We start from the raw sequence: 144,179 nt of genomic DNA, 5'->3' as shown, positions 1-144,179 counted from the left end.
CAGATAGAAAATAGGCCTCAAAGTCCCACGTTGAGCTACTCTGAAAGTGCCAACAGATAGGGGATATTCAATGTACTGAATCTTAGAAATCAATACAGGTTCAGCCTATGGAAAAGCGATCTTTGGTCCCGTGCCACTAGCTAACTAGGTCTTGGAAACAAGCCTGTGACCTACAACTGTCACCCTGCAAAATGGAAATGTTCAGCCAGCTAAGAATACTTTGGGGTTTTCATTGGCTAAAATGAAGAAAGCACACAAAATATTTTCAGTTAGCACTGGAACAAATTCTGCATTGCACAGCTGTGGTGAAAGTGCCTTCCCTCGGAGACCATCTAGAATATGGTGGAGACATAAAGGCATTTGCCTCCTCCATTAGGACTGTTATTCTGTTGAGATTCACTTTTCCAGGAAAAGCAGATTTTTTTAAAAAAAATGAGATGGGAATGAAATCAAGGCATTCTTTACATTATCTCAGTGTATATGAATCATTCTACCAGATCACTTGTGTTCTTTTAAATCAACCAATCAATCATTGTTCTGAAAGAATATCCTAGAAGTCCAGTTCATACAATTAATTGTAGAAATAGCTTTGTAAGAGTTTATGAAAACAGGCCAGGAGTACAGACCCTCATTCCTGTAAGCAATTGTGCTGAAGCATTCTGGAAGGACAGATCGTGAAGCTGAGGTTCCAACACTTTGGCCCCCTCATGAGAAGAGAAGACTCCCTGGAAAAGACCTTGATGTTGGGAAAGAGGGAGGGCACAAAGAGAAGGGGATGACAGAAGATGAGATGGTTGGACAGTGTTCTCGAAGCTACCAGCATGAGTTTGACCAAACTGCGGGAGGCAGTGGAAGACAGAAGTGCCTGGCATGCTTTGGTCCATGGGGTCACGAAGAATCGGACACGACTAAACAACAACAACATTCTGCACTAACTGCACTCTCCAAACCAAGCCCCATTGCAGTAGTCCAGTCAAGAGTAAACAGAGTATATGGCCACACATCTTATGCAGAGTATATGGTCACAAACCAATGTAAGCTGAGGATATGGCCACATATCATCATCAAATTTGGCATTCCAAAAGTTAATGAATATTGACCATTTCTCACACAGAATTTTCACGTGCCTGGATGTAGTATGTCAATTTATGCATTACAGCTGTGCTCCAGATCCTCTAAAGCAACACACATGACAGTGAGACTATGACATTTCTGCTGCCGCCAATAAATTTACAACCATTTCAACACCAGTTTTAACAACACATCCTGCCATATAATAGTATTATAATTGTCTTGTCTGAGATATTGTACCCAGTTACATTTGTACCTATTGTCACATTTTCTAAAATATCATCAGCTGCTTCCTTGAATTAAGGGAGTAAAAGCTTAAAGGTCATAGACTTCCACTGGCACCTAGAATTTGGGACTAAGGGGGCAGCTTTGAATGTGGTATAGCTTTGTGAGTCCCCCCTACCCCGTATCATCAAACTCAATGCTTCTTGTTGACTTGAATAAATACTGTTGTACTCATGTTATTTATCACGGTATGTGGGGCTTGGGTGAGGCAAATATTGCTATCCAGACATCCAAATTGGGGCTCCCAGTTTTTCTTGAATAGAGACTTGAGCCAGAAAAAACAACCACAACCACCCAGGTGCTGAACCCAATCCCAGTGTAAATCACTCTGTATGGAGGTGAGGAAATTGATAATGTGATGTTAGCAGGCACATTTGCAAACAGAATTGTAGATGAATATTTCTTCTAAGACACTGCACACACCATTATCTATATATTTTAAGTCAGATGCTGCTAGCAACTGCATAGAAAGAACAATGGCTATTAGGTTGATTTCGGAAGAATAACTTAAGTGTTTTTGCCACCTAGAGGACATTGCATCCGAAACAGGTTTGGAATCTTAACTTCTAGAAGTTGGAGACGAAGCTATGCATTTGCAGTGTTTAACTGGAAGAATTGAAAGTCTCATTGTTCACTGTGTAACTTGAAGAGCAGAGAGAATCCCTCCCTACCATTCTTATTACATAGTGCAACCATAGTTGGATTGTTTGGTTTAAAGCTATTTATAAATTTTATCCTAACTCTAAGTGAGTCTGCTCTTTAGCAGCAGAAAAGACTATGGTGGGCAGGGGAAGGGGAACTAACCCTCATTCAGAATCCAGTATATGTGGTGCCATCCATTAGTTTTCATAGGCGTTGTGTAGCAGTTAACAACCCAAGGATACGTAATGTTTATTGCCCAAATGCTGGGGCTGTTGGGAGATGTAGTCCAACAACATTGGGAGAGTCAATGGGAAGATAGCATATGCACACATCCCCCTAATGCACCTCAAAAATACAGAATATTGAGAATTTTGAAGGATAACTGCTTTTTCACTTGACATATTGTTTTGGGAGCTGTGAACTGCATTTCTTCCCCATCTCTACTTTTGACTTTAAAAAAATGTAAACAAACCTACACTTGGCAGTATTAAAAAAACACCAGACTTTTCTTACTTAGAGCACAATCGTACACACTTGAGCTTTTATTTGGGATACTGTTGTCACAACATATATCTGTTTGCATTATTTACAGACTGCTGAGGCAGCAGAAGCAAACCAAAATCTGCTGACTCCACTTAATCAGGAGTCTGATACAACAAAAGATTGACTCTTGATGAAAAACCTATTCCTTCCGTGTTAAGATGGCAATAACCAGTAGAAAGCCAGGGCATCCGCTTTCATGTAAAATATTAAAATGCACAATTTAAATAATGGATTTTGTTTGAATTAATCTTCACCCAGACAACAAGGGGTTTTTAAAAGATTACACAGCTGGTTTTACTTCTTGTTATCACCTGATATTTTTTTATAAAAAATCTGCACAAATTCCTTAGCTACAATAGATTTATTACCTACAGCAGAGTTCCATGGTGTGACTATCTTCTCTCTCATTCATTTTGTCAGCCTGGCACTCATTCTGCATGCCAAAATCTCAAAAGGTTAACATTTAAAAAAATAATAATGTCTAACCCACAGGAAGAAGCCATTTACTCAGCAATCCTGCAGAAAGTGGCATGGAAGGAAGTCCATGGACCTCAACTGGGCAGAGGAATGCAGCTGGGGGGGGAGGCAGAGGGGAGGAATGAGAAGAAAGTACAGACAATTGGCTTCCATAAAGGCGAAGGAGAACAGTCATTTGCCAGGACCACCCCAGAGGCAGTCAATAAGCAAGTGGATGAAGCATATTTTAGGCACCGTAACACAAAAATCCCCCTAGCAATAAAAATGGTGGGGCAGTGGTCAGATTCCGAAAGGGTAGCCATGTCAGTCTCCTGTAGCAAAAATGGCCAAGAGCCCTCTGGCATCTTGAAAACTAGGAAAGTTTGGCTGCTGAGATAGCACTCTCCTCTGTATCTAGGTTCACTAGCCAATTGAGATGTGAATTCAGTGGATGAAATAAAAATCAGTCACACAACTTAATTTCTTCCATCGGTAAAAGGAAAGTGATAGTCACTGTGGGTCACTGTGAAAATGAAGGGTGCAAAACTACAGTGTCTGTTCAAAACAATCCCAATATTAAAGATCATGCTCACTACCAATACAAGGTACCAATGAAATAACTCCATGCCAGCTTTCTAATGCCATGTATGGACCATCATCCGTCATGTCTCACCACTCTGTTTATGGGCTATCTTGGGCAGCGATGTCTGTCATGTTGTTATGCTGATTAAGTAGTCAGTGCACCCAGTTTTAAGCAATAATATCTGTGAAATGGGGACATGGGTGGCGCTGTGGTGTAAACCACTGAGCCTTGGGCTTGCCGATCAGAAGGTCAGTAGTTCGAATCCCCGCGATGGGGTGAGCTCCCGTTGCTCAGTCCCAGATCCTGCCAACCTAGCAGTTCAAAAGCATGTCAAAGTGCAAGTAGATAAATAGGTATCACTCCGGCGGGAAGGTAAATGGTGTTTCTGTGTGCTGCTCTGGTTTCGCCAGAAGCGGTCTAGTCATGCTGGTCACATGACCCGGAAAACCTGTCTGCGGACAAACGTCGGCTCCCTCGGCCAGTAAAATGAGATGAGCGCCGCAACCCCAGAGTCGTTCATGACTGGACTTAACTGTCAGGGGTCCTTTACCTTTTTTAATGTGAAACAGTGAAGTCTAGATAGTAATATACAACTATAGTGGCAAGACATGGTCTGAGATCACATTTTGCAGTTGCCTTGCTCAAGCAAAGAGACCACCTCATCCCACTATATAAATCAGTAGGCTACTGTGTTCTTCAGGAGTGTCACCAAAACACCTAGTGATGAAGAACTTTCTGTATTGCTCTCCCTGTTCTATGGAGTAGCATTCCAGTTGAGTGGGCACTCAATAGGTGCCCACTATTTGTACTTTCCAATAACCGTTGAAGAGAACTGAATGCATTTTTGTTTCTGCAAGTTTTCCCAGCTGGGTGTAAAATGGTCTCTGCATTAGGTGCATACTTTGCATTGTTTATAAACTTATCTTTCGTTGGAGGTTTCGTACTGTTTAATTTTGTTTTGTTTCCCTGGTGTGTTTGTAAATCGCCTTGAGACATATGTGGAAGGCAATTCATTAACCTAATAAAATACTGTAACAACAAATTTTAATAGCAAAGCACATCTAGGCCTAGTCAGGGCTTGGATAGGAGACACTGCCTTGAGTACCACAAAGGAATAAAGGTGGGATAATATATATATATATATATATATATGCAGGTTTTGGTGTCCTCGGGTGTCTTCCCGTGTAAAAGTTGGGGTGTCTAGGCGACGTTTCGACGAAGTCTCACTCGTCATCTTCAGGCTGGTGCTTTCGGCTTCTTGTTACTGGAACAGAGCGGGATCTCAATGTTTGAGTTCCTATAAATACTGTAGAGGGGGTGTGGTGTCTAGCCTCCAATGTTCTGGGCAGAGAGGAAGTTCCCAGGCTAGTGTGCCTTTTCTTCTTTTGTTCCTTAATTACTTGAGAGATACCTTGAGTGATTTCTTGAGTGATATCCTTTTGCACCAACCAAAAAATAGCCAATATCCTCAGAAACCCCAAGGATAAAATCCAGTTGGAAAACCAAGGGATCTATGAAATACCCTGCAAAGTCTGCCCAGCCACGTACATTGGACAAACAAACAGACGAATAAATGCACGTATCGCAGAACACAAGAATGCCGTCAAAAAAGAAGAAAAAACTTCCTCTCTTTTCCAACACATGAAAGAAACAGGACACGAAATTAATTTTGCAGATTCCAAATTGCTCTTTAACACGGAACATCACCACAAGAGAATAATCATGGAAGCCATCGAGATAGAGAAACACCCTCACAACATGAACAAGCGTGACGACACATCCCGCTTGCCAGACATCTGGAAATTAGCCCTCCCCACAAAAACTGACACCAGATCCAGAGGCACACAGAACGCCAACACCAATCAACCACACCAGACCCAAACCCAGACCCTCTCCACAGATGAATTACTGACACCATCCAGTAGCCAATCCATGGTGGCACCTCCGGATGCTGCACCCCCCTGCAATCCCTACACAGATCTGGCTGACACAAGCCACAAAACCACAGCTCGCCCCTATACACGAAGCCAAGCCAAAGCACAACTAAGTGCAATACAGCCATCTTCTCAGGAAAACTCTTCACAAAGTTCAAGAGGTCAAGACACAAAGACTTTAGCAACTAATCCACACCTAATGACCCACCTAAGTGGTACTCAGGATATCACTCAAGAAATCACTCAAGGTATCTCTCAAGTAATTAAGGAACAAAAGAAGAAAAGGCACACTAGCCTGGGAACTTCCTCTCTGCCCAGAACATTGGAGGCTAGACACCACACCCCCTCTACAGTATTTATAGGAACTCAAACATTGAGATCCCGCTCTGTTCCAGTAACAAGAAGCCGAAAGCACCAGCCTGAAGATGACGAGTGAGACCTCGTCGAAACGTCGCCTAGACACCCCAACTTTTACACGGGAAGACACCCGAGGACACCAAAACCTGCATTCCTGTACCCGTGAAAATCTACGAAAGCATATATATATATATATATATATATATATACACACACACACACACACACACACACACACACATCATACAATACATTCTTTCATTAAGGGGTGCATTTGTGCTTCTAGGTATGCACACATTGAATGGACCAATGGAGCAAAAGAGCCTTCACTAAGGGCTTCCTGGACCATTTCTCCTCTGGAAGACACACAACACCAATTCCTGTTGCCATGGACTTTCAAGAGCTTGAGACCTTTATGCATCTTTCAATCTCAATGACTCAGGGGGAAAATACCCCAAAATTTGTGCTTGTGATGTGTTCCGCCCCCACCATCAGTACTTTTATGCATACCAACTCCATATCTTAATGTCTAGCTATGTAATGTGCATCCAACGATCTGATTTTGTTGTAAATGGAAATAGACATAATTTTCCATGTTCACCCTTCCAAGTAAGTGCTTGAGAATGTAAAAAACATGAGCTCTGGGCAACTATTGCCTTTTTCATGCTAATTAGTGCAGAGCTTAGCAAAACGGATCATTGTTGATCGTTGGCATGGTGGTCTCCAGCATTCAGTCCAATTTAGAAAAAAACCTGATTGATGTGATGCTGAGAAGTTGGATGCGTAGGTTGAAAATTCCTCTGATGAAAAACTACTGCAGGTTCATGTTGCAAGTCTTCATGATTATAGTCTTACACGTCTATAAAAAAACCTGAAGAATCCTTACAAACCCATTATCCTTTTCCATCTGTTTTATAAAACTCATCTTAAATCTGAAAAGCCATTTTGCAAGATAAAACAGATGAAGAAGAAATAGTTTGTGAGTTTAACTGCCTAAGCTAGCTAGCCAGCCTGCTTATTTATTTATTTAAACCTCATACCAACTTTCAGCAGTAACAAGGAGCCTCTAAGTGATTTACAACAAAATCAAATAACAAAGATGAATGAAAAATAAAACAGGTCATTAAAACATTTAATTAATACAGAGCATTAAAAACTAAGGAAGGCAGAGTTAGGCTGGATCTACACACGTCAAAGAAGTGATTCAGTTAAACGTGTTGTAAACTCATACAGCGAAATAGGGCAGGGAAAGACGAGACTCCACAGCGCCATCTGGTGTCGCAGTGTTATATTGCATATACAACGCATATAAAACACATTTTCTCTACAAATCTAGCTGAGTCCTTAATTAGGACGGAAAACAATTAAAAGCCAAGTGGAGTACAAATGTTTACCACCATCTGCCTAAAAGTTAGAAAGGCTGGGGCCAGACTAACTTTGTAGGAAAGGAATTCTGTAAGCGGGTGCTGTCACAGAGTAGACACTCTTCTGTCTTTTCACCTATTTTGGTGAACCCCCTAAACATAGAACTCCTTGTCTAGGGATGGCTAGGGCAGCTTAAAAGGGGATTAAAATAATCGTTTCACCCATCAAAATGGTGGGTTTTGTGGGGTGGCCAACTATCTGATCCCAGGTTGTTTTGATAGGTGATGGCTCCTAGCTTCCTTGTGTAGCCACAAATATTTGGTAGAAAGAAAGAAAGAAAGAAAGAAAGAAAGAAAGAAAGAAAGAAAGAAAGAAAGAAAGAAACTGTTTAGAAGTCACTCGCATGTGTCCCCATAGCAGGGTCCTAACCAGTGCCAAATCCGAATAACAAACATGGTTCAGAGGCAAGTAAACCAAGGCTGGAGAGGCAAGCCATCAGGTGACTGAAAAAGGAGTGGCATGGAGCATCTTTCTGGCGGCATCCCCAAAAGTTGGACACCATGGGCATGCAATGCGCATCCAGTTATATGAAAAAGGTCAATATACAACTTCGCCCTGAATTTGACAGGCCTCTTTTGCAAAGGGTCTGGGCTTGGACTTGAACATAGGCGCCGACTCCATGGGGCCTGAGGGGGCCCGAGCCCCCTCAAAAATTCGTAATTTAAGAAAATTATTAGTTATATTATGCTTTGTAAAATCACAAACTTATGTTGGTATTTTTTATTTTCCTTGTTTGACGATAGTTACCTTTTAAAATACATTCAGTAATTGAGTTAAAACAAAGCCACTCCCGATCTAGAGAGGGGGTGGGGTTGCGGGCTCTCGACCCATCAACAATCTCGCGGGGCTGGTGTCAGCCCCGCGGGAAGCGGGGATTCCCCCTAGCTCATTAATATTCACCGCCCACGGCGGCAGCCAATCGGCTGCCGCAAAGTGCGGGCCCTCACAGGTTCACTTAAGGTCGGGGCAGCCCGGGGCTTGCCCCTTTCGTTCCCCCAGCAGCAGCGGTTTGGAGGTCTTGGGCCCCCCCCCAATATTTTTTATAAGTCGGTATGGGCCCCCGCACCCCCCCCAATATTTTTTATAAGTCGGCGCCCCTGGACTTGAGTATCATTACATGGCTTGCATTAGCTACAGTATTGGATATGGGAGTCAGGTGCGATAGAGTGCTACCTCCTGGTATGCCAGGAGTACCCGGTACTAACATCACGAAGAGTCAGACACAACTAAACAAAAACAACAACAACAACAACTAACATCACAGGAGCTTTCCTTAGCACAGTGACTCACTCATTGTGACTTGTAAACTCTGCACAACACTAATGGATAAAGTTATAGACCACTGATATATGATGTCCCATAAATTATCACCAGCTAACAGCAGCATCACTTAGGAGAGGCGCACCTGGCTCCTGCCTAGAATGACATTCAGGTGCATTGCAATTTAGCCCTTTCCTCGAAGCCACTCTGAGCAACCACAACTTATTCAAGCAAAATGCATAAAATCTGAAGTGTATACAGTGGTACCTCGGGTTACATACGCTTCAGGTTACATACGCTTCAGGTTACAGACTCCGCTAACCCAGAAATAGTGCTTCAGGTTAAGAATTTTGCCTTCAGGATGAGAACAGAAATCATGCTCTGGCGGCGCAGCAGCAGGAGGAGGCCCCATTAGCTAAAGTGGTGCTTCAGGTTGAGAACAGTTTCAGGTTAAGTATGGACCACCGGAACGAATTAAGTACTTAACCCGAGGTACCACTTTACAGCTGACTCTCCAACTTGCTTCCTGCCGAATTTCTACAGCCTTCAATGGGAAGGAAGGGGTTTTTGTTTCCAAACAGAAACAGAAGCAATGAAAACGCAAAGGCCAGCAGGGTATGTTACTAAACGGTCCTGGAGATATGTGGCAGAAACGCCTTGTGCTTTTGAAATAAATTGTGGCTTCCTTGCCAACAAATTGTAATCCATTTACTTTAGAACTTTGAAATGGCAGAACCAGAACACTTGGTAACAAAACATGTTAGGTCATTTAGTGCTTTTAAATGGCAGTGGTTTAATGACCTTTTAAATGTTTAAAATGAAAGGAAGTGTGTTTATATATTCGCTAGACCTGCTTTCCACAATACATTACATACGCCCTCCTCACTTTTACTGGACAAACATGTTTTTAACTTGACTTCAAGCATTTTAATTCTCTTAAGTTTACTCCCCTTGATATCATCCACGATCGGTCATTCTGCTCCATTATTATTATTTTTCCCAGAACTAGTAACAATGTTACTGTCCATAAAATATGAAAACAGCCCCCATGTTCTTAGCTGGGCGTATTTATTTATCCTTGGCCAGCCTTCAAGAGGGTTTAATCTAAGAGTCTCTTTCCAATGTTAAGTCTTAGACATGGCTGATGTACAGAAGAAAGGCTAACCATAACCAGCTAAGGCTAGGGAAATCACTTCTAGGGCTAGAGGTATGATTTCTAGGTTTGGCCTATCATCTATATTTTTAAATTCAGACCTCTGCTACACATGTAGTGTAGGAGTTCTGGTAAAATCAATGGGGGCTTCGCAGCAGATGCAAATGTGAGGTAAATATAAAACTAGAAAATACGTTTTATATTTAACCCCTCCTCCGCATTTGCATCTATGAAGTCCTCAGAGTGGTTTATAATACAGAATCTCATAAAATACAAACACCCCTATAAATGTAACAATAACATTTGCAACTATCCTTAAAATAACATCCTTAAAATAACATAACAACAGCAGAAAATGGCCATGACTCTACAGTACTCTGAAATACATATATGGGACACACACTGAATTATCCCCCAGAAGCCTGAATGGATAAAAGTGCATTCAACTGGCAATGGAAGGTCACCAATGAGGGGGGCATTCTAACTTCCAGAGGGAGGGAATTCTGTAGTTGGGATGCCATTCCAAAGGCGGCCTAGACTACACTGCTCCTCACTCACTGGTGGTGCTGAATAAGTGCCACAGGGTGCCTCCCCCTGCTGAAATTAGGCTTGAAAGAAGCATTCTGTTGCAGCCAATAGAAGATCTTATGACGGGTGTGTGGTGCTCAGCATACACAGTTTCTCTGATTGGCAAATGTGCCTGTGAGCCCAAAAAAGTTGTTGAACAGTATCAGACTGTTGACACAGGAGCACTTTCTTACTTAGTATTTGACCACATGCTGGGACTACATTACTGAGGTTTTGTATGGGATGGTTTTGTTAGAAAGTGGTTCCACATCAACAGGTTAAGTCTGAGCCATAAAACATGCAATATCATCCCTGCATGAGAACAGAACCATTTCCTTCTGCACATCTGAATCACCCCTTAGAATACATTCGAAAACAGCAAGGTCAGGAATCTGGCATGGACTCAATATTGTATGTGTACCCTGATCCTAATCCTGTTCTTAGGAGATTCCAGTGAACGTTCAGGGACTTCCTTTCAAACAATACTTTTTATATTTTTATATAATCCACTATTTCATGCATCTTCATAGCCTACCTCTCTCCCAAAGGTGATGTGACCCGAAGCTGAAATTAAAATAATTGCAGGGAACAAAGTTGACTGACCTCTATTAAATTTCTAGAGGTTAAGTTCAGTTCAATTCAGATTCTGGGTGAAACTTTAACATGGTGCCAGATTGTTATCTGCAGTTTGCCTGTTCTTCCCCAGTGTGGATCATATGGACAGAGAATGTGATATGCTGTTGCCACCATGCAGGAACCTCAGACATAAAAAGCAGAATTCACATCATATTTCATTGCACATTTTTATGTGAAACTGAATCAGGAAACAGGTATTAGAACTGATGGAATAACATTAACCCTGTCTAGACACAATAAAAGGTACACTATATAACAGTATACATTTGATGACAGGGAGAAACAATAGATGTAAATACTATCTGGCTAACGTCTCCAATACATCTGTAGCAGACTTTTGTGGACGACGTTGATTTACAGCTTGTGTACCACTGTTGAGGATGTTCTTGCCATTTTTGTTGACACATTTGAAAATAAGAACAAGATTACCTGCTAATGATCCTGGCTGGACCAGTTTTGCAGCGATGAGTAGGGTTAAGCATGCAGTTTCCAGGACTGAACAACTTCGCATTCGAGCTCCTTGACCTTTTGATCAGTTACCTGGGGCTGGGGATTGCACTACAGATGGATTTGGCTAAGAAAATCACAAAAACAAGCCTGCATTTTGCAACAGGGATAGCATGAAATTTTTTGGACACTGAGCAATGGAACAAGTGTGACTAGGCTAACTGTAAACTGTTTTGTGCTATGTGGCAGCAAGCAGTTATGACCAGAATTCATCTGGCGAGGACATGTGGTTAATTCGAAAAAGAAAAAAAGAGGTTCTTGCATAGCCATCCTGCTCTAACCAGGAAACCCCAGGAAGCTCTAGGTTCACATGTGCTAATGTCTAGACACCAGGGCCGGCCCAGGACATTTTGCTGCCTGAGGCAAAGCAGAAAGTGCTGGTGTTCCTCCACCTCTGTGGACCCCCATCACCACCTCCTCCTCTTCTGCAGTCCCTGCACTTTGTAGGTGATGGGGAGTAAAAGGAGACCAGAGAGAAGCAGGCAGTGGTTGGAAGCAGGCAATGGCCAACAAGCACAGGAGGCAGCATGTGGTGTGCTCCTCAGAGGCTGGATCTGCTGCCTGAGGCGACTGCCTCACCACGCCTCATGCGTGGGGCAGCCCTGCTAGACATTTTGCAATCCAGTGTTGAGAAAATCCAGAACATCTAATTCACTGTGTAGTTTCTTGAGAATGTACTTTGTTTTATGAGGTAATGGCTATGAAGCCTGTTTGTTTGTTTTTTTCATTTTGTACTTTCCCCCTCTTTATTTTACATTTCTTCCTGGATTGTTATTTTAACTTCATAATGAAGTTCTCAAAAATTAATTCTTTAAAAAGAAAAGCTAGAACATCTTTTTGTTGGGCCCTGGCTGGGTTTTTTTTTTTTTTTAAAAGGTTTCAAAGCTGTTGGAAAAGGTTCAGAAAAGGACAACCAAAATTATGAAGGAGGTGGAGCAACTTTCCTATGAGGAAAGGTTGCAGCATCTGGGAATGTCTAGTTTAGAGAAAAGGCAGGAGTGCTTAAAATCACCCTTCAGACTTTTATAAATGTGGAAAGATTGGGGTGAAGTAGACACAGTGAGAAGGGCCAATGCGCAAGGCCCCATGCTCCATACAGACTTGACCCTCACAGATTCTTTTGAACATCTGATTAGGACTTATTTAATGCAATAATTTAACACTGTAAGTCATTACATTCTGTTGCATGTTATCTATGGAGTAGTGTCTAATAGCAGAATACATTACAAATAAATTAAAAATGTCATCAAATATTAAGCAGTGTAATCCAATGTAATACCCAGAGGTTTAATGCTGAACATGAAGCATGAATTTGAACATCAATAAAATATATAGTGCATGTTAAACAACAACATTCACTAAGGAGATTTGTGAGGAGAACTTTGGGGAGTAAGTTCGTTTCAATCCTAATTTAAAGAATGTTGTACTTTTGTGCACTAGGTAACTTTGTCCAAGAAGATGGCAGTAATTTCCTTTATTAACTTGTGTGATTGATTTTTAACAAATAGATCAAAAACATTCAGATCTGTTTAATTCCAAAAAAGTAGTTCACAAAGCAGCCATACATCTTCTCAAAGGTAGCCGTGCTGCTGTTGCTGTTAAAATGTGGGTTAGAAATTATGGCTAAGGTCCAATGAGCCTTTCAAGGCAAAATAATGAAAGACAGATTGGGAGGCAAAGAAAAACTATCTTTTCTGGCAGTCAAAACCCTCGCCTGTGTAACTTTAGTTCACTAATTTTCTTCCTTTAAAGGTTTTTAGGCAAACTGTTGTCCAGAAATGGGGTGAATGCAGACAACTCTTTACCAAATGCTGGGTAAGTAGCAAATTATACACTTTACATTTTGTGTACTTTTTGTTTCCTTTGTTCTTCTCCCCCCTACCCCCACTCCAATAGTAGTAGAAGTATTACTGCAAATTCTTGTCAGCACAGCTTTTCTGTATAATGGTGACCTACAAATTCAGTTAATGAAACACATGATATTCCTTCACTGAGATAATCTGCAGAGGCTCGCTTAACTTTTTTGACAGGGCCTTCTCAGTGCTTACACTTTAGTACTTCTTCCTAGATAGGCTGGCTTCACCCACTCCCCATTTGATAGCTTTTAGCAGCTGTACAAAGACTTTTCTTTTTTTGATAGGCATTTAACATGCTCATTTTTAAAACATCCCTGGTATATTATTCTCAGCTGTGTTCTTCTCCTGCTTTTGTATTGGTTAGAAATGTTATATTCTGACTATATTTATTAGCTTATTTTTATGCTGAGCCTTTTTAGTGGCTAGGCGGACTATTTATATATATGTCGGGCATGGCAACCTGGTTGTTGGGGTCCTTTGACAATTTTCCTTTGAAGAAAAGTTTGCCACACAGAAATCTGGGGTAAAATTCTCCTCAGTAAATAGCAGGATAAGCCATGTGTTTGCTTACTATATTTTTAGAATGCCTGTTATTTCAGAAGAATTTCAAGGTTGTGTCCAACCGATAAAACCTGTAATAAAGTTAAAATGAAATTAAAACTAGATGCATAAACACAAAAAATAATCAGAATAGCATTCTCCTACTCTCCTCAAATGTTTGTATGAAAAGGTGAGCCTTAAGATGATGCTGGAAAGCCACCATCATGGGAGAAAGAAACACCTCCAAGACAAGGGAATTCCACAAATGGGGGACCATTACAGAGGCGGCCTTATATACCTGTTGGTGGGACCCTGCGATGGATCTCAGCTGCAGAATGCAAGGCCCAGGTCAGCGTTCCTTTATTGCCCTCCGCCCATTAGATCTAATAGTAGCTTCCGAGGATTGATTGAATGAGGCAGAGATAAGGTACCACCTCCCCTCAGCATCACTGCTCTAATCAGATTCTGAGCCTCCAGCACCTTGTACTGAAGTTTTGAGAAATGCTGGGAGATGCAATCCCGTATTTTTCACATAATGAGTAGTTGGGTCTTTCAGCTGCCTCCCACACTGACACCAGCTTCAGCAGTTGACGTCAAGATGAAAAACACATAGTCCACATGATGTACTGGCACATAGGGGAGGGACCCACCTTTCCAAGGCCAATGGCATTACTGCTTACCTGTGTGGGGCTGTGTGGGTGCATAGGCAGTATTGCCCTAGGATCCGCTGGTGAAGGGTGGGTAATAAATTTCTTATCAACAGCAGCAGCTGCAATGATAATAATAATGCCCAAACACGATCCTAACTTTTTCTGTATCAAAGGTCTTGTCACAAAAGAAGCCAATTGAATTTTGTAGATATGCACATGAAGAGTACCGGATTTGCCATATTAACTGATGATGTGTTATTCTGTTAGCTCATCTTTATGCTCAAAGCCAGTGAGGTGTCTGGTTTTTATCATACTCTTAACGGACTGAAAGAACAATAGGCAGTGCATGTACTACATGTATTATTTTCATTTTAGAGTGATCAAAAAGAACTTTTATGAGGCCAAACAAAACTGTCAACATGTCCGTTGCTCTACAAGCATTCCATATACCGATGAGCTAAATTCTTCCTTGAGTAATGCAGGTAAAATGCCATTTTATTGCAGCAACTTGTACTAGTAAATGATTGACCCAGGATGTTGTTTCTGCTACCATGCCATGTAATCTCTGTTACGTTGCATAATTGGACTGCTTAAAATATGCCATAAATGTAAGTTACAGCACCATAATTTATGAAAAAATGTGTGTCCATGGAATAAGTAAGGTGAATTATAACTATCCTTCCTGTAAGAGCTTTAAATCAGTGGAGTTATGTGAACCATGAATATGCCCAATTATACTTGCATTTTGAATTAATAGGCACTAGGTGCTAAATAAACTAACTCAATAAAAACAGATTGTATAGCAAATGAACTTTCACTGGAATGCCCACTTAACTACATTAAATTGCACAATTAAAGAATAAGAAATAGCAACCAGTGTGTCATGCCTGGGGAACATGCATTCACGTTCACACACACGCACATCCTTAGTCCATTTTAAGTAGAAAAAAATATTTACAAACTGAAGTTTACTTCCCCACTTGCTTTGGGAATGTTATTCAATATTATTATTGGCCTTTTTAAATTGAGATTATCAAAATCCTAAATACAGAAGAAGTTAGGCTTTGTGATCAGAATTGTTAACTGTGCTGACTGTAAGTGACTACTGTTGTGTTAAATTCACTAGGAAGAGATGGAAGACATTCTTTTGTGAATTTCCAGTGGTCCCAGTATTCTTGAATCACTGGTCAAAAGTGTAAACTACAATGCCGTACTTCTGTGACAGCACCAAGAGTGTGTGTTTTGATATGAAATACCGGTAATGCAAGGGCAGCATGTGTATCAATCAATCTGTTCTTCGTAGTTCTGACAAACATTCGAATAGGAGTCTTTACTTTTCCGTCTTACACACATTTTTTCACCTCTGCAGCAAGAAAGGAGATGCTCAAGCTGTCGTTATACTTGGGGAGTTTATTTCTCCAAGATGGAAGTTCCACTTGGATTGTTCCAGTGAAGTGCAAAGAACTGAAAGCATAAGTGACTCACATTTCTTGTTCATTTTATATGATGAAGCTGTTAAAGAATTCTGAGCTCTTGTTCAAAACAATGCATTTCAGGTTCTAAGGTATAAAACTTTAAAACTTGTCTATATTTAAGACCATAAGAGTAGCCCTACTGGGTCATACCAAACACCTATCTCATCTCGTATTGTCTTCTTACATTGGCCAACCAAATGCCCATGAGAAACAACAAGAAGGACATGAACACCATACCAACATCCATTTGTGGTTCCCAGCAACTGGAATTCAGGGCCATATTGCCACTAATACTGAGGGAAATGTAAAGCTGCCGTAGCCATTGATTGCCTTATCATCCATGAATTTATATAATTCCCATTTTAATTGTCCAAGTTGGTGGTCATCACTGTATCCCATGGTAACAAATTACCGCAGTTGAACTATGTGCTGTGTGAAGAACTTCCTTTCAGCTCTCCTGAATCTCCTAACATTGTTTCATTGAATAACTTCAAGTTTCTTGAAGGGCAAGGGTTTGTAATATGGCTGTTCCCAAAAATAATCATTTACCTTGCTCAGACTTTGTCCAGAAGTCACAGTGGATATAAAGTCTGATCTGTGTTAGCTTCTGTAGCACATCAGGTGCAATTTGTTTACCAAGACTGTATTTCACATACTCTCTTATATGCAAACATTGAATGGGACAGCAAACCTGAACACCATTTCCCACACATTGAGAGATTATCATAAAATCTCACAAAGACTAGTCAAATTTTGAAATTACATATATTTCTGCCAAAATATTTGGGATGTCAAAATACTCTTGCATCAGAAAATAAACAGTTGGACTATAAAAGAAAAATCTTATCTACTCATTAGTAAGTCTATAAAGCTAAGATGAAACCAACCTTATGCTTTAGCTTCATCTACATTAGCAGGCTGAGCAACTTTGCTCCCTTTGAAACTGGTTTCAAATTACTTGCAGATGGCTGGAGATAGATTAAAGACTCTATAAAGGTGTTCCTTATTCTATTCTTTGGTCCCCAGACTATTGGACTATGTGCTGACACTTGGATGCTTGTTTTACAATATCATTTGACATGTGGGATTTATGTGTCAAAATTTCAGTTAAAGCCAAGAAAATGTCAACTGGTAAGTATAGTGAAACAGCAAAAGGGCTGTGTGTGTTGTTGTTTTTTCAAACAAGGGAAAAAGGCAGAAGACAGAAGTTGGCAAGTGCCAAGTCTCCTTAACCCAGTACCAAACGCACGCAAATTTGAGTTGACTGCCAGCAAACTTGGATTCCTTTGGTGTGCTCTGCTGAGATTCCATTACTGCCTTTATCATTAAGAAAATATTGTAATAAAAATGGTACCTTTTCTCTTGAATCCATTAATAAGATAAACTTGTTGGTCCAACTCCAAAACCACTGGAGCCACATTTAATTTGCTGCTTTTTATGGATCAAGGTTTTGGCATGCTGAGATGTTCACTAACATAATGGGAAATTGCAGCAGCTTATTTGAAGAGGTTTTGGGATCTGTAAGCCAGCCTTTACAGCCCCACTGTTTTTCATATATTCACAATTAAATGTGATCAAATTATTCTGTAATGGTACACATGGTGGTAGACCATCCTCAGATGAAAATAATGAAAAGAGAAATCAGCTTACCTTTCAGCTTCTTGTATGGGGGGAAGGGGCAGAGCTCAGTTCTGCATTAAGCCCAGGGCACACACCCCTCCCCCAGCCAATGCTGATGGGCTAAGGAACGAGCCCCTGTCAGCTTTCGTGTTTGTTTTTGTTGGGGTTGCGGCACGGCTCCCACCTGAGTGAGAGAAGGCGGAGTTCTGCCAGAGTCTATGTGTGCATTGCTTCCTAAAATATTAAGTGACATATTTCTTTATTCAGAGACAAAGAAATGCAGGGAGCTAAGCAAACATGTGTCTTGCATACTGCAACCCTCACATAGTTGTTCAGAAAGACAGTTCATTTGTCAGAGTTGTCCTCTGGCTTTTCAGGATCTTCTCACCAAGAAAAAGAACCTTCAAGGAAGCTCTGCAGTTGTGGGATTTACCTGCCAAATAAGATGGAGCTGAGAGGCTATGAGGACCACCCTTATGGATCTGGCTCCCTATAGTTCAAGATCCACTTTTCAAGAGTGGTCAGAGAGATGTTCTAGGAAGACCACAGCCCCTTCCCTACTGTTTGCACCCCAGCAACTGTTGCTCAGAGGTTCATTGCCTTTGAAACTGGAAGTTCTGTACAGCCATCACAGCTAATGGACACGATCTATCTTCTCATGAATTTGTCTCATCTCCTCTTAAAGCCATTTATAAGCTGGTAGCCATCACCATATCTTATGGCAGTGAATTCCATAAGTAGACTATGCATCACACGAAGAAACATTTTCTTTTGTTTTTCCTGAATGTGCTTGCAAGGGTTTGAGTGGGATAGTGGCACTGCTGTTCTTGGTCTCAGTGTTGTTCCACCAGTATGTGATCCCAGCAGCTTAAAAACGGGTGGGGTCAAAACACCAGGGATGAGCTGCATGTCCAAGCTACAGTGGCTGCCCTATAAATGGCATGGAAGAGACAAGCAGGGGTGCTAAAGAGAGAAAACTGTGGCTCCATCCACCTGTTAACGTTGGCCCATGGGGGTGAGGGTGGGGATCTGCACTGTATTTCTCTTTAAATAATAGCAATGATTCCTAAATTTTCTCTTATATAAATTAGCATATGCAAACATTATGCATATTTATGACCTTTTGCAACATAGTATTTTTTCTTTTCTGGCAATGCCAGTTTAACCTATCAAAGATTGTTGATGCTGCACAGAAATGTTCCTTGCCAACTTTAAGATACTCATGTCTCAGGTATTTCATAACATAACTCTGCTTTATTTCTATGGATTTAGTACAGCAACCTCTGAGATCTCAGATGGAACAAGTGAGAGTCATATTTCTGGGTCTTTTAAGGCCAATAGGGAAAATAGGGACATTAAATTTAGATGCTGTGTCTAGTTCAAACTAAACTTTTGTCCAAAATGTTCTTCCTATATCTATGTCATAAATCGAGGATCCATTCTGGATCTTATATGCCAGAATTTGGTTAAATCATGCAATTTGGCTGCCATTTCTAGTTCTTCTACAATTACTTGATGAATGCCATCTTCTTCTGTTTTAGGAGCTGTTTATAACTACAACAGGCCAACATGAGCTCCTTCTCTTTACCAGAGGACTCTTCTCTTCACGAGTCCATGCCAGCTTATGTAAATATTTTTGTGCCTTTCCATGCTCCAAATGAAACCCACTCAGGGGTTATTCTGGTTTTGTCTGTTAGTTTTGTTGCAGCAAAGAAGTCACTTCAGCTTTTGGACTATACCTCAGAGGTTAGTAAATCTGTCACTGAACAGAGCCTCTTAAATAAGATACTACTTGAAGATACTATACAAGAGAACTGCTGTCAGTCTTCTCTGCACTTGATTTAAGTCACTCTGGCTGCAAGTCAAATCCTGTCTACTCAGAATTCAATTGGGCTTTAGGAGGAGTTAGGATTGCAGCCTCAATACTCCTGAAAGATACTCCTTTTTGGTTGCATGTTTGACTTTGAGATTGAATATGAATGGTTCCATAATTCAGTTCCTCCACAGTAATTTTGAATATCCCTACCACCTATGGAAGTATTTTTAATTTGTTTTGTATCTTTAGATATATGTGGAGGAGTTTCTTCTGCCTGTGGTCAACCCTTGAGGGAAGTGGAAGTGAATCAGGACTGATTCCAGGTCAAAGCTACAAGAGATGTCAACTACCCTGGCACTGTAACCTATGTTGATGTTGGTTGCTCGGATCTGGTCTTTAGAACAGGGCATTATGAAGTGAATACTTTCTTATCAGCTGCTGAGCATTTCATATAAAAGTCATTAGAATACATGGTTAGGCTTCTTCCAAGTGAGAAAGCTATCATTACAAAGAAGGATGGAGAGAAAAAGAGAAAATGTTTGAAGATTTTTCGCTGAGCACAACTTTATGCCAAAACTACTTTTTTAGGGGAGGTTGAAGTATGCATAGCATTTGATGCAACAACAAGAGAAATACTGGCGTCTGTATGTCAGTGTTTGCTGCAAACAAGAAGCCTTTGCCAGAAAGGAAGATCTGACTATGTGTTTCTTGACAAAGATTCAATGGGCCTGCTAAATGTGAAATCATATAAACAATGTGAGCAAATAAAGTGCTATTGATGCCGACTATTTTGCAAAGGGGACAATAAGCATGAAAATCAAGATAATACAATGTATCAGTTTCACAGACACCATATATTAGAAACAGAGAATTGACATGGTGTTTTAATTTGGTGGATAAAATACTTTTGCTTGCCTCAAAGAAACCCAAGTTTATTTTCAATAACACTCAGAACCTATTCATGTTCGCCATCTGAGACGAGTTCCCAAGAAAAAGTAGCAGACCATCTTGCTGCTAAATGGGCTTCCTATGGCATAAGAAGCAATTTTGTTAATATTGGAGATGGTTACAGAAGGTATGCAAAACGCTTTTCTGCACCAAGATCAAATTCACATTTTTCTATCAATTGCTTGCCCTTGGCAAGTAGTCTTGGGAAGCTGCTGATGAAAGAGAAACAGGATACAGAGTCTCCTCTTACTGTCCTTGCCTCTTAGTTCTATTCGTCAAATTTACTGCAAAGAGCCTATCAGCATAGCTTGGAAAAGAAAATGCCTCTGTGGCTACCCTCATCTCTTTACATAGGCCCCAGCCTTGAAGATATCAGTAGGATTTGAACTAAACTGAAGCCTGTCATCAAACTCCATGTAGTTACAGATTCTTGGCAGTTTATTTTCTTCAGGATGTTTTAACCATCTGTACAAACAACCCAAAACCTGACTTTAAAAGGTCTTGGGGTATTGTTAAAGTAGAAAAGAAAGACAAGAACTCATGGTGTGAATGTCTGAAAACATGAATTTTATATTAGCCCAATATTTAGAGCCACACAGATCCCTAAGTAATAATAGCTTCTCCATTCCTGTCTAATAGAAAGGGCCTCCCAATATGGTTATTTCCTAGAAGTTGTGGAACTTTGCTGTGTACACACAGCTTCCTGTGGCAACAAATGTCCCAATGGCATGCATATTTCTATGGTGCTACCAAATATTTATAGGGCATGTATGCAAATGCTCCATGGAGACATGGCTTGGCAGCAGTAAATGTGAAAATGGAAGCCAGCATTGCAATGCAGCTGCTGGAAAGGCTAATGCAATATTTGGCTGCATGAGCAAAAGCATAGTGTCCAGACCATGAAAAATATTACTTCCACTCTATTCTTCACTGGACAGGTCACATATGGAGTACTGTGTCCAGTTCCAGGCACGTTGTTTTAAGGAGGACACTGACAAACCAGAACATCCAAAGGAGAAGAACCAGGGTTGAGCAGTTTGACAGAAGATGATAAAGGGCAGATACGATAGCTCATCAGATATTGTAAGGGCTACCATGGCAAGCATTACGCTCTCCCTTGCTGGAGCTGTTTTAAGCAAATGCTGAGCAGCAGTATGTGTTTTTGTGCATTGTTTAAAGACTAATTAAGTAGTATAAAAACTGTAAAACTACATCCTCTATTGCAGATCCTGTCCAAGGTTGGACTACATGACTGCCTAGGTCCTTTCCAAATTCCAAGTATCTTCCATGTCCATTTCCAGACACCATCTTAAGCAGAGATCATTGGCCTTTGTCAGCTCAGTGAAACAGAGATGAGTAAATTACACTTTTCCCAGTTATAGCAAATAGATGAGGAACTTGCTTCTGTGGAACCTCTCTCTTTCGTTTGTGTAGCCCTTTGGAACATCTGACCACCTTAGCAAAGTTTTGGAGCTGAATTATTTCTGGGCACTGGCAACTGGTTTTGCTATGCCAAACCAGCCTTTCTCAAACTTGGGTCTCCGGATGTTCTTGAGCTACAGCTCCCATAATCCCCGACCACTAGCCATGCTGACAACTCCTTCTTTGTAGCCTGCATAATTCAACACTTGGCTTTGGCAGTCATTAAACCCTATGCTTAAGGTCTGTGCTTAACACTTATTTCCAGCTATCTCTAATTTACAGAATAGTCTTCCTGAATTTTCTGGCAGTTGACACTACTACCATTTTTTTAACCATTCGGAAGAAGTGTCCCAGAGGTTGATTACTCCAGTATGGGCACATATGGAAATCTGTTTTGCAAAATGAATTATCCCTGGGAGTATATTTCTCAAAATGAAAGTTTTGGAATAAAACAAGCACCATACTTACATGTCCTGAAGCTGCGCTGATGGACCTAGACAGTTTTGTGGACATAGCCCAGAATTGGCAAGCCATGAATCCCAGGAGTATAGTTTGCCTGTCCATCATGGGTTTTCCCTACCAGAAACCACCAGGTCAACACATTGACTATTTTCCATTGAAGCTATTTTAGCTATCATTCCCCATCTAAGTCAGTTTGAATTACATTTTTAAATAAAAATATTATTTTCTTAAACAATTTAATAATCTTTACTTCCACCAGGAAAACATTTGCTGCCATATCATCATAGAACAGTTTTGTAGTTTTATGGACAGTGACATTTTTCTGAACTCTTTATAAACTTCTACTGCTCAGCAGTACTGCTCCTGCATCCCAGGCTCAACAAATGTATGCCTGTATAACCTGAGCAGTACTTCTCTCTTCTGCCTATCTCTCCCCTCTCAAATGCTTGCTGGCCAAGATCCAGCAGACTATCCTGCCATCCTATGAGGAAGAGACAGATCCCAGTAAGTTTTTTAGGAGATAGAAAGATTATTGGTCTCATATCACAGTCTCATCTTGGGAAATGATGCTAACATATTTTAGCATTCTCCACTTAGCGAAGTCTTTCTAATAACTTGGGTGTTTGTGAACATATTCAGATCTCTAGATCCAACTGAATTACAGTTTAAATTTGGTTGGGTAAAGAGGAGTTGCAAAGCGGGGGAGGATGACCTCCCCCCAAAGTCGCAAGGTTTTCAATTCGAGTAATTCCAGTGTCACTGTGGGTGTCCTCTATGACCAATCAAAGCATGCCTGACCCAAATTTTGGCATTTGTATATGCCAAGAAATCAAACTTAAATGATATTTAATCATCATATATGATGATGATGATGAAATTCCTGATGTAATGAGGAAGCCAATAACAAAAACTAATTTCTACAGTATGGGATGGACTCTTCAGACTCACATTGAATATGAACTTAATAAACAATGAATGTAATCTTTGTAAATTGTTTGAACTTTGTAAATAGTTATTTGAGTATGTACTTTTGCTTGATTTACTGCTTATCAATAGTATAATAGGTAGTATAATTTTATTGAGCTTTACTACCATTGTGTCCCAGTTTGTGATCAGTGAAAGGTGAGTAACATATTTATTTATGAAGTAAAAGAAATATACTATTCCCAAAACAATGCTCAATGGGGGGTACTCCTTGTGAGTGCATTTAGGACTGCAGCTTTAAATACTAGCACAGAACTTTCAGACTCTTATATTCAGAGTCTTAAGATTTTTCAAAGCATGCAATGCAAATGTTAGAAATGGCAAAGCAGGCAATTTATGTTATTTATTTACTTTATCATATATCTCCCATGTGTGACCACACTCCAGCAATCAGTTATTAACTCAAGTCAAGAAGATGCTGAACACTGGAATTCAAGCAAGAAATATATACCTGATTCAGGACTGGTGGGCCTTTCAGAAAAGAATAGCAATCATAGTTCAGCTTTGAATGTATGGGACTCATTTAAAGACTATAATAAGAAGCAAATTACCTCTGTGGCATCAGCTAAAAAGGACAGCTGAATGACAGATTAGAAGAGACAGAAAAGGAAATGAAGGAGTTGGAAGCTAAATAAGCAAGGTCTGAAGACCAAAAAGAAGAGGATCAAGTTACTGGAATTAAGAAAAGAATGCAATTTTCCAATTATATATGAAGCAAGACTTTTCTGCATAGTCATAGGGGGATAACAAATCGAGCAAAATAAAAGCCCACTCCAAACTGAATTACAATGAAGTTGTCTCTATGGCACTTATTCTGATTCCTATAGAATATGCTTTATTGTTAGAAGTCTCATCCAAAGGCCAATAAATCTATGGAAAGACCCCTGCACCAACTGCATTTCTGTTCTCACTGCACTGAGGAAAAACCTTTTAATGTTGTGTTTGAAACCTATTTTGAAGCAAGGTGGCATGATAAAAGTGCACATGGCTACCATATGCAATTTTATTTGGGGGGCAAAGGTGGGTTGTTATTATTAGTGGAGACCCTATTCTAGATGACTCCCAGTCGGGCACTTTCTGTATCTGTATACATACAGAGGTCACATCCATGCTATAACTTCAAAGGACTCTTATACCACTTTAACAATCGTGGCTTCCTCCAAAGAATCTTGGAGGGACCTGCAGTTTTGTCAAAGGTGCTTGGAATACAGTGGTACCTCTGGTTACATACACTTCAGGTTACATACGCTTCAGGTTACAGACTCCTCTAACCCAGAAATAGTACCTCAGGTTAAGAACTTTGCTTCAGGATGAGAACAGATATCATGCAGTGGCGGTGCAGCGGCGGCAGGAGGCTCCATTAGTTAAAGTGGTGCTTCAGGTTAAGAACAATTTCAGGTTAAGAACGGACCTCCAGAACGACTAAGAAACCAGAGGCCTTCCTTCTGGGTATTGTCGGCCAGAAGGTGTTAAAGAAGGACCGAACATTTTTTCTGTATGCAACAACGGCAGCAAGGATACTCATCGCTAAGAACTGGAAAACGCAAGATCTACCCACACTGGAAGAGTGGCAGATGCAGCTGATGGACTATATGCAACTGGCCGAGATGACTGGCAGAATCCGAGACCTGGGAGAAGAGAGGATCGAGGAAGACTGGAAGAAATTTAAGACGTATTTACAAAAACATTGTAATTTGGTTGAATGTTAAGAAGGATGCTAGATTATAAATAACCGGCCACCAGTAAATTAGATTTGAATTTGATGATAAGTGAGATTAAAGAAAACACAAACCTTTTGGAGAATTGCTAGATTGTATTTAAATGAGTGGATATAAGATTGTAAACAAGTTGATAATTTGCTTGGAAAAACTTTTTAACGATGTAAGTGGGAGCGGGAGACGTGAGGGAGTCCAAAGAAGTGATGAAATCACGTTTTGATATAAGTAATGGTGTTTATTATTTGTGCATTTGTATCAAAAAATTTTAATAATAAAAAAAAGAACGGACCTCCAGAACGAATTAAGTACTTAACCCGATGTACCACTATAGTAGCTCTGTAAGGAGTCTTCTAACAACTCTCAACACTTTTAACCACCTTTCCCATTATTCTTTGGGGGAGCCATGACTGTTAACAGGGGTGTTCAAAATATATGGCACTGATGCGACCTGGAGAGTGTAGCGATGTGGAACCTGCAGCCTTCCCAATGTTGCTGGATTCCCATCAGCCCCAGCCAGCCTGGCCAATAGTCAAGGATGATGGGAGCTGTAGTTCAACATCTGGAGGGTCAGGGGTTCCCCATCACTACAATAGTAAACAGGGACATAAATATTAAAGGACTCTGGTGTATTAAAAATTAGATCGAAACTACAGTTCTTTCCCTCTGAATGTCTGCTTGCAATTGAAAAATGAACCAAGTCTGCTCACCTCTCTTGGTGCTGCAACGTTGCTGGATGGAAGAGGCTTCACTGGGCAGTGCCCTTCCTGATAGGTGGAGGGGGCATATGCCCCCACCGCCTATCAGGAGCTGGATCTTAGCTTGCACCCTGCATTGGTGAATGGGGATGCAGGCTGGGACGTGGGCGGAGCCAGGGCGGAGCCAATGGAGCAGATGGTGGGCTTCCCTCAGATCCACCCCCTGCTCATTTAAGCAGCCCACACCTGGGGCATGGCCTGTGTGTTCCTGCGCTGGGTCCTCCCACCATCCCACCCACCCACAGTTTACACCGATAGGCAATGACTTTGCTGTGGCCACGGTGGTCATCGTTCTTACGGGCCCAGGTAAGAATTTCCCCACCAGGCTAATTGGCACTGGCCCGGTGGCTCTGCCTACCTAATAGCAATTTGTCACAACTGGTTGAGCATTGGAGCAATCCCTTGTTTCTGATGGAAGGAAGGTTGTAGCCCCCCGCCTGCCCCTCCAAACACTGGGGTATCCTATTAAAGGGATCCTGGGGGAGTGGCCATGTCTGCATGCCTAGGGGGCCCAGGGCCAAAGGCACTCCCCCAGACAACTGCCCCTGCGGGGGTCACCCTATTTTGTTTAAGTTTTAGGAACCCCTGCGTCACTTCTGGCAGGTGGGCCGGAAGTATTTAGATTGCCCCATGCCCTTTTTCATCTGTATTCAATAAAGCTGTGGCCTGTTTTTACCCAAAACCCAGTCTGATTGGTCTCTTATTTATATGGGTTAGGGTATGGGAAGTCTGATGCCTTGTCCTGCAAGAGATTCTTGCTAAATCATAGGGAAATCCACTCCAATCTTGGCATACAAATGTGCACACACACTCACATTTTTCTGTGTTAGATTCCAGGTTCTTGATGTCTCTTCTTCTGAAACACATTCCCTGCTGTTTTATATCCACTACACTGAAGGAAATCATTTCAGTGTTGCCAATTACATCACTGGTACTCTGTTTCTTCCAGGTGCTGCGTATGGGCTGAATCCAAGTCCTCCTGCAGCCTGTTTGTCCTGGCAGGGTTGGTTCAAGCCACAACACTGTTCTGTTCTTTGATTTGAATCAATCTTCAAGTTTCTTTGAGAGAAGATTCTGGAGAAATGTGGCCATTTAGCCTTTAAAGATGCAGCAAGGTTAGGTTTAAGAAAGTTTATGTAAAACGTATTTTTCTATATTACTTAAAAAAAATAAATCAGTGAAGACATTTCCTCAAAACAAAAGACAGATTCTTTACTCTGAACAGGCAGAACCCCCTAAACCTAGAGTAAGGAAGCCCAGCCTGGTTCAGAGCATTCTGACAAGGGAAGAGATAATTACTATGAACATTCTGTTACTCAAACTTTTGAAAGGGGAGAAGAAGGATGCAATGCACTCATGTTTCGCAGCACATGAACTTACTAAACAAACCCTTACCAAACAAAACGTAAATGTTTATGGTCAATAAAATATGCACAGGAATAAGTAATCAGTGAGTGGCTATTGCACTAGCAGTTGATTCTACAGCCATCACTTAGAGGGTTGGCACTTGGTGTAAAACCAGCACAAAATGCTGCTAACAATTCATGTGTCAAGAATGGGTCTGAAGCCTTCTTGTTTTCCTATCGTATACTTAACAGGTGAAATTCAACTAAGTTTTGCTCACAGTAGATGCATTAAAATTAATGACTAAGTCAGGTCCATTAATTTCAATGGCCCCACTCTGAGTAAAATTTAGTTGAAACACCACCCAACAGATTTATTTTTATGGTGTATATTTTTGTGAGGCAGAGCTCATGTACTGTATTAGATGCATAAAATATCACTTGAAATAGGTTAATATATTAGAAAGAAGAAAATGAAAAATGTGTATTTTTAATTGAGGCCAAAAGGATAAGCAATGTAAAATAAATAAAAGAAAAGCTGTATGTATGCCACTGTACTAAGCAGAGCACTGTGAAATACTCATTCAGTTTGGAAACCAATTTGCACATCGGATGAAGTGGGTTCTGGCCCACAAAAGCCTTTGCTGCAATAAATTACTGAATCTCTAAGTGCCACATGTACATTATGCTGCAAGCAACTCTTTGGAAATGACAGTGCATTTAAATCTGAAATGCAATAAATGCAGCTAAGTTCTTTATTTGAAGCAGAACACAACTTATTTAGGATTATAATTTATCCTATATAGGCTATATATAGGGAAATCCCTGTGGTTATTGGCAGTGCTCTAGAAAAGGTTTACCCTACCTATGTCCTTTAGGAATTAACGAAATGTGCAGCACAAGCCTACATAGGCTAACTATGAATTAAAGTTTGGCATATCACAGGCTCACTTCACGGCCTTAGACATAACCAACTTTCTCTAGATCAGCGATGTTTTTCTTTGTGCAAAAAAAATATTATGACCAATAGATCACATTTTCTATTCATTTGGCCCTGAATTACACAACTGTAATTCACTGGCTGTTAAGCAAGTCAATTCAGAGTGGCAACCCGCCAAACCCCCAGCAAACCATCTTATTTTATAGTTTTTGCACTTTGGGCTTAATATATTTTTCCACTAACAAATCCTGCTCCTCCATCACTAGTATATACTGATCTTTTCTCTCTCCCTCCACTGATCAGACAATAGACTTTTTCAGGCAAGTGAAAACTAAACTCACAATAACTTAAACAAATTACATTGTTTACACAGAGAATAAAAAAGTGAGGTGAAAAGAGCTGACATATGATTTACTGCAGACTCTTTCCTTGTATATTCACATTTTTCAGTCCAGCCACACATGAGACAGAAATACATCTGCTTAATGTAGTTCACAGTTTTGGACACAGAATTAGTAAATATATATATTAAAAAGAAAAATGAAATAAAAAAAAACCTTGACGGAACAAAGTTTCTTAAGTCTGATTATCCCATGCAGAGTGTGGCATATATTTGCTAAAAAGGGGGGGGGGGGAATCGGCTTACAGCTAATTTTTTCAAAAAGGAATGCAATAATGACAACTAGATTCAAAGTCAGGAGGCAGACTGCAAGGGGCACCAATGGCCTTGTTGGCCGATACAGAAAATGGCCATTTTGTGATGAAGATGACTGGATAAGTCCATTGTTTAGTGTACTATCACCTGCAAATACTAATCTAGAACATCTACCTGAAAGGGAGAACAACGAACCTTTAGCCTTGTCATATCAGTTTTCCACCCTATTCTATAAATCAGATTTTTGATGATCACAGCATGGTAATTCTGGGAAACAAAAAGAGCATGGGTGAAATCACTCACTGATTCCTGACAAACGTGCCTGGATATGACAATGGCATACGATGTTCTACTGACATCTTCTGTATACAAGAACTGGTTTGTTTCTGGTTTCATCCTCATGTGTTCACACGATAGAGAAGATCTCGGGGACAGATCGCTGTGCATCCACAATGGTATTCAGAATGCAGAAAGGGAGATGATGATAGTGGAAAAGAGAGGTGCAAAACCCAAGGTGCCGGGATAAGATTTGTTCATTTAAAAGTTCCAACAACATCTTAGGTGTCTAGTGAGTTTCTAGCACTTGTCACCACTGACTGTTTGCAGATGCAAGGTTTATTTTATTTTATTATTTATTTCAACAATGTACGTACAGCTGAACAGCTGTGCAGTCTCTAAGCAGTGTACTATCAAGTAACAAAAGATTTTTAAAAAATAAATATATATATGCTGAAAATAACCATAAAAATCAGAGGACCTTACTGAAAATGACTGCTAAAATGAAAAGGTCTTAGGACACCCGGCACTGCCACCATGGCAAACTGCAGATCCCATGATAGCAGATGCCAGCCGTGCAGTTAATTAAGGATAATCTGGGAGTAATTATCCTTGCAAGCCCCCCCCCCCCCGGGTTGGGGGGTGGAGAGAGAGCTTTCACTAGCAGATCGTCCGATGGAATGCAGGGGCAGGGATGCAGAGGGCACAGCACTGCATGTATTGGAAACCCCCAACTTCTGTTTCTTTTAAGATGGATCTGAATTTGGACTTAAGAAGCAGGCATGCTCTGAAAGAGAAAGATAACCTGCTAAATGAATTGGACACTTAGTGCCAAGGTTTTGATCTGGAGTGGACTCTTGTAGTAATTGGATTGCTATGTAAGTGAAGGGGAAGCCTTTGTTCTCTGTTTACATTATATTTGCTTTGCTATGATTTGGCAAACCTTCACTGAAGAATTAATTAATTAATTAATTACTAATGGAATAAAATTACTAATGAATTACAACTATATATAGAATGCAAGAGGGATTCAACAAGAACTATAATTTTCTTTACGGAGTACTGGAAAGAATAGAATGTGTGAAATACTGTGATGATTTGTGACATTGCCTACTAAAGAGGGCTCTGATTTATTTACGATTTTGGCGAGACACCAGCTTGTTAATAGATTGGAAAGGACTAAAGGAGATAAATGCTGGAAGTAAGCCAGGAGCCACGGCCGGATGCTGGAAAACTTTTGGTATAGGAAAGGCAAAATGGAAGCTGTGGCGTAATGAGAATTAAGTCCTCAAGAGAGGGGCGATGTTGAAGAGGATTGATCGATTTCAACATGAAGGAAAAGAAGAATGTAAACAAATATTTCACACAGAAAACTACAAGAAATAAATTCCCTTTGCAAGTTAATGGATATGGATTTGCTAAATACAAACGAAAGTCATCACACCAGGGGCTGTTAAAATAAAGGATCAAGAGAGGAATTGTTGTATTTGGACTACATAATTAAGGACCAAGGAATAACATCAACTCCTGATACGGGAAGTCATCCAAAAATGTTGAATTTGGAACCGATTAATTGGCTCTTTTGATTGTATTATGATTTGGTTTGATTTGGTGTTGTATTAATGTGACCTCCATTGGATTGTTATTAATGAAAAATTAATTAAAAATATTAAAAAATAAAAAATAAAATGAAAAGGTCTTCAGCAAGCCTTTGAAGTAATGAGGACTAGAAGAAATGATCAAAATGCATCAGGCATCTATAAAATGGTTGCATTTTAAAAAATAAATAAATCCATGTAGGTTTCCTTCCCCTTCTCTTTTTTGGGGGTGGTGGTGGTGGTTAGAACATGTCTCTAGAAATCAAATCGCTAAATAATAAAGCTGCGACTGGAACCAGGCCCTGCTTAGAAATGCAAAATGTGTCAATTCTCTAAAATCAGTTTCCAATCAGGAGAATTCAGGACCATCTTCCTTTCTTACCACAGTCTTCTTCCTCAACTGCTTCCTTTAGTAGGGCTGGGTCAGGAAATGCCCAGAAATCCAAAGCCCTGGACATCCTTACAGTTTAGTATCTTTTGTACATTAAAACCAAGAAAAATAAAAACTAAGTTTTCACAGTAGAAAAAATATAAAAATTATATTTAAAATACTGTTACATTATTTAGTTATGCAATTATACAAGTCACTGCCGTGACTTTACATTTTTGGTTATACTTTGTTATATACATGTATGTATTTTGCAAATACAGAATTCATAAATTAACATCGCCCATTTCCTTTCTTTTGTTTGGTATGCTTTCATATCATGGGAAAACAACTCTGCTATGTGAGGGAACTAGTGTGGCAGATCTTGATAAGCTTTCAGGCTTCCTATAGAAAGTCAGAAGTTAGAGCAAAAGGTCCTGGCTATAATCCAATAAACCACACAAGTAGATGGATCCCACTGTGGGTATGGAAAGCAAAGAACCATGAGTACAAGGCAGTGTATCCCTAAAAGCCAGAAAGTCCTGGCTGCACTCAGATATCAGATAAATGTCACTCTGTCACTTTTCAAAGAGGTCCAAGGGAATGTAGAATTGCACAGGTCAGGGGCCTGAAAGAAGGCACTCCAGCGACACCGAATACTTCTTTCAGACAATCTCAGTGTAAACTGCATTGGAGATTCACTGAAATCAAAGGCAAAAATACCAGATGCAGTAGTCATTCTACATCCACTAGGAATGTATCTTTGATTTGTTTTGCCATTCTGAATCTCTGTGATTCTACCCTTTACTTCCAGTGTTATCTGGAAACAATGTTAATTCCGCTTTTTTATTCCTCCAGCTTTTAGTGGTGTCACTTCTACACAGAAGTAAAGAGGATCAAGATATTTTGAACCTTGAGCACATTCATTCAGAATAAGCAATCATTAAATGTGAGCCCAGAGGGTCAGTCTAGCAAGCATTTTATCCATTGCTTGTTCTAGATGAGACTGGGGGCGGGGAACCAAACCTTTGTAGGGCCTTTTCGTATTCACAAAAGGCCAATTCTAACTGATCCTGGTTTCATTCGAGGTAATGTAAATGAAGGTGCAAAAACATTTACTTATATACTGAAGCAAAAGAAAGCTGTAAAAATATTGGTAACTATATGCTGATTTGATACAACAAATATGCACACTCCGAAATGTGTGCGTGTCTGTAAATATACTTCTACATGCACTGAATATTATGTAGCACCAACTTTTTTCTTTTCTTTACTGCAGCTGAAGTGTGCTTGGCTCAGGTATCAAGAGTAGTTTGGGGGAAGGGACAAAAATGGCAATGCCTGTTGTGCCTTACTAGCAGCACCAGAGCACATGTTAGACCAGCTAAAATAGCAACTCTGTATGCTGCATGGACATCCAGCAAGTTCTACACATCCTCAACTATTCACCTGAGTTTAAGAGTAAGCATTGCGTGAAAGTTCTGTTCCACCAGTGATTTCCCCCTAGATGTCTAGAACATACAGAACACAAACAGCTAACGTAGGTAAGTTCATAATGAATTATCAAGGAAGTCCCTAACAGATCTGGAGTACATCCTGCAGTGAATTAATTAGGCAGGTAAAATGTTTAACGTGTAAAAAATATTTTTTCTCCCTCTTACAGATATAGACATGACATGCAATGCTCGTTAAGGAATATGGCAAAAACATTTAGCCAAACGTTTATGTAACACTTTAAGTCAATGATAAATAATCTATACTTGAACTTCTTCATCTGCTGAAAGTTCACACTTTGCCCCACCAGGGCATATCCCCTTCAGGTTAGGATGGGAGGCCACTGGAGATGCTGTAGGGGTCTGCGTGGTAAGCAGAGACAGAGAAGGTGAAAAACTGGGAGTCATAGCAGATGGAGGATACCTCAGATGATGGATGAGGGGTGAGCGGGGGTATTTCTTAAATGCCTGACCAGGCAACAGATTTGGAATTCGCGGGGGGACTGTCTTTAAACCAGGCTGAGCTACAGAAGTAATTAGAGGAGGAGGAAAGATGAAAGATTTCTTCTCCTTAGGAAAGCTATGCATTTTTAAGCTTTCATCCTCCAGTTCTGCAATATCACTGAACACGGATGCGAGAGGCTTAAATCTGGGTTCCCAATTAAGAAAGTAATCCCAGTTATAGCTGCCTCTGAGATCCTCATCAGAGTCAACTAGGGTAGCAAGAGATCCATAATGGGAGTTCTGATCATCAGGTATGAAGATATATTCTCTTGTGATGTCTGTCATGATGTCTTTTTCCTTCATCCCCAGGTTGTGAAGTGTTTCGGACAGCGTTTTATTGCAAGCATACTTTGCATCACATTCTCTTCCCTCTCCTCCACTTCCATCTTGGAAAGGGTGGGCAGCCTCTATGCTTTGAGAAATGGCCACGACATCAGTCTCCTCAGACTGACACGAAAGCTGGTCAGAGTCTCTAGGAATTCCTGAGTCGGGTATACGTGAGCCTCGGTCACTTAAAGCTGATCCGGAACCCTTCCTGCAGGGATGCTCATTGATCCTCTTTATTTCCTCATCTTCTGCAGTTTCTCCTTCTGCAGAGCCATGTCCGCTGGAGTCTGAATGCCTACAATGGTTGCCCATGTCCCTTCTCTCTCTGATGCCTACCAAACTTAGCCACTCCGCTATGGTGCCTACTGGAAGGTTACCGGTTGCATGGATTTGGGATTTCCGGACGTCTTTAGGAGCACTATTCTCATGGTCTAATTTCAAATCAGCAGATGAGGGACATGGCATCTCTTTCTTCATGCTGGAGTTTGCAGTGTCTTTTCGCCTGAATCTAACAATAAGCACAGCAAGACTGATGGCCAGAAACAGGAATGCTACAGTAGAAGCGGCGATGCTAATGGACACTGTTTCCACCGGCAACATGGAATAAGTCTCTGGAGCTTTAGAGACGTTCACCAGAATTGTGCACGTGCTAGACTTCGAGTCCAGCTTTGGGCTATGAGCTTTTATAAGCAGTTCAAGAGTATCGCCTGCTCTCTTCATGCCAATTCTCTTCCTGTGGAAAGGTCTGGTCAAGTAGAGGGCCCCACTGCTGTGGTTCACAGAAAAGAAGGGCGACTGTTTTAGCAAAGTGTAGTGAACAACACCATCCAAGCCTCCATCATAATCTGATGCTGTGACTTTGCCAATCAACTGCCCTGCTTCATTCCTTTCAGGGAAATCAAAAAAATATTGGTCTTGGTTAAAGACAGGGTCAAATTCATCTGCCCCCTCGACCTCCACTTGAACAGTGATAGTGGCTGTTGAGTCGCTTCTGTCTTTGGCCTGAGCTATGAAGCAATACTTGTCCTGGTCTTCAAAATCAAGCACCTGCTTGGTGCGGATCTCTCCTGTCAGAGGATCTATGAAAAACATGTCATGATCTCCAGGAGTTCCATGACCAGACAAACATGATGACAGGATGGAATACGAAAGGTGACCGTAGGGGCCGGTATCAAAATCCAGTGCAGAAATTCTGCAGACAAAAGAAAAAGCAGGCAGATTTTCATGGATTCTGCAGTCCTGGGTGGGAAATACAAATATTGGGACGTAATCGTTAGCATCAAGGATGCTGATAAAAACTACAGCAAAGGCCACATTTTTTATGCCAACTCCTCCATCAGAAGCTTGAATGGTCAGACTGAAATTCATTGTTTCTTCATAATCCAAAGCTCTGACGAGGTCAAGGGAGCCGGTTTTCCCATCTAAACGGAAGTGCCCCTTGTCGTTTCCAGAGGTGATACTGTACGTGATGTCTCCATTAGGTCCAGCATCGCAATCACTAGCTGAGACAGCAGTAACATGACTGCCTACAGGGAAATTTTCCCTGACATGAACTTTATACTCCAAACTGGTAAATATAGGTGGGTTATCATTAATATCCAAAACAGTGATTGACACTGTAGCTGTGGCGTTTAAAGGAGGAGTCCCACGGTCAGATACAAGAATTAACAACTGGTAAGATGAACTGCTCTCGCGATCTAGAATGCTCCTCAACACAAGATTTCCAGTCAGTTTACTTGGAGATTCTGGCCCAACGATGCATTTTTCCACCTGGAACTTATTACCACCATTACCACCAATAATGGAATATTCAACATAGGTGCTGTCATGTGTCCTGTCATTGTCAATAGCTGAGAATGTTAGCAGCATCTCTCCAACAGAGACATTTTCACTGATACTGAGATTATACGATGGCACAGTAAATTGAGGGATGTAATTATTCACATCCTGGATCTGTATGAGCACTGAAGCAACAGCAGTCAAAGCAGGATTCCCACTGTCACTGGCTTCTACATGGAGTCGAATAACTGGATTCTTTTCCTGGTATGTCACTGTCTTAACCAGATATAGTGAGCCTAAAATAAAGTTTTAGAAAAACACATTTCAAAACAAACTTTCAGTAATAGAAGCATAATGGTTCAGTTAAAATCCCCCCTCCAGCATTTCCTAAAAGAAACAGTCATCATTTGAAATGATTTTAAGGCAACAATCCTATACCCAACTGGGAGTAAACCACAAGAGTTTAAAACAATAGCAACATGTCACCTAATTCTGCAAGGCTGAACATTTTCTTTTCCAGTTGGAGCATACCTAGGCTATAGCGTAGTTGTTCCCAAACTTTCTTCCCCGTGGATCTCTTCAAAATTACTGAGGGTCTTGGCAGGCCATTTAATATTTTTCCTGCTCACTGTAAGCAATTGTAATCCACTGTGCTAAGTACTGTATGAATCTGAACTGTACTTTTATTGTTTCTTTTATTTCTTATACTTTTTTATTGTATTACAATTTTTCATAGAAATTCAAGTTGTAATACAATAAAATACAATATAAGAAATAAGAGAAACAATAAAACTAGATTTCTAAATCAATATGAACATTTAACACGTTGGATGTGCTGTCTGCCATCTTTAATTACAAATCCACAGACGTGCCAGGGACCAGAGTTTGGGAAACCCTGCTCTAGTGGGCTTCCCAAAAAGTGTCTGTAAATTCTTTTGCAAAATTATTAAATGTGGCAGATCTCTTTATTCTTTATATTTCTGGAAAATCCTGTTTCTACTTGAATGCCTAAAGGTATGCTGTAAATTAATGTTTTTCTCGTTTGAACTCTTGAAGTAAGTAATAGCATGGCATGTTCAATAAACAGGTAAATAAACAGACTGCTAGATGCTCATTACATGCCCTCTGTTCATCACTTAAATCTTCCCATTACCCGCTCTCTCAGTGCTGTCAATGCAATTGTATTGCAGATATGAATCACAATTTTGGCTGTGTTTGATGTGTGGATAACAAGAAGCTTCAACAGGCATTCCAGACAAAGCACATCATATTGTATGTTCCACACTGCAAATTATTAAACATACAACGAACTCACCATTTTGTGGATCAACAGAAAATTCATCAGAGGGGGGAAGAATTCTGTAGGTTAGCTTTCCATTGTACTCTGAATCTCTGTCTGTGGCATAGACAGTCAAAAGAGCAGTAGCTACAGGCCTACGTTCGGGTATCATCACCTGAAAGGGGGTGGGGAAAGTCCACAGCATCTCAAGGTCACATGAAGAGATGTCTTCACAACAAAAGCTTTAAATTACTTAAAGTTTCTTTTCTTACCTGATATGCATCCTGAGTAAATACTGGTGGGTTGTCATTAATATCAGATATAAATATCAGAAGTTGTTCTGTAGTTGCGTGCACAGAATCGGAAACTCTGACCAACAGTTCAAGCTGAGTGATTTCTTCAAAATCTAATGCTTTCACCAATGTGATTGTTCCATGGCATTGGTCAATTGCAAATTTCATTCCAGGATTTCCATTCTCAGCAAAACTGTAGTGAAGGGGTGGTCCTAGGTCCGCATCATCTGCCAATACTTGCATCACCAGGGAGCCAAGTGGAGCATCTACAACCATCATATTTAAGAGTAAGACTTATTTATCACTGTTGTTCTTGGAAGCCCTCCAGAAATTTTCATCAATAAACTATATGTATACCCCCAAAAAAACCATAGTTGCCAGAAATCTGAGGAATATTTTAAGGGTAAGGTTAGAGATAATGTGGATGACAGTACTAAACTGTGTACATGCTGTTAAATCCTCTAGAAAAGTTTTGCAAGAATCCCATCCCCACACTGCAAATAAGAAAACAGATTTGCTCAAGAAAAATATTGGGATAATCTTCCTTGACTTCATAAAATAACAGTTAAAAAGGTGGCTTATTACCTAAATGTTTAGGTTGTGAACTGCCCTGAGATCTACGGATATACAGTGATATACAAATAATAATAATAATAATAATAATAATAATAATAATAATAATAATACATGCTAGCTCTTCCCAGCCTTTTTGTATTTAGACTACTCAAAGCTATTCCAGGGCAGGGCACACATCTCTTCCCTTTGCAATCTTGGTCACAGGAAATGAAAAGCCAGACCTTTAACAATATACTGACAACACAAATACTCCCATGTATGTTTGGTGTTCATATGAGACCACTATTAAAAGGAAGAAAGGGGAACTAGTAGGAATGAAAAGCCAAAAACAAGAAGAAGAGGAAGTTAATAGCTTACTGGATGGAACTACTCTCTTCTTATGTCAGGAGTTATTTTGGAAGAATATAATTTTGTCCAGATGTTTCAAAACTGGTCCTTGTTTGACGCCTGAGTACAGTAATGAATATCTGGCATGCAAATTGCAGATTTTAAGGTCTAAAGTTCATCTCCCAGTCGATTGACAATTTTCATCCAGGTGTGTTCTTCAAGGTCAATTTGCCTAAGTGAAACTATAATTCTGGAGGAATAGCTACATAAACCAGATATGGATAAGCCAAGCTATTTCTGGATTATTGGCAACCCCATGTCTGGCTGGTGGGTGGCAAATGCATAAATGTTTTCCACTTCTGGGAGTGACATGCATCACTGCTGTGAGTGAAAAATCAAAACATAGGAAGAAATCTCAAAATGGACTTTATTTTTTATGGCTGATGTGTCATAACTCCTTCTTGTGCTGCTCTTTAATGGCAGCAGTTCCAAGTCACATGGAAACTGTCCTTCTCTCAGTTCCCCAAAGTGGAGATGGTGGCATGGGGAGCCATAAGAAAGAGCCATTCCATGTGACCTCAAACATGTGGTAGAAAAAGAGGCCCTTGGAATAGCTACTGTGCCACAAAATGTAACATCAGAAGAAGGACGAAGCACTGGAACAAAATTGCTGAACATTCCAACACAAGCCAACAACTTCAGTTGATTCACTGTGAAGTTACTTAACTTTCATAACACAAGTGCTACTTTAGTCAATAACAATAGAATTGAAAAGTTAACTGTTGGGAACTCTGGCTTAAGAACTGTGTTTCTTTCTCCAAAAGGGAAATAGAAATTGAAAATAAATCTTAGGAATTTGACATCTGAACCTCGCAGCAGGGTCTTTTACCAATGTTTTGAGATTTAATGCACCAGACGGCATTCTTTTATATGCTGTTTCTAAGTTGCTCACAAATATAAGCTTCCCAGCCAGCAGAAATATGCCACAGAATATGTGCTACTCATAAAAAAAAAATTCCATCTGAGAAATTTTCCCCTATTTATTACAAAGGCATAAAAAGACAGTGGCCCCATTTGCACAGAATTCTAAACCATGGCTTAACATGACAAACTGCAGTGTACACCAGGATCAAATGCTCCTCCCTCCCGTCTCATTCTATGGCATGGCCGCAAGTTCAAATTCTGATTCTAATTTTGGTTGACCACATCTTGTGATACTTCTGAGCCTTACCATGTGGTTAATTGTAACTATGGTTTGTTAAAACTATGGCATGAAGTTGACTTTCAATAAACCATAGCTACGTGACATGCTGTGGTTAGTTTAAAACATAAGAGAAAGCCCTTGTATGAGAGGGAGGGGAGGGGAAAACGTGTGAGCACAAAGCTCCCTGTGGTTTATTCATGTAAGCATGAGCTAGCATTTGCTAACTAGGTGCCCTACAGATGTTTTGGAGTATGACTCCAATTATTCCTGACCATCCCAGCTGCCTGTAGTCCAAACATCTGAAGGGCACTGGGTTGGGGAAAGCTGCAGTAAACTATGGTTTAGCAGGATTAGGTCCAAACCAGCACAATCTCTTTGCTTGGTGTTTGCCATTCTTACTTTCAGGGAGTTCAACGACGCCGAAAGGCTGGAGAGTTGGAGCATTGTCATTGATATCCACAACTTGTATCTCTATTGTGCTTGTAGCAGATAGCCTGGGGGTTCCTCTGTCAACAGCTTGCACAACTAACCTGATAAAAAGAGAGAGTCAAAAACATGTTCCGTATTTGTAAACCATGACTTTATATCTAATTAAAAGTTACACCAAAAATGATAAACTATTTCCAAAATTATCCTTCTGAAAATGTGGTGGGGGAGAAACCTTGTAACTTTAATTTTTATCATTTACATGATACTTCTTTTTTAACATGTGAGGAAGGCATTCAGTTCAAGAACGACAGAGGGTTAAACGGGAACTAGAACAAAAGGAGCAGGACTCAGGGCTGGCATTAACGCTTCACGGATGTCATGTGTTTTACATATTGTAAATAGGTTTAAATTGGTAAGCAGTATTTTTCTCTATCTCCCTTTGGAAGTATGTATTTTGTAGTGAATGTCATTATAATCCACTTCAAAGCTTGGGAAAGGGCGGAATATACATTTGTTAAATAAATATGCAGAATTCATCTTCTCTTTCATCTCTGACACAATAACTTCCTTTCAAACGTGACAAACAGCATTGTTTCCCATTATTCACATGACGGCGCTGAACACAAAAAGCTGCAATTTGATATGTGGAGTCTAATGCCATTCATCCACCATACCAGTTCTGCTCTTGAGTTTTTGTGGCTTCAAAATTGTCAGAACACATTACTTGAATTACAGACTTGCATTCAAAGTTTGTAAACATGCATAATTTCATATTTTGTCTAGAACATATATCAAGAAGGTACACATGGAGATATTTACTAAAATAATTGGTTTCTTAAGTTTCAGTGTGCAAACACACACACACACACACACACACACACACACACACATCCACACACACCAACTTTCATAAAAAAAAACCAACGTTATAGTCAAGGCATTCAAATTTAAGCTTCTGTCAGCAGTTCCCTCTGAAGCTCTTAACATTTAACATTTCCACCCAAGTTTATTGTGTAGGTCAAAGAAGAGATCATTTGAACTTTGAAAAAGCAAAGTTCATAGCCCTATTGAATAATTTCCAAGACAATAACGCACACTCACACTACAAAGAGCTTATAACACCTACTCTCAGCATCTAGGAGCATCATAGCTAGAAACTGGAGGGACTTGTCAGGGGTAAACATGGACCACTGGAACCAAACAGTATAGGACACAGCCTTACTAGAAAAGCTAACCAACAAACTGAAACTAAATTAAAGGAGGACAAATTAAAGGAGGACACCTTCACCCCTGTGTGCTTCCTCTTCATTACATAAACAATCCCAACAGGACAACAACAAGATCCCACTGACAGCATACGAATTGCTATGGCTAACTTGACCAACAACCCCTTCCTCCCCCACCCCACACAAACAAAACTCACACCAGCTATAGATCTTGAATTTGTTAGAAACAAACCTATATGATGGAATGTCTTCACGGTCTAGGATTGCATTCGTTGATATAATTCCTTGTGCTGAATCAATAAGAAATGCTTCATTTGTGTTGCCAGATAAAATTGAATATTCAATTTCTCCGTTAAGTCCAGCGTCATCGTCTGTTGCGTAGATCTGTATGGAGAGAAAAGCCATCCTTATGCTAAGGCACTTAGCTCTACACCCTGCAACAGAAATGGATCTTGGATGCACATGTGGTGCTTGCTGCAGTTTTTTTGTGTTGCAACTTTGCTTCTATTGGCCGAACGTATTATTTTCCCACGTATGTGACAATAGGTGCATGTAGAGTTCAGAAGGTGTTGGATTACAGCCAATGAAACTTATTCTCAGTGTGGGATAATCCATACATGGGTCAATGTCCCCTCATGCTTAAAACTGCAGTAGCTTGCCTTGGATATGGGGAAGGATCTGAATACTTAGAACAGCAGGGCAAATTACAAGTGTTGGTAGTGAGTGTGTGCATGCAGTCCCATGGCTTCCTAAATGCTGGTTCCAGTTTTGAATTCAAGTAAGACCCATGTTCAGCATATGGCTTTCTTAATTTTGTAGCAACCACAGTTCTTTTTATTGCTCCTTGTTGCAGATCAGTGCTGCATACTTCAGAATTGAAATTTACATTCATTTTCTTTACAAGATCTACATTTCCTCTTTTTGTCCCATCAAGACGAGTGCCCTCTCTCTTCTCCTGCCCAAAAAGAGACAGAGTATTCAGCCACCGGGGACCCTTGTGAGAAAGGATGCATTAAAAAATTGAGAGGAGTAATCCAAAATAGGTATTTCAAATGGTCCTGTCAATCTGTAGTTTGATTAGATAAATTAACTGCTTTGTAATGACTGGTTTGTAATGATGATAAAAGTGGACAAAAAAAAATACAGTATTCATTAAGAAGGGACACTTCAGACAAATATAGTTTAAACACAAGTTTGAGGTTACCTGCATGATGTATGTGTTGTAGACTTGACCTTCCCACACTGATGTTTTGAAATAGTTTTGCTCAAATTGAGGTGCATTATCATTCACATCCTGTATAAATACTGTCACCCCACACACCGCTGAAGTTAAGCCATTTCCAGCTAAGACTGCAAAATGTACTTTTTTCCTCACTTCATAGTCAAGAAATTCAGCTCGTTTTACTGTGATGTCACCTGTTTTGTTTGATGAAAACAAACAGATGACTGTTATATATTCAGGAATATATATACATAGTTAAAACGGCAGTGCATTCTACATAAAAAAATAAGTAAACAAGGTAAAGAAATTTGTGAATGAAAGAGAAGACAACTGTATGCCTGATTATCTATTTTAACCACTTTAAATTGTAGATCTAGAATTTCTTCCTTCACTTCAATCACTCTCTAAAAAGTGCAGAAAAAATGAAAACCATAATGGCAATTTGGCAAAAAGCTATTTTTATTTTTTAGAGAATCTTAATAAAAGTAATCTAACCAAGCAATCTACATTAAAGTGGGACTGCATCTGCTTTTTATTAGTCCAATTCAGGATCCACAGCAGCCAAAGAAAGGCTAATGTAAGAGGTCCAGATGAGGGCTGGTGGCACACACTTATCTTGGTGAATTCTTACTACCCCAGAAGCCAACATTTACAAGGCAGGACAATCCTACCCTTCTGCCACAAATATTTGTCTATGCCACTACCAATGCAATGGGTACAGTTTAGAGCTCTCTCTGTGAAGGAGGCTGTGCTTCAAAGACCTAATTAATGACCCACTACCAGTTTTTCTGATGTCTTATTTTATCATTTGCACATTCTTTTCTATATTACCCTTGCATCAAGGTTGCACAATGGGTGTTTGAAGAAAACTCCTTATTTATGTACTGCGTTTATTCCAGCATGATATTCAAGGTGGTATAACAAAGGACTCCCATCTGGGAAATGGACCAAACCCAGTCCTGCTAAGCTTCTGCAAAACCTGTCATGCTTCCAGCAGTTCTCAACCTGTGAGTCCCCAGATGTTGTTGGACTACAACTCCCATCATCCCTGAGCTCTGGCCTTGCTAGCTAGGGGTGATGGGAGTTGTAGTTCAACAACATCTGGGGACCCACAGGTCGAGAAAGGCTGCTTTAGACCATAACCTTGGACCCAGGTATCATATTCTGCAGCTACTGATATGTTTCCACTAGCCAACATCTGCAGCATGCATTTTGTATGTGACCTGGCTTTTAGGCCTACTTCTCACCATGGTAATAAAACTATGGGCTGTGGCACATCAGACTACAGGTGAGAGAAGGAACAGAACTTTTAAATACTGGCCCACTAGGTTTATACATTACAAGAAAAACTTGCTAACAAGTTTACTTCCTGGAGCAATCAAACAGAGAATTGGGGCTGGATAGCTTGATCTTACTCCAATAAGCAGAGGCTTCCTAAAAGAACATCCTAAAAAGGCAGAGTACTTATAAAGAACCCCGATAAACCTTGCCACTAAGTTCTGCCAGCTGAAATGCAAGAATGCACTTAGGATTTCTGTGGCTGTGCCTCTTCTCTCCAACCTGCCCTGAAAAACCACTTGGATGCTGGGGGCTATTAGAAGCGTCCTACTCTCGTGTAGGACCCTGGTAGAGACACATGCCCAACTGGCATGTTCTCTCCCTCCTGAATGGTCATTTGGGAGCTTCAAAAGCTTTCTCCAACCCGAACATCACAGCAACTGATGCACACTTACGGATCTGCAGAGTATTCGCAGTTCACGTAACAGAACCAATAGCACAGCATTTTGGCTAATCTACGTTTATTTACATATAATACACTCGGAGCACTCTGACTTCGCTCCTCCTCATCAGACTTCAGAGAGAGAACAAAGGACAATAGTCCCACCTCATGGAACACAGTAACACAAACATCCTGTCTCTGTCACTTCCCACACTGTGGAATGAAAACATACACTGACATGTGGTAGACAACAATCCTATGACTGCAGACACGGGGAATGAATCTCCAACAGGGGCTTCCCTGTGCTGGAGTGCAGGCACAGCGGAATCAAGGACACTATTTCCTGGTCAAGAGGAATTCAGTTATGTTCCTATAGTACACATGCTGGTATGCTGGTGCCACATGCTAATCAAGGCTTTACTGCCCAGCAAAGTACAGGGTGAGGCTGTATATGCATGTAAATAGTGGAACTGAGCACCTATAAGCTCCCATCTCTCTAATCATGCCTCAGAATCATCCCAATGGAAATGGATCTTGGGTTGGCTATGATTATTCTGCCAGCACAAGTAAACATATGTGTACACACAGAGAGACAGACATATAGCTTGACTCTCCTCTATTAACAATCCAGTTGTTGAAAACATGTTATGTAAACGTTCCCAAATGCGTACTTGATTGAGATTAAATGAGACAGTCATGTTAATAAAATAATTGATTATTAAAAACATACTTGAGGTTTAACTAAGCAGTAGATCTCTTTCCACAGCCAGAAGGAAGTTCTTTTCAGCTATCAGATGGTATTCATTTAGCACACAGCGACTTTACTCATAAAATCTAGCCAATGGGTGGTTTATGTAAAAATCTTTTAAAAATACATACTTTTATGTTTCAATGGATTTTCCACAAATATACAAAAATGTTTACAGCCCTTTTCACATCCACATTTGCAACACTGTTGAAGTTAAATATGAAATATGTCACATTCAAGCTGGCTAATTAAAATTGATGTGAAGTTTGCAATCACTTTGCCTGATCACAATTGATGTTCGATGAATTTTCTTTCTGATTATTTTAATGAGAAACATAGTGAACCTAAACTGCAACCTCCACCCAGGAAAACAGCTGGCAGGACCAGTACGGGATGTAGCTTGAGGAGGGAACATAACCAAGTGAGGATCCTGAGGGTCAGACAGAGGATGCCTGGAGGGCTGCATTTGCCCTGGGCCTGAGGTTTCCTACCCCTTCCCTACGTGATAGAAAGGATGGCACCTGAAGGCTAACAACTGGCTGTTACTCCGTATAGTTAAAGCTATGGTTTTCCCAGTAGTGATGTATGGAAGTGAGAGCTGGACCATAAAGAAGGCTGATCACCAAAGAATTGATGCTTTTGAATTATGGTGCTGGAGGAGACTCGTGAGAGTCCCATGGACTGCAAGAAGATCAAACACATCCATTCTGAAGGAAATCAGCCCTGAGTGCTCACTGGAAGGACAGATCCTGAAGCTGAGGCTCCAATACTTTAGCCACCTTATGAGAAGAGAAGACTCCCTGGAAAAGACCCTGATGTTGGGAAAGATTGAGGGCACAAGGAGAAGGGGACAACAGATGGTTGGAAGGTGTTCTTGAGGCTACTAGCATGAGTTTGACCAAGCTGCAAGAGGCAGTGGAGGACAGGGGTGCCTGGCGTGCTCTGGTCCATGGGGTCACGAAGAGTCAGACACGACTAAACGACTAAACAATGAAGTGTGTTACTATTAGCAAAAATAAACCTTGCTTCAGAGGATAGCTTTGTGAAAATCTATTCTGATCATTTTCTCACCTAGAGCAAGTAAATAATGTTTCAGATCTCAGTTCCGCCGCTAATATTACCATGGAAGAATGAATCAGGCCCTGAATTTGTTTTGTAGAAAAGCAATCCTAAGAAAGTTTGATTTTAGCAAACGCATCTTTGTTAAATTTAAGGGCCAAAAGCCAGCTTCCACTGGCACTTAAATAAACTAACACTAACCACTGAGATAATGTTTATACAAAAGCAATCATAATTCAAGTGTGGAAAATATTTTACAAAAGCCTCAAATGGTTTTAGAACAGATGCAGATAGATAGGCTGATTTACCCATGATGGGATGGATGTAGAAAATATCTCCATGTTCACCGATGATTGTGTGTTTTAAATTTTTTCCCATCAGACTACGGTCATATGCAGCCACAGTGAAAACAGAGGTGCCTAGAAAAACAAGAATATGTTGCAGTGACTAAAACGTGGAAAGATTTTATCTTAACCAGTTATTAATTTATTCCATGTGAGGTAGAACTATGAAAGTTTAGCCATCCGTCTCCTATCTGGAGAATTTTTGCACGTTGTTTATATAGTCATATAATAACAACAGGTATTATTCGGTTCTCTGGAACAACTCTTGTCAGCCTCACCAACCGGTCAAACCTATTCATCACACTAATTCATGAACATTACCAATCCACATTTTGACCGTGTAAGAAAGTGGTCTAAAAACTGCAGAAGACATTGGAGAGCATCAAATGTTGCAAAGGGGTGTGGAACTCATTTATTCTAAGGACACAGTTATGCTTAAGAACTTAATGAGAGCCAGAGGCCTATCTCATTCAGCACTCTCTTCTCACAGTGGTCAGTCCAAGTGGCCACAAGCAGGACATTAGCACAACAGCATGCTCCTACTCATGATCTTCATGAAGTGGTATTCAGAGACATATGGCATCTGATACTGCGTACAATATAGACACCACGACTAGTAGCCATTAAAAGTCATGAATTTGTCTAACCCCTCTTTAAAGACACCCGTGTTGGTGGCTATCCCAACATCCCATAGTTTAACTGTGCGCTGCATGAATCAGGTCTTCACTTTGTCTGTCCTGGGTCTCCCAAGGTTAAGTTTCATTGGAAGACCACTGGTTCTTTTATCATGAGGAAAAAAATGGGGGGGGGTCCTCTTTATCTACTTTCTCCACACCATGCATAATTTTATAAAGCACTATCATGCTCCCCCTTACCTTTTCCATAAACCTCAAACTTTGTAACCTTTTGTCATATACGTGAGACGCTCTAGCCCCCTTTATCATTTTGGCTGCTCATTCCTGAACCTTTCCCAGTTCTACAATATCCTTTTTGAGGTGCAGCAGCCAAAACTTTAGACAGAAATTTGGACAAGGATGTCATAATAGCATTCCTCCCCCCCCCCCAAATTACAGTACATAAGCAGCAGGAATGGGTGTATTTCCCTGGATCTATTCCTCTGTTGATCTGTGAGTTCATCTGGCCCTGTATTCTGCTTAGCTTCCTTCTTTCCAATTTAAAATGGGGAAGTGCTAAAATTAATTCGCATCCCCAGTTTGTTGCAGATTTATTTCCTTTCATTTGTCCTTGCCTCCCTTCTCTTTGTGAGTATGTACAAGCATCCTGTGATGAAAGACAGCATGTTGAAACACATGATTGTAGGGATAGAGGAACACACAAGGGCACAAGGTAATGATCAGACAAAGATTTCCATTTTGTACCATGTTTAATCAATGCATGCGAATGTACCAGTAGAGTAGAGGGAATGTTCCAAAATCAATATGAAAGAATGGTAGTTTCACAATGCACTAGTGATGATCCACAAGCAAGACCAGGTCATTTAGAATAAAAAATATAGAGCAAAATTTGTATGATGTTCTAAACAACCTGATCTTGCTTGTTTTCTGGTGTTTGCTTCAAATCCAGCTTGTTCTTCACTTCAAAAAATTACTGTCACCTAATTTGTGCAACATGTACCTTGCATAGCGTCTGCTACAACGTTAATAAGACTAACTGTTTCATTTGAAGGAAGCCTGCAGCCCCTGATTTCTTAAGCAGCCCTATGCTTTCTTTCTTAAAAGAAAGAAAATGTTTCTCACAGCACTACTGAGGAAAAGAAAGGAAAAACCCAAATAAACAAACAATTAAAAAAACCAAAATATAGTCATATTTCAAAGAAACAAACTAAACACATTTACTTAAGTTTCTCCCAAACAGAAGACCCCCACCACCATATACCACATGGCAAATGCCTTTTGAAAACGAGGTATTTCAAAGTCATTTTGTGATACGTTCTGGGTGAAAGGGGTGTTCAAGCTGGTCAAAGAAAAAAGTCAAACATTTCAGTGGGTTACACGTTTTTTAGTGTTGCAAGAATTAGCCTCAAGATGTTTCACAAAGATTTGCACAGTTTGTTATTAACATCAAAGAGAGTATACCGTTGTTCATTGAGATCCCGAATCCAGAAGAGAACTGATCTATCATAGCAAAAGGCATGAAATAAACAACCATTCTGTTTGTAGCAAAAGTAGGAAGAACAAACAAAACATGAGGCATTATCCTAACCAAACACATCACATCTAACTGTGATTAAGTTTAGAAAACAGTTACCAACATAGGTTTTTGTTGTTAAGGTTTCCTCAAGATCTAACAAGATTAAAGCTATGGGAATTTTAGCCACTTGTGAAACCAATTCTGTAACATGGCAATTGATTTTAATCAGTTGTGATGGATTCAGGTTACTGTATATTGACCTTTACCAAATGAGATTTTATTATATTACAGGAAACATTCTGTAAATACAAACAGACCCAGGGGTCAGGAACATACCATCTCTATAGTTTGGCATGATGCTAGTACAAAATTCTCATGTTTATACTTTACACTGTAATTTCTAAAAACAGGAACAAAGGCAATGTTAACTGCCTTGTTATTTGCTGCCTACCTGGCCACAGAAGCAACAATATCCACATAGAAACTACACATGATGTTATCGCAAGGGCTCAGCTGCTTCTGGGAAGTTCCAAACAAATCAGGAATGATTTGAAATTCTACAGAAGTAAAAAGGTGGAACTGACAGGTATGCAAAAGCCGAAATTACCGTAATCATGGGAACAGGAGTTCTGATTGCTGGTCAGAGTCATCGCAACTACATTCTTAGAGTCTCGCACTATCACATAATAGAAACTTTCAGACAAAAATGAAAAAGGGTACATTCAGATGTGGTGATTAATGCATTTTCCTGATAATACTAGTGCTTTTATCCCAGATTCAAATGTTCCTTTTAAGCTGCATCACCTGTTGTGTTGTAAAACAGTGGCTTTTTGATCAATATATCACCACGTCACACTAAATTTAAATGTCATCACATGAAATTACAATGCATGCAATTTTTCCAGGTTAATGGGGTTGCAATGTTTTTTTTCTGGAAGCAAATAACCTGCTGGATTCTTCTAGTTTTCCAGAATTGACTTTTATGTTGTGTGAAAGATCACATGTTGGCATCTGTCTGTCTTGGGAGACAATGGAGGAGTTGGGAGTGAGGTCCAACTGTTGGAAGGTTGCAGGACCTGCTGTTGCTCTAGACATGTTTTGTTGCAGCTGGGGCAGATGACGGCATCTGGTTGTGCTGCTGCAGATGCACCACAGCGTTTCTTCTCTCTGGACGCCTCCCAGCAGTCATTCCTCCTTTGGTCACTGCTACGGCTACATGGCCTGACTGTCTGTCTGCAGGCACTGCTGTTGTCTGCAAGGGATTCACACATGGCAGGGTAGATGTTGTCACATTTGCAGACATCTTTGTAATACAGTTGGTCTACCAATGGGCCTGGTGCCTGAAGCTGGCTTCCCATAGAGCACATCCTTGGGGATCCTGCCATCTTCTGTAAACATGACCAAGCCTGAATAGACGTTGTTGAGACAGTTGTGTGAACATGCTGGGCGATACGGCCTTGTAAAAGCACATATTTGTTTGAAACTCTGCCCTGCCATGTGATACCCAAAATCCTCCTGCCACAGGGAATTTGGAAGGCATTGAGGTGCCATGCCTGATGGCTGTAAGTTGCCTACGGCTCACTTCCATAAAGCAGTGAGCTCAACACGCAAGCCTGGTAGACCTTCATCTTGGTATTGGACATTAGCATCACATTTTCCCATACCCTTCTGGAGACATGAGCCATTGCCACAGCTGCCTTGCCGATGCGCTTTTCTAGCTCAGCATCAATGGAGATGTCGCAGGTTATGGTGGAGCCCAGGTAAACAAAATCACCTACCGTCTCAAGTGTCTGGCCACTAATGCTGACGCATGGAGTGCTGGCGACACCCTCACCCTGAATGCTGGTCTTTGTCAGGCTGATGGTAAGGCCATTTCCCTAATGTTGCCCTGCCTGATAATTTCCATGCTGGACATCTTTGGGAGAAGAAAAGCCTAAGGAGTAAACCCTACACAAATCCAGAGTGGAGTCTCTGAGGTGGTTGGATGGCACGTTGTACGTCTTCTTCTGGCAATTCCTGCAGCCTAGTTGGTGCCAAACGTATTGCTCTGCTCTCCTTTGGGCCATATCAGTCAGGCTGAGAAGACAGTCCTGCCATCTGCCCAGGACCTCCAAACACACTGCCAAGGCTTGCACCCCAGGGTGGTCACTTTGGTGCTGCTAACATTGAGGGATGCTTGACTTCACCCCCAGAGGCGCATTCCATTGTCTCTCAAGACAGACGAATGCCAACAATATCCCTCAGATTCAAAATGTGGCTATGTAGGACTGGGAGCCATTTAGATATTACAAGTGGGGCCCCACATCCAAATGTGTATCCCTAAGCCTGTGGGTGAGGAAGCTGTTGCCTCCACCCTCTGTGGAGAGGTGGGCTCCTCCCATGGTTAAAGTGTGCCTTTTTGACAAACTAAGGTTCTGGTTTCCTCAGAAAAGCTGTAGTTTCTCTCTCCCCCCCCCCCCATCTCCTCTGCTGCTCATCCAGCCTTTTTCCTCCCCTCAACCTCTGCTCTTGGTTTTTGCTTTTTCTTCCCCTCCTTTTTTATCTTTGTCTTTCCTCTCTCGCTTGAGCTATGCCTCATCCATCGTCTTCCAAAGCTACATTTAAAATCTTGCATTTCTCCACTGATTTCTTATAGGCAGGCCTCACTTCTGTTCCTGGAGAAATTTTAAAATATGTGTACCCAGAAATTACTTCTCTAAATAATGAGATAGTTCTCTTTGCTTTTTTAAAATATCTAATGCATCTCTTTCTCCACCCTCTTTTGCTGTTTCGACTATCTTCTTTGTGCTTCTTGCCCTTTCTTTCAGCTAGGCTGCTGGCATCTTGAAGATTACCAGGAGGCTGCGACTGTGCATCTTGTTCTTCAGCTACTTCCATTCAACTGCCCAATTTCATCTCTCCTTTCTCCTCCAGCAGATGCTCAGTGTTCCATAGCTACTAAGCAGCTCAACCCTTATGAGGCTGTTTGATTGTATGCTTGTTTGTTTGTTTGTTTGTTTGTTTGTTTGTTTGTTTGTTTGTTTGTTTTACCCTCTCAAGTTCAATTTCTGAACCTGTTCTTCTGCAAGTATCTTTGTTTCCCTCAGGCATGCTGGCTACTTCCTTCTTGTTGTTCAGTGGCCCCATTTCGGATCAAGCTCAGCATTAGAAGGAGTGGTGGTAAAAATAAATGAATGCACGTTGGGCTGGGATGATACATGAACACAGTTTGCCATGTGTGGGAAAAGGTATAAAGAATGATTTTCCTAAATGCTGACTTTCTCCCTTTTGGTTGCCCATATTAATGAGGGCAAACCAAGTTCAAAACAGAGCAAATAAAAAGTCTAAATCTCTTCGGAAGAACTTCTAGATCCTATCCTGCAAACTGTTTCTCTCCAAGAGCCAATTCCCAAGTTAAAGCAGGCAGACTCCCACATTTCCACTCTAAATATTCCCTCAGTGTGCTTTAATCAAAATTATCCAAATTTATTCTTATTTATGTTTATTACTATTTAGCAGCAGGCTGTTTCTATTCTCTTACCACAACGCCTTAGGGAATTTCCATAATGTCAAACTACACCCCTTACAAAGCCATATTTGTAACAGACCGTTTCAATAACAGATTATCTCATTGAATTTTAATAATCACATACATATTTACTAAGAGCCTTGTTTAAAAAAAAACATGAAAGATGAAAAAAATAATAATTTGTGAGAGAATGCTGTTAGCATTGAGCTTAGGAAAGCACCATACATTTTCACCACACACATGCACAGAGATTGAAGAACCACAGATCTCTGCAATCAAGAAGTTGGAAATCCCAGTTAACATCACCTTGTTTCAAAATGAACAAACACACAGACAATCTGCTGATTCAGGCAGGTAAGGGCAATATGAAGCAAATGTTGTGCTCAACTGATGTATAGAAATGCAAAACAAAATTACTGCATTTAACAGAGAAAGTGAAATATATTTGCAAACTAGAAATCATAAGAAGGGCCTTCACTGACTACCACTTTTCTAGGTGACCAGCACTACTAGCTCCAATTAAAGCTGCTTAGACAAGCTGTCAATGGAAAGACACTGAGCAAATAATTTTCCCAAGTACTAAAACCTGGGTTTTAGTAAAAGGTACAGCAAAAGGTACGATAAAAATTGTACCTCCTATCAACTAGGTTATTTAAATAATACAATATCTCCCCACTTTCTTTTGTTCATAGGTACACCTGCTGATTACACAGTAACATTAAACCATGATTACATGATCTCAGGCAGTTATGCAGCCTAATTTATTTCTAACCTGGTTTGTGTGAACACAACTCCCACCATGTTCAGTATTTAAAATTGGCGTCTGTGTCTGATGCGACACCTTTCTTCATCTAGAATGCATAGTATACACACACAGAACAGAAAAATAACATAAGATACCCGAGCAACAACTCAGGCATGATTCCATTCAGACTCAGTCCTCAAAAATGTAAAATTCCTATTCAAATACCAACAATTAACTCATGACTGCATTTGCTGTAAGATGTTCTTCATGTCCCTTACACAAACCCCCACAATGACACATTTTTGGCTGTAGAACAGAAACAAAGATCATGACTAGGTACCCACCTATTTCACTATTTTCAGGAACTGCTGCTTCATATTCAGTACGGCTGAACGAAATAATCTCTGCCTGTGCTTCTGAATAGACGGCCAAAAGTGCAGTCGCTGTTCTAGCTGCAACTCCTTGATCAGAAGCCACTATCAGGAGGTGTGAAACGAGGCCTTCATGAGGTACAGGTTCTCGAAGAAAAATTTCTCCCGTGCTTGGGCCCATCTGAAACATGGTTTGTGGTTTCAGGAACCTAAAATTCACAACTCCGTTTAGTCCTAGGTCAACATCGCTGGCTCTCACAGTAGCCAATGTCTGATTTATAGGTGTGTGAGAAGATACATGAACAATGACAGGATTCTGTAGGAAAAAGGGACTATTGTCATTGAGATCCTCAATATGCACAATTACAGTAACACTCGTGCTTCTTGGTCCGAGGATGCCAGAGTCTGTTGCCAAAGCCTTAAATACATACTGAGATTTTAATTCCCGGTCCAGCGGTTTGGTAGTAAATATCACACCAGTAATCCTGTCAATGGTGAAGGCTCCAAGGATGTCCTCTGTGAGAGAGTATGTGACCTCACCATTTGGACCCTCATCTGCATCTGCTGCAAAAAGTTCAAGAACTGCTGACCGTTCTCCAATATCTTCTCTCACTGACACTTGATACTGGTTTCTTGCAAACAAGGGACTGTTGTCATTTTCATCCAGGACTTTGATATGCAATTGGGTCACCGAGCTTTTTGGTGGACTGCCCAAGTCGAAACACTCAATAACCAGGGTAAAGTTGCTGTCAGTTTCTCTGTCTAAGCTGCAAGTGGTGAAGAGGTCTCCTGATGTTTTGTGTAATGCAAAGTATCCTCTAACATTTCCACCTTTAAAATGGAGCAAACATTAAAGAAAAAGAACACATTGGTTGAGCATTCTCTTTAAAGGACCACTTAAAAACAACAACACCAATCCACCTGATAGTAAAATTTTTGCAACTAAGGTATGCTTTCCTGATACCTGCATTTCATCTAAATCAGGTCACGGTAGTAGATCCAAAGCACCACCTGAATTTAAATAGCAACTATTCTGCCAAATAGATTCTCTTCCCCTCTGTCCTCCTCAAATCAAACTTGCAAGATCTATTGCTTCTGAGCAAAGTACTCTTTTGCCAACTTCAGTTACACAATGGAATCTACAAAAATTGTTAACAAAAGAAGTTATTTTGACTTGCTACTCTACCAAAAGTTTACCTATGGGAAGCAAAGATGTTTAGTGTTGTAATATCTATATCTATCGTTTCTTATATTCTGGGTTGTTACTGTTTATGCTTTGGCTACTAGGGACCCTTATAGTTATTTTTCCTTATCCAGACAAGAAGAACACCACCCCTCCTCATTGCAGGCCTATTTCCCATTTTGTTCAACCATGCCACTGCAAGATAAATACCATGTGGGGTGGGGGAATTTAAATAATAAAATAAATTAAAACCTCTAAAGAGATCAGAAAATATTACACTGCGACATTTTTAATATTCAGAGTATAAAGCAATTCAGCCTACCAATGATGTGATATTGCACAGTCCCATTACCACCAGCGTCCTTGTCTACAGCCAACACAGTTGATACTGTTGAAGGCTCTTGGTTCTCCATAATCTGGATCTCAGAAACTGGAAGGATGAACTTGGGAGCGTGGTCATTTTCATCCAGTACTCTGAAGATTACTGTCGCTGTACTGGATAAAATGGGAGTTCCACTGTCTTGAACCAGAACTAAATAGAAAAGCACATTTGAAAGCTAGTCAGGGGTCCCTTTACCTTTACCTTTTATACAAAAGCAAGGTACAGTAGACTGCCTACCAACAACGTGAGAACAACAAACTTTGCATGCTGTTCCTCCTAAGACACAACACAACTTTATGTTTCTGAACACATTGCACTGCTTTTGTTTCATTAAATTTTGTTGCCCTGGCATAGAGACAATAAGTAACAACTTCTATTAAAATCTCAGGGTTTTTTTTAAAAAAACACACTGATTTACTTGCAAATTTTGTGCAACACCCATTAAACTGAAGTAGATTCTTACCTTTAATAGTGAATTTATCTTGCGCCTCCCTGTCAAGCGAGGTGACTGTTGTAATCTCTCCAGTATCTGGGTTTATTTGAAAAGTTTCATATCCAGGACCTGGTAAAATTTCATACTGGAGTAGAGAATTGATTCCTTAAAATACAATGGGAAAACCAATAAATCATCTAAGTGTATCAAACCTCAGTATTAATAGTCCAGGTACTGGCTTACTAGCTATTTTCCTATGGAAATATTTTGGTAACTGAATTCATTATTACTTGTATAGAATCGCTTGTATAAAACCAAAAAGCTCAGCACAGCTTTAGTAATGAACTGAAAGACAAACATAAACCTATTTATAAAAATCTGGAGAACTCTTGCTGGCTCGCACCAAGAACTTGTGTGAGTCTAGTGCGAGTTTTTTCTTGCCAAGTTATACTGCATTAGACATCATTCCTAATTCTCCAAATATTAAAAGGTGCTTGCCATGTAGCTCCTCAGGTGACCATCTAAGAAACCCCTACCTAATCAGGCAGAGCCAGTGTTGTAGTTTTATGCAATACAAACCAGAATACAGTAAACAACACACTGGTGTACTGGTGTACAAGATCTAGTAATCTGGAAATCTCTGTAAGTCAGAAGTACCCAGTAAGGAGAACATTTATGTGTATGCCCTAACCAATTTAAGAGAGTAAGAGGGAATTCATACAAGTCTTGTTTATCTCTTAATGGAGGGAAAATGTAGCTCTGAGATAGAGCACATGTTTTGCATGAATACCCAGGACCTCTATTTAAAAAGCACCAGGTAGATAAGGAGGTGAATGACCCCTGCCTAAATTCAGCTGCAGCCACTCGGAGAAGCCAATATTGGGTAGGCAACCAATATTGGGCTAGGCGACCGACTCTGTATACAACAGCTTTCCAAGTTGTTATGGACATGTAGCCCCTGTATTTCTGCATTGCCCACAAGCAGCAGAAGCAGCCTTAATAAACAACCTCATACTAAAAATAGGGTAGTTTAAATACACTATTCTTAGCACATTATGAGGTGATATTTTAAATGACTTTGTGGTGAAACCAACTGAAAATTGGCTATGGGACACATGGTGTTGGCAACTACAATAAGAATCACAAGCCAAACATACTGTTTTTGTTTGTTTGTTTGTTTGTTTGTTTGTTTGTTTGTTTGCACTTACGTTCCACCTTTTTCTCCAAGGATCTCAAGGTGGTTCTCCCCTCATTTAATCTTGCCCCCCTCAATTCCACTACAGATTCAGTCTTTCACCCTACACATGGACCTCAGCATGAAAAGACTGATAACTCTGATCTAGAATGCACTTGTCATCATCCAGCAAATGCCCAGCCACCTAAAGGAGGTGTGTTTCACTACTTGAGAACCTTGCCTTCTTGATTGTTATTTGAGCACTTTACTTAAGAATGGGGTAGCTGCAACTACAGTTTATATGGCGTTCCGTAATACTTCGTTACCATGCAAAATCAATACCACTCTCCTCAGTGCTGCGGGAGAAAATGTTGTTTATGAACTTTAGCAGCTGTTTGCTTCTTACTATAGCTGTATGCCTTCTGTAGTGGGAACTCTGTTTCCCATTCACATCCTTTATTGCTTCAGAATAAATTGTTCCCATATTTCTTGTGGTTTCAGTGCTCTCCTGAGGAAAGCATGGCACCATTTTCATAACGTGTTATACAGCAAAATAACTGGTGCTATTAAGTATAATGGATTTAATCCTACATTTTGCAGAGAGGATAACAAGTATGCATCTCAGGTTATTGTATATGACTTGCAGCTAGGTAAAAGTTAAATATTTGTCTGTATTACAGATACAGACAGACAGACAGATTCAGTTTGGGGACCAGCTTGCTAAGCGCTACACGGGGTTTGAGGAGGTTTTCCAAGGGAGATACTGAGAAACCCCACCTCTTGCAAAGTACAAAATGGCACAATTAGGCCATTTTATATTCTGGATTCAATGCAGCTTATTGATATGGTAGGGGTTCCTCTTTGGAAGTTAATTTGAATTGCCTCACTCAAAAACAGGTAAGTCAGCAATGCTGTGTCTGGGACCTGCCTATTCTTTTAAGTGAGACCCTGGAGACCTGTCCAAAATGTTGCCCTGATGAAACCACCACCAGTGCATCTCTTTGTACTCAAGCCTCCGTCTTTTAAGTAGCCTTGCTTATACTGCTGTAGTTAACAGCAACATTAAAAACAATGCAATATGATGATCTGGAACCACACAGGTCCACCAGCTAGCTGCTCCACTTTAAGGTTACTTGTACATAACTTGCGATCCAAGTCTATGTATAAATTTGTGGCGATTGTGGTGATTTGCCTCCAGGGGAGTGTTTTTATTCTATTATCTCTGCAAGCATATTTTGGAACTCTGCAAAGCATGACTTTGGAACTCTTCACGGGTAGTGCTATTTCATGGAACCCCAAGAGCAAATTCCTAGGTCCTTCCTGGATTCTTGTAATAGCATCCACCACACAACTTAAACTTAAATCTTTAAACTTAAATCCCACTAAAATTCGTGGGACATTAACAGATGCAACCAATGCTGTAAACTTGAATTTTGGAAGTATTTTTGCTTAGGGAAAATTCCACAGGAGCTGAACCTCTCCTTTTACTTCTAACATTAGTATTTGGGGAACATTAAAATGCAAAGGAAGTGTTTGTGCTGTTACTTTTTATGTTTAGAAAAGGTTCGCTCCTGTAGGTCACAATCTCTTTTTAGCTATAATGGAGAGAAAAAACAGATGCTGGGATTACAGCGCCCCACTCTGGCCAAATAATATTAAGGCATGTTTTCAATTTCTATTAAACGTGTCACTTATTTTAAAAAAAATGCTTTTGAGATAGAAAAAAATAAATGGCCAAGAAGAGTGTTCCTCAAAACACTAAATACTCAGTTATGCTTGGAAATCTATTCAAAGGTTGATGTCAAAATACTGTGAATTTGTCAATTTTTTGTAGAAAGCAAACTACCTGAATCTTTATCTATGGCTTCAACTTTAATGACAACTGCTCCTGGATCTTCATTTTCACAGATGAAAGATTCATATAGAGATCTGGTAAACACTGGAACTTCGTCATTCACATCAACAACAATTATTGTCAGACTCTGAGTTGCAGACAGAGCTGGGGTACCATTATCGAGGGCCACAACGGTCAGGTTGTAATATTCTTGGTGTTCATGATCCAAAGCAAAGGCGGTAGTTAGCAGTCCTGTTGTGAGAGGGAAAATTGTCGTAAGGATATCAAATTTCTTCCAATGCAGTTGGTGTTTCAGTAAAGCTTTTCTATGGCTCAGTTCAGCTCTCATGTCAAATCAATGGTTTGTGCAAACTATAGTTCAGATGCCAAACCAAGGTCTGAATTGCTAAAGTACAGAGAAAACATTACCATAAAGAAGATTTGCCTTTGCCTGCTATATCCACAAGGAAAAAGTCCCCTTTAAGGGATCACTTCCATTTTCATCAAAATGACACCCCCCCTTCCTTGAGCAACTCATTCTCCACTGCAGCAGAAGAGATATTACATAAGACTTTCTGCCTCAACTTCTCCAGGTCAGCTGGAAAAACTGGCCTCAAGGGAACAAACACCTATGCCTTATTTTCACACACCCTGTGTGATACACTAGATAGCTCCCATATCCCTGCTGACCTTCTCCATTTGTAACCTGCTTTTTGTTTGCACAAATCAGAGCTCAAAGCATAGTTTGCAAATGTGCTTCAAACCATTGCTTCCGATTCTGGATTGTGGGCCAAGTGCTGCTAAATAAATTACTAGTATGTGCCTTTTCCCTTACAGAGGTGCTTAACTTGCCTGTTTGCTTCTTTCCTTGACACTTTGTCACTGGGGCTGAGACTGACACTCAATTGGACCATATGTTAAATTCTGTGAGGAAGCTGGTGAATGTTTACAAGTTTCCACAACACTTTTGTTCTATGTTCAATCAAAAAGTTGCTTTCAAGAGTTCAATTTTTTTAAAAAAAAAGGAGATGGAAAGAATTCCCAGTGCGACTTCTATGGGCTAACTTAGCCCTTTTTACCCTTACCTGCAGTTTTATCTATTACAAATGGATGGTCTTCATTATTCGAGAGAAGATGGTATGTGACTTGTCCATTCCTTCCTTGGTCTGGATCCCGTGCAAGTATGTGATGCACTAATGAGCCTACCTCTGCGTCTTCTCTAACGTAGGAAAGAGGAGATGAAACGAAGCTAGGGTTGTTATCGTTGACATCTAAAATCATGACTTTTGCTGTCAATGAACTCTGCCTGCGATCAGTCAAGTTTGCAGCCTGATCTGTTGCTGATACTGTCAGGACAACAAATGGAGTCATCTCTCGGTCAAGGGGAACTGCTGTGATTAAGCTACCGTAAGAGGGGTGAATGAGAAAGGGATTTTCAGCGAAGTCATTCCCGTGTATAGAATACTGAAGGTTGCTGTTTAAAAAACTTCCATCTCCATCTTTTGCATTAAATGTGTACACCAAGGTGCCAACAGGCACATTCTCCTCTATCCCAATTACAACAAAGTCATCCTGGAAAGATGGTGAGTGGTCGTTTTCATCTTTGACATCAATACTGAGGAAAAAAGTATTATTCTGTGGAGAACTATTCAGGTATTCGTTCACAACAACTCTAAGGAAGTAGTGAGATGCTGTTTCATAATCAAGTTCCTTGGAAAGAAACAGATCCCCAGTAGCACTGCTGATTTCAAATGGAGCATCAGAATCTTCTTCAAATATGCTAAAATGCTGTTTTCTGTTGGAATATGAGTGCTGATGAGGTAATTTTAGAGAGCCCAGCATTTGCGCAGGCCTAAAATTTTCTGGTAGGACAAAATGTCTGATGTTTGGGGAGGGAACAGATCTCCCTTGGGGAAGTGGGATTACCTGAAACAAAAGAACAAAGTTTGAAAAGCGAAACAAGCAAATAGCACTAATACTGCTCTTATTTATTGAAAATATACTTTACTTTTTCTAGGACATTCATTGTTCTCAGCCTGAGCACATGTACTTCAGCTAATGCTAATATACCTCAGGAATTCAACAAGCAGCACAAGTGTTTACACTTAGAAGAGGCTTCTTGTCGACGCCCATTCCTCAGCCACAAATTTATCATTCCCTAATAGCCGAAAGAGTTCCTGTGCTTGTAAGAATACAGGCCACACAAAACATGATAAATGGTTTAATCTATCAATTGATTTTTCAGAAAGGTTATCAAATCACAGCAGGAATTGCTTTGGTGCAAATCTTTCTAACCGTCTCAAGCACTTCCAAGAATCATAACCCAACAGTTGCATAATCAGGAAAAACTACTAGAGGATTCTTTAAAACTAACTAAAGTTACCTTCTTTTTGGCAATGTGCTATGAATCTTATATTTATCTGGCAACAGAGGTCTTGATGAAGGCCCATAATTGAGGAAGGAATATTGGAAAAAGGAGGCTGCACCATTTCAAAAACAAATTAAAAGTGGCAAACTACAAAATGTGCAAATCTCCTTAATACTATGCAATCTTGTGCATAACTTGCACAGTACTCACTGTGCAAACCACAAATGTTATCTCAACACAGTGTGTATGTGTGTGTGTGTGTGTATTACAGTGTTCCTACTAAAAAACTTAAATTAAAGGTATTTATTCAAACTTTATAAGGTATGGTCTTTCTACACAGGGGCCAGCAAGTCTCCTTTACTGAAGCTAATCAGTAAGTATATCCCCTGACAGAATAGCAACTGTGGTTTGAAATGCACCAGGTTAAATCATATTCAACACTGCCTGCATTTGCACAATTCCAATTTGCTACTTTTGTCTGGTCATAATGGTACAAACCAACAACAGTGATGATAAGTGAGTGTATTCAGAAAAGCAATCTCAGGAGGTTCCCAAGGTTTGGTTCAGAGGACAGTAAGTTCTCTTTAAAAAGTCTCTGATCAGGCCAACAGTGTCAGGCAAAGGAACAATCTGATAAAGACAGAGAGTTGGATCCCATCTAAATTATTCATAATTAGGTCCCATTGATTGATTACAATGAAATTTATTTCACATTGCTTCCAATGGGACCTAAGTACAACTAACTTAGTTTGCAACCAAGACACACACACGTGTGTGTGTTTCAGAGCGTTTGCAAGTTTCCCACTAATTTCTCTTTTTAAAAAAGGGTATTGCCTTTCTCACTTTCACTGATGGCTTCCGCTTAATGAGGCAGAAATGTCTGGCACGACATTTGCAGTTCCTATATTTAAAATTGAGTAAAACATTTTCCCTTTCCAGTATTGGCTCAGCAGAGAAATATATGGATTGTGGGGGAGAGAGTGCTCCAGGCATGTTCTAACTGGTTTGTGCTCCAGATACTTCAAGAAACCCATGCCTGTTTTAAATCAATACCTCCACAGTGATGGCTACTTGTCCTTGAAGAGGAGGGACTCCCTGATCAGCTGCAGTGATTGCCATTTGGTAGCTTGAACGCCAATTGTACAAAAGAGCTTCAGTGGTCCTTAACTCTCCACTGCTGCTGTCAATCTGAAAATGGCCTAAACTTTCCCCTGAAAAAGATAACAAAACTATTAATATACTTGCACATTAAGAAGTGCTATAGAAACAGTACATCACAGAACAAACCTAAGTCCTGAGGTGGTATCAACAAAGTAGTCCTGTTAGTTCGATTTTTGGCTGCACAGTAGAACTGCCCCTCATATTCCCCTCCATATGCATCCCCTAAATGTGTTATGGGGGCAGATCTGGGGAGGGGGAGAAAAATTGCAGGAGAACTTCTATCACAGAAACGAAAATCCTTGTGCTAACAGAACTACTTTGTCGAATACAATCCTGAGTGGCTGCAACAGATGCCTTGAATAAACACTGGGTGTATACTGAAGATAGAACAGATTGGTTACGCTGCATAACTATCAATATAAATGCCGATGTGTATACTTACGGACCATAAAACAAGACGAGAAACAATTTTGGTGAAAAATTGGCACAAAAACTACATAAAAATAGTTTCTGGTAACCAGAGCAGAACAAAAAACCTGACAACGGGGATAAAATACAATTTAATGCAACCCTTCTGCACTTGACTACATTTTGCAACAATTCCCAAATATTGATTCTGCTCTATTAAATATTTTCATAAATAATCTCCTGCTAAATGCTGAGTTTAGGCTATCGGCATCAACTGACACCTACAACTTTTCTTCAGTCTGCGAGAGAACAATTATTGTCAGAAAACCTCCACTAAACAAGAGATGGGAGCCAGTAAACCAGTGCAGCATGTTTTGAAAGTCCCTGGCTGCAAAAGCTAGAGTGAACTGAACTTCCCCCCAAGCCCCTTATGGATGTACAGTACTTCTGTCTCTTGTCCTAATAGGAAGTACATGCACAGTTCAATGGACAGGATGCAAGGATCACAGCTGTAGAACACAGGAAGAAATGATCCAGAGAAGCTGCAACAAGGTGTGCTTGCATTTGCCCCCGCAAAGGCACTGTAAGAGCTACTTCAAAATCCTTGTGTAGCATTCATATGGATTTTAGGCCCTCTGGAAACACAGAGGATGTGGTAACAGCTTTGTTGGCCTTACCAAATATCAAAGGACACGGCCTGAAGAGCAGATAGGATGCCTGAGGGAGGGAGGCCTTCATTATAAACCTTTAAGTGCCAGGCAAAAACGTTCCTCTTCAGCCAACCTTTTGGCTGATTAACACCTGATACTCTTTTAAATGCGTTGTGAGAGTGGGGAGGTATTTGTTTTTGTTTTTACTATGTATTTTTGTGTTTTTTATCTTGAATTTTTTATGCTGTGAACCACCCTGAGATCTATGGATGAAGGCCAGTATACAAATTTAACAAATAACGATAATAATAACATCCTACTGCCCAAGGACTCTGCAACACATGCCTAAGTCAAAACCATTTTACTCGCCTAACCCAGAGTCCAAATCAGAAGGAAAAGTGAATGGTAATTGTGAGTGAGTTAAGTTTATCATGAAGAACAATGGATATTTCTCCCTTTTTTAACCTAAGGGCCAGAGGGATTTCTTGATGCCTGCACCCAAGAATAAAAACAGGAAGACGCAGCACCAGTATCTGACAGCCCATTCCCTCAGGAGCCAAACAATAATGCGCTGCACCAGCTGTAGTTTCTGAACAGTGGTGCTATTTTATAGCATACCCTAACCCTAGTGGTTCAGGAAGGCAATCTCAAACTTCCATGGTTTACTTCCATGGAGAGGCCCAGAAAACAGGTTTCACGTATCCAGTTTCTCACAATTAGGAATGAATGAGCTAGTCATTGTGGGGTGAGTGAAGTCTGGATTTCTTGCTTTCCCCCAAGATATCACATGCAGTATGTGAAAGTATGTTAGGCTACAAGTCTTCCTGGGAGGACTTTAGGAAGTAGTTACTGTTCTTTCTCTGTTAAGGAAAAGAGGTAATTTGGTTTTCATGGTACTTTAGTTTGAGTTCATTCACCAACAAATAATTATGACAAGTATAAGCTGACTCTGGGATGCAAATTGGAGCTACGTTGAAGCGTAACACTTGAGAAATGTAAAATTCATCTGTATTAAGATTGCATTATTCTCTACCAGTTTTAAATTCAGGGACACAAATTATTCTCGATTCAAACGGGCTAATAATCACAACTTTGCTAAGAAAAGAAAAAGCCAACATTTAAGGATAAATAACAATGATATTTGAATGTGAATAGTGTAAAAAAATGGTTGTTTCAAAAATGAAGTTCGGCCATGTGTTTAATGTTGCAGAAGTGAAGAGTCATGTTTCAAAGACTAATAAATGTATCAAGCAGTGTTAGAAACTGAGATATGAAAGCTAGGAGCTAAATGGCACCTCAAACCTAAGTTATGGGCACAACAACAGAATGTCTAGGCACACTTTTTTATAACAAGAATACAAAGCTGAAAATGAATGAACTGCAGCTAAAATGTTATGTTCATTTTTCACATGGTCTGGTCCTTTCCCTTCCCATCCCCCTAATATTATTCAGAGTGTCTCTTCTCCAGTCTTCAGAGAGTAGCTGGAAGTGGAGAGGCAGAAAAAGCTCCTCCTTTCCTTCCACTCTGCAGTTTTAATCCAAAATCTTAGGCGTACTACTGCACTCAAGAGCTCAGAAACTGCTCGCGCTAATGAAATTCCCTGCTGCAAAATGCACCTAGAACAATGAGAGTTTCGAACACTGGTATCTAGGCATGAATTTTAATTGGCTATAGCCTTGTGGGAATGTTCTGGGGTGCAAGAGAGGATATATTGACTAATTATATCCTTATCCAACTTGTGCTAACAAGTTCCTAAAATATCAGCAGAGTTTATAGACATTCCCCTTTAAGTTCGCAACGGTAACGTGTGCACAGGTTTGCTAGAACCTCTATAATAATTACTCTGGTAATTTCCCCTTTGTTCCCTCTTAAAATACAAGACACGACACAGTCTTTATAAAAGTAAAATACATTTAAAATCTATCTTGTAGCAAGATAGTCCTTATCTCCTCTCTTGGCTGGGAGCCAAGAGAGCATCCTTAGATGTTTCCTCATGGAAGGAAGATGGCAGAGAGAGATGGCAGAGAGAGAGATGGCTGCCTGCCCTGTGCTTTTATCATTTACCTGCACAGGTGAGGCCACACCCACCTCTGGTCACATGCGGAGGAAGTCCGTCCCCAGGAAGTTTACCTGCTTGCTAGACAGACATCCCTCCCCATGTTCTAACATGTACACTCTAGGAATGTTGTCATTGACTGCTCCTGTGTTTACATCCCACAAGCCTAACTCATAAGACAGCAATAAAATATTTTGCTCTTTTTAATAAGGACTGTAAAAAGCTGGAGGCTCTGTCACTATTTTATGTTCAATGACTCCAGAATAAATGTGCAGTGCATGATCACAGATCGTTAGCACTAGAGAGGGTCATTTTAGACCTGCAATTTTTAATTTTTTTTATAAATAAGCCAAAACTAGGACCTAGTAAAAGGAAAAAGGAAAGGAAAGATAAGAACACTTCAGGATTAGACCAGCATACTGCTTCAGAGTCCAGCGTCCTGTTCTCAAAGTGACCAACCAGAAGACTGTGGGAAGCCAATGAGCAGGACATGATTGCAAACACAGTTTTGCTGCAGAATTCTCTCCAGCAAACATTCGACCCAACAAAGGATGAAATAGGATCTACACAAGCCCCCATTGTTTGCTCACATTATCTTTTGATCCCTGTCCCAGACTGTCATGGTCAATTCCTATAGGAAGAAGATTTCCAGTTAGTCATGGGAAAGGAAAGGTCATTTTCCCACTGGGACGGTGAAAGCATCTGCCTATAACAGATGAAATCCTAAACTACACTGAACATGTTTTACTTAGTGTTGCCAACTTAATCCTGGGTGTGCTAAGTGAGTGCTTTCGATTAAGAATTCTAAACGCAACAAAAACAAGCGTGGAAGGATAAAAAGGTAGAGAGAGCTACTCCCGATATTACAAAGATCATGAAAGCATGAAGAGAGAAATGTCAATAATAATAAGTTTGAAAATCGGACATTTTTACAACTCTCACATTTAAAACTGAAAATACCTCATAATAAACAGGCAGCATGCCACATGTGATGGAGAGATGTGGGAATTCCACTTAATAAACTTGAATCAGCATTTGATTCAGAAAAGAGAAGTTTCCAAGAGCAGCCAAGAACAGATCTTTGCCCTCAGTTTATGTTGTACGGTTACAACTTTGCCCAATGTATCTGGATATCGTGCACTTTCTTATCTCTACTTGAGAAGTAAGGACTTTTTTACCTGAGGACAATGAATATAATACGATCCCACTGTTCCCAGAATCAAGGTCCTTGGCAAACATGGTGGCAACCAGGGTTCCTGCTGGTTGCCCTTCCAAAACCTAATAGCAAGCAGATGGATTAAAATTAGACTTTCCACAGAAGAAAGACCAACTAAATTAATATACATTAAAGAAAGGTTCAAAACTAAAGTGCTAAAAGGGACTGGCAGAGTGCAAATGGAAAGGCTTTTTAATGGGCATCCAGACCCATTAAATGGGCTATTAGAGGGTGGGAGAATGGGCAGTTCAAAAAGAACATTTGGGCAGTTCAAAATTCCAAGTCATGCAGAAGTTGCATTACGTTAGGCAATGTGAAGAACTAATTGATAAAAATGTGAAAAGTAAATTAAGTAGTCTGGGTCCCCCAGACCCTGATCAAGCATTCCCATTCTGTGGGATAAGCAGCTGCATAGAACCAACATGTCTATGGGCTAGTAGCATATGCAGCAAATGTAAGCTACAGTAAACTGAAAATTAAGTTTAAACAGATTTTACCTCAATAGTTTGATATATTAGAATCATGCTTGCCTTGATTATGTGCCAACTGTGATTTTCAGCTGTTTCCCCATATTCTAACCACAAGATGGTGCTCAAAACAAATTTTTAAAAAATTATTGTGTGCTGCAGTAAAGACACTATGAGGTTTAAAAGGCCTTTTTTGCTTACATTGGTCTGTAAAACGCAAATTTAATACCTACACTGGTTGGAACATGTGTTTCATTTAAAAACAACTCTTTCACATTCTGTCACACATTAATAGCATTCATACGCGACACAAAGGTGGTTCTTCAAGTTACACATGGATAAGAAAGGGATTTCAATCTGTTCAAACCTTGACATGTAGCTCTGCTCCAGACATAAGCTGCGGGAAGCATGGGTGGTTGTCATTGAGATCGGTAACAGAGATATAGACTGTTATTGTGGCATTATGTTGCGGGACCCCATGGTCAGTCACCAGAGCAATCAGGTAGTGGTGAGCCTGCTGTTCATAGTCTAATGCAACCCAGTTTATAATTTCACCTGGGGGGGGGGGGAACAGTGATTAAAAAAGAGCATTATGGGCTGCATATAACAGGTTTTAAGAAGCTGTGCATGCTTTACAGCACACTCTGCCTTAACCACGTCAGTCACTTGATATGCACACTGCATACTATAGAAAGCCAAGAGAGATCCTGTCACTCAGCATATATTTGTGTACCCTGGGGTCATTATAACTTCGCTGGACTCCAAGTGACTCCACTTCACACAGAAAAAGCTAACTTTAAAGCCAGATGGCTGCTCTAAAGAAGCCAACATATTTCCTTCTTCCAGCCAGCAGAAAAGAGCGAAAATTATTTTAGTTGTTAGCCAGCTGGACGAGACATCATATACCAGGGACTTCTCATCACAGACCCTTTGGGGGGACCAGCAAGCATTTTCTTCACTTTGCTGTAGGGGCTGAGGATATTCTGCAGCCTTGCAGCCCCTTACCATGACCAGCTGGCCTTCTTTATCGCAGGATTTTGGGTGCTTCGTAAGAAATCCATTCCTATGGAACTGTGCTGTATTTCTTTGATCTCACACTATCTCTCTAAACCCAGCTATATTAGCCATTCTGCTTTCCTCGTTTTCCAGACGGCAAGCAGTGGAGAGTAGTCTCAGATTCCACATCTGTGTAGTACAAGGCCTCTCCCGCCAGCTAGCTCTGTCACTCGTGCCCGACTTTTTATTACACAATCCCTTCTGATTGATTTTCAATGTTTTATTTTATCTTGTTAAAATACCTGTCTTTGTTTATCCTGGGTTTTGGCATTCGATTCATCCAGCGACCTTCACCTCCTCAAATGCTAATCCTACATTTCACATAGAGTTGTGATACAAAATTATTAGACATTTTCACACCAATGTCCTTGAATTGTGTCCAAAGCCGCAAGAGTTCCAGCTACAGATATAGTACAGTGGAAGGGAGCAAGCAGTAGGTATAAATTGAGATCAGGGTAGATCCTTCACCAGGAAGAACAATGGAAAGTCAGCTGATAGCAACACAACAAAACAAAGCCAGTAGATCAGTTAAAGGAGAAGAGATGTCAGGTATGGTAAGGATGGTATAGTATTAGGAAGAGAAAGATGTAGGCAGGTCCCAGGGCAGGCCTGGGAAGATACAAATGGAAGATTGCAAACGTTTTAAGAAAATGTTTTAAGATTCAGAGATGGGCATGAAAAAAGTATGGAGGTATCAGACTGGTAAGTCTGACCAGCATCTGTCCTGGAAGTCATCTGCTCAGACCATATGTAATATATGTGTGGAATGGTGGAAGTGCTTGCCATCCAACTTTGCACTTTTGCAGGGGTTTGAGTGTTGTCCCTGACAGTGATCTGTAACCATCTTTGCTAGCAGTTTTCACAGATACTTGTGATGACATCAGCAGTACCATGCTCATTCCTTTGAGCTGCTGATCACTGCTCAATAATAGCTCAAAGGTAAAAGAAAGAAAGAAAGAAAGAAAGAAAGAAAGAAAGAAAGAAAGAAAGAAAGAAAGAAAGAATACTACTAAGTGACCTGCAGGTAATATTATTTACATTTCTGACTTTTTAATATACTGACAATTCACTTTGCAAAGCCTATCATGAGTTTTGAGTGTATGCAGAAGCTAGATCCACCAGTGGAGAGAATTCAGTTGTTCTCTCTTTTGCCTGCCTGTTACGTCCCACTGTTTTCACCCTGAATTTGGACATGCAAATTATATTTGTTCACACACACACAGAGAGAGAGAGAGAGAGAGAGAGAGAGAGAGAGAGAGAGAGAGAGGACAAACACTCTAGTTTAGCAGAAAGCTTAACATCCCGCAAGGAAAACAGGGAAAGATTATTAAAACATATTACCTGTATTGGAATTGATTTTGAAATATTTTCCATCTGATAAGAGGAAATAGGAGAGCTGCGCATTTCTTCCAGAGTCCTTGTCAACTGCGGCTATTGTGCCAACCACACCTTGGGCTAACGAACTCTCCTCCATGTCAAAAAAGTAGGCATCACGCAAAAACACGGGAGAATTGTCATTTTCATCTATTACGTTAATTATCACTGATGTACTTGCATTCTGCCCTGACTTATCTGCTGTGCTAGTAACAAAGGCTCTAAAACTATGCATTTGTGTAAGTTCATAATCTAAAGGATTCCGTAGGTAGATCACACCTGCTTCTGGATCGATTCTAAATGAAGCAGAATCCATGTTATGCTCCAAGGAGTACACAACATTCCCAGGGGTACGCTGGGGATCTAACTCCCGGCCTTGGATTTGCAGAATTCTGACACCTATGGGTGCTGCTTCACTGACTTCCACCTGATACACCAAATTTTCAAAAGTCAATGTAGGGCATCCCTTATGCTCATCGATTACCACTCGTAGGATCAACAGAGAACTCAAGGGAGGACTTCCATGATCTTCTGCTGCAATGTGCACCACCGTGTGTTCATGCTGTTTATCACTATCCAAAGTTCTGGCAAGGTACAGTACCCCGAGAACGGGATCAATGGTAAAAATACTTGATCGATTGCTTACAATGGCATACCGGACTGCACCATTTAGCCCACTGTCTTTGTCCTCCGCATGAGCGATGTAAAGAGCTGCGCCAGGCACCGTGCTTCGTGATATATTAATCTGGTCAGATTCCGACACAAACACTGGAGGGTTGTCATTGACGTCAATCACGGTTATGTTGACCTGGGCGCTGCTGTAGACAGGGGAGCTTCCCAACTGTGACTGGACTGTGAGAAGGGTGTGATAATGGGCTTCATGGTCGAGCTGCTTCTTAGTGCGGATGATTCCATACTGAGGGTCAATGGAAAACCTTCCGTAGGGATCACCGGAGGAAATTCTGTAGGAAACCGTTTCCAATAAATCTGTAAAGAAGATTAAAAACAAAACACACCCCCGTGTCAAAGAAGAGGCATCCAATTTGTTAGAAGATCCACTTAGCTGAATATGCTCTAGAGCATTTGAGAAATGTATGGCACAGCAGTGCTAAGTGAGTTGAACAGTTTAAACGCCTCTCTGGATGTTTGTTTCCTAAGTTTTTGTGTTTTCTTTCCTTCTTTTTTGCTGTAATCTCTAGGGTGTAGTAGAAAAAAATGGATGCTGTGCAGACCAACTTAAAGGCACGCAGTAAGCCCATTTACGAGATCTGTATTTTCACCCCATAGGTGTGATTAAATTTTATGAAGAAATAAATATCATTTCTCACATTTAAAATTATACAGGAACTCTTTCCAACTAGGTCAGGTTGAACAGAGGAATTCCACTCTAAGCAGACATATAAACATTCCAGTATAGCCTAATTTTAAGACTCTAGTATAACTGTTGTGAGAACTAAGGGTCAAAACCTCAACCCACTGCACAAACCAGGAAGCTGTAACATATAGAGAGCACGCACAGAGTGGGGGAAGGAGAGGCTCTCAAAGCCTAGGGAAATTGACTTTTCCCAGGAAACTATGGAGAGTCAGTATCAAACCTTCCTAGGCCACTGCCACGCCACATCCTGTAAGTGTTGCAATGTATTAAGTAATTAAGGCGTTTGCTTATGTAGAGGAGAATGGCAGGATATGTGAAGCCACAGATGCATCTTTAGTCTCTCACTGTGCTTCTCAATATATATAGTGTTCAAGCTGCTTAAAAAAGAACAGGAGTCCCATGGCACCTTAAATACCCAAAAATTTATTGCTAAAAGCTGCTATTTCAGCTCAACTATTCAATTCAGTTTTAACAGGCTTGTTTGAACATAACACTAAGCCGCTGTTTAGCAGCTCAGTCTTTGCCAACCTGGTATTTTAGACTACAACTCCCATCAACCCTGACCACTAGTCATGCTGGCCTGTGATGATAGTAGTTATAGTCCAAAGCATCTGGAAGGTTCCAGATTGGGGAGTCTGATCCAGGTTTGTTTGAAAGTATAAACCCAGCCCAGCAGACTAACCATGGTTTGTTTTCTGGCATTAAACCATAGCACAAACCCACGGTTTGTTTTTTGGCTTATCAACCATGGAATTTTTTAACTATAGTTTCGTGTTTTGTTGGAAAACAGCCTTGCTTCATCATGGTTTGTTTGGACACCCTGGTCCAGTTGATTGCGAAGCCACAAAGACATGAGGCAGAAACTCAAAGAAAACTAACTGAGCTTTGGAAAAGCAAGGCATGGTTTTGTGTGCTCATCTGTGAGGCAACTTATTGTTTACTGAACGAACTGCAGCTTAGTGTTACGTGTGACTGCAGCTGTATTGTGACAGAAATTCCTTTAAACATTCAGACTCATTTCCCCCAATTTTCATATATGCCATAAAAGGTAAAGGGACCCCTGACTGTTAGGTCCAGTTGAGAATGACTCTGGGGTACCAGTGCTCATCTTGCTTTATTGGCCGAGGGAGCCAGCATACAGCTTCCGGGTCACGTGGCTAGCATGACTAAGCCACTTCTGGTGAACCAGAGCAGTGCACGGAAACACCGTTTACCTTCCCGCCGGAGCTGTGCCTATTTATCTACTTGCACTTTGACGTGCTTTCGAACTGCTAGGTTGGCAGGAGCAGGGAGTAAGCAACAGGAGCTCATCCCGTTGCAAGGATTCGAACCGCCGACCTTCTGATTGGCAAGCCCTAGGCTCTGTGGTTTAGACCACAGTGCCAACCGCTAGTATTCGAACACTAATTGTTTCAAGCAACTTTGCCTACATATAAACAGTACTCATTTTTCACTACCACAATTTCTCCTAGTCCATTAGGGAATACACACATAGGGCACATTTTGCATGCTAGTTACAGAGCTCACACATTGAGGATTCCAATAAAGCCTCCTTCCCTCCCCTCCTAAACCATGCACACATACAGCATGACAGCACATTAGGAAGCATGGAGGAAGGGGGCCTGTGAGCCTCCCCATCTCGACCTATCAATATCCTACCTTGATATGGCTGCATGACTCTCCATGCGTGCAGGTGAGGAAACAATCAATGAGCCCAGTGTACCTTGTAAAGTTTAACTCTTATAATGGGAGTACTTATTTTTTAAACATACTGTATGTATGTATGTATGTATGTATGTATACGTGTTTGTTTATATCTCTTTTAATATCGTCTCCCAAGAAACCACAAGGAAACACTCAAATGTGGGAAAATGCACTAGTTTCTTAAAGGTAAAGGGACCCCTGACCATTAGGTCCAGTCATGGCCAACTCTGGGGTTGCAGCGCTCATCTTGCTTTATTGGACGAGGAAGCCGGCGTACAGCTTCCGGGTCATGTGGCCAGCATGACTAAGCCGCTTCTGGTGAACCAGAGCAGCGCATAGAAGCGCTGTTTACCTTCCCGCCAGAGTGGTACCTATTTATCTACTTGCACTTTGATGTGCTTTCAAACTGCTAGGTTGGCAGGAGCAGGGACCAAGCAATGGGAGCTCACCCCACCGCGGGGATTCGAACCGCTGACCTTCTGATCAGCAAGCCCTAGGCTCTGTGGTTTAACCCATTAGTTTCTTACTATTACACTAATTCAAAACCTAGTTTCACATTTAGTTGTGTGCTTTTCTCCACTGAAAGAATAAAAATAACATTTAACACAATATTGGCTGCATATGTCTGTAGCCTGTAACAAATCAGGGGGTGGTGGAATCTGTCTGAATGTCTTCGAAGGCCACTTACTCAAGGGCTCCCTTGCTTTCACCGTTCCCACGGCACTTCCTTCAGGGGCATCTTCGGGGATGGAAAAAGTGTAACGTGATCTCTCAAAAACAGCAGGAGCCACAGCCGTCTGCAGGATCTTCACAGTCACAACTGCATTAACAGTGGAACCAAGGCCGCCTCCATCCCGGGCAGAAACAGCCAACAGCACACTGGTATGTTCCACGTTACTGAGAGATGCTATCAGGTAGACAGTTCCTGTAAAGAAGAAGAAAAGGTGAACAAATGGGACAAGAAAATTATCTCTCCCTGTCATTTCTGAAGTTCAGAAGTGTTAGCCACAGAACTGATGTGTACTTAAAAATAAATGTGTGTCAACAGCACCACTGCAAGAGTAGAAAAATGAATGTTCACCTATATCATTTATATATTTTGGAAGACAGTTTCTGTTTGCTGTGGATTTGGACACCTCTTGGGATAGTATGACCAAATTTCACACAATGGTTCCTGAGTTCAAGCATCAGGATAGAGTGGGGTGTTTGAATGTAGAAACAAGCCTACGGAGTAAATTTTACATTCACTGTTCTGCACACTTTTGCCTCTTGCCCAACCCACTGAAAATGGTTCTCCATCCTGGCCTAGAAGAAGGCAATCAAATCTAGCTCTGCCTACTTGCTCATGTCTTTAACAATTGTCCAGTTTATTCCAAGCCTCCTAACCATAAAAGAATCTGCAATGCAGCCTTCAGCTTCTTTGCCCTTCCAAAGAAGCCTTGCCATTATTTCCATTTTGGATATGTGAGCAGTGATTTAAATCCACTTCCTCCATTTTCCAATACCCTATCCATGGGACAAGGGTGGTGCTGTAGTCTAAACCACTGAGCCTCTTGGGCTTGCCGATCAGAAGGTTGGCGGTTCAAACCCCCGCAACGGGGTGAGCTCCCGTTGCTCTGTCCCAGCTCCTGCCAACCCAGCGGTTGGAAACATGCCAGTAGATATATAGGTACAGCTTTTTATTCCTTTTTTATTCCATCGAGGTGTTCTGTTGCACCAGAAGTGGTTTAGTCATGCTGGCCGCATGGACCCAGAAAGCTGTCTGTGAACAAACACCAGCTTCCTTGACCTGAAAGCAAGATGAGTGCCGCAACCCCATAGTCGCCTTTGACTTAACCGTCCAGGGGTCCTTTTTACCTTTTTCTCTATCCATCCACAGGGTCACATGAATGACCCTCATTCCATGCATTCCCTCAGATGGAAAAAAACACAAAATAATTTTAGAGAATCCATGTTTGTTTGTTTCGTTACAGTCCATTAAGGGATAAAGTTGTTATTAAAAACCTAGATTTCACCCATTTTCATAATCGGGACTATCAACTGCACTTCAGTATCATACCACTCACACAGATACCAAAAGGAATAAACTTCGGGGGGGAGCGGTTAATGCCAAGTTGGTGGAAACCACAGGAAGGCAGAGTGTTCTTGTGCTTGAATCCTGTTTGCGGGTTTCCCACAGGCATCTGATTGGCCACTATAAGAACAGGATGTTGGATTAGATGGGCCATTGGCCCAATCCAGTGGGCTCTTCCTATGTACTTAAGACCACAAGCATATAAAAAGCACTTTACTTTTTCTTCAGGATATCCAATATCTGTCTCATTTTGTTTAAAACATAATCATACACATATGCTTGATTCTAGGTGGTGTGTTTTCTAGCCAAACGCTCTTGCGCGTGTTTTTCACTTAATACGGTTCAAACTAATACGCTATTTCTTCTGTTTTGAGCATTATTGCAGAAGATACCGTGTTAGTGCTGTTCTGCTAACACTTGCCTAAGAGTTCACCCTGTGCTAGAATAGGCAAGTTCTCACACTTTTGTCTGTGCAAGGGAATGTGCAAGTGGAAGAACATATTTCAGCTAGGCTCTACTTGCGCAAGCAGCCCATCCATGAGTGGAGATGCCTTCAACATCTGAAAGGGCACTTCTGGAACCAACCATCTGTTATAGACTGAGGCACAGGACCAATGACTTCATTTATTAAAGTTTAGTGCAACTCAAGAAGGCAAGATGCTCACAAGTGCTTCTCTCCAACAGCAAAGCACAGCTTTTCAACAGAGAATGTAGGGCAGTAGAAGGCATGGAAATTCCATGAAGGATCAGGTGTAATGAAGAAGAAGAGGAGGAGGAGGAGGAAGCCACCCTATATGTACTCGCTGGAGATCAAAACCACTTCATATGCCTCATGCAGTCAGACCATCAGTATTTTCTATACTGACTGACAGCAGTTCCAGCATTTCAGACAGGAGTAGGAAGAATGGTGAATAACAAGATCTGACTTAACAATGTAGAATTGTTTAATCAGCTGAATGACTAATTTGGTATAAAGCGTTAAGGAGGAGAATGGAAAACAGATGAAGCAGATAAATACTTACAGACAACCAAAAGGTGCAGTTCACAAAATTTCCATTTTACACTGCCAGACCACTACAAAAACAAACTGCCTCTTGATCACTTTAAGTGTGTGTGTGTGTGTGTGTGTGTGTGTGTTTTATAGCAAACACAGAAAACAGCAAATATTGTTTACCCAGCGTGAAAAAACACTGCAGTAATTCAGCAGAGATGGAGTAAAAAACACGGCTACCTTTGCTTTTCCATGCCTTGGAGAGTAGCAGAAAAACGCCTGGGCGGCATGTGCAACAAAGGGAAGGTAAGCTGAAGAGGGACTTAGCACGTTGAGGATAACATCCCACCCCCAATATGGTACCCCCAACCAGTAGGTAATACTACCCAGTTTGGCTTCAATTGATTCTTTCACCTAGTGCACCATCCAAAACTGTAGTGGACACTACAGTACACATACTGCTAGTGTATTTGTGTCATTCTGCATCTAGTCTACTAAACCATGGAAGAGGCATGTCAGCTAAGGCACAGGTGTGCCCAATGGCTCTCTTGCTCCTGCCAAGATGTGCCCTCAACACCTACAGCCTTTGCTGCTTCTGCCACTCATTTTATAAGGGAGTCTCAGAGATCTTCTGCTGCCCTGGTTCCTAAGGTTCCCCTCTCCCCACCCCATCGACCCCTTGAAAATTGCTGAGCATCTTGGTGGAGCACTTAACTATTTTTCTGCCTGTTGCAGCAACAATAGTAACACGCTGCGTCAGATGCTGTATGTTTTTTTTATTGTATTTGTATTGCTTCTTTTATTTCTTATATATTGCATTTCATTGTACTCCATGGAATTCAAACAGCAATACAATAAAATAGATAATATGAGCAACTAAAATCAGTCTATTGAATGCAATGAATGTGCTGTCTCCCATCTTCAACTACAAATCCACAGACAGTGAACCACCTCAATGACGCTCACAGACCACTGGTGGCCCATGAACCAAAGCGTGGCACACCCTGCTCTACGGAGACTTCCACATTCACTTCAGTAGCAGAACAACTTCCATTCTGAAGGTAAGGAGAAAGCTGTGGCATATAAATAGCTCCATTTGCACATTGGTGCTAGTGAGCACATCTGTCTTGTTCATGAGGATGTTTGAAGGTGAGGGGTTTTCTTGAGCGTATAATATTGAAGGAATTAGATCTGTTAAAAAAAGATCTACATAGATCTTTCACTCAGAATGGGAAACTTATATTTCATATTCAGCTGCAAGTAATCAGAGAAACCCTATACTAATAATAGGATTACTCTCAGTGCATATATTCTTATTTTTGCAGCACCTGCTACACAGAAAATGAGATTTTACCCTATGGTACATGCACAGCCCCCGGTGTGCTTCTTTCTGGTTCAAACTGTAGGGTGGATTAGAGCGAATCAACGGAATTACCTGTAGCCTTTGTTAGGCATAGGCTTGCATTTACCTGGATACAAATCCGCTTACCTCCAGGTAAGTAACATGCTGATTGCTATACTAAGTTAAGTACTGGTAACCTGACCTTTGAGTAAATGCAGAAACCACAGCCCACATTTCCCAGCATGAGGCAAGCTGACAAATGGCTTCTACTTTGCCACCAACAATTAATACAATGAAGGGCACAGATTACCTTAGTTCTGAGCAGGCAACTCATCAGTTCCTTCCTGGTACAGAAACCAAGAATAAACTATGAGGTACACCCAAGCCATAACTGGGGAAGATTCTTCAGGTGCTTGACTGGTGGGTGAAACTCTCAGCTGGCTCACAGGGAAGGCAGATTAGCGATCCAGCCCACCCACCAGATCCCCACCCCTTGTGTAGAACTTTGATTCATTTTTACCATTCTTGCTGTTCCAGAAGAAACTAATTTACAGCATCCTCTGGCCAGCAGCCCTGTGGCTGGCTGGAAACCAAACTTACTGCAAACCTCAAATTCATCTGTGCCTGCTCTGCCCACCACCCTGCATCATGTAGCATTGCATTCTGGGCATTCAGGATTTGCTTTCAATCAGCTGCATGGTGCAAAACAGTGGCCATCTGCCTGCAGCTTCTAATTGGTTGACTTGCTTGTTCTGGCAATTTATTTAACATTTCTGATACACAGCTCTTTAACTACAGGTAACTAAAGCATGTGTAAAGTATGCATTTGTTAGTAGTCAACAGCAACAGGTAGAATGAAGTAGATCATTCAAATGGACTGGTTTACTTCTAACCATTTAAAGGTATAATTTTCCAGATTTCTAGGCTCTTTCAATTAGTAATCACCTGCAGTAGCACAAACCTGCACTGAGAGTGTTGTTGGGGGGGTTGTGTGTGTGTTTTTGAAAAAATAAGCTATTAAGAGGAAAAATATAGATTAACTATACCCAGATGGCTTCCAACTAATACGATTTGACAGCCAACTCAGACAGCAGGCAGATGGCTAAAAAGGTATGCACAGTTCGTCACCCAAACTCACCTTCAAATCTGGCAGCTGAACCAACTTAACACTCAGGCAGGTCAATGCTCATTTCCAGTGACCTATTCAGAATGAATTTTTCTCCAACCTGCCTATTTATCTGATCTATGAACTAAGAATTAAGTACAAAAACTTCAGTCTCTTGAGAAACATGAGTCAGTGATGCACAAAGCCTTTAATCCAGTTCTGTTATTATGCTGCTTTGCTGTACTGTTTTTTAGCGTTGCAATTTATTAATGCTTTAATTACTGATTGTATATTTTATGTTGTACATCACCGGAAGGGCAGCTTATCTTGGTTTACTGGATTTTTGCTGCCTGTTACCTTTACGACCTTATGCACTGGATTGTCTAAGGCCGCTTTTCCTGATGGTAACCACAGCAACACATAGAAAAAGGCTGGACAAAGAATACAGAACAGAAGCTTTTTGTGTTCTTGAATGTTACGAAAATCCTGCTTTACCTCTCTTTCTTATGGCAGACACAACCCAGTAAGATAGTTCCGTTCAGACAACAAGCCAAACTCATGGTTAAGGAAGCTCATCTACCTATTAGCATATTGGTTTGCACACCATAAATAGGAGTTCTCAGTTGGTAAATTATGGTTTGTGTTAACTATAGTTTGACTGATGTCTGAACTGGCAGACCAAGGGGATCCACAGATTAGCGATCATGTAGATGCTTTGTATAGTGGTACCTTGGGTTAAGAACTTAATTTGTTCTGGAGGTCCGTTCTTAAACTGAAACCGTTCTTAACCTGAGGTACCACTTTAGCTAATGGGGCCTCCCGCTGCTGCCACAGCACCACTGCTGCACGATTTCTGTTCTCATCCTAAAGCAAAGTTTTTAACTCGAGGTACTATTTCTGGGTTAGTGGAATCTGTAACCTGAAGCGTCTGTAACCCAAGGTACCACTGTACACCAAATGTACTGGGTTCAATCCCTGGCATTCCTACTAAAAGGCACAGGTAACAAGTGATGGGAAATGTCTCTGAGACGCTGAGGAGCTGCTGCCTGACTAGACAATACTGGGCTAGATAGATGGACCAATAGCCTGACTCAACAAAAACACTTTTGTTATTCCTATATACAGACAATGTTCCAACTCTGTAGGCTACTGAGTCAAGTGGTTGGAGTGCTGTGTAGACACAAATTTAAAGTTGACAAGTGGTACTAAGCCTCTATAGTTGGAAGCTCATATCATGGTTTGGCATGATGTCCAAATTTAATCATAAAAGAATGGAATATGTACATCAAAATATTAAATCATCTCACGCATTTGTAGTAATTGATATACAGTGGTACCTCTAGTTACAAACTAAATTCGTTCTGGAGGTCCGTTCTTAACCTGAAACTGTTCTTAACTAGAGGCATACTTTCTCATCCTGGGGCCTCTTGCTGCCGATGGGCCGCCGGCACACAATTTCCGTTCTCATCCTGGGGCAAAGTTCTCAACTCAAGATAACTCTTCCAGGTTAGCGGAGTTTGAAACCTGAAGAGTTTGTAACCTGAGGCGTTTGTAACTCAAGGTACCACTTTATGGATCAATCCCAGCAATTTCTATACGAAAGGTCCAATGCTTTTCCTTCCACCTATCTCAGGAGTCATTGGCCTCTATGTGAAACATTCCTTGAACTGGCTACTTTATGTATTCACTTATTTATTTAAAATAATGTATGCTGTCATTCCAGGGCAGATTGCATAACAATTAAACGATAGAAAACAAAATACTGAAAACTTAAACAGCAATTAAAATAATCACATTTTTAAAGGCCGAAAGCATCAAAAAAGTTTTACCTGATGGCAAAAGGAAGAGAGCCTCCCTGGGGAAGGAATTCCACAAACAGGGTGCCACCACCAAGAAGGCTCTCCTCCAATCATAACCCACTTAATTTAGACAGAAGGAGCCCTCCAGACAGCTTCTGAAGAATATACCAGTGATCCTAATTCACAGGTAGGCTGTTGTGGAAGCAGCTGCTCTTCAGGTAACTGAGCCCTGAGTCACGTGAAGCTTTAAAGGTAGGCACCAAAACTCTGAATTGTGTTTGGAAGAAAACCACTCTCCAGTGAAATTCTTTGAACATTGGTGAGATGCGTTCCTAATCACCAGTCTCACTTGGCTACCTGCATTCTGAAGCAACTGCAGTTTCCAGAGAGTCATCAAAGGCATCTATTTTTGAATAGGAGATGCCAATCTGGAAACTACCAACATTTGTTCTTACTGCTTAACATTTGATATTAACATACTTAATATTAGTATAACTGTGCTTGGATTCAGGAAAACTGCAAAATGGAGGAAACACACAGATATTAAAGTCATAAGGATGATGCAAACCTTGTTTTAATGTGTAGTGTTTTATTATGTTTTGATATATGTTGGAAGTTGTACAGAGTGGCTGGGCCAACCCAGCCAGATGGATGGAGTACAAATAATAAAATGTTGTTGTTGTTGTTGTTCAGCGATACAAATGCAGTGTCGCATAATTTGCTCCATGCTTAGAGAAGGGAGAGAGAGAGAGCGCAAAATCATTCTTGAGGAATCCTAAGCTAACAGAAAGAAGGGTAGCAGTACACATTTTCTGAAGGGTTTTGAGCTGTGATTTGCTCAGTCAGTTAGGCGAGCTATTGGATCATCAGAACAAGTCCCCATCCTCCAAGGTGCTCAGTTACTGGGTCAGGTTCTAGCCAGTACTCAATGAATAACTCATACACAAAAGTGCTTTGGATTAGTTCCAGAAACCTCTACTGCAAATTCCCCCCTGAGCCATTTTAAACCCTAATTGTTCCCAGTATTCTCCATACCTGAAAGTTCCACTCAATCTTACTTAGGTTAAATTCTGTGGTGCTTTTTAACAGAGGCATGAATCCATTAGTGGCTAAGTTCAGACCACGAATAGGATTTCCGTTACTGAACAGCTAGTTCTCAAAAGGTCAAAGCCAAACGCATTAACCTACTCCCATTTACTTTCAGTGGTCTCAATGTGCTATCAATTACTTATGCAGATTGGACAAAAAACTAAGGAAGGCTTTCTTCAAAAGGATGTGGTTTCTGAATGTTCCAAAATAAACGATTTCAATCTCACAATCTGTCTTTACTCATGTCAACCCTTTCATGTGTGCATTGATTTTGCTTTATTACACACCATATAAAAATGCCATGTGCAGTTTAGAAATTAAAATGGATTAATTCTTCCTGTAATAAAGTGTAAGACGAAATCACATTCGCAGTCAAATTGGGATTAAAAAAAGAAAATACACAATCCAATGTTATTTTACTGCTGCATTTGTCAAAACCTGTGACAGAATATGTCTTCTACACCAAATGTTTGCTTTTCTAAGCAGAGCCAATGATACCAGCCACTACGACTGAGGTAAACCATGATGGGCCACAAATAATAGCTTATATCCAGAATGTTTTACCACTTTAAACACCAAAACCTGTCCTGAAGCAAGCTCTTCTGAAATGATTTCAGAAATCCAAGCTGGAACAAGCAACAAGCTGCATGTTACATGGAAGCAGTCATGACCCACATGCAGGAATTTCCAAGCAAGTTAAATGCTTTACTGGAGAAGATTAGCTACAAAGATAAACAAAGGAATCACTCAAAATATCTTTGCCATATTCATGGATGCACTCTTCATATTCTGTGTGTACTTTCACAAGCTCATCTTTAGCATATGTTACGATTTCAGCAGACCAACTGTCTCCTCACAAAACCCAGGGAAAATCCATTTATATGCTACATAAATGCATAGGGAGAACATGATTTTTCACTTGATGAAGAAACAATGTTCAATAGGACATGGTGGAGGTCGGGTGGGTGAGGAGAGACAGCACCTTGAAGACAGACTTCATCCAACACAGAATTTAACTTGCTTAACCCCACTGAAACTGACAAGCACACCTAATTCTGCGTTGGGTTTAGGCCTAAAGTCACACTCCTATGCACACTTAACTGGAAGGAAGCCTTGTAGAAAGCAGCAGTAACAGAAGAGTAAGCACTGTAACAAGATTTATTAAAGCCCAGGTTTTCACGGTCTAGGTTCCTCTTCATGAAAGGCATTCTACTGAAATACATTCCATGTCATTTGAAATAGTCAATTAAGGCGGTGTTAAATACTGACATTGTCTTCAGTGGGAGGGTAGTGCGGAGTGGGTTGTTCTCACAAAAAGTGTATATTCCAAAGACATCATTGGATACGAACACTAAGCGTGGAATTCCATGTAGCGATATGGTCCCATCAGAGACCATTTCAGCTTGCCCAGAAAAACCATCAGCCCTCTCCTCCCTTTGTGCAGTGTTCTGGGAGTTATCCTGATCTGTACCAGCAAAATATGACTTTAAATTGTGGGTCTCATGCACCTTGTATCATACCTGTAGATGTATCCACTGTGAACAGGGAAGAGAAGTCGCCCGGCAGCAATTCGTAAGTCACAACTCCATATATTCCAGAATCTTTGTCCGTAGCAACAACACTGATTATTTCTGTTCCTGGCTGTGTATGACTGCTGATGCTTGTCGTGTAAGCCGCTGGGTCGAAGACAGGGTGATTGTCATTAATGTCTTCTATCTCTATGCGGACGAAAGCTTGAGCACTCAGGCCACCCTATTGAATGAATCACAACAAATGCCAAGTCAAATCGTCAGTTATAACAAAGCACTGAAGACATGAATGCAATTAGACCTGTTTCACCTTGCTGGAGCTCAGCCAATCCCAAGATAGCCAAAGGTAAAGTGTACAGACTTAAAGGACCTCTGGGTAGCAATGTAATGTAACTGAACAGTATAAAAATTATACAGCTGTTTACTTTAATGTATCTTGTCACTAAAGAAGCCATCATAACCACTTGTTAATTTCAAGTTACTCTGAGTTCTGATCATGCTGTACTTTCTAGATCAACTGGCTGGGGGCTATTTCAGCTACATCAAAGGAAGTCACACATCTCATCTCCAGAGCAGTAGAGGAGGAAAGGGTACTGGGGGACTTGGTGATGTCAAAGCACTTGGAGTTCTCTGGAAGCACCGAGCCAAAGGAAAGACCAACCCTCTTCCTCAGCTTGAAGCTGGAGCTGAGGCTCGTTTTCACACGGGCAAAATTCAAAGGAAGGAAGAACTGAAAATATACATTTTTAAATTATTTCTCTGCATCCCTTTCAGTTTGAAGGTCACTTTGTTACTTTAGGAACATAACAAGTACTATGCATAACTAGATAACCAGTAATTTATCATGTCTGGTAGATTTAAATTTGTTCAGATAATAATTATAAATTTTATTTACTTTTTTTCTTTCTTTGATAGAGTCAGAACTAGTAGCTGCTTTACTGAAAGGATCCTAACATATATATTTTTTCATTTTTACAGTTTATTAGTAGGCAGAAAAAACATCATTGTAGTGTGTATATATATATATATATATTCTGAAAATATATATATCTCCTTCAGTCCTTCACTGTGTCAAGCAGACATAAAGCTCTCATCTCCATAAGAAGATCATAGCAAGTACAGCTAGAACCCACATTTATAATGCAGGAACTTGGAGGACACACCAATCAATTTTCCTGCCACATGGGGAATGGACAGAGATTCTCTCTCTTGCAGTTCAATATCAATTAACAGTAAGTTTGCAAACCTAAGCGGCCAGCCACTCATAAAATCAATAAATTATACCATTGCTTATTTGGGAATGTCCCTTATCGCAATTCACTAGATACTTCATCTCTGCCATGGACAGTGACAGCCAATCAAGTTTTGACTCTGTCACGATCTTGCATCATTCCTGCTTCAAAACTCTTTGATATACACAAAGAGTCGTTTCTCCTACAGATGTCAATTTGGAAGTAAGACTGACTATGTTAAATAGCCTTGCAGGAGTGTTTAGGATTGCTGCCTAACTGCTGTAAGAGACTAGAGTTCTACCATCCTCAGATACACAGTTCTTCTACAACTTGGCATCGGGGTTCTGCTACAACAGCTGAAACTGCTTCTCATTACTCTCAACCATGAACCTCTGCCCTGCTACTCAAGCAGAGGACTTCATACAAAATCTATTGTATAAAGCAACATCACCCAGAAAATTATACTGGGTCTTTTGTTTATTGTTTGCACATCTTGAGCAGTGATTGCTGTGGAGTTGAAGCATCCATCAACATTATTTCTCAATGAGCCTTTCATTTCTCCCAAGAATAGCTCATATGGCTGTATAGTCTATTTAGGCTGGCACCGAGATTGTCATGCTGCAGTTACAAGACAGCATCATGAAATGCCTGGGAAGAAATAAAGGGAATTAATGTACAATGAAGGCAACTTGAGTATGTGCATGCTATGAATATATTTGGTGCTGGGCTTCACAGAAAAGTTTGTTTCACATGTGAAGGAAGAAGGAAAACAATGTCATTTCCTTTCCCCCAAAAGAAGTGACTGCTACTGCTAAAAGCCTAATTCTTGGGAGTTGTAAACCTTTCCCATCATCACTAGTCAGATGCAGTGCTTTACATTGCTGGTCCAAAGTGTATGGTGTTTGCTTTTCCAGATGATTTTTGGAGTTGGGAATGGGATGAAAAACGATGCCAAAGAAAGAAATGTGTTTTCAGGAGAATGGGTGAATGCAAGACTCCTCAAGTCTAGAAACCAAAAGCCAGTAGAGCCTACACAATTCCACATCCAAATGTTTGTCCACTTCTTTCACACAAAGACTCAGCAAACTATTAATTAATGAAAATGTAGGAAACACCTTAAAGACACATGGTCACTTCAACCTATCCGATTGCAGCATGTGAATTCCCACCTCCTACTGATTAGTCTACTGCGCTCCCTAGAAACACCTTGCCAGAATCCAGATTGCCAGATTCTCTTTGGCTTTTATGCCATCGGTGAAGAGTAAAAGCCTGGCTCTGTTCCTAAAAAAACAAGGTCAGTGTCCATTTGCTCTCAATTGCAAGCTGCTTGGAAATGTCAGTAACCAAATGTTAGTTATCCTGATAAGGAAAATGTAGCTAGTTAATTACGGTATGTGTTTTATGTTCTTTTAAAAGAAACTTTCCGTTTTTAAATCTCTCTGCTAAATGCTTAAATATATGTACTTAAATGGAACTCAGGGGTGATTAAGTCCTTTTGCAAGGTCTAACAAGGTTTCACAAACTTTCAAAGGAAACCCTGTGAAAAAGTATGTCTTTCTCCATAAGTTTAAACCATAAATATGAATTGTCCACTGCTCCACACTAAGGAATAAGTGGTGAACCTTAATAGCTCCACAGGTCCTTATCAAGATCAGTGTTGCAGGCCAAATTTGGCAGGTGTGCAGAGCTGCCCACCTGTTGATTGCTTGATGTTATTATGTCTCTATGGTGTCACACAAATGACAGTAGGTTTGTCCCACACACCTGTCAAAATCCCCTGCAGAAGTCCCACGAACTCACTGCTACTGAGGTAAATCCTTACATAATACAGCTGACCTAGGGAACTCCCTGTTGCCAGATGTAGTCACAGAAAGTGGCCTGGTTCACATGTAACCCTAAGCTATGGTTTATAAACAATGGCTCACTAAACTATATTTAAAGTTGCACGACTGCATTGATACAACTGATCTAGGTTACCAGATGTAGTGACAAACAGTGAGTATTACCTTCACACCTGACAAACAACAAATGGCTGCTAACGTGGAATTATCCAAGTGTGAAACTTACCCCATCTACCGCTTTCACCAGGAGATCATATGTGGATGGGTCTTCTTCCCTGTCAATGTCCTGTGAGACACATATGTGGCCGCTGCTGGGGTCAATCTGGAACGCTTTTGATTTTTCATAGTTATGGAATCCATCATATAGAAAATACTCAATATGCCCAAAATTCCCTGAATCTCTGTCTGTAGCCTTGACCTGCAGTAGCACAACGAATAAAAATCCATTAATTATTTCATTATTATTGATAGATCCAACAAATTCATTGTTTTTCAAATAAGATGTATATTTTTTCCATCATGACTTAGTCTGCAATCCTATATATACTTATTATGGTCCAAGTCTTGCTGAACCCAATAGGACTTCTTTCCTGAATAGGTATGTCTAAGATTACACTGTTTATTTTCAAAAGTATCATGATGAAAATTTGAACAGTGCTCTAGTACTGAGACTGAAAAGACTACCATTTACAGGCCTAGGCTGGCTGAATGGTATACAGTCTTGCTTGGCAAGGTCCCGGACCCCGCAGTTCCCCTCAGAAATAAACACAAGTATGTTGGGTTAATGGGATAAATTAGGCCACCACTTTATTGGTTACAGATGTGAGCGGTTTGGCTTAGGCATTTAGGTGAAGCCAGACTATATCCTGACTCTCCTGCCTGTTTGCAAGAAGTCTTTCAAGGGTCAACCACCGATAGGGGGAGCCCTATGATATACATCAATTAAGAGCATCCCCCAGGGTCACTGATGGGGTCATGGCATGGCCCTAGCCCATGCCCAGGCTTTGGACAGGAACCACACCCCAGGATCCCTTTAATGGGATACCCTTTACAAAGAGGGGCAGGTGGAGGCAACAACCTCCCCTCTGTAGATTAAACGGCAAGTGGTCACACCCCCGGCTAACCCGATTGGTCAGCTGGGGGGCATGACACAATCGGGAGCCCTAATGATGTGGGCAGCATCCCTCCACCCACTCCTGGGTCACTGTGAGGTCCTGGATGTCTGCCAGCAATGCCACACCCCCAGGGAATGGGAGCGGTCATAGCAGAGCAGTGCATGTTGCTTGGGGTAAGGCAATCTAGACAGTCAGCTTCCCTTTCACTCCCCAATACACAAGGAAGTGTCTGGAAGGGAGAAGGGAGAGAGAGATTTCCTCAAGTTGTTGGCATAAAACTGAAGGATTTACCTTAATAACTATAATAGTGCAACTAGAGGAATGCTTCTTAGTTATTCCACAAGGCACACCATCAGCTGTGTTACTCTTCCATGCTCTCTCTCCATTCTTATGTGCTGTAATCTTTATCTCTTAAAATCATTAATACCTAAAAGAAGCTTAGGGGCACATGCAGTTACACAGAAGCAGTTAATAACTATGCTAAAGCTCAGGCACATTAATGGCAAATCGTTTAATAATTAAGATTATAAATGATAATTTCTATAGCACTTTTTGGCATACAAACTCAAGGTAGGAAATAATGGATATATGTGTGCCCATTGATTACTCTTAATTCCTCACTGCAGTCCTTGAAATGCAATTAACTAATCTTCTACTAGATCCCTCTCCATTAGGAAGGGCTGATAGCCACTGTTAGGAAAAGCACGTGGAGAAAAGCATGTGGTAAAGTCAACCAGCATTAACACTATACCACTCCCGAATGCAGACAAGAAGTGCATGTTTGATGGAAGAAAACATGTTATGGAGACGGTGAAGGGAAGACACTTCTTCCCAGCACATTCCTGGTATACCACATGGGGGTGGGGGGTTGACACAAGAGGACATTAATTCAGAAATGGTAAAGATCAGGGGTCAGCAAATTTTTCAGCACGGGGCCAGTCCACTGTCCCTCAGACCTTGTGGGGGGCCGGACTATATTTTTTTGGGGGGGAGGGGGAATGAACGAATTCCTATGCGCCACAAATAACCAAGAGATGCATTTTAAATAAAATCACACATTCTACTCATGTAAAAACGTGCTAATTCCAGGATCGTCCACGGGCCGTATTTAGAAGGTGATTGGGCAGGATCTGGCCTACCCATGGTATAGATCTAAAGAGATATTTAGCTACATGCAATTGCCAAAATCAAGAGTGTGCTACTCCCTGACTGCAGCAATTGCATGCACCAATGTACACATGTCCTTCAGGTTCACACCAATATATATGGGACCCTGAATGTGTGGAGGGTAACCTGTCCCACCAACATACCAGGATTTAGAACTGAAATTACTAAACAGCAAAATGGTCAATGAAATACTCCTCAGGAAGCTTTTGCAGCTATGCATAAAACTTTAGACCTGAGCTACTTTTTCTGACTTTTAAAACCATAGAGATAAACTATGAACCCTTTCTAATATCCCGCCATTGCAGCTCTTTCAAAAGTGTCCAAAGCTTAACTTAGTACAACTCTCCAGAGGTTCATTCTGAAACTCCTACTCTTTTAAGGTATGAAATCTCCATCTTCTGAAAGGAGAACTTCCCTCCTAAAACTGCTGTGAAGATAAATGAAGTAAGAAGTTCCATACATTATATAAAAATAATGTAATAAATATTGTGATACTTTCTGTCTGCAGTATAACAGATGGCAACTCACAGTAAGACTACTGTATGCTTATCAGCTTACTTTCCAATTAACTGCATTTGAAATATTGTCTCTAAAACACACTACAAAAGGCATGCCATCGACGAGGAAATTAATATAGTTATGCAACCTTTTGCATGTTACAAATTAGTGTTTTATTATGCATTGAAAGGAATAAACAAATCCATACGCATACAGTTTTCTCAAAAATGGGAAAACTACCTTTTAGGTATCTTAAGGGAAATGTAGAGTGGTTAATGTGCATAACAATGGCCATTGTGCATATTCCCCTGCACACATGTAATTCCTCAGCTAGAGAAATCTCCCCTCCTCTGTGAATGGCATTGCAACTGACCTCATGCTGCTATTAAGCTTTTACCTTAGCTTAGCTTAATAAGGGCGTGGAAAAAGCAAGAGTTCACCACTAAGGAAATACTGAGAAGATTACCCCCCCCCCCCCGTGTACTTTAGGTTAACCAGAACTAGCAAACCCCTGGTTCCAAGTTCAGAATAGCTGAACCAGATTAGAATCCTTCAGTACATCCATAAGCATCCACCCCAAATCTTAGCTGCCGCCACCCCAACCAAAAAACGGCTCCAACAACATGGAAGAACTGGTTTAGAAGACAACTTCTGAAGTCACCACCTTGCTAGAGACTTCCATGGAGGTAGAAGACCTTCAAGAGGAACAATACCTCCACCCTCTGTGTGCCTCAAGAGGTTTCCTGGACCTTATCCTCTGCTTCAAATGACCTTCTTAAAGATCAATTGCAGCTTGGGAGAGCACTGTCTGCTGTCATATAGTAAGTATATTTTCCAGGCTGGCTATGCAGCCCCTTCAATTCTGAGCAGTTTTCTCCTTTGGCTCCAGGCCAGCACTGAAGCAACGCTCCAAGCTCTCTACTTAACAGCTGGTCTTACATCTGACTATCTTGCATCCAGCCACACTGTGAGCTGTCAGCAGACCTCACCACATGCTTATTACCCTGAACTCTTGCATGTTTTGCTATTACACCACTGGGGGCTTCAGCCTGGAGCAAGAGAGGAAGTATTAAAAGTGGCATGAGTCTTGTTGAATACAACCAGAAAGTTCATGGCTGTTAGAGGATAACTAATCCATGTTAAGTGATCTTGAGTTTGGTCTCAATAATAAATTACTGTACTGTGGTCAACACAAGAGGAAATGAAGGGCAGGCTTGTAGGTGTATGGGCAATAGAGCAGAAAAGTCAACTGCACTTTGAGAAGTGGGGGGAAGATGGATTCTATCACATACCTTTCATCTAAACGTTTTGGACAAGGATGGAAGTATTGTATTGCAGGAAAATAATGGGGTTAAACTCAAGGTTTCCCTTTCAGCTGGGCAGGGGGTGGGAGGAAGAGAATGAGAATGAAATATATAAAGTACAGACACTCAAGTTACATTTCTAAGTTAAGTTTGCCACACCAGTGTTTGCCCCAAGTCCGACCCTTAAAATAACAGAACCAAGAAGTTGCCTGCTGGAAAAATAACTTTATTCTGCTAACTTTTAGTACCGTAGTTTGTCCCACATTTTGCACAATATATTTGGACAGACAATAGCTCGGTGGAAGGATAGAATTATATTCTGTATGCTTATACCGCACTAGCCTATATATACCCAGATGTCAATGCTTTAAATAGCTACATAAATATATTATAATTTTGCCTGTTTTCAATTATGCATGAAGCCTTTGAACTATAATATTTTACAGTAATGACTCCAGAGTCACTGCTTTATTGTCTTAGGCAACAGGGTGAGTGCAGACATAATCCTCTTAACCATTCTTAAGAGACTGGAAGCAGGTCATGGTATCACATGCTTTATATATGGGCTGCATTGCATAGAAGGCCACATCCTGGCTATATGGCTGGACAGGCTGTTTTGTGCTCCTTTGACAACATTCAGATACAAAACTGAATCATGGATATGTGTTAAAACAACATGCTACAGCAAGACTAGAGCTCACACAATTCACCCTTCCCTTTTCGCACGTGAGGAGTGGAAACTGAACACTACTGACTGCAGGTTCGAACAAATAGCAGTTTTCTATTGCTTCTGATTAGAGAAAACTGATGTAGCAACCATCAGTAGTTAACAAACAAGAATCTCACATGTGGTACAAACTAGTTTTCCCACATAGAAAAAAAAATTAAAGAGCAGTAAATCAAATAGAAAGTACCCACAGGGTACTTAACACAAACTCTATTGTCAATACACATCAAAAGGCATGGATAAACAATCAAGTCATCAGTTGGCATTTAAATGATTTGACCATCTGGAAATTTCCTGGGAGGGCATTTCACAAGTGGGGTGGCACCACAGAAAGTGTTTTTTCTCTCTCTCAAGTACCCCCCCCCCCATGCAAGCAGATCACCTCCTGCAGAACGTAAGACTTGGGAGACTGGTATTGGAAGAGATGCACTAACAGATACTTGGGTCGCAAACTTTTTAGGGCTAAGAGCAATACCTTGAAGTGGGTCCAGTACTAGTGTAAGAGCACAACATCTGTATTGTGGTGAAGCAGTCATCTGCATTGTTCTTTGAAATGTGGCTAAGTATCAGCAAATGTAAGTGCTGACACTTTTCCAATATGATGACCACTTGCTTTAGTTTAGAAGTGCTACAGACTTACAAACCACTGCAGGACAAACGTGTAAAAGCAACATATGGCTCCCTTTAATCACGTTTTCCTCCTTGGCATTCCTTTAAAAAAAAAAAAGGCAGAACTGGATTTTGTTTCTTACAAACACCAGTGTGGCTGCTGAAGTTAATTAGGACAATTAGAATGTTTTGCTTAAAAGAACTGAAGCCATTATTGCATTTAGAGAGTGATACACAATACACTATAGCTAATCATGTGTAAATTATAAGCAGTGCATGTGTCTGCCTAGTATTGAATACCAAGTAGGATGTGACTCCTGCTACGCTGACAGAAGCTGTTGGAACATATTATCCATTTATTTATTCAGTATAAATCCTGAAGGAATACACAACCCATGTGCAAACATCAGGAAGATCAATATTTAAGCAGATGCTGAGAATCTAGTTGAATCCGTCTATGACGGTCTTGTACCATCACTGGAAGGCCTTGACAATGACATGATCACCCATAGCCAGTTGGGTGCTTTCACCCCGTTTATCTATTTTAACAACACATAGGAATTCACAGATCCTGTGATCCAAAATAGATTATACAATATAGTATACTTTTAGTACTTTTCTAGCTGCAAAAACACATGCAAAAGTCTGCATATATATGTTAGTCCAAAGTGGGGAGGGAAACATAATACAGGCAACTTCCCATTTACGCAGGGGTTACTTTCCAAAACACAGCACGCATCAGTGAAATCCAGTATATTTGAAACACCATCAGTAAAGCCTGCAAACCCCACAATGGCACCCTCAAAACCTCCTTACTCAAACTCCAACTCTCTACCTTAAAGACCAATGCATTTTTTATAGCACAAGCCGCTTCATCAGATGCTTGAAGTGTAATCCCGAATTGAGGAGAGGGGAATGTAGAGCTGTTCCTGTAATATGTGATACTCAAGTTTGATGGAATTTATATGCACCCTGTCTTTACTAATTACTAATAGTTACAGGCTTGGTCACATGTCATGTGAAGCCAAACCATGGCTTACTGCAAATGCATGAGCATGCAGGCTCCTCACAAGGAGACAGTGGCTGCTCTGCTCCTCCCCAGCTTTCTGCAGCTGCATTGAATTAACAGAGTTTGGCTTGCTGGAGTAACTGGACATGATAAGGGGTTAATTTCCTTCATGTGTGTAAATTAGCTCCCCCCATGGATGAGCAAATCGCAGGTGCAAGGTCAGCTAAGCCAGTTGCTATGGTAATGGCCCAGTGCCCTGACTATATGTGTGATTAATGTGTGTCAGCTCAGTGTGTCAGTCTGTGAGTCTGCTGTTAGTCTGTTACTTGTCTGATGTTATGTCTTGAATTGCTGAACTTGTGTAGAGCAACAGAGATACTTTGTACTTGCATATATCTGTATGTCTCTATCTGCCAAAATCTACAAGCTATATATATCTACATCTAGAACTGTTTTACTGAGCCTTATCTTCCGCAGCAGTAAACTATCTAAACCTTTCTCAGCTTCCGTATGGTGACTGGTACTGGGAGCAACTTCCCCACTGGCTTAGTGTGTCATCCAAGCCTGGTCTCATGTGTTAGCTCTCTCCAGACTAAATGCAAGATGGAACCAAGGTCTGTTCCTATGGTTTACAGCTTGTGTTTTGTGCAGGAGAGCTAAACTACAAGCTTGGGTTTGGATGACACACTTTAGCTCAACACAGCATCTGAACAACAAGGAAGAGCCTGCACACTCATATGAAGCCATGGTTTTGCTCAGCATGACACGCAGGCTAGACCAGGTGCTTCTCAAATGTGATTCTGTAACTATATGCTGAAATATCCACATTTGTTTATTAGCAAATGATGCCAAATTGCAGAGAAAGATTTAAAGAAAAATACAGAATGATTTAGCAGTTCTAAAAAGATTTAAGGAGGATAGCTACTTTGATGAGTCTTAAGAGATATGGCCTTCTGCATGTATTGATACTTTTGTATAGGAAAACAGCAATAATTTATAAAAACTACAAGTAATGCTTTATAAGTCTCCTGCCACTATCACTCTTTTGTAGTTAGATTTAATATTTGAAGGTGAAAAAGAGAACCACATTTGTACCTGCAATAGAAGCAGATGAGTTGTAAAAAAATACAGAGTCTGTAAATCACAGCCATAATTACACCAAGAAATCAAGTGTGTCATAAAGCACAGGCTGTTTGGGTTAATCTTTTTTGCCAGGGTGTATGGAAAATTTAAAACATGGCCAACCTCACAGCTTGTCTCATTTATGCAAACTGCTTTTTAAAAAGCTCTCCCATTTTCTCAACATAAATAATAATGCAGTTGGCAACAGATGATATTTCTTCCAAGACATCTTGCAATCATATAGATTCATTTTCCTTGCCCCTTCCCCCCATGACAAACTTTACCTACATTTGCCCTGACCAAGCATCACGCACATTCTGTCAAAGAATGTGGAGCTGTCAGCCTCCTTTTCTGGATGGGACTGTTCTTCATAATCAAACAGGGAATGAAGAAAGCTCTGGATGTGTCACAAAGCCATCCTTCACTTCTGCTTCTAAACCAAAGTTTATCTCTGTGAAGCTTCCTGTAGCACGCAAGCGGCAGATCCCAGATTCTCACGCTTCCACTAGAAGCAGAAGTCTTCAGAAGAGCATGCTTTCAATAAAACGAATGAGTGTGGCGCTTCTTTAGCAGAAATGAAAAATTGTTTATTCAACGGAATTCAGATTAACTGAAGCTGAATGTGACTTGCTGGCTCAAGCTGTCAAAACCCAATTCCCTTATATATATAAAAAAAGTCCAAGAAGAGAAAACACACAACTGCAAAACCTGAAAAGAAGGCGACTATGGGAAAAGGTCCATGTGACCTCCTTTACTGACAACCAGCAGAATAAAAGACATTTGCTGTAATTTACCTGTGGCTGTAGGGACGCGGGTGGCGCTGTGGTCTAAACCACAGAGTCTAGAGCTTGCCGATCAGAAGGTCGGCAGTTCAAATCTTTCTGTCATTTTTAAAAACTTCTTTAATCTGAGCGTAATGTAACCAGTCTCGCACTTTATCCTTCATTTTCTCCAAACTCTGCAATTTCCAATTGTCTCCATCTTTTTCTAATATTTCCCAATATTTTGGCCATTTGGCCTCCATATTGGGTCTTTTTCGGGCCTTAGCTTCCAGAGGCGAAAGCCACCTCGGAGTCTTGTTTTCCAATAAGTCTTTGTATTTTATCCAGACATTAAATACTGCTTTCCTGACAATATGGTTCTTAAAGGCCTTATTGATCTTGACTTTGTCATACCATAAGTATGCATGCCAACCAAAAGCATTGTTAAAACCTTCCAGGTCCAACACGTCAGTGTCTTCAAGAAGTAGCCAGTCTTTTAGCCAGCAGAAAGCTGCGGCTTCATAGTACAGTTTTAAGTCTGGCAGGGCGAAGCCCCCTCTTTCTTTCGCATCAGTTAATATCTTAAACTTAATTCTGGGCTTTTTGCCCTGCCAGACAAATTTAGAAATATCTCTCTGCCACTTCCGGAAGCACTCCGTCTTGTCCACAATTTGCAATGTTTGAAACAAAAACAACATCTTAGGCAATACATTCATCTTAATAGCAGCAATTCGGCCTAGCAAAGAAAGCTTCAATTTTGACCAACTGTCCAAGTCTCTCTTAATTTCAGACCAACATTTTTCATAATTATCCTTAAATAGACTCAGATTTTTTGCTGTTATGTTTACCCCTAGGTACTTTACTTTTTTAACCACAGTTAGTTCTGTTTCTCTCTGAAACCGTTCTGACTCTGTATCTGTCAAGTTTTTCCCCAACACCTTGGTTTTCTGTTTGTTTAGTTTAAATCCCGCCACCCAACCAAAGTCTTGAATAAGTTGTAATACTCTTTTTGTACTAGATTCTGGCTCCTGCAAGGTCAAAACTAGGTCATCTGCAAAAGCTTTAAGTTTATATTGTTTCGCTCCGACCTGAATCCCTTGCACCGACCGGTCCCCTCTAATCCTATTCAAAAGCACCTCCAGGACCGAAATGAATAGCAGAGGGGAAATCGGGCAGCCTTGTCGTGTACCTTTTTCAATTTTAAACTCTTCTGTAACCACATTGTTAACTATCAATTTTGCCTTCTGCTCTGAATATATTGCATCAATCCCATTCTCAAAACCCCGTCCCACTCCCATTTCTTTTAAATTTCCCTTCATAAATTTCCAAGAGATATTATCAAAGGCCTTCTCCGCGTCTATGAAAATTAGAACTGCTTTTATGTTTATGTCTGTTTGCAAAAGTTCCAAAATGTCAATAATGTTTCTTGTATTAGCAAACATGTGTCTACCTGGGAGAAAGCCTGCCTGATCTTTATGGATTACTTCATTTAGAACTTTTTTAAATCTTCTTGCCAGAACGTCTGCAAATATTTTGTAATCCACATTTAAAAGGGAGATGGGACGATAGTTCTTAAGTTGTGTCTTTTCAGATTCCGATTTGAGTATCAATGTGATGAAAGCTTCTTTCCACGATTCCGGCGCCCTCTTCCCCTCTATAATTTCATTGCTGACCTCCATCAGTGGTTGTATCAGATAGTCTTTTAATGTCTTGTAATACTTGGAAGTCAACCCGTCTGGTCCTGGAGATTTGCCCAATTGCATGTTCTGAATGGCTTGTTCAATCTCTTGTCGTGTTATTTTACTACTCAGGAGTGATCTATTTTCTTGTGAGAGTTTTTTAAGTCCATTTTCCCCCAAGAATTGTTTAATCTCTACTTCATCCTGCGGCCCTTGAGTGTATAATTTTTTAAAATATTTCTGAAAACATTTCCTAATCTCCACGGGGTTCTGGATGTTTCTTCCTTCAATTTCCAAATTCGTAACTGTATTTAATTTTTGTCTCTTCTTCAACTGCCACGCTAGCAGTTTCCCACATTTGTTTGCCGATTCAAAGGTTTTTTGTTTCATTAGTTTAATCTTCCACTCTATTTCCTGATTTATCAGTTTAGAATATTGTGCTTGATGAAGTTTAATTTCTCTCAGAATCGGCTGTGACTTCGGATTTAATCTTAACTTCTTTTCTAATTCTTTGATTTTCTCCAAAATCTTGTCTTTCCTCTCATTTTGTGTCCTTTTCTTTACAGCATTCTGTTGTATCAAGAACCCCCTCATCACGGCTTTGCTTGCGTCCCAAATAGTTCTTTTTTCCACCGTAGTGTTCATATTTATCTCAAAGTAGTCCTTCAGGGTTTTTTGGGCCTTCTTAATGATCTCCTGATCTCTAAACAAGTTGTCATTCATCTTCCATCTAAAGGAACCGGTTGGTAATAGTGTCATATCCATTTTCAATGCATTATGGTCGGAGCAGGTCTTTGGGCAGATTTCCACCTTTCTGACCTTGGGTGCCAGACCTCTAGTTATCCATATTTGGTCGATTCTTGTCCAAGTCAGCTGGGCTTCAGAGAAAAATGTTCCTTCTCTTCCCAAGGGGTTTCTCACTCTCCAGATGTCAATCCAATCCATATTGTCTGTCATTTCAAAGAAGGCAGGAGGCTTTTCTGGCCTGGAAGCACCTTATTGCAATTCTTTTGCCGGGAGCCGTACATGCAGCGTATAATGAAACATGTAACGTATCACGTTCACTTAGTTGCAATCCTATATACACAATCACCTGGGAATAAGCCCCAAATAATTTAACAGAGCTCACTTCTGAGTAGACATACACAGGAGTGCACTGTTAGTGTATTTAGTTGCACAGATTGCCAGACTTGACTTATTCATTCCTTGCATGTCTTAGGGCTGCTTTACTATTACTGGTTTAGCAGCAGGCAATAAATTAGAAATCATAACTCAATACACTTTAGGCATGTTTGGATAATCAAAAGCATCATTTTGGTTTCCAATATTAGTTCGTATCTGATCATCTTCTGAATACTAAGACAAGATCATGATGTATGCCTATGTGCTGCTAAACCATACGTTCAGCAACCATGTGAATTGTTCTTATAAATTTTCTTTGTTTTCCCCAATCTCTAATATCAGCAATATAGCTTTTTCAGCAATTTTCTGCATAGATAGGGAGCCCCCAGAGTATTCAGAATCCATTACAGTATTTTTGAGTTCTCTTTGACTACCTATATTAATAGGTTGCTATTAATATATAAAAGTGGGAGGTGAAATTAACATTGCAGTATATTCTCTTTGAGAAGAACTCAAAGTTGCAATCATTCAATCCCTTCAAGAAGGTCTTCCCTCCCCATGTTCTATTTTTTTTTCTACATTATTATTATTTATTGTGTTTTTATGTTGCCCTTTATCCCATAAGAGACCAGGGTGGTTAACAAGAAGAATAAAAATACATTCATTCAATAATTAAAATCAACATCAGCAATAAAATACAACACAGCAGAAAGCAATACGTGGGACACTGAGCTCTATTACAAGTATATCCCAAAGGCCCAAAAAACAAAACAAAAAACTTGTACATTTTAAGTTGTCACCTGAATGACAGCATTGTTTCTGATCTCTACAGGGCAGTAATTTCACAACTGGGGCACCACCACCAGAAAGTCTCTGCCAAATGTCACTATTATGTGGGTCAAATCTGTCAAAGGAACCACAAACACGGCCTCTTTCTCTCATCTCAGAGCACAGACCAGTACATACTGGCAGAGTATTTACCACCATCTGGAGTTACCTGGTCAATGCCTCCCTGCTGGATCTCACAAGCCAAGATGTGCAAGGGTCAAGAGGACAAGTGGTCCACAGGACCTGCCTCAATTGTGGCACAGATGTGAAAGACTCTGCCCTCAAATAAGGAGAGAGCAGAAAACAGGGGAATAGAAGAGAGAGAGAGAGAGAGAGAGAGAGAGAGAGAGAGAGAAAGAAAGACCAGTAGAGATAATAGATGTGATTAAAGATTGATTTACTGTTTACAAAAGTCGAACTGTTTTAAATCTTCATATGTATCATTACAAATCACCATTTATGATACACCAAATCTTCAAAAGCACTTTGTATCCATTAGCTTGTCATGCTCTCAAAAAGTATTTTACTGCATATAAAAGCTGAGGCTAGCAACTGTTGGTGGCGAAGTGAGATTAGAACACTGAATGCCAGCAAACTTACAGTGCTGTGCACTTACAATATAGCTGTGAGTTGTTGGTTTTTAGTAGCTGTTGTGTTAACATAAGCGAACAGAGTTTGGCCATTTGTATACTTTTGCTTACTTTACAAATAAGAGGCTGCACAGCTGTTCCGCATTCTTAAACTGCCATTATTTGTCATGGTGGGAAAGGGATATCTGTTGCATTTGCCTTGAGTTTGACACTGCATTATTTGATCTCTGTCCCTTTTCCATTAACACTGCGTACATGATACCCTGTATACCCTCCACCTCCAGAACACTCCCCACAGCTGGGTTGTGAACTTGTGTAAACACATTATTAGCCAGATGCCACCTGTATCCCGAAGCTTCTGAAATACTGTGTTTCAATGGGTTTCCCCACAAACTGGCTTTGATCTGATTGCAAAACATATACCATATGAAGACATCCATGCTCACTCTCTGCCTGCTAGTGCAGGCAGACAGCAGGCAACTTGGAAACATATCCAGCTATACTGATGTGCACAGCAACGTGCAAATGCAATCTGAAATGCAGCAAAACAGCCCTGCTGCCCTTTAAGCCAGTAAAGTGAGCACAGCCTGAGACCACAACAAAAAAAGCATTTTGAGGGGTTATTACTATTATTATTAAGCGGTGTATAAATATATAATTCTTGTTAAATAAAAAATGAACCCTGAGTGCCTTTAGGCATCACATACAAGAAAGTCAATAAGCAAGCTTATGGCAAGGAAGTCCATAGAACTAAATGCTTCATTCATCAATAGAAAAACACATGTACTGGCTCAAATGCAGGCATCTACTGAAGAAAGCAGCTTATTAACCACTGCACCTTGGCAGTTGCTCAGATAAATAGCACTGCCAAGCATCAAAGGACTGGTGCCAAATAGTAGATTACAGTAATTACGCAATGGCTCAAACTACTAGGCTCAAAAAGCTTTATCAGCAAAGTATAAAGAGTTTACTATCAGTATGTATTTATTCAATATTTCTGCCCTTCCTGCTCTTGCCTGAAGGAGGGGAGAAGAAAACTTCTCCATGGTCTAAAAGGTGACTAAATATCTGAATTAGTAAGTCCTGTGTGACTTTAAACCTTTTTTTGGGGGGGGGAGGGAGAAGCATAGTGTCTAAAGATACATATTTTTAATGAAGATAATGCAATGACACAACAGTCCCCTTCAGCCACTGTTAATAATTGAAATTCCACTAACAAAAATGTATATATGACACTACAAAAAGAAAATAGACACTAAAAACAAGAAACCTTTTATTTTGGCATGCATTTTCACTTTCCTGAATTGATGCAAGTTTCATCCCCTTAACAACCCAATCACTAACTTGAAGCCCGTTAACATTTGCAAAACCTGTATTGCAGGCAGTTCTCTAAGGTATAACCCATTAGGAAATTTCAAGCGCAAGCTTCGAGAAATGACTGCAGCTCAGCCTGACAGCAGAACTTGATTTCAACCTAACCTCACAGCGACCTGCTTCAAGCCCAGACAGGTTCCAAACAAAAAAAGAAAGAAAGTCATTAATTGGAGCCAAGCATGAAGAGGGAGCTCCATTTCACAGCATTATCTTCTTGACTGTACTATTTCGGAACTCCCAGGACTGAATTCTCCTCCCCATGAATAAAAGCCCTGCAAAGGGAAAACCTGACATCAAGGAGAAGTGCTCTATAGTCTAGCCTTCTGCTCAAAGCAATTGTTCTGAGCAGGAACCTTTATTATTATTTATTTAAACAATTTATATACCTGTTAACCACAAAAGTCACAACAGTTTCTAAAACGGCTTACAAAGATTAAAAAAATCAGTTAAAACTACAAAGTCAAACTGCAATTACAGTTTGAAATTATTGCAATTACTACAATGACTCCCGACCCCCCAAAAATGTCCTCAGTGATTGGGCAGGGATAAAAGGGATTACATAGTCCTTGAGGGATGCTGGACACAAATTAAGGGCCTTGTAAATTAATGGAAGAAACCTGAACATGTCCCAATAGCATATGGGCAGAAACTGCAGACTTTTGAGCATGAGAGTTACATGCTGGTGATAATATGTCCACGTTAGCAGTCTAGCCACAACATTTTGCACTAGCTGGAACCTCTGAACCAGGTCCAATGGCGCCACACCCTTTCTTTTTGGTGGAGAGGTATATCTCAGATGATTTGTCTGAGGACAATCTCCAAATTCTCTTCAACTCCTGGTTGTAAATCCCAACCTACACTCTGAACTGGTCCAAACAAAATGCAGATTTAACAAAGAGAGAGAAAGAAAATATTCATAACCATAAACATGACTGAAAAGTCAAGGACGGTGGTAATAAAAGAGGTTGGATTCGGCTTGAGAAAGTGGGAGACCACTTACGTATCTCTGCTGGCCTCCTGTCCACAGAGTCTATTGCATCCCTGAGAAGCGCCACCTGAGGGTCAGGGGCCCTTCTAAATAGTGTATGTGGTGGTGGTAGTAGTGGGCTGCAGTGGAAATGGGGAACTCGCCCAAAAAAGTGTTCTGTAGCAGGCAACTAATCAGCTCATTGTCAGGCCTTGCCAAGTGCTCTGAAAGACCTGACAATCAGCTGGTCACTGGTTCTTGCAAAAGCCCTTTGGGTACCTCCAAACACCACTCAGCTGAGCCAGATCTTTATCTGACCCACCTCTTAGGTCCCCTATGATGATATCAAGGCTAGGGCAGGTGGATATGGTTTGGCTGAAATGGCCTGACAGGCCAAATAAGGAGGCTTGGCAGGCTTAATTCAGCAAGTGGGCTGTAGGTTCCCCACCCCTGCCTGAACTGAAAGCAACAAATAGAAGATCAAAGAGCAAAACACATATTGACATCATAATCATCTTAAGTGTATAATGGATTGGCTCCAGAGCGGCTGTCAGCCCTAAGGAACTGGTGAGATGAGAGAGCACAGAAGAGGCCAGGGCTGCATTCTAAAAGCTCTCCAGCTGTGGCAATGGGCCCCCAGAAGATTCACAGCAACTCCTTGCTGGCTATGAAGCAGCAAGCAGACAAGACGTTCTGTCAGCAGCCGTGCAGCTGGCACCTACTCAATAAACCTATGCTGCTGTGGGCATTCTGCACCAACATGGAAGAAATATGTATGCTCGACCTCCAATGCGTTTGTGTGGGAAGTCAGCCATTCCACATGGATGAGGGAACTTCTAACTTGAAGACTGCAAGGGTGGCAAACGGACAAATAGCAAATGGAAGTTTGAGCCTTAGGTAAAGGTAAAGGGACCCCTGACCATTAGGCCCAGTCATGACCGACTCTGGGGTTGCACGCTCATCTCGCTCTATAGGCCGAGGGAACCAGCATTTGTCCGCAGACAGCTTCCAGGTCATGTGGCCAGCATGACTAAGCCACTTCTGGCAAACCAGAGCAGCACACGGAAATGCCATTTACCTTCCTGCCGGAGCGGTACCTATTTATCTACTTGCACTTTGACGTGTTTTCGAGCTGCTAGGTTGGCAGGAGCAGGGACCAAGCAACGGGAGCTCACCCCGTCGTGGGGATTCGAACCGCCGACCTTCTGATCGGCAAGTCCTAGGCTCTGTGGTTTAACCCACAGCGCCACCCGCGTCCCTGAAAAATATCTGGAGCCTCCCTGTCGGGGAATCGAACCCCGGTCTCCCACGTGACAGGCAGGGATACTTACCCACTGCTAAATTGTTTAAAAAGTTCTACAAAACATAGTCGGAATATATTGCCTGCCAAACAATACAACATTGTTGTGTTTAAGCTTTCCTAGCTCCAGCTGCTGTTCTTTGTTTCAATATCTTTTCCTCTTCTGTTACCACATTTCCAGAGGGGTTCCCTTGGGCCTCCGCCTTTTGCCCCTTCCTTTTTTCCGCTGGCGTTTTACTATGGATTATTTAATTCATTTACTTGACATCTGCTCCTAGCACTACACCAACAACTCCTGAATCAATTGCTTTGGGTCGCAGAGATCCTTCTGTCCAAATTATAATTGTTTCAACATGTAAAAATCAGGGAGAAATATAGTTTAGTTCACATTCTAATACATAGTGTAAGTATTCTTCAAAATATGCTTTTCTCTGAATTTTTGTGACGCGTCTGTCCAACCCCCAAAAAGTGTATATTAGGTCAAAGTGTGCATTAAAATGCAGAAATTAATTAAAATAACATACAAAAATGCATTCTATTAATTATATTCTTTAAACAAAGTTTAAAAATCTATTCTAATTACTTATACAGATGCGTAGGGAAAAACCTGCATAAAAATGCTGGCAATTTTTTGTGTGGATTAAAAAAAAAAAATCCCAACCAGAACTGGAAATGTGGCAGACTGAAGTTAAGTTTTGAATCATATGAAATGGAGACACACCCAAATTGACATATCCTTCACCAGCAAAACTTTAGGAACATCCCACAGACACCTTACAACAATTTCCTACATGCTACTTGACACATTGTTGAAAAGCAGTTTGCTAACAATCTAAGGGGGCGGGGGCGGTTTCCTGGATCTTTTTTTGGCTGAAATCAGTACGTGGCATTTAACTAAGTCAGGGGTCTGCAACCCGCGGCTCCGGAGCCGCATGTGGCTCTTTTACACCTTTGCCGCGGCTCCGGGGCGGATACTAGCGAGGGGAGGAGGCGCATTGTGCGCCCTGACACTCCCCACTGTGACGGGCGCTGTACTGGCTGTGATGTCGCATGGGGGCGGTGCGTGCGTTAGTCACGCACTGTCCCGACGTCACCTTCCCACCCGCTGTCAGATCGCGGCTCTGGAGATATATTTGTTTTAAATGTCGCAATGGTTTTGCGGCTCCCAGTTTTTTTTCTTCTTCGGAAATGGGTCCAAGTGGCTCTTTTTGTCTTAAAGGTTGCAGACCCCTGAACTAAGTAATGCCCACTGAAATTAGTGGGTCTACTCTGTGAAATACCCTTTCATAAATTTCATCAGATGCTGGAGAAATAGAAATAGGAGTCATTTCTCTTTTACAAATCCTATGTCACATTTTAAAAAAGGATTTCATCCTTTAAAAACCAAATATGTATCTAAACACCCTGTTCAAGGGGTAAGAAGAGGAATTCAATCCCCAAGTTTATAAAACATTTCTTGTAACTGCTTTTGTGCACCATGTTATAGATTACTAACAAACTGAGGACTCTGTGCATTCATTGAAAATGACTGAATGCAATTAATGTCTAAGCTTTTATTCTTAGGAATTTCATTGTCTTCAAACTGACCACGAAATTAGCTCTTATTAACAGGCTAGATAAAACTTTGATCTGTGCCTTTAATTACTCCTAATCACTCAGCATCTTAAATACGGCATGACAAATTGTGTCACTGGTTGTTTAATAGCTGTGTCAAATAACACTGTGATGAGCGAAACATGTGATTCCAATCCAGAGAATTCAGCTGCTACGGGACTTTGTATTTGTCTTCAGAAAATGAATACATCTGATGATGCAAAGGGCAGTTAAGTGAATCAACAAAGAACAATGTGACAAATTGACCCATGATGAAGTTGGAGAAACAGCTCTAGCATAGGGTGGAAATATCTAAATGATATTTTGGGGCTTATAAAGTTTGAAAAGTAGTTGTGTGCCTCAAAAAGTCCAAACTGCAGGGAGAGGGGGTGGGGAGTAGAATGAAATGTAGGCATCAAATGAGAAAGAGTTGAAAAAGTGTGCAGAAGGCAATTTCATAGAACTGAGCCTTGGAAGGGGCCCTGAGGGCCAGCGAGTCCAACCGCCTACAGTGCAGGAATCTCAGCTAAAGCATCCATGATAGATGGCCATCCAACCTCTGCTTAAAAACCACTAATGAAAGAGAGCCCACCACCTCCCAAGGGAGTCCATTCTACTGTTTATAACAGCTCTTACCATCAGAAAGTTCTTTCTGATGTCTAGTCAGAATCTCCTTTCTTGTAACTTGAATCCCTTGGTTTGAGTCCTACTCCTCCAGAGCAGGAGAAAACAAGCTTGCTCCATCTTTCATGTGCCTGACAGCCCTTAAGATATTTGAAGATGGCTATCATATCTCCTCTCAGTCTCCTCTTTTGCAGGCTAAACATATCCAGCTCTTTCAACCGTTCCTCATAAGCCCTGGTTTCCAGACACTATCATCTTGGTTGCCCTCATCTGCACACATTCCAGTTTGTTGGTATGTTCCAGGTACAGTCTGACAAAGGCAGAATCGAGCGAGACTATGATTTTCCTTGATCAGGACACTATGCTTCTGTTGATGTAGCCTAGAATAGCATGGGGACGTGTTGCTGCTGCATCACGCTGTTGACTTCTGTTAAGCTTGCGGTCTACTAAGACCCCCTAAATTCTTTCCCCATGTGTCCTCCATCTTATATTTGTGCAGCTGGTTCTTCCTGTGTAAGGCCACGCCTTACATTTGTCTGTATTGAATTTCATTTGATTAGTTTGGACCCAGTTTTAATAGAGTTTTAATATTAAGAAGTGGGAAATAAATAATCTGCTGTGCACCTCTGACATCCCACCCCCTTCAAACAGCCTAAAGATGGATCACAAAAATATGTTCAAATTGGTCCAAATACATATTTTTCCCAACCACCTTTAGGAGACCATTTATCACCCACAAAAATAATGGAGAACACTGGTACTTTTCAGGGGGAATGTGAAAATAAAGAATTCTTGGGAGAGGCAGGCAGACCTTTAAGTGTGTGTGTGTGTGTGTGTGTGTGTGTGTGTTTCTCCCTCTTATTTAAAGATATGCCCACACCTCCCAAAAATTGTTCAAGAACTTCATCACTTCTTCAAGTTGAGGCTTGGCTGCAGTTCACAACATTCTCATTGGAAGTTGGGACAGAACAAGGCGTTCTGGGGGACAGGGATGGAGATGGCTGCACAAATCTTTGGAGAGAATTTTCATCTGAAGATACTAAAAATCGCTGGGTGAAATCCTTTAGCCCAGCACCCAAATACATACATACAAAATAAAGTTTGGTGAATGAAGCTTCATAATGTATGTTCTATGTTAAAAGAGATTTGGAAATATGGTCAAGATTGAAACTCTCCTTGTTAGGCCGAATAGCTGCTGTAAAGATGAATGTATTGCCGAAAATGTTATTTTTGTTTCAGGCCCTACAGATCGTGGACAAGGTGGAATGTTTTGGAAAGTGGCAGAAGGATATCTCTAAGTTTGTTTGGCAGGGCAAAAAGCCCCGAATAAAGTTTAAGATATTAACTGATGCGAAAGAAAGAGGGGGATTTGCCCTGCCAGACTTGAGGCTATATTATGAATCTGCAGCCTTCTGCTGGTTGAAAGATTGGATTTTATTGGAGAACACTGACGTCCTGGATCTGGAAGGGTTTGACAATGCGTTTGGGTGGCATGCATATTTGTGGTATGACAAGGCTAAAGTGCATAAATTGTTTAAAAACCATATTGTTAGAAGAGCAATTTGGAGGGTCTGGATAAAATACAAAGACTTATTGGAGAGTAAAACACCGAGGTGGCTCTCACCGGTGGAGGCCAAGGCACGTAAGAGACCCAACATGGAGGCCCATTGGCCTAAATATTGGGAAATAATTGAAAAAACTGGAGACAATTGGAGGCTACTAAGTTTGGAGAAATTGAAAACTAAGGTACGAGATTGGCTGCACTATGCGCAAATTCAAGAGGTATTTAAAATAGATAAAAAAGTTGGATTCCAGGTGGAAAAATCGAAACTGGAGATTGAATTGTTAGAGCCAAAAAGTAAGCTACTTTCGAGAATGTATAACTTGCTGCTTAAGTGGAATACACAGGATGAGACAGTCAAATCCGCCATGATAAAATGGGCTCAGGATGTGGGGCATAACATTATGTTTGCAGACTGGGAAAGGTTATGGAACACCGGTTTGAAATTCACGGCTTGCACTGCCTTGAAGGAAAATATTATGAAAATGGTATACCGGTGGTACATGACCCCAGTCAAGTTAGCTAAGACATATCATCTGTCTGACAACAAATGTTGGAAATGTGGAGAGGCGGAAGGGACATTCTTTCATCTCTGGTGGACCTGCCCGAAAGTGAAGGCCTTCTGGGAAATGATCCATAATGAACTAAAAAAGGTACTGAGATTTACCTTACCTAAAAAACCAGAGGCCTTCCTTCTGGGCATGGTGGATCAGAGAGTGCTTAAGAAGGACAGAACCTTTTTTATGTATGCTACCACAGCAGCAAGGATCCTGATTGCAAAATATTGGAAGACACAAGATTTGCCCACGCTGGAGGAATGGCAGTCGCAGTTGATGGACTATATGGAGCTGGCTGAAATGACTGGCAGAATCCGAGACGTGGGAGAAGAAACAACTGAGGAGGACTGGGAAAAGTTTAAGGACTATTTGAAAAAACATTATAAGCTGTATGAATGTTAAAAAATGCACCTTTCAGGAAATTCTAGCTTCAGCAAATGTAAGTTAATGAAATGAAAATTAAGACACAAGAATTCAGAGGTAAAATAATGAAATAACTTTATTGTGTTTAATATAAAACATATAAGAATTGAGCTACAGTAAAATTGAAAATAGGGAACATGATAAAATGGAAGTTACAATAAGTTTTGAAATAAGTTAACAAATTGCTGATGCTTTATAAGACAGAGAACGCAGGGCTCGGAGAATGTGGGGAAGTCCTATAGAATAGATGGAAAAAGAATATGGAAACTTGTTACTTATACCCTATCTTCTTATAATCACTCTTTATTCTTTTTTCTGTATTTCTAAAAAGCAATAAAAAATGTTTAAAAAAAAAAAATAATGTATGTTCTTCCTGGTACTTTATGCAGCAAAATATTACTTTGCCGTTGAAATGGTTCTTTGTAAGGATCATGTGGCAGCACCAAGCAAACAACAGAATGGTCTGAACCAGAAACTGGCACCAACGCTTGCTCATCCTACGAAAGCACTTGCTACAATATGCAGGTCAGACACACACTGTCTCAAGAATTTGCCAACACTAACGGCTTTTGTGCTTAAAAAACAATATATACAGAATTCTGTCATATACTGTAATTATTTCTGCCATGCTCCTAATCGCAACAATGAACAAAAAAAATAATTATTTGCACAGTAAAGCAGGGGCGGGCTTTCCATGAATTAAGAAAAATGTTCACTTTTGTAATGTGGACAACAAAGATAACATTGCTTATGAATACAGCGCTTATTATGCTGTATTTTCCACAATATGCAGTAACTGGTTGTCTCATGGAGAGACCAAAACAAGAGAGTATGGCATTTTGATCTTATGACCAAGCCACTCCGCATGCAAAACCAACGACTGCAAGTCCCCTGGTGGTATGGGAAATGTCTTAGGGCCGGAAAAGCAGCTGCTGAATTTCTCAGACTCTTCCAAGCCCCAATTTCACAGTGAGGTATCCTGTTTTACGATGGAAGAGGTTGTGTGGTTTCCTCTTTCACTGCAGAACCTGAACTGTTTGTTTTGGAGCTTCCCAGATGAAAGCAGTTGGACACGCTACAGCTGCAGCGCTCAGGAAGATAGGGAATGGAATGCTGCAATAAAATGCTGCCCTTGGTTGCTTCGGTGGCATAAGGGTCTGAAGTGCAACTTTATATTTGGGGGGATTGCATAGTCATTACGTTTAAGTGTTACCATTGAGCCTTCACAGTTGGCTTTTGACCACTTTCTGCACTGTACAGAGGAATGGGAAGCAGAGAAGAGTGGCAGTTATACTGTGGGCCAAAAATAAACTTTTACAATGCTTCAAGTCCTAAAAAAGAAACACAACAACACAGCTCCAAATTTGGCTTCTTGCACTGTTAAAATTTGGTTTTGGGTAAAAGGTGGCAGTTTATGATACACACAGACTGCATAGCCGCCACATGTTTCAAGCACATGACTTCCCACAAGAATCCTGGGAACAGTAGTTCCAGAGCTACAATTCCCAGCACCTTTAACAAACTACAGTGTGCTTTGAGATGTATGGCACGAATGCTGCCACACACATTGTCACTGCACAAAACAGTGGGTATGGTAGTTTTATTTCACAAAATTATAACTATGATTTAAAGGTCAAATCAAAGGCAATCCTGTTGGAAATATATATTCTAAAGTAACAAACAAATGTTTAAAATTTGTTTGAAGTAACGCAAGCATATGAAATTCATATATTAGAAAAGTGCCAGTATCAAGACTGCTATTAGAAGACATAAAGACTGGGTTTCCATAAGCAAGTTTATTCATTCTGGATAGAACTTTAGACAGTCCCACTCAATGTAATAACACAGTGTGTTCAAATGGCTCTGGTCCTATGAGCTGCTGTGGTGACACAAAATGAAGACAAAAATGACAGGACAAATTCAGGAAAAAAAATATTGTCTTATTTGTCATTATAAAAGCATGCAATTTTGAATATTTAGTCATTTTTTTGGATTAATCTTTCACAATTTATAAAACAAATTTCAAAATGGAAATAGCTTGTGCTGTTATAAGAACTGAGAACTCACTGTTTATTTATAGATTGCTTATGTAACCTTTGGGATGCAGGTGACGCTGTGGTCTAAACCACAGAGCCTAGGGCTTGCCAATCAGAAGGTTGGCGGTTCAAATCCCCACGATAGGGTGAGTTCCCATTGCTCGGTCCCAGCTCCTGCCCACCTAGCAGTTCAAAAGCATGCCAAAAAGTGCAAGTAGATAAATAGGTACCGCTCTGGCAGGAAGGTAAATGGCATTTCCATGCGCTGCTCTGATTCACCAAAAGCGGCTTAGTCATGCTGGCCACATGACCTGGAAGCTGTCTGCGGACAAACGCCAGCTCCCTAAGCCTATAGAGCAAGGTAAGCGCCACAACCCCAGAGTTGTCTGCGACTGGACCTAACAGTCAGGGGTACCTTTACCTTCATTTAACCTTTAATTTGTATAACAACAACAACCACCACACAGACACAAAGAAGATAGACTGACACTGCAATCCTATGCATGTCAACTCAGAAGTCCCTAGTCCCCTGCAACACAATCAGGCTACTAACCTTGTGCCAACACCTTCTGCTGCCAGTTGTCCTACACCCCCAAAGTGGCTTAGTAAAGCAACCTCAGGAGATGTGCGCTGTGGTGCCACAGGGAGGGTGGGGAAAGAACTTGTCCCCTTGCACAGCATCCTGCAGGATTTTCAACAATGCTGCTGCACACACAGGAAGAGAGAGGTGCAAATGCTTGGTAGAGAGGCACAGCTGGCTGCCATCAAGAGAAAGGCTCCCCAGTTTCTTGATGTGTATTAAGAAGACATGACTTTAAAGTGCACTCAGTATGGAGGCTTCAGATGGTGTCTCAATCCCTCACTGAGAAGTGAAAGAAATCTCAAATCATCCTATATTACTGCACAACTACCTACATGAATCAGAGCTTTCTCCGAATTTCACGAAGCTTTCAATAACATACACAGTAGAAGACAGAAATCTTTGGGAGATAAACAACTGAGCCATTACCGACTGAAATTATCTCTCTAGTGTGGTAAAAATCTTCAGGTTTCATTGTTTTGTTTTCAACATTATTTTTTTTTAACATTCATTATGCCCAAAGAAACCCTCTATTTTCCCTCTGCATATGATTCCATTATATTTATTTCAAGCGAGTGATGAGGCCATTTGCATTATTAAAAGCACATTCCTTAGAAGTAAAAACCAGAATATTCCAGTCGCCTAGGTTTTACTTTGTACTATCAGAAAAATCTCACAGTGACAGTTGCTCCATCCCTCCCTAATTCACACATTTCCCCACCAGCTGTCCTGGGACAGGAAAGCCTTTTTGCTCCAAAGCTTATGGGTCTGCTAAACGTGGGCATAGAGATATGTACATTAAAATCCTGAGAACTCACTCATGTGGTACCAGACCCAGAGCTGTTCCTGGTGGAGAGTGACTCAGAGTTTAGGGGTTCTACCAAACTGCAGCCATTCCTGGAATAGGCTGACATTGTCACAATCATTACTTGACTAGGAACCTCCTCCAGGCTGGGCAACTTGTGGTCCACTCCACATGGAGCAGTGCTAGAACCTCAGATATATAATTGCCAAGTAGCACCTTAAACCTAGGTTGCAGTTGCCACAATGGAATGTCTAAGCATCCGCCTTTTTGCAATAGAGTTTGTTGTTGTTGTTGTTTCTATACCACTTTATATTTAAAAAAAACAAATCTCAAAGAGGTTTACAACACATGAAAACATCAAATAAAACAATCCAGAATAAAACAAATTCAAGCTTCAAGGAATAATATTTAAGATCCTTCTCTAAGTGACATTTTGCTTTCACCAGTCACCAACCTGATATCCAGAGATCTCCATGTGGTCACAACTGGACCTGTGCTCATTGCAAAAAGTGCCCAGGGCCTGATTAATTTCTAATACTGACATGGGGCTGTCTTTGAAACTTCCCCACCCCAGTTGCCATCCTTCTAATAATCACCCCTACAGTGTGGAGGGCTGTGGTCCCAGGATGCCTGTCTGGCCCCAACCCAAAGTTCACCCCACTGTCAGATTAAGATATACTTTCTAGCTAGACTTTTGGCAAACTTATGCTTTGTTTTGCATAGGTTTATTTTTCCGTTGCTACACTGACAGTATTAGCTGGTCACCTACTTTTATTCATTCCCCTCCCGATCCTGTCCTTTGCTATTTTTCTATCTGCTGTTGTTTGTCCACATTTCCACTATTTACATACAAAGGGAGTACCAAATTTACATGAAATAAGTACACAAATGAGGAGGGCGAAAGCATCCCCACCACCTTACCTCACAGCACTTCATTTCTTGAAGTACTTTTATCCCAGATTAAGCTCCGAGATCAGAAGTGAGATCAACTCACCTGTTTGCTTCTTCTTAGATGTTACACATCTCACCTCCTATCTTTCATATAGGTTTTGGAACCAATATCTTGGGTACTACTCAAAGCGCTTTAGGTTATAGCAGCATGTGTACAACAATATTTTATACCAACACAAGTGGTTGGGTTGTTTTTATGACAAATGGTTGTTTTTCTTCATGACTGGTTCTTTGAAATCAGTAATTTTGTTGTGATTTAAACAAAATAAAGTCTTACATTGTAGCATATGCTTCCCAGATAGTTGCGCTCCCTCTCTCTCTCTCTCTCTCTCTCTCGTTTGCTTATATGCTAAATTATTTGCATAAGGAGAAGAAAACACGATCTTCTTGTTCTAGGAAACTGCCACACTTTTTTGGCAGCTACAAAAGTTCCCTTTTAATCCCACTAGTTTAAAATGTTTACAGCTATGAATATTAAATACTGTCAGCATGTATTTAATTATATATTCAGTGAAGCAAAAAAAACCCCAGCTGAATGAACCAATATACATTCAAATTTAGACCTTTCTTGAGAAGGCTCTTCATCGCCTATGTTAATAATAGCAACCTCATCAAATACTATTAATAAGCAAATAAATTAATTCAGGTTATTTAAAAAAAAGCTGTTCTAAAGAATGGTCACTATCAGTTTGGGTATAATGTATTCAAATGTATCCATTTATGTATTCTTTTCACTGCAAGCTTTTCCAGTGCTCCCGTTCCTTTCGCTTGTTAGGGAGTGAACAGCTTGCCTACCTACAGATTTAAATGACCTCCTATGATGTTTATAATTGCAGCATGACCTGGGGAAACTCGCAAAAAGCAAATCAGGAAGAGACTGACCAGACAAAGAGCAGCCAAGGAGAAACATGCTCTGGTTCCCATCAGCAGCAGCACAACGCATTTCACATGTTAGGCATTACCCTTAATTCAACTATATTTTGCAACAGATGGGGAAGGGTGGAAAGGTGAGGGATTAGGCCACAACATTCATTTAATTCCCCCATTTAGAAGCTCGACAACAAAAACTTACAGACCTGAGGGTGCATGTGAGGCATCACATATCTCCCTACCCACCTCACCACAACCCACATTTATGTTGCATCAGAAACCTCTTTTGGCACTTCTGAGATGCTTGTCAAGCAGCTCAGAAGACTCCTGTAAAAGAATTGGGAGAACTCTCTCACACACTCATACACATGACTCTCTAGACCTCCAAATTAATACTTAGCTTCCCAGTTGTAGAAGCAGAGCTGTTCTCCCTCAATTTTTTGCCTGTCACTATCTGGAGGTTTCCAGCTTGTCAGTTTCTAAAAGTTGCTACTTATGCCGATACCCAGGCGGAATGCCAGATTCTGTGAGAAAGCATGGTGTGCTCCATGAATCCAATCAATAACTCTTATTAGTGTTTAGAAAGGCTACAGTAAACTAGGATCAATAAGTGTTTCATGTAGGCCTTCATTATTCACTATGTCTGTGGGCATGATTTTGAGAAACAGTGCAAAGTAATGCTACTGTAAGCAAATCTTCAGATATATAAAATTATTTTGGCAATTGTTGATCATGGCTCCTTTTCCTTACAGGTTAAATTATTTATGGGAGAAAGCAATAAGAGTATTTTGATGGCCATGGTCTGGTCAAAATTGCCTTGTAGACCAGAAGCAGAAACTATGGTCCCCGGCATTGCACATGTACCCACAGAGGCCTATTCTGGCATCCAGAGGATGCCCTTCCCCTACTGAAAATAGGCTTGAAATAAACATTATGTTGCAGGTCACAGAACCACCTGCAGTGTGTGCTTGGATGCTTTGTGTGTGCTGCCCAGAACAGTTTCTCTGATTTGCAAATGAGCCAACAGGCCCCAAAAAGGTTGGTAATCCCTGTTTTAGTCCGTTCCAGTCATTTCTGTAATCAATTTTCAGTCATGCAGCAAGAGGTTCATATCATATCATATGAAATGATCACCTTAAACCTACTGTCTACCTCCTTATGTACCAAGCCTCTGTCTGGTTGTTGTTGTTGTTAATTGAATTTGTTAGTCGCTTTATCTTGTCCAGGAATTACATCCAATCAGACAGACAGAAAACCTCACACAGATACATTAAAACCAAGGAGAGAAAGAAATACATTAAAAACATCCTGCCTCAATCTAAAGATGGTTGCTAAAAGCCAAAGTCCTGGTTATAGAGGAAAGTTTTTGCCTAGTTAGTTTTGCAGTGGTGATGGCATGGACAGGACTGGTACCTCTAAGTGTAATAAATATGGAATTAAGTTGGCAGAGCTGGATTTTCTCATCTAGATCCTGCTGAACTTGGAAATGCATGCCACCATCCATTTTGGAGTTTCCGTGTCCTGGTTCCAGTAACAAACTCTGCGTATGCTTGCTGGCTGTAGGAGTAGCAGAGACTTCGTTTAAGTGCTCAACATTTTTATCACCTGGAACTGTGCAAGCAAGACCGGACACAGCAACAAAAGCTTCAAACCTATGAAGTTCTCCAAATTCTAGGTCTGTTCTGGAGAGTTTTTGTCCCAGGGTGAATCATTAAAACTCCCCACAAAATTTGACCTGGTTTTAAATCCGCCAGCATCTGAAAAGGCACTCAAGAAACCAATCTAGGCTTAGACAGCTCCACATTTGACAGATTGCTTTCACACAACTAGAACAGCTTATCAAGTGCAGATGGAAGCCAGCAGGAGCTGGGGGCTGGGTTAATGTACAGAACATGGAACGTAAATACAGAGATGATGGTCTACATTTGGCCTAGGTTACTTTTGCCACCGCCTGACCCACACTAGGTAGACTCCAGTTACCTGGGTGCTTTCGCTGACCATGCAAAAGACCTTACAAAATGCGCTTTCATTGAAATCAGCACATGAAGGTAACGGGAGTAGCAACCTAGCGTTCCGCTTATCAGATTGAAGCACGTGTTGCTTAGTTCCATGTCGCAGCCATTTAGCGTGAAAACGCCCCATATGCAATTTTTTTAACTACCAATGTAAATTGGGAGATCACTGGCAACACCACATTAATGACATGCACATTTAAAACTATGGTTTTTAATTTAGAAAATCCATAGCACTCTCTTGTTTTTGACTTGCTAAATGAAAACAGAATGCTCAAGCAGCCTAGTAGCAGCATAAAACCATTATTGGAGCTATAGTGACGCAAAAACAATACTGCAGGCTGGAACTTCAAAGGCATCTTTAAAAAGAAAATGAATAAACAAAAACGTTATCCTGGAGAATGGAGCCTTGCCTCGAGTGTCATCAAAGGGAACAAACAAAAATACTGACCAAATATATTTTTGTTTTGCATAAATGTTTTGGTTTTGAGCCACTGCGAAAAAAGCTCAAACACAGCTTCGAAGGAAATTATCTGTGTAAAATCAAACCGAGAGACCAAAGACGTTACCACAGCATGAATTAGTTCTCCTATGCAGTTTTTAGGAAAACAACTTCTTTCCGCTCTCATGCCCTTTTTACCATGCATACATCGTGTTTCTACATATTGGGGGGGGCGCAGGTTAGATTCCTTTTCGTTTTTCTACTTTGCTTTCCATGCTACTAGAAATCAAATGTGCATCACTTACAGACTTGCAGACATGCCTCCATCGGACTATGGTTTAAACCTAATGTAATCAGATAAATGTTTCCTAAATACTGCAGTGACTCAAAATAATGCCCATCCAACCCAAAATTAGTCCTCACCATCATGTTTCATGCCAACAGCACATAGCCTTAACACTACTCAAACTGGGAAATATTGATGCCTTTCCTACCAGTTACATACCAATGTAAGTTAATCCACTCAGTAACCCCTACATGGTTGCAGAGTTCAGCAGGTTACACAGCAAGGGGCATGCAGTGTTATTTCCACATAAGGATCTAGGACAGCTTCTTATGGGAGCTGGAGGCAAGGCTAAAAGTCACCTGCAGGGCATAGGACAGAGATCAGGTAATAAGGAATGTTGTTTCAGCTTTGTTCTACAGCTTCCAGAAGTCTAGAGGAAAATGCAGCAGAGAGGTACATCTTCCAGGCCTTACCTCACTGGTGGAGTTCAGGTGAGGTCTGTCAGTTAAAGCAGAAGCAGCCTGTTTCTGAGGCATGCAGCCCAATAAGACTGATGTCCCCTTCCATCTAGGAATGTTGCAGAACACGCTGGCTCCTTAAAGCCAGAGAAATTTCTGGGGAGGAAAGTATCATGATCCAGGATGATAATTCTTCGTCCTTAGAGGAAGAGTGAATGAATACAAAGGACATCTTGGACTAGGCAGGTGATTTGTCCTCAGAACCAACCTTTGATATCTCCACTTCTTTGGGAGTTCTAGGATCAGAGGCTGCCAGCATTTCTCTGGCCGGAAGAGCTTGCATTGCCCTCCTCAGACTTAAAGGACTTCTGCTTAGAGGCCATAATAGAACTGTGGTCTCTGCTGCGCCACCAGTCAATCACTGCTAAAACAAGCTGAGCTCCTTTAAGAACAGAGGCTTCACTTAGTAGGGCCAGGGCTAGCTTATCAGAGGAGGCTGCTATCCTATTTAAGGCGCAGTCTGGTTTGCTGGCTGTTGGAGCAACATGCAAACCTGCCTTGTCAGACTTCCAATTTAGACACCACTTGGAGCTCTCCAGGGTGCTAACTTGGGTTGCATGCCACACATTTAAAGCACATTGCTTCCTCCCAAGAATCCTGGGAACCATGGTTCACTCCTCACAGAGCTACAATTCCCAGCACCCTTAACAGGATTCCCAAGTGCAAGTTGTATGCTTTAAATGTATGCACCTTTTTATTTTTATTTTTGACCTCTTCTTCACCTGGCTATGCTTATCTGGGCCTAACCTCTGCTTTTGTTTGATTGACTTCATTAGAATCTAACGTCTGCTTTGTATGATCCTGTTCAATGGACTCTGACTTGTTTGACTTTGCCGTGCTACAACTCAGCCTCAGATCGACCTGATTTTGCATATTTGTTCCTAAACTATTATCAATGGTACATGATCTTGTTCCATGCCTAGTGCGTGACTCCCCTCAAGCAAGAAACCCATCTCCCCAGCTGCGACCACTGTATAGGACATATTGTATTCATCACTATGAAGATAATAGCAAGCAATTATTCTCAAAAATTAGAGAAAATCAGTCCTCTATAGGTTTCAGACCACAACTGCAGCAATGGACTCTTATGATTCTTTTTCTTATACAATATCTGAGGCCCGCTCCTGATTAAATACATTATTACCTGCCTCTGTCAACCCTAAACTCTTCTTTGGGAATAGCCATAAAATAGCAATGCCTGTGAAAATATAGACATTTAAATGTATAGATAAATACAGGCAGTCCATCTGTCCAAAGAGGTATAAAAAAAATAAATAATTGAGAATTTATAAGACATGTGTTCAAACGTAGAAAGGGCAGTGAGACGTAGATGGTGGGAGTTTATCCTTGCAGAATGTCTTTTAGATACCATAAGGGCTAGCAGAATCCAGGCTATTATGAAAAAGCAGGGGACTGGGACTTGATAGACCAAATAATTTATGAAACTCCCCGTCACTGCATTTGCCACAAATGTTGTGTGCCATCCATCCACCCTTTTCACACCTTCCCAACAAAATGTATGCTTGAAAGCTATCTGGCCCTTGAAAAAAAGCGAGACTTTTAGATAAAAGTGTCCCTTTCTTACCATGTACTCACCTGATGCAGCTATTTGAGGCCACTGCCTAACAACGTGGCCTGCACATTCTCCTACTGCTTGCAGATATCTTGCAAGCAGCAAAGAGCACAAGAGATTGTTGCTAAGCAACAATCCCAGGTGCTTATAGTTCTCCCTGTCTCAACACCACTACCTACTGAAACATGCCATGACAGCAAAGCAGGTCCAATCTTGTCATCAGATTTAAAGTGCACCAACACAAAATTAGAGCTCTTTGCATCGTTCTATGTCTTGTACCGTATCATCCAAAATCACTGCAAATTCCGAGTTTGGTATAATGATAGTGAATGCTATAGACAATTCTATTTAGAATAATTTCTGGACGGCTATTTTCAGGTCTATCGGCACTTTCAAAGCAAAGGACAAATGGAATGTACAGAAAAAACAACTCAATGTGCAACAGCTTTAAATAGTTTCTGTGCGTGGAAATGTACATCCAGTACTTTGGAAATTACATTGAACCATATGCATTTGTTTTTATTGGTAAGAACAATAAAGCATACACAAGTTGTTTGTCTCAAGCATGTCTAGGAGGTTTAAATAACTGCCCTTCCCATCACCCTTTTCCAAGTACCAGATGTAAGTACCGTCACTGGAAGTGAAGCAGACACAAGCATGACAATCCAATTCTCTACATAAGGGGGGAAGAAAAACATGATAGAAAAGCCTTCCAAGGTCACCGCAGGAGACTAAGACATGTGTCAGGTCTGGAAATTCATACATTTGCTTGTTCTGTATATAAAAAAGGAGTTGCAATACTATTAACAGCTTCATGCTTAAAATAATCCAAACTTCAAAGTGACGGGACTATTTCAAGTACACAGGTCTAAAAATATTCTGACCTTTATGGAAAAGTTTGGATTGTAAGCAACAGAAATCTTAAGAATTAGCAAAGTCTGGTTTACATTTTTTAAATGTTTTGTTTGGCCCCAAAAGAGGAAATGGAAGAGACAAGAAAACCAGAGATGAATGGTCACAACCATTTTCAAACTTTGATAAGGGACAATTTTTCAAAAACATCTTTTTTTCTTAAGAGGAAGTAGTTTTCAAAACTAGTGGTCTTAATTTAGTTTCACCCATGGTTCTTCAAAGCTATGAAGAAAGTAAAGGGTTTCCTACCAGCAACGGTGTTTACATGGCAAAGTTTCCAATGGACAAAAGTAAGAAAAACACTAAGGATTTTCATGGCTGGACAAAAAAAGGGGGAGCGGGTAAAAGAGTTCTAATCCAAGGTTGCTATAGCAGGATAATGTAAGGTTGGAAAGAAATCTCCCAGGACAAAACTGCATATATGTCCCTGGTACATAGACCAGTAGAATAGAAATACTTTTGTTTTATACTGATCATTGCAGTGGGTGTTGCTGTGGTCTAAACCACTGAGCCTCTTGGGCTTGCCGATTGGAAGGTTGGCGGTTCGAATCCCTGAGGAAGAGTGAGCTCCTGTTGCTCTGTCCCAGCTCCTGCCAACCTAGCAGTTTGAAAGTATGCCAGTGCAAATAGATAAATAGGTACCACTGTGGCAGGAAGGTAAATGGTGTTTCTGTGCACTCTGGTTTCTGTCACGGTGTTCTGTTGCACCAGAAGTGGTTTAGTCATGCTGGCCACATGACCTGGAAAACTGTCTGTGGACAAACGCCAGCTCCCTCGGCCTGAAAGTGAGATGAGAGCTGCAACCCCATAGTCACCTTTGACTGGACTTAGCCATCCAGGGGTCCTTTACCTTTACCTTTTAGTCATCATTTTTGGTTAGCATATTTCATAATTCCATAATCTTTACAAGGGAAAATACAGTGGTACCTCGGGTTACAGACGCTTCAGTTTACAGACTCTGCTAACCCAGAAATAGTACCTCGGGTTAAGAACTTTGCTTCAGGATGAGAACAGAAATCGCGTGGTGGTGGTGCAGCAGCAGTGGGAGGCCCCATTAGCTAAAGTGGTGTCTCAGGTTAAGAACTGTTTCAGGTTAAGAACGCACCTCCGGAATGAATTAAGTTCTTAACCCGAGGTACCACTGTACCTATAAGATGGCATTTCTAAAACAGCTTTTTTTAATGAAACAAAACTGGTCCAATCCCACATCCCTTTTATGAAGATGCAATTGTACCATATTAACTTGACATCTAAACAAATAATATTAATTTAAAACTCTTTAAAATAATTAAATAATAGCAGCATTTCCTTAATTAAACATTCTTTGGCAAGATGCCTAGGGTGTGTGAGTTATAGGTTTCTTCTGTCAACATCTGCCTTACCTTCTAAAGACTGGTGGTAAAAGGTAAAAAGATCAGAACTACTTTGTTGATTTTTAAGGCCTAAGTATCAGGCAGGTTGAAAGGGAGCAGACAATCCTTCAAATAATCTGAGGTCTTGGCCATTTAAGAGCTTTTGGTTAATACTTAACATGCTAAATTGCACCTGGAAGACATTTCTAATTTTTCAGAACGGATCACAGACAACCACCACGCAACACACGTTAAACAGCATCCTCCTGACCCACTGATCTCTGCATCGGATATCCATTGCTCTCAACTCTGGATCCAGCGAAAAAGAGAAACAAAATAGGATGTAATCAGCATATTGATGGCACCACTTCATTCCAAATCCCGAAGCAACCTCCTGAACACAAATGCGTGTGAAATAGTGCTGTTAGAATTCTTAAGAGATCCAATACTCTTCTCTGCTAAATCAAAGCAAGTACCTGACTCGGACCATGAAATGTGAGAGGCAATTAAAGGGGGATAATTCCTGAGCTGGAGAAGAGTGACTTTAAAGGCTGAGCAAATGATCCAAACTCCACATTTGCAGAGCTAATGGGAAATGGGTGGGGGAAGGGTAATTAAAAGCATAGCATTAATGTAAGGAGCTCTGTATTTTTCCTAACAAAGTCTACTGGCACCTCCAGATGGGCTTGAATACCCCCATTTTTTTCCCCAGAAAGAAAATACTTGCTACAATCTCTGAACTCATCCACCTCTGAACTCTTCTAAGGTACATGTTGCTAAGAGCTCAAAGATTACAAATGTGTAAAAAAAAAAAAAACCAACAGCTTTTGACTGCCTATTATGCCTCTTGGGAAAAATATAAATATAGGGAAAGAATATTATCACTGCTACTCAGTTACAGAATTCAACCTTCTTTCTTTAAGGCAAATCTAGGAACGTTCCATACTATCCATTTTCTGTGGTCTCGACTGCGCCTGACATTTATGGCACACTAAAAGAATGTGGAATTCTCCAGGGAGATTTGTCTTTTTTAAGCGATAACTGTGGAAGACTCATCATCCATCGTATTTCCTCTTCTTCACCTAATCAAAGGCTTTCCTGCCCACTTCTCTCAAAACTCTATTTTTAGCCATTAATCTAGATTCACTAAGTCAGCAAAATATTTAATGGACACTGAAAACTTTCGTCTTAGGAATACAAACGAATATGCTTTGCAAATTCAGGCTTTATCGGTCCTTTGCTTCTGTGGGCAGAAAAATAATAATGATGATGTGTTCAAGAATTCCTTCACCTCCAAAAAGTCTGAAGAGTCTAATTGCTAAAAAAATAATAATAATAAAGCACTTTGCACTCTCAGAAGCACAGCAAAAGTGATAAGGAAGAAGAGTACAAAGAATATTGGGTTTGGGTCTACGTTTTCAGGAAGAGAATTCTCTAAAAACATTCTAATTTCATGAATAACTGAACTTTGCTGAATCTATTCTGGTAGTGCACACATTTGCAGCAAATTTATATAAATAACAGTGTCCTAACTGCCATGCATTAGAGGGGAAACAGTGTGAAAGCTACTTTGTGAGAAGCACGCCAACAGTAATGGTAACACATCATCACCAAAACATGATGTGACATGGGCTGCACAGTGACCTTGTGCTTATGTCATGAGCAGACATAACAGAAGTCATAATTCATATACCATGAACTGAAAAACATGGCAACCTAACAGGGCTATGTGAACAGTGAGAGAAATGCATTAACTTATCCCGATCGTTTTCGGCCTTTTTGACTTCTGGACCCTCAAAACAGCAGCTAATGTCAACAACTTCACTGTGCGCAAAGCAATCCTTCCATGGCCTAGAACAGGGGTTGGAAACTTGGGAGTCCAATAGCAACTGAAGGGCCACAACTCCTGCCATTCCTGACCACTGGCAATGCTGGTAGACAACAACTGGGTGACTATAGGTTCCCCAGCCCTGGCCTAATGCTTTCTTTGCCCCCTGCTCTCCTAGCCTCATCCTCATATAACTGCCCTGCCCTCTTCTGTGGCTCATCCCGTATTATGGAATTCCCTCCCAAGAGAGGTTAGGCTGGCTCCCTCTTGGTTATCCTTCTGCCAGCAGCCTAAGACTTTCTTATTCAGACAGGCCTTCGACAATTAAGGTCAAACAATGCTAATTTTAAGTGCGTTTTGATGTATTTTAATTATTGTTTTCAGCTAGTTTGTTTTTATTGCTTTGTATTTCACACATTGCAAGGCACCTTGAATCCCAACTTGGGAGAAAGGTGGTATCATAAATAAATAAATAAATCTTTCTTGACGGGGATGCTGCCTACACATTTTCCTTTAAAAAAAACCCCAAAACAGATTCTGGAGCAGAGCTGACCCCATCCACATTTTTATACCAGCTCATAGGCAATTTCTCCAGTCCTGATCTCACGTGCTAATAGTTCAGCTTTAACAGTTTTGTGGGCTGGATCCTATATAATACGTCTATTCTATCACAGAGTTTATGATTCCTTAAATTAACTAAACCAGTATTAAAAATCCATGTGTCATACAATACATTTTATGGTTGCCTTCATACAAAAGCTATCACATCACCACATACGTCATTAGACTGAGTGGTTATTGGCATAAGATAAAACATGTTACTTTTTACTGTGTCTCATAACATTTCAAAGGCTATTCAGAAGTGAAAGTATATCACAGCCTGTACATAAATTACTTTACAAATGTATAGTAAACATCATTTTACCAAACTACTCCATACAGGATTTTGGAATATGGAGGAAGAACAAGATTCCCAGATGCTGGTTTTTAATGGGGAGGGGGAACTGTGAGCATGAGCTATTTAGTTTAGAATTTATTTATTTTCTCAAATTTTTTAAAAGAAAAAAAGGATTTATTTTTGCTATTTTACTAAATTTGTTTTAGAAATGAAGCAAAATAATTTTGTGGCTTTGTTGCTGGTTTAACATGCTTGACTTGTGACATCGTTATGTCATCACATGATTGATTGATAGTTAGCCACCCTCACCTGTCATACTTGACCTGCAGGAGATGGGGGAAGATAAGGATCCAGCCCACCAACCAGATCTACTTCCCTACTCCTGCTTTAGGAATAGAGGTGAGATGCACAGTCAAACTTACTTAATGAGTCAATGTGACTATGTGCTCATCAAACAAGTCAGCAGAAGGACATTGTTTTCCTATTGATCACACACCCCCTGTCCCACAGCTGCAGAACAGCTACAGCAAATGTTCTGTAGCCCTCATTTAGAAAGAATAATAGCTTTAGGTTTCTGCTCAGGCTGTCAATCTATAACAAATTTCTAAGATAAAAGGCAAACTTATTACCCATGCTGACCTGGCTGACATTAGCATTATGAACATCAGCTGCCTTTATTAGAAATGTTAATAAAGTCTTATTTGTTGTTTCTGTGCATACCATGAAATGTTCAAGAGACCATCAATTTCTGTTTATTATTTGGTGCCATTGCTGTTTTTCCAATTCCTCTTTTTTATTTCTGTTTGTTTACCTTCTAAAGTGCTGGGTTTAATTTGTTCTTAGTTCCTTTCCTCAGGGATGAGATTTATCATAGCTTATTTCAGGCACATGAAGAAGAAAAAATGAAGCACTTCTCACACACACACACAAGCTTGCAGAGGTTGCAAGGACACATGTTCAAGTGGAATGCCTGTCTCAGATTTGGATCAGGTAAATAATCTTGAGGCAATGAGGACATAAACAGTGTACAAAAGATGCTCAGGAACCCAGGGTTGGATTCTGTTAAATGAAGCATACTGTTAATCAGTCCAGTCCAGCAAATACCTATGGTCCAGAATACACTTAAAAAAAGAAAGATCTACCCATGCCTCTTCTCTCTTTCCTCAAGTTATGACAGACAAAGCCAGAGGTTGTCATCAACTGGGGGCAGAAATCAACTCAGAAAAGGTTGAGGGGAGGAAAGAGGCCCACCATCTGTGTGCCTGTGAACTCTCCAATCTGGAGTAAAGATTAAACAGAGATTAATGAAGGTAGCATTGTGCCAAAAATGTATCCTGCATTCTCCCCACCAACCATTCTGCATCAGTTAGTAAACAAATAAATTGCATTTTAAAAGTATCAAAGAGGAGGGGGAAATTCAGTGAAATTCTCATGAGTGGAGAATTTGTGGGGATCCTTTCTTTCATTTTACAATTCATTCCACTACTCTGTAGCCTTCACAGGTGCCCCCATGGCAATCAAAGTAGAGGGGAAGACATCATGAGTTAACTTCTCTCACAGGGCTTTTTTTTTCAGATCAGGAAGTCTGGCCAGCCAAGAAAGCTGCAGAGTGCTAGAGAAGTATTTACTAGAAAGAAAGAAAACACATACACCACTTTTACCCACCTCACATCATTAAGGCAAGTTCAAAACTCAGTGCCACAAGAATGAGGTACGAAAATGGAAGCCCCTTTGGCCAAGGAAGAAAATTTCTAAGAAACTGGAGGACAGATTTCATAACAGCCCTAGAAGAAGACGGGTTTCACAAGTAGCAGCTAACTGAATGTTCTATTATGTTTTTCTGTTGGAAGCCACCCAGAGTGGCTGGGCCAACCCAGTCAGATGGGCAGGGTACAAATACGGTAAATTATTTATTATAATTATTATTATTATTACATGTGTTTTCAGATCATCCTAGTTTATGGTTCATGGAGTACTGCGGACAATTGTCTCTGCCTCTTGAGCCATGATTTTGCATCTGCTCATGTTTATTTGTACCTGACTAAGAAGGTTGGCTTGGAGTTTTAAGAAGAAAACAGGTCTTTGTTCCGGCCATGCCTGCCCTGTATAGCTTATCAACAGAAGCATAGCATAATACTGTTGAAAATCCATGTAGCAGTTACTGCCCATGAAAAACAGAGAGAGAGAGAGAGGCAAAAAAATAGTATCAACTAAACTGAAGATCAATCCTGAATCCTATTCAGTTTTCCCATTCCCCTAAGCTGCATTTTTTAAATCACTGCTCTTAGAAATAGAGAACGTTTAACATTAATTTGTTGCCACGGTAGGAGTGACAATAATGGCAAAGCTTACAAAGTGTAAAGCTGAAGTTTCAGGAAACAGGCAGATTTGGACTAACTTCTGTTGTCAGTAATTGCCAAAAAATACTGCTTTAAACAGCATCCCAAGAAATGAAACTGTCATACCTTTTGCCAACACCCAGCTGTAGCAGCCAAGAATCCAACCTGAAGCCTCCCAGACCTCACTAGCCCACAATCCAAACTAGAGACGAGGATGTAATATCTCTAAACCAGTGATTTCCTTCACCGCCCATGGACCACTTGAAAATTGTTGGCAGACCACTTGATGAATTTTCTGTCTATTGTAGCAATTGCAATGCACTGTGCTGAATGCTGTGTAATTGAATTTTTATTGCTTCTTTTATTTCTATTGCATTTTGTTGGATTAGAATCTGAATTCTGTTACACTGATGCCATGAGTTTTTACTTGGAAGTAGGCTCCACCAAGATCAGTTGTAGGTGTGTATAGGACTGCAGCCTTAGAAGCTTGATCCCATGCACCTTTTCTCAAAAGGAAGCCTAATAGTTGTTCTATAGTGCTTACTTGCAAGCATCATGGTTTGCAGCTCTGAAACCTCTCATTTGTTTTATCCCTTGTTATCTTAGTCCCTTGACGCAGACAATACCATTCACATTGAGAACATCCAGACTCTTGAGGAAGAAAGGAGATTTCCACTTTGAAGTGCAGGGGGAGAACCACGATACCTTAAAGAGGGGTACAAAACAAAGCAAGGACACTTGTACGACATAAGATTGGAGCGACCACAGTTGCAATTGGGAATTAACAGCACAGTTTGCCAAGCCCTTGCTTGTCTGAATGACTGACTGACAGGCCCCTGGCACACGTGCACCAACAGTGAAAGGAAGAATGGGAAGAGCCAACAGAACCAGAACCACCAGAACAGATGCCAATCATGGAGAGAACATGTAAGTACAGTGGTACCTCGGGTTAACAACTTAATTCGTTCCGGAGGTCCATTCTTAACCTGAAACTGTTCTTAACCTGAGGTACCACTTTAGCTAATGGGGCCTCCCGCAGCCACCGCCATGCAATTTCTGTTCTCATCCTGAAGCAAAGTTCTTAACCCGAGGTACTATTTCTGGGTTAGCGGAGTCTGTAACCTGAAGCGTCTGTAACCCAAGGTACCACTGTACAACCTTCTTGAATGCCAGCTACCTGCCTTCTAGGGTTAGATGGCAAAGGACACTGCTACCATTTTCGCTCTTCTCAGGGACTTTCCACATCCAGTAATCTTCCCTGCCTCCAAAATGAAGTCGACTCAAAAAGAAAAGGCAGCATGAGACAAGGGGAATGCAGGCCGCCCTGCCAACTGCAGTGGGGAGGATGAAAACCTAGTTCTATCCTGCAACAACATACAGTGCAAAACCTTAGAATGGTGGGGCTGCTGATCCTCTCACTGTTCTTCACGGACACTCCACAGACCACCAGCTTGAGGCTTGCAGACCACGAACCCCTGCTCTAAACCAACCATAACATGGTATGGTTACATCTGATGAAGCAGAGCTATAGTGCAAAATAATAATAATAATCTTGAATATATAAACATAAGTTTCCAGCACAGCTAAGAAAGTAGTAAGATATAACAGACGTAACATAAAAACAGCAATAATTAAATAAATAATGCATACTAACACAACACACTATATAGCAACAGTCCATTCAAACTGATAGTAAAAGAGCAATGCTGCTCTCAGTTAAAAATGCAAACATTAACCAAACTTAAAAAGCTGGGAAAACAGAAATGTGTTCTCCTGGCATCTAAATGATAGTAATGAGGGAACTTGGTGGGCCTTCCTGCGCAGGCCATTCTGAAAGTGAGAAAGGTTCCTTGCTACCTAGGTAGCAGGATTTCAATCAACAGGTAGCTCAACAGGAAATTGGGTGGGTCCTGGGCAATGTAATTAATATTTAAAGTACAACCAGACTTTATTGTTTTTACTGCAACAAACTACCCCTCTGGAAGTTGTAACAATGAACCTGAAATCATACCACAACTACTCCCATTAAATTTCTTGTATTTTTTAAAAGAACACTGCCTGAAACAAAACGAATTAGCTTCAGCACTTTTTCCTCAATACATGGTCGCTAATGCCAAGCTGAAACAATGGGTCAAATGTCACTGTACCCGTATAAAAGCACCACAAGAAAGATTTAATGTAGACGTGGAAGATTTATTTAAATCTGAAAAGGCACATTAACTTCAAGGGGGGAAATGCTAATGAGATATATTTGGCTGTCTTTTAATTCCACTTCAAAATGTGTGTTTATCAAGACTACGGTGACAAGAAAAGATTGGCTTGTAAGCAGAAAAGAGAATGACCTTGGGAAGGTCATATTGCCGCAGCCAATTGATTGAACCTTAATTCAAGTCATGGACCAGGGAATTCAGTAAAATGTAAATTAGGGTACCAAGTGACACAGCATAGAATGAGCAATGAGCATTGCCCCACACCCATTGGAATCAATGATTTCTCCCTGTTTAAGTATTTGCATTAGTTTTTTTGGGGGGAAACACCACCCAGATATTTCATTATTAATCCGATTAACATTATTAATGTAATAGTAATAGCATGGAGCAAGTTCAATGGTATTCTGAGATGCTCAGGGGGAAATTAATAAATTTGCCATTCATCCAAAAGGATTGGTTTTTTTTAAGTATAAAAACTACAAAAGTGAAAATGCTCAATTTTTAATTATGAAAATCTACAAACAAAAAGAAACCCCTACTTAAGCCTATGGCAATGTTCAAGAGGTACAATTAAAACCTTATTACACAAAGGCATGGCACAAAGAGGCTACAAAACTGTTACCCAGGGCTCTATTTCATATTCCATGAGTCTCCCAGATTCAGAAACCTTTCCAATACATACACATGCATAATGACAGGAGCAATAAACACAAGTATCTATGCTGTCTGTCATAGAGGTTGAACAGGTTCTTATGCATCTCACAAAGATGCTCTGGACAGTTGTCCAATCACTAGGAGTAGGGGTGATGAAATACATTTACTGCTGTGCCTGGGCATAATGGTTTTGACAGACTAGGAATACCTTTAGTGCAAAGCCACCTACAATTGCCTGCCTTCTCGTCTGGAACATTTGCAGCCTTTCAACAATAAAAGTTTGTCCCGTTGCTTTTAAAGAAAAAAAAAGGACTTTAAATCTCTTACACCATGGAACCCAAATGAAAATAGATTATATCAAAATTGCATGCAGATGGAATCTTTTCTGATCAGAGGTTTTGCCAACAGCAAGCACTATGCATAATTTGCATGTTTTTATTTTATTTTATTTTTAAAATTATTTCCATTGGTGCTGCTGGAAGCTTTGAGCGCTGCCTATTGGTAAAAACCCCACACTATCTTCATGCTGAAAGACATGCCTTCTTTTTCAGTAGACTGCAAACGTTCCATTCTTATAGGAGGAACAAGGGTGGATGCCAGAGCAGATTCTCCTTTCCTAGAGTTATAGAGCTGAATCTTAACAAGATTTCAAGGTCTGCTTACAAGAAATGTTGGCCTGAGTGGCTTCAGATGTTCTAAACAAGAGAAAGTGAGCAGGAGCGAACTGTCCTTTCTGCACGCTTATTAAGGCTATCCCAAGCTGAGACCGTCTCCCCCCATAAAGGACTGTGCTTATAGCATTTCCACATCTGTAGCACACACATCTCCCCATGGAAATACAACACTTCGGCTTTGGACAATGAATGTGGGCAGCAGCATCTGAAGTCACCGAAACTCTGGCTTATACCATAAATTAGCAACTGGCTTCAATACTCCTCAGATCTACAACACTGATATTGATCTCTGGAATCTACATCAATTCTTTTGTTTCCACACGTAGATCTAAATCCAGCATTTAGAGACCTGGGGATGGTGTAAATTAATTTCCTATTACTAGCAGTTTCCCTATAAGCAGGGGAGAGGAACCTCAGTTTCTGGGCCTCCCTCCCTTTAGCCCTCAGGACTCTCCTCAAGCTAAACCCCTCACTGGTCCAGTTTTGCATCTTGATGAAGTGCTTTTGCCTGGTTGGAAATGTGTCAACCTGTGACAATGTGCCTTGTGTAACAGCACAGATAGATTGGGGGGGGGGGTAGAGAGACCTCTGGCTTTTGTCCAGCTGGAATGCGGCCTAGTATAAGAAAACTCACAGTTGTTGCCCCTCCCATCTTTTGCCTCTGGCCTCATCCACTTTTACCGCTGTCCCCCTGCTCCAACAGCTGGCATGCAGCCCCTTGAAAGTTGCCCATCATAGAAGGGTGCCCTCAGGCTGAAAAGGGCTCCCCACCACTGCGCTATTAATCTATATGGCAACACACTTCATAAAATCAAACATAAGATTATCTACATATCATCAACAGAACACATGGATCCATTGCAGAACTTAGAAAAGATTCTATCAGCTCACACAAAGCAGAATAAAGTGCTTGGTACATTAAATCATAGAGAGAGTTTTCTGGGTCATGAAAGATCTACAAAGCGATTCTGAAAGCAAAAAGCTGAAGGATCTGCCTAGGGTTAAGCACAGAAAATATTTAACAATTTGCTAACAGCTTATGGCAGCAGCAGGGAAGTTCTTTCAATCCAAGGACAACATTCCTTTGTGGGGAACCTTCCAGGGACCGTACGCCATTGGTTGGTGAAGCCAGAGGCAGAAGTAGGTGGAGCGATGGATGTAACGCTTCCCTTTGTACAATATGAATCTGAGGTTTATACACACACACCTCTCTACCCAAGCAAGGAAGATGCATCACTACAGCTCAAAAGCACATTACAACCAGGCAAAAGTTTTCAAGGAAGGCATGGAGCAGGACTGGCCTAGAGAGAGTCCCAAGAGATGCCTGCAAAGCCACATTTGGCCTCCAGGCCTGAGGTTCAAGACAGAACAACTGATTGCTGGATTCACTGATGGCACAAGAAGCAAGAATGAAGTTAACAGCCAGGTAGATATGGGTTGAATGTCAAGAAAGTTCCTGACAATAGCAACTAAATATGTAGATTTTCAGGGAAAGGCTAAAAAGATCGTCAGACCTACATTAAGGTAGGTGAATCCATACATGGAGGACACCACATCCACACTAACAAACAATACAGTTCACCTGAAAAGATATGGAAATTAGGCTCAAACGACATTCAGCGGCTCCCAACAAACCTTTCAAAATCTGAAAATCTTATCGCATTTGTCTGGATTGCTTCAGAGCAGTGCTCCACCTTATCAAACTTAACACATTAGGAGAACACTATTTCATAATTCACAGCACACCAGAGCTTAATTATTCAATTACTACATCTGTATTTGTTTATATCAGTTATTTGTTAAGTTTGCACCCCACCTTTCTGCCAAATGGTGCTCATTAATTACAGACAAGGAAAATATCTGGCCCTTACAAAATGCGTAAGAACAACTAGCATGTGGCTGTGCTTATAGAAATTACTCAAACTTTCCCTGTGCAAGTAATGTGTTCTTCTACTGATGAAATATTTCCTTTAGAGTGCATTGTTGGCCTGGCTTTCTGCTGTGGTAATAACTCCACTCGGTTTGGAGCCTGTCCAGTCACATATATCTGCTCCATTCATGCTGTTACTGATGTAGTTTCTACTCCATTCTATTGATCCAGTGCCCTGCACACCTCTTGCCAACCACAAGCTTAAGGGCAATTCCGAAGAAGAATCTGACAGCCATACATTAAGGGAGACCAAGTCAGCAACCCTATACACGCTTACCAAGGAGTAAGTCAATAGGACCTGCATACAATGCAAAGGAACAACCAATAATAGGAATGCCTGTGGAAGACCTCCACAACCAAACAGCATCATTGCCATCAAAGCAGTGAAGACTGATAGCAGAACAAATGGCAATGAGTTCCGCAACACCACCTGTACAAGTGTTTAGCTTCTTCAAACCCCAAGTTGTTTCTCTGTATTTAAAACTTCAACAAAATATTTTAAAAGAAATCGATAGCATAAGTCACATTCTTGGCCGATGCACATGTGCAATACGGATCTTGTCCAATAAGTTCCTTACCTGCTAGGATCACACTGCTGCTGGCATTGTGACAGAGCCTATTTAATTCAGCATCCTATTCCCCACGGTGGTCAATGAGATGCTTCTGAGAAACCCGTAAGCAAGTCAAAGGGGCAATTGCCCTCTCTTGATCCCCAGCAACTGACATTCCGAGGCATGCTACCTCTGATTCTGGAAACAGCATTCAGATAACATGCCTAGTGGCCACTGATAACCAATGGCATCTCCTTTGTGCAGCAGGGTAACAGTATGTCCCTCAGTGAATGGGCCCCTTCTGGGATATAATCCTCCTCATCCTCAGATTGACACCACAAACTTTTTCCAGGCCAACAACCTGGCCATCTAAGGGAACAAATTTGTCCCCCAAGAACCAGGAGCTCATTGTACCAAGCCCACACCTGTAATTTCTGTCCACCAGACAGGTACACTGGATAGCCTTCGTGCCCAGTGCTTGCTTTCTACCTTCACAACTGTTTGTTTATTAGGCTTGTTCACGTGCAAAGTTGGGGTCTGTAAGGTGGGTTACCTCTTCTTGGAAAGGGCCTTAACTTGCCCATTTGCTAAACTGTTTGCCTTAACACTTTGTCAGCTGCGGCTTCCCTTAAGCACAGTGAACTAGGGTCTCTCATAAGCTTGCCTTACTTTTATAGCCCTGGATACCTCCCCACAACCTCTGCTTACCACCAGTTAGATTAAGAAGACCTCGTTTAAAAATAAGTTTGATCTACTGAGCTGCTGACACCTGTGAGTGGAAATTTAAAGGTGGCTTTAGGTCAGCTGAGTCCTGTGGGGATAGTGATTTTTATCAAAGCAGAGGACAATGAATGGCATTGTCACAGAGCATCTCTGTGAATGCAAGGATCTGACTCAATGCACTCTTATTCAAGTTCACACCCTAGATTTTAACACTGAACTAAACACTGAGCTTTTAAATGGAACTGAGGTCTACACCTCCACTTCAGTTTGTAAACTGCATTTAAAGCCTAATTTGAGCTTAGGCTGAGTTTGAACTGATGGCTACACTTTTCGTTTATAAACAGACGTTTCCACAAGCTAGGACCGAAACATTGTATGCAGTGCTGATACTGTAGTGCATAACAGGAGAATGAAGAGAGGCAACAGTAGGTCACCATCATAATCATCATATGAGCAGAACAAACTGGGCCATTTTGACAGCCACAGGACTCCCCAGGGATGCACTAAGGATTCAGTGAATCGTCTGAGAGCACATAAGTGAACAATTAACACTTGCATGCATCTCTTGCAAATTGTTTGCCTGAGCTTGTAGGGGGTGGGAAATGTAAATGCCAGTACAGTACTGAACTTCATTCATTCAGTCCAAGTTCCTGGGACTGAGCTATTCATATACAATTAAGTCAGTTTCAGCATTTTGTACACTTAAAAGTCCACTACAACACACATTACAAGCAAGGCGAGAATTTAGCCCTGAAACTTTGGTTTTGTCAATAGAATAAGATGGTCTCACAGCTTGTAAAGGTAAAGGGAGCCCTGACCATTAGGTCCAGTCGTGGACAACTCTGGGGTTGCAGAGCTCATCTCGCTTTATTGGCCGAGGGAGCCGGTGTACAGCTTCTGGGTCATGTGGCCAGCATGACTAAGCCGCTTCTGGCAAACCAGAGCAGCGCATGGAAACACTTGAGGAGCTTACAAAAGTTTGAAGATGGAAAAGGAGTCATGATACTTTGATAACATAAAATCAGCTGCAAGTGGCTACCACCCTACCCAAATATGAAGTCACCTGCTCTTTGGATAATGCAGGAATGCCAATTCTCACTCCATAACCAAGCTTAGTCAGACAATTTATCAAGAGAGAAGGGTATTCAGGAATCACAAAGGAAAGGAACAGCACAGAAGCTATAACTGGAGGAAACTATTCTTCCTTAGTCTTCTTTTTATTTGAAGACTCAATATTAAAGTACGCAAATAACTAGGATGTAGTGAAGGAATCACTGTGTGACTTAAAAGGCCGAGCTATTTGGCCAGACCATGGTCCAACAGCAAGATCATCACTACCTAGAGAGAAAAATCTTTTTTCCAGGAAATTGTCACTGCTATCTCACTTACTTAAACATACAGTGTCAAAGAGGCTGTCATCATGCCAAACCAAATCATCCCTTGGAGACGTCACCCTTTTCTCCTCTTTGTTTGAATCCAGCTGAAACTGTTGCCATCACTGTCTGCAACCATTCATCCAGGAGTGTTGCTAGGTACCTCAGAGGCTCAGGCCCACAACACAAATGCCAGTCAGCTGTACTTCTCTGCTGCTACACACGGGATCACACTTTGCACATATCCCTGCACAGACAAAGTAAGTTCGGGCTGCTATGCAAAAGGGGCAATCTGCTCTGCAATGGCTGCTGCACATGACGAGGGCAGCCAGCCCTGCCAAGTGGGAGATTGAGGCAGATCGTCACCTCAGGAGGCTGATTTGGAGTGTAATGAAAGGGCCAGAAACAGTTACAGTGGTACCTCAGGTTAAGTACTTAATTCGTTCCGGAGGTCCGTTCTTCACCTGAAACTGTTGTTAACCTGAAGCACCATTTTAGCTAATGGGGCCTCCTGCTGCCGCCACGCCGCCGAAGCAGAATTTCTGTTCTCATCCTGAAGCAAAGTTCTTAACCTGAGGTAATATTTCTGTGTTAGCAGAGTCTGTAACCTGAAGTGTATGTAACCTAAAGCGTATGTAACCCGAGGTACCACTGTATTTGTTTATTGTGTTTTTTTGTATTGCCAGGGCCCCTGAGGAATTTTCTTCCCAAGCTGTCAAATAACTCCATTTCCTTTGTGGGGTTCAACCCTGCAAAGGCCTCTCAGATGCAATGGAGAGAAGGGCTTCTATCCCTCGACTCTCCACATCATCTGAGCAGCCTCTTAGGGCCTTTATGTATTTCATTTATTTATTAAATTTGCATACCGCCCTATACCAGCAGGTCCTCTTCCTTTGCAGAGGAAGGAATTTCAACAGGTGCGCCTTGTCAGGCTTCAGGGCCTTGCAACCCCCCCCCCATACCCCTCCAAACAACCAAGAAGCCAAGGTCCTTTCCTTTCTCCCGGTGGGCTGGCGCGCCCCGTTACCTGCAGGAGGCAGTGGCCGGCCGGGGCGTGCTCGGCCAGGCTGGCGTTGTAGACCTGGTGCTGGAAGACGGGCTCGTTGTCGTTGGCATCCTCCACGGCGACGCTGACGACGCACGAGGCGGAGAGCGGCGGCTCGCCCAGGTCCCTGGCCAGCACCAGCAGCTCCAGCGCCGCTTGGCGCTCGTGGTCCAGAGGCGCCCGGACGCTGAGGGCGCCGCTGAGCGGGTCGAGCTGGAAGAGCGCGGCGGCGGGCGCCTGGTCGGGGCCCAGCGCGTAGCGCACCTGGGCGTTGCGCGAGCCCGGCTCGTCGGCGTCGGCGGCGCTGAGGCGCAGCAGCACGGTGCCCGGCGAGGCGGCCTCGGAGACGGCGGCCCGGTAGCGCGGCTGCGCGAAGGCGGGCGCCTGGTCGTTGAGGTCGGCCACGCGGAGCAGCAGCGCCCGCTGCGAGGAGAGGGGCGGCGCGCCCGAGTCGACGGCCACCAGGCGGAGCTCGTAGGCGTCGCGCCTCTCGCGGTCCAGGGGCCCCTCCACGCACAGGAAGTAGACGCCGCCGTCGCCGCCCGAAGGCTGCAGCGAGAAGGCGCCGCTGCCGCCCTGCAGGCTCAGCGCTACGCCGCCCGCAGGCGCCCGCTCGCCCGGCTCGTCCGGGTCCGAGACGGACACGCGGGCCACGTAGTCTCCCGGCTGCGCCCCCTCCGACACGCTGGCGCCGCCCTCGCCGAGGTAGAGCAGCTGGATGGTGGGCGCGTTGTCGTTCACGTCCAGCACCTCGACGGCCACCAGGGCCGTGGCCAGCTCGGGCTGGGCGCCGCCGTCGCGGGCTTCCACGGCCAGGCGGTGGAGGGCGCGGGCCTCGCGGTCCAGAGGCCGCAGCAGGCGGAGCAGCCCGCTGCGCTCGTCCACCTCGAAGAAGGCGGCGGCCGACGGGTCGCCCTGGCGGCGGGCCAGGCTGTAGCGCACCTCGCCGTTGGCGCCCAGGTCCGGGTCGGTGGCCCACACGCGGCACACGGAGCTGCCCACGGGCGCGTCCTCCCTCACGAGCGCGCGGTACTCGCTCTGCCCGAAGGCGGGCGCGTTGTCGTTCTCGTCCACCACCTGGATCTCCACGCGCAGGCGGCCGCTCCGACGGGGGCTTCCGCCGTCCCAAGCCTCGACCAGCAGGCGGTGCGCCTCCGCCCGCTCCCGGTCCAGGCGGCGCAGCAGCACCAGGTCCAGGCTATCCGGCGGGGTCCCGTAGCGCAGCTGGAAAAACGGACCTTTCTCCCGATCGTGGTCCTGATCCAGCGGCATCAGCGAGTAGCCCTGCGTGCCGAAGCTGTCGGCGTCGGGATCGCGCGCAGCGGGCAAGCGGAAGGCGCTGCCGGGCGGGCTCAGCTCGGAGATGTTGAGGCGCACCCAGTCCCGCGGGAAGCGCGGCGCGTGGTCGTTCACGTCGCTGACGGTGATCTCCACCTGCACCATCTCCCCTCGCAGCGTGGCCGCCACGAAGCTGTAGCGCGCCCGGCGCTCTCGGTCCAGCAGCCGCGCCGTGCGGATGATGCCCGTGTCCGTGTGCACGTGGAAATCCGCCAACACGGCCGACTCGCCGCTGCCTTCCGAGAGGAAGAAGCCGCCGGGGTGCCATTCGCCGGGGGGCAGCCCTGCGCTGATGTCCCCCACCAGCGTGTCCGCGGGCAGCCCTTCGTCCACCGCCAGGCTGAGCTTATACACCTGCCCCCTGCAGCTCCCCGCAACGCACACGCAGAGCCAGAGGGGGATCAGCCACTCCCGCGCCCTCCTCCGACACCCCCTTCTGCCCCCGGGGGCAGGTGGCCGGGGCTCCATGCTCCTCTCACGCCGCCCGTCTCACCAGCAAACCCAGCCAGGGTCCCGGGGGGTGGCTTCTTCCCAGCAGGCAGGCGCGCCTGTGGCTGAGCCAAGTCACAGTGACCACAGCCGGTGCCGGGCGCTCCTTTGCTCCCTGGCCGCTTTGATTATGCCTTGCGCAGCTTCGACCGGCCTCATCGTTTGCAATCAGGTGCTCTGCAGCCCTTCTGCTCCTCTAGAAAGAAACCTCCTTCCTCACCCTCCTTTCCAGCACACCCATAAAAGTTCAGGCTGGGAATAACAAGTGCCGGAGGCAGCCGGGAGAGAGGACAGCTCCCTGCCTTTTTGCTCAGGCGGCTGCTGCTGCTGCTGGCTTCTGCTAGCTGCTGCTGCTGCTGCAGCCTTGCTCCGGCTGCTCCTCTCCGCGTCTCTGAGCTGCTAACACACCCCCTCCCCATGTGACAGCAGGCAAGGGCAAACTCGCGCCTGGGAGAAACGGCGACAGCCACTTTGCAGCAGGGGGCTGTCCCTAATTACCCAGCCGGGAGCACCGTGACGCGCGGGGGGGGGGGGCAGGCGCCCAGCCGGTGAGCAGGCAAACCCCAGCTCATAATAACAGCAACGCAAACGCGAGCCGGATCCCCCCTGGAAAGATCTCTCTGCGAAGCAATGGTGTGGAATACTAAGAAAGCAGCGGTAGGTCTGTAGTCATTCCTGAGCCCATTAGGAACTTATGGATTAGGTAGGAAATGATGGCATGTGAAGGTACATCGCACTGGCTGGAGAAATGTACCCTCTCTGCACACACTGTACACACACTCCATGAATTTCCTGTGCACAACCAGTTTATTGAATCATCATTCTTAACATTTGTAAAGCACTTTCAAGGATTCAAAGCATTTTAGATGCCTTGGCTAGTTACTAGCCTTAACAATAGCCCTGTAAGCCCATTTAGAGGAGCAGTGGCGTAGCGTGGGGGGTGCAGGGGGGCTGGCCGCACCGGGCGCAACATCTGGGGGAGCGCGCTCGCACTCGCAGCTCTCTGCCCCTACTAAATTCCACGGGTTAGGGGGCGCAAATTACTTGCCTTGCCCCGGGTGCTGACAACCCACGTTACGCTACTGGAGAGGAGAAGGCTATAAATGGCTACTAGCCATGATGACTATGCTTTGCCTCCACAGTTGGAATTCTGGATTCCAGCTACTGGCAACCACAAAGAGGGAAGAGAGCTCTTGTCCTTGGATCCTGCTTGCACGCTTCCCACAGGCATCTGGTTGGCCACTGTGGGAGCAGGCCAGGATGCTGGAGTAGGTGGGCCATTGGCCTGATCCAGCAGGCTCTTCTTACATTCTTATAAGACTGAATACTGGGGATGGGCTGCTGTGGAGCAACAGAACATCTTCTATGCAGAAGGTCCCCAGGTTGGCCAATCCCTGGCACCTCCAGGTAAGGCTAGAAGACAACCTGACCTGAAACCTGGATGAGCTGTTGCCAAGGTGGCAGTGTTGACTTGGGGAGAATATATGGGATTCATAGAAAAGGGGTTTTCGAAATATGCCATTCAGTGGTGGGAAGAAATATTGTGATGCCCCAGGTAAGAATCTGGCTCTGAGCAGCTTCTACTAATGAACTATTCTCAGCTGCTTTTGCTGGTGAAGAATGTGGAAAGTTGTATCACTGCTTAGTGGTAGAGCATCTATTTTGCGTGCAGTAGGTTTCAAGTTCAATCTCTAGCTTCCCCAGGTAGGGTTGGGGATATTCCTGCCTGAAACCCTGAATAACTGCAGCCAGTCATTGTAGACCATCCTGCATTAGAGGGCCCTGTGATCTGATGGTGTAAGGCAGCTTCCTACAGTATTATTCCCCATATTGTGGATGTGGAGACTGAGGCTCACAGAGTGGCTCACCTAGGGCCACCTAGTGAGTTAATGCCAGAGGCGACATTTGAACCAGGGACTTCCACTATGTCTAATAATAATAATAATTTATTTATACCTGGCCCATCTGGCTGGGCTTCCCCAGCCACTCTGGACGGCTTCCAACCAAATATTAAAATACAGTAATACATCAAACATTAAAAGCTTCCCTAAACAAGGCTGCCTTCAGATGTCTTCTAAAAGTTTGGTAGTAGTTGTTCTCTTTGACATCTGGTGGGAGGGCGTTCCACAGGGTGGGCACCACTACCGAGAAGGCCCTCTGCCTGGTTCCCTGTAATTTGGCTTCTCGCAGTGAGGGAACCGCCAGAAGGCCATCAGCGCTGGACCTCAGTGTCCAGGCAGAACAATGGGGGTGGAGACGCTCCTTCAGGTATACTGGGCCAAGGCCATTTAGGGGTTTAAATATCAGTTCACAAAAAAAACAACAAGATGTAGGTTAAATGTTTAGCCTGTGATTGGGCTATTTGTGCTTTAAGCTCACATCTCTTAATTCTGCTGGAGAAAAAGTCACACTTGATGTTAGCTATGTGAAGGTTTCTAACCGTCTCTGAGTCCCGTCCCATCCCCCCCCCCCCCGTACCTCAATTTCATTGAGATGTAGTTGGTCTGTGATTTCTAATCCTCCAGACTAAGCATGTCCATAACGATAAGAATCTTGCATTTTTAATATAACCTCTCAACCACATCGAAGCCAAAGCACTTTACAAATTTTATTAAATCATTGTACAAAGCCATTAGCAGACTCAAACTGCAGCTCCCTCCCATAGTTAAGATCTCTTCCATCCTTTTAAGTGATTAATGTGGCCCATATTGGCATGGTTTATTTATGAAAACCCTAGAAAGAGAAACTCCTGCTGAGCATCCGAAACTGCACACTGAGGTAAGTGTGATATAACAGTATAGTTAACCGAATAATAGTCCAAACCACATAAAGAGAATATATGTTCCCCAGCTGGGAAATTACAATACTTTAAAAGGAGAGGGGTTTTTTTAGGGGAGGGTTCTGCTTGACTTGTACAAACACACCATTGCAAAATTATGTGTTCTGTAATATTAGACTGCCATTGCAAGCCCTGTAGTCCTTAAGTGCGTGAATGAGGCTTCATTACAGTAATTAGTTCATTCAGCCTTGCTAGTACAGGTTGTAGTCCCATTTTAGAGATGGGAAACTGAGGTCAAAGTTGCTGCCCTTTGTACATTTCTGGGAAGTAAATTCAGTTAACATTGGCAGGACTTGCTGCTGAGTGAATGTGCTTAGGTTTGGGTGGCAAGGGGGTAAGTGGTCATTGAAAAGTGTTCCTGGTACAGTAGGGATTTAAAATGCAGCAGGAGGAGTATCAGGAAGAGTGGATTAAATTTAATGATTATTTAGTTAAATATGTTAAGTTAAATTAACTGAAAACAGCTTGCAGATACTTAATTGGCTTAGGATTTTATTTATGTTAAGTGATGAATTAATATGTTTAATTTCATAAAGTGAAGATTTAAGGATGTTAACGTTTAAGTTAATTTTTTTAAGAATTGTGATTTGGGAAAACCGTTAAAAGGATATGCAATGAAATTCAACCAAGGGGAAGTAGGGAAGTCACTTAACAAAGTTAATAAGTGTAATTTTCAATAAGGCTATGATTTATGTTTGTTTGTCTTATGTGTCTGTTTGTTTATAATATTGTGAAAACCAATAAAAATAAATTTGAGAATAAAAAATAAAATGCAGACGTCTGTAGCGCAAATCCATTGTAGCAACTTGTCAATATTGTGTGTTATGCTGTGTGTTGCATAACTCTCATATTTTCATGAACAATTGAAAATAAATATGATCCATCCTACACATTTTGTTGACCAGAGATAACTTTCTGGAAGTACCAAAGAAGGTATGTACGAATGGAGAACTGCTGCAAATCAGTCCAGGCAATACAGAGCTAAATGAGCCAGCCTCCTGTTTTCCTATCAGAGCTTCCTGAGAGTAGATGCGCACAAACACTTTGACAGACTGTAGCATAGCATGCTGGGCAATGATTGCTCGTTCTTTTAAAAGGCAAGCGGTTATTTGGTTCACTCTAATCAGAAGATACGGGTAGCTTGTAAGGCAGAGGGCATTGCAAATAAAGTCCTTATATTAGAAAGGTGGGCAATCTGTTTTAGATGGTACAGAGTCAATATAAGTAAAAAAATTACTTTATAGTTGGAGAACATATTTTCCCCTCAAGACAAATCCCACCACCAGGTGATGGAAGATTATATCTCTTCAGTTCTCCCGGTTTGTCTCTTGTACAGCTAAATCTGATATTTTCCCAAGGTCAGTAGACATTGTAAAGCATTATAGGGAAGCATTTACTAGCAATAATAGCCACATTAAGTGAAATCCAATAACTAACACAGTCCTTTTCTTCTACATTGGTTTTCAAATCCTGGGTAGGATTCAGTAAAAATGATTGCCTTGTGTGAGTTGTTCTTTATATCAAAATATAATTTTAAGAACATTGATTTAGGGAATTATTTCCTATTTATGTGCCACATATATGTGCTACAAATTTCCCATTTATGTGCTACATATACAGCACATTCAGAAATGGCTGCATTAGCTCCAGATACTTTATTATCCTTTCCAGACACACCATGCACATTGGGGTGCAAGTATTCCTCCTTTCTCTGGTTTTGCTCCCATTGCCTTGGGAATGGAGATCCATCTTTAAAATGCAATGCAATTGAACGCCAGTTGCACCTATAAATAAATATAGTGGCAGGATCCAAAATTATGATGAGTTCAGTGATTTAAATTAGGAATATAGAAAACTGCCATATACTGAGTCAAGCAATTGGCTAGTTCAATTCAGTACTGACTACATTGAATAGCAGTGACTGACCAGAGTATCTTTCTGAGCCCTTTCAGGATTTGAATCTCACAAAGCATGTTTTTTGTTTGAGGAACGGTTTTCTAGAATCCATGTAGACTGAATACTTGTTTTTTCCTACCTATATCTGTATACACAATCAGATCTGTTGCATATTTTTTTGCCCCTGAGAGATGCTTATTGAGGAACTGGTTTCATTCCAAAAATAGAAGGCCATTGCAGATTGATTCTGTGTTACCATATAGTGTGTCCTTTTGAAAACAGATATGGGTGGTCCTAGAAATGAGTTTGTGTGCAGTCACAAGGACATTGTGAATGGGTGTATACCAGGCATAGGCAAACTCAGCCCTCCAGATGTTTTGGGACTACAACTCCCATCATCACGAGCTAACAGAACCAGTGGTTAGGGATGATGGGAGCTGTAGTCCCAAAACATATGGATGGCTGAGTTTGCCTATGCCTGGTGTATACCAAGATTGCATCTTCAGAAAACGGTTCAGTCACCTGGGCAGGAAAAGGTGTGCATCACCTAGCGAGGGGTGTGTTTTCAAATGCATTTCAAGTAACTGCAGCCATCCTTGTGGATGACAGGATCTAGAATCCAATCTAGACTGAAAGTAGCATGTTGATGGCAAACGGGAATGGTTCCAGACTGAGAAAAACTACGATTTTTGATACAGCTGGGTCAGCGTGTACTCAGCCATAATAAAAACTCAGCCATACCTTTAGAAAGTAACAACGATTGCAACACTGACACATTTGTGAACATCTTAGTAGCACAGTTTGAAGAAAAGTACACAAGGTTCTAGAAATTGTACTTGCCCTCCCAGTGTTCAGAGCTGGGTACTTCTTTTTGTAGAGACAAGAGGGTTTCAAAGAGAAGAAACCCTTCTCCTGGTATGCCCCACGGAGAGCCTCAAGGTCCATAAATAATAACACCCTAGTGGTCCCAGGCCCTAAAGAAGTTAGATTGGCTTCAACCAGAGCCAGGGCCTTTTCAACTCTGGCTCCGGCCTGGTGGAATGCTCTGCCTCATGAGACCAGGGCCCTGCAGGATCTGATTTCTTTCCGCAGGGCCTGTAAGACAGAGTTGTTCCGCCTGGCCTTTGGCTTGGAGCCAATTTGATTCCCTCCCTCCCTCCCTCTCTCTCTCTCTCTCTCTCTTTCTTTTTTTCCCCCTTATTTTCCTTCTCCTCCTGCGATGAGGCTACATTTTAATATTTTAATGTTCCATTATTTTAATGTTGTATTTTATTTTTGTTTTTAAGTTGTAATCATTCATCTTGTTTTTATTATTGCTTGTAAGCCGCTCTGAGCCCGGCCTTGGCTGGGGAGGGCGGGGTATAAATAAAAAATTATTATTATTATTATTATTATTATTATTATTATTATTATTATTATTTCTCTTGTCTGGCGTTGTTAGTTGTTCAGACCCAGAGGGCAACTATGTTGTGATAATCCTAAGCAGGAAACAAGCCCTTGGCAGGTTAACTAATACAGACGTGGGTTGTCCCTAAGTCGCAGATGTTTGACAGGAAAGTACCTGGATCATATATTTCGTGGGGGTGGGTGAATCCCCACATCCTGCTTATTCCATGATCATTAAGGAAATAAATGAAACATGTTTTTTATCGAGATGTGGTTACTACGGAACTAAACTTAAACCTCCTGGAAGCAAGTGCAGCGAGCCTCTCAATAATAACCATCTGCATTTTTATTTAATCAGTGCAAAACGCAGGGGTCACTGCTGAGGAAATACACAAAAATGGCTGGGTTAGCTGGATAATCTCTGGGTCCATTAGGATTTATCTCAATTTTACTCACACTCTTGTGTATCTGGAACCATTTCTGTGTGCAGAATTTCTTAAGGAGCTGGATGTTTCCTCAAAGCTGTATTTATATTCCACAAGCCCCTGGTAGGTATGGAAAACTGAACCTATATTATAATGATATCCTAGTTACTACACTGTTTATCCACAAGACTTTTTTGTTTTCAAGAAATACCAAATCGTGAGGGGCCTTGTCACTGCTTCTTCATAGCTTGACTCCCTGCAAATAAGGAGTTGGAGGCCTCCATCAGCCTGCCCTTGGGTACAGTAAGGTCTTCAATAACCTCTGCTTTCCCAACAAACCATAGTTAGCCATTGCATGTCAATGTGGAAAACTGTGACTTGCTCAAATCATTGATTTCCTGAAAAGCAGGATGATGAACGTAGGTTTAACTGTATGAAGAGTGTATGAAACTTGTGTGATGGCTTTAGTTGATAATTCTACCTTAGAATCCTGACCTATCTTGTTCTCATACACCTTTGTGGTTTGTCAGGAACCAGACTGCAAATATTATTCACCACATTTTTAACCAATGGACTCAGGGTAGCATACATAGATGAGATTGCTCCATCTTCACAACACCCCTGTGAGGTTACTGATTGAGAGAATGGCAGGCCCAAAATCACCCATTAAACTTCATGGCTGAGTCAGAATTTGAATTTGGGCCACAAGTTCCCCATTCCAAATTTGACTGCATTCTAATCTAGGACGGAGATACATCCAGAGGTCAGATGTGGTCCTTGGCCTACTTTCATCCTATGTGGCCTAATTTGTGTTCCCATACATTTGCTGGTGCTTAGTTCCAGCAAATAATGCTAAATTTGACACTGGCCTGGATTATCAAGATTTTTGGTGGAAGGTGATATAGACATGTTTTCATAAATAATTGGCAGGCCCCTGGGGGAAGGGGAGAAGTCTGGATGAGTAGAGTGATTTAATAATCAATCCCTCTTCACTGGAAACATCTGTGAGAGGAATAGAGGTCTCCTAACTACTCTCAATACTCTCAGTGAACTACAGCTCCCAGAATTCTTTAGGGGAAGCCATGACCGTTGGATGTGGTATCAGTATCATGGAGCTTTAAATGTATGGTGTGAATGTGGCCTGACATGCAATTGGATTGCACTGTTAAGGAAATTCACAGAAAGAACATTTTCCATATAATCCTCCCACCGCCATCATCCTATATTGCTCAGGAGGGCCCCCAATCCTGTGGACAGTCTTCTGGAGGTACAAGTGGCTGCAGGTGGGAAGCAATCAGGCAGCATTCCTTCCATGAAGTTCATGAAGCTAACTTGTCTTCAGATCCAAACCATAGTGACAACATCTGGTAATCACTATATTACTGGCTTGCAAGGATAATAGGCTTGCGTATTTGTTGGAAGTGAGCTGCACTGATTTTAGTGGACTGCCCTTCAAAATCATGTCATTTTAGTAATTTGCTTTAAAGTACAGTCAATTCCTAATAAGGAGATAGTTTTAAAAAGTAGATTTCAGTTTTATACATATATATATATTTATTCAGTGTCTTCTCCTGCACAAAGACACATTTCCCAATGTAAAGAAGTTGTATCAGATTGGATTTCTAGCCTTTTTCAAAGCATTAGATAACCTCAGCTTTGCTCATTTTGGAATTGTGTAACACATCACAACCAGATGTTGAATCTGAAAGGAGAAGAGAGAAAACACCACCCCATCTTTTTTCATATAGTATACAGCATAGAGTAGACCACTGGATACCAAATATTCTGATAATGTCTAATGAATATTCATCTTTTGCAGTGGGGAATTCTGAGCAGCACATTTGTCTCCCCTCTAATTCAAACAAACCTGCAGACTGCTTTGAAGTCGACTGAGCTTTGATGGGAGCCATTCCCTTTTTAATTGCAGGTGTGTCCCGCAATGCAGAGCCTTATTAGACGTCTTCATGTCTGAAGCTAATGGAAGTCTCTTTGATTTGGGCTCCAGTCCAAACCATGCATACTTGGAAGTGAGTTCTAGTGAAATTAGTGGGACTAGCATCCAAGCAAATGTGTTTAGAATTAGGCTGCTTATTTATTTTTCTGATCCAAATATATTTCACACACTTTCAAGGACCACGCGGTTGAGGGCCAGAAACCGTTTTCTGAAGATGCAATTATATGCGAATGCACTTGCATTTCATTATTATTGCTGATAAAATTGACCTCGGTCTTTGAAGCAAAGAATCATCCCTACTTTAAATTCTCAGAGAGCCAAAACAGACGTGAAGTTTGACACATAGTTTGTCTTGCATAGGTTTTACTATCATCATCAATATTTTAAAAGCACAGGAGCCCCTCAGCCTGATAAGCATGGGGACAGGGGGCTTTAATCTTTTGCAGCCCCACTGGCCAGATTGTAGCCATGGTAGATCAGACACCTGAAAGAAGCACGCAACACAGAAGATGCACACATGGCCCGCAAAGTAGATGCTCAAGCACTACCTTACCCCAATTAATGGTGGGGCCATCTTGAGTGATAAGATTATTTCTGAGCTTTTACGTTCTCTAGTTTTCTAGTATGCAGGCAGTCCCTTGTTTGTGCCTGTTCAATAAGTGCACAACCATGTATATGCACACCACACTGAACTCTAAAGTGACCCAGAAGCATCCTAAAGATGTCACAAAAACATCATGAAAAGGGCTAGGGTGGAGCGGGGTGTTCACAGGCTTTTTCATTGGGTTTCAATTATACACAATTTCACCAACGTGTGTGGTGCCTTGGGATGTAAGCCCCGTGTAAGGGTAGGGCTGCCTGTATACACAACTCTGACTTTCAAGGTTCTGTTTTCACCACGCTGAATATGATGATCAGTCACCGCTGAGTTCTGGTGTCCTTGCTCTTTGGTAATACTACTGATGTAAAACAGGACAAAATGTGAACAAACAGGACAAATACCACATTACATTATCTCCTTTGCAAGAGATTAGTCTTCTTTTCAGCAGAACACTTTCCTGTTATCTCAGCCAGGCAGGCTTAGACTCTCCTACAAAACAATTTTCTTTTCTCTTGAGGTCTATATATCATTTACTACTCCCACTATCGCTCCTTTGGTTGTGTTCCTCCTGACTGCTTTTGTTTTTATTACAGGCAACTATGCTCTTGGAAGATGCCCTAGGGATTGCCTTGAGAAAGGGTATTGGCTCTTGCGCTATCCATCCAACTTTCAGGTTAAAAAAATGCAAACTTTTGGAAATGGCGAATTCATCTTTATAAAAATGTTCAAAGACTCCCAAACTGCTTGCTGCCTCTGGCACTTCTGCCACTGACATCAACTCAATATGATATTATTATTATTATTATTATTATTATATCTTTTTATGATATTGATGAAGTTATTTTGATTACGATATATCTTGTATGTCACACAGAATTGCAGGAGAGTATACCAAAATGGTGCTGGAGGAGACTCTTGAGAGTCCCATGGACTGCAAGAAGATCAAACCTATCCATTCTTAAGGAAATCAGCCCTGAGTGCTCACTGGAAGGACAGATCCTGAAGCTGAGGCTCCAATACTTTGGCCACCTCATGAGAAGAGAAGACTCTCTGGAAAAGACCCTGATGTTGGGAAAGATGGAGGGCACAAGGAGAAGGGGACGACAGAGGACGAGATGGTTGGATAGTCTTCTTGAAGCTACCAGCATGAGTTTGACCAAACTGCGGGCGGCAGTGGAAGACAGAAGTGCCTGGCGTGCTCTGGTCCATGGGGTCACGAAGAGTCGGACACGACTAAACAAACAAAAACAAAACATACCAAAATGGCACACAGTGCACATCCAGCCCAACTTTGCAGCCTTAGGCAGAATCATAGATAGCTCCTAAGAACATACTGTAGCCCCTATTTGTATGGTAATGTATGGCAATGAACACTGTGAAGGAGTGAGCAGATTTAGCTGAGGTTTAGTAAACTTTAGACAGTTAAAGCATGGTTAGGCAACAGGTAGAGAAGGGTAAAGTGTTAAATCTTTGGGTGTAGATCTGAAATAGATGGTTAACAATGGCAACAAAATGAATCTCCCCCTCCCCTTGATTATACTGCTGAAATGGAAGGGGGGAAATATGGGTGGTGGGCTAACAGGAGTGGATTTGTATGTGGAAAATCTGTGATCTTAATGCAGCTCCAGTATTTGTGCCTTCAGTATTTCACCTTTAAGAAACTTAGCTACATCTTGGATCCATTCTCTGAGTATTTCTGATCAGGGGATCTCACCCAGTATTTCCTTAAGCTTTTTGAAATCAGATTTCTTAAAGTCCAGAGTGCA

At 41.4% G+C, this 144,179-nt stretch overlaps 1 protein-coding gene across 1 annotated transcript; it reads right to left on the bottom strand.

The window, feature by feature from the left end:
- Positions 1-30,988: 30,988 nt before the first annotated feature.
- DCHS2 (dachsous cadherin-related 2) lies at positions 30,989-133,651 on the bottom strand. Its single transcript, XM_083755162.1, has 20 exons — positions 131,468-133,651; positions 84,220-84,411; positions 80,912-81,143; positions 71,680-71,916; positions 67,880-68,899; positions 65,850-66,037; positions 64,978-65,077; positions 60,577-60,734; positions 58,241-59,081; positions 57,168-57,407; positions 54,178-54,312; positions 53,655-53,864; positions 52,123-52,980; positions 45,339-45,449; positions 41,486-41,697; positions 40,514-40,665; positions 39,026-39,156; positions 36,499-36,785; positions 36,263-36,401; positions 30,989-35,243 (listed from the first exon to the last, which is right to left on the bottom strand). Exons 1-20 carry the CDS (start codon positions 133,289-133,291, stop codon positions 32,599-32,601), a joined length of 9,912 nt encoding a protein of 3,303 aa, XP_083611288.1. The 5' UTR covers positions 133,292-133,651; the 3' UTR covers positions 30,989-32,598.
- Positions 133,652-144,179: the final 10,528 nt, after the last annotated feature.

This window comes from Podarcis gaigeae (genome assembly GCF_964106915.1).
Source record: "Podarcis gaigeae genome assembly, chromosome: 9".
Lineage (NCBI taxonomy): Eukaryota > Metazoa > Chordata > Lepidosauria > Squamata > Lacertidae > Podarcis > Podarcis gaigeae.
This window is presented reverse-complemented; position numbering and strand designations above follow the sequence as displayed.

Coding starts and splice junctions, on each gene's coding strand:
- DCHS2 (XM_083755162.1), bottom strand. CDS start 133,291: ATGGAGCCCCGGCCACCTGCCCCCGGGGGCAGAAGGGGGTGTCGGAGG. Junction 68,900..71,679: donor GAAAGCAAGGGAGCCCTTGA/GTAAGTGGCCTT, acceptor TCTTCTTTACAG/ATTTATTGGAAACGGTTTCC. Junction 59,082..60,576: donor AAGTAGCCATCACTGTGGAG/GTATTGATTTAA, acceptor CTTTTGTTTCAG/GTAATCCCACTTCCCCAAGG.